At 40.6% G+C, this 131,937-nt stretch overlaps 11 protein-coding genes across 16 annotated transcripts in view; 6 read left to right on the top strand and 5 right to left on the bottom strand.

Annotated features, from left to right (window-relative positions):
* The window catches only part of LOC121871093 (cuticle protein AM1159-like), a 1,231-nt gene extending 688 nt beyond the window's left edge, over positions 1-543 (top strand). The window contains exons 2-3 of the mRNA XM_042373242.1: positions 1-35; positions 238-543. The exon at positions 1-35 is cut by the window's left edge and continues 168 nt beyond it. Of these exons, the coding sequence (XP_042229176.1) occupies positions 1-35; positions 238-406 (204 nt within the window). The 3' untranslated portion in view covers positions 407-543. The remainder of the gene's footprint in view (positions 36-237) is intronic.
* Positions 544-5,592: 5,049 nt separating this feature from the next.
* On the top strand, positions 5,593-7,052 carry LOC121871090 (cuticle protein AM1159-like). The gene is made up of 3 exons (XM_042373228.1): positions 5,593-5,672; positions 6,312-6,514; positions 6,759-7,052. The coding sequence occupies exons 1-3, from the start codon at positions 5,664-5,666 to the stop codon at positions 6,925-6,927; spliced, it is 381 nt and encodes a 126-aa protein (XP_042229162.1). The 5' UTR covers positions 5,593-5,663; the 3' UTR covers positions 6,928-7,052.
* A 5,106-nt stretch (positions 7,053-12,158) lies between these two features.
* LOC121871083 (cuticle protein AM1159-like) lies at positions 12,159-14,241 on the top strand. The gene is made up of 3 exons (XM_042373213.1): positions 12,159-12,240; positions 13,549-13,751; positions 13,939-14,241. Exons 1-3 carry the CDS (start codon positions 12,232-12,234, stop codon positions 14,105-14,107), a joined length of 381 nt encoding a protein of 126 aa, XP_042229147.1. The 5' UTR covers positions 12,159-12,231; the 3' UTR covers positions 14,108-14,241.
* A 2,107-nt stretch (positions 14,242-16,348) lies between these two features.
* On the bottom strand, positions 16,349-18,902 carry LOC121871077 (cuticle protein AM1159-like). Its single transcript, XM_042373201.1, has 3 exons — positions 18,801-18,902; positions 17,421-17,620; positions 16,349-16,692 (listed from the first exon to the last, which is right to left on the bottom strand). Exons 1-3 carry the CDS (start codon positions 18,807-18,809, stop codon positions 16,524-16,526), a joined length of 378 nt encoding a protein of 125 aa, XP_042229135.1. The 5' UTR covers positions 18,810-18,902; the 3' UTR covers positions 16,349-16,523.
* An 8,535-nt stretch (positions 18,903-27,437) lies between these two features.
* LOC121871069 (cuticle protein AMP2-like) lies at positions 27,438-28,348 on the bottom strand. The gene is made up of 3 exons (XM_042373188.1): positions 28,257-28,348; positions 27,932-28,137; positions 27,438-27,716 (listed from the first exon to the last, which is right to left on the bottom strand). Exons 1-3 carry the CDS (start codon positions 28,263-28,265, stop codon positions 27,521-27,523), a joined length of 411 nt encoding a protein of 136 aa, XP_042229122.1. The 5' UTR covers positions 28,266-28,348; the 3' UTR covers positions 27,438-27,520.
* A 2,709-nt stretch (positions 28,349-31,057) lies between these two features.
* Positions 31,058-32,035, bottom strand: LOC121871062 (cuticle protein AMP2-like). The gene is made up of 3 exons (XM_042373174.1): positions 31,927-32,035; positions 31,562-31,767; positions 31,058-31,346 (listed from the first exon to the last, which is right to left on the bottom strand). The coding sequence occupies exons 1-3, from the start codon at positions 31,933-31,935 to the stop codon at positions 31,151-31,153; spliced, it is 411 nt and encodes a 136-aa protein (XP_042229108.1). The 5' UTR covers positions 31,936-32,035; the 3' UTR covers positions 31,058-31,150.
* Positions 32,036-41,230: 9,195 nt separating this feature from the next.
* Positions 41,231-42,358, top strand: LOC121871057 (cuticle protein AM1159-like). The gene is made up of 3 exons (XM_042373160.1): positions 41,231-41,308; positions 41,602-41,807; positions 42,074-42,358. The coding sequence occupies exons 1-3, from the start codon at positions 41,300-41,302 to the stop codon at positions 42,240-42,242; spliced, it is 384 nt and encodes a 127-aa protein (XP_042229094.1). The 5' UTR covers positions 41,231-41,299; the 3' UTR covers positions 42,243-42,358.
* A 15,375-nt stretch (positions 42,359-57,733) lies between these two features.
* LOC121867030 (histone H4 transcription factor-like) lies at positions 57,734-79,921 on the bottom strand. Of its 5 annotated transcripts, none has more exons than XM_042366775.1 (11): positions 79,839-79,921; positions 74,261-74,454; positions 72,686-72,857; positions 67,342-67,496; positions 66,667-66,850; positions 65,111-65,263; positions 64,767-64,965; positions 64,417-64,546; positions 63,716-63,852; positions 60,688-60,886; positions 57,734-59,286 (listed from the first exon to the last, which is right to left on the bottom strand). In XM_042366775.1, exons 1-11 carry the CDS (start codon positions 79,867-79,869, stop codon positions 59,182-59,184), a joined length of 1,659 nt encoding a protein of 552 aa, XP_042222709.1. In that variant the 5' UTR covers positions 79,870-79,921; the 3' UTR covers positions 57,734-59,181. The 5 variants fall into 5 exon arrangements, with proteins under 5 accessions (XP_042222709.1, XP_042222727.1, XP_042222717.1 ...); XM_042366793.1 differs by lacking the exon at positions 79,839-79,921 and adding an exon at positions 79,666-79,776; XM_042366783.1 differs by lacking the exon at positions 79,839-79,921 and adding an exon at positions 79,571-79,768.
* Positions 79,922-89,981: 10,060 nt separating this feature from the next.
* LOC121867003 overlaps positions 89,982-131,937 on the bottom strand; it is a 104,894-nt gene continuing 62,938 nt past the window's right edge. The window contains exons 2-8 of one of the 2 annotated variants that reach the window (XR_006089074.1): positions 126,282-126,360; positions 122,300-122,431; positions 121,417-121,596; positions 120,694-120,808; positions 118,973-119,095; positions 116,641-118,614; positions 89,982-90,015 (exon numbers count right to left, since the gene is read on the bottom strand). Coding sequence is in view for 1 of the 2 variants with exons in the window: in XM_042366759.1 (XP_042222693.1) it covers positions 117,632-118,614; positions 118,973-119,095; positions 120,694-120,808; positions 121,417-121,596; positions 122,300-122,431; positions 126,282-126,335 (1,587 nt within the window). In the remaining variant the exon portion in view is untranslated. Of the gene's footprint in view, positions 90,016-116,628; positions 118,615-118,972; positions 119,096-120,693; positions 120,809-121,416; positions 121,597-122,299; positions 122,432-126,281; positions 126,361-131,937 lie in introns of those variants that run through there. The other variant, XM_042366759.1, reaches the window with a different exon arrangement.
* LOC121867018 (U-scoloptoxin(19)-Tl1a-like) lies at positions 92,048-99,325 on the top strand. Its single transcript, XM_042366767.1, has 5 exons — positions 92,048-92,143; positions 94,239-94,312; positions 94,562-94,596; positions 97,203-97,338; positions 98,362-99,325. The coding sequence occupies exons 2-5, from the start codon at positions 94,246-94,248 to the stop codon at positions 98,490-98,492; spliced, it is 369 nt and encodes a 122-aa protein (XP_042222701.1). The 5' UTR covers positions 92,048-92,143; positions 94,239-94,245; the 3' UTR covers positions 98,493-99,325.
* On the top strand, positions 110,244-111,326 carry LOC121870133 (zinc metalloproteinase nas-14-like). Its single transcript, XM_042371911.1, has 3 exons — positions 110,244-110,345; positions 110,453-110,687; positions 111,202-111,326. The coding sequence occupies exons 1-3, from the start codon at positions 110,244-110,246 to the stop codon at positions 111,324-111,326; spliced, it is 462 nt and encodes a 153-aa protein (XP_042227845.1).

Below are 131,937 nucleotides of genomic sequence, written 5' to 3'. Positions count from 1 at the left end.
AGCCAAGGACAGAGCAACATACAGGGCGTCTTCAGGTGAGGAGTTTGCCCTAAACTCAGGAGAAATGACAGGAATCGTAATTTCCATCAAATAATTAGTTTTTTTAGACGTTCTCGTGTAAACAGATACACAGTACATATTCCTGTCCTTCACCTCTTTCTTCAACAGCAGTTTGTGGTTATCTTATTGGTTCACTTTCGACTTAATCCACAACCTTACTCCCTGTATCTCCCTCAGGTTCCCTCTCTCCGACGGCAGCATCGCTGAGGTCCGCTACATCGCTGACGAGAACGGCTTCCAGCCCGAGTCCCCCCTGCTGCCCACTCCCCACCCCCTCCCCGCCCACGTCGAAGAACTTCTCCGCATCGCCGAGAGGCAGCGTGCTGAGGGCATCACCTTTGAGTAACACCAAACTAGGCGGAAACACATTGACGAACCAACAACTGAAGATGGACGCCGACTAAACACACATGATGGATGTAATTTCTCAAGACATATAACAAGGAGTGTAACTTACATATATAATAAAATCAAGAATATAAAGATAGTTTTGATGCTCCACAGTTCATGTAAAAAGAAAACAACACCACTATAGGTTGAGAAAATGATTCCCTGTAACATATGTGACTTTGTTTACAGTCGAGGATGTGAAGCAGTGTTAGAGCTTCATGTGTTCACTGTAGTGGTGGTGGTGGTGTGTGTGTGTGTGTGTGTGTGTGTGTGTGTGGTCGGGGAAGTTACCTGCCATACCGACATTAGGAGGAGCCAGACACAGGGACAGGAACACAAAGACAAGGAGAGAGACAGAGACAGACAAAGAAAATGCAAAAAGAAAAAGAAATATACACTCAATGACGGCACACACACACACACACACACACACACACACACACACACACACACACACACACACACACACACACAAAACTGAATACTTCGAAATAACAACACAATGAAGCAAAAATTACGAGTCAAATTTCTATATTATAAAAAGTGCAATATTTATGACCTTTTGTTAAGATTTTTATTAGTGGTGCTTCAACTACCAGGGTTATTAAACACCCAAATTTATGTGCAATCATTATAAAGGAGCCTACAGGTGTACATATATAACTATTGCTACATATACACCTGTACCTGCAGCTATATATATACACCTAAACTTTTACTGACGTTTCTAAATAAATACATGAAAATGAAAGTAAAGATTAATACCCAACTAACACTCGTCATTGGCTTGTGTTGACCTGAAATTGTGCCTTCCAGTGACAGGATAAAATGGCTAGTCACTGGAGGTAATTTTCACCCCCCCCCCAGTTACGATAAGGCAGTAGTGATGTCTGGTTGTGTTTTTGTTTGATTGATTGATTGTTTCTTTGTCTGTTTTTGTTTGTTATTGTTTTTATTTGATTGTTTTTTTTGTTTTTGTTAGTTTGTTTGTTTCATTGTTTATGATTTTATTGGACCTCCTCTCTGTTTATATACATATTTCATTATTTCTTTCGTTCTATAATTCTTTAACCATATATATATTTCTTTGTTTACCTGGCTAGGACGTTCATAAGCGTACTTGGCCTTCTACAGGTGACCATAGCCAAAGGTGTGTGGGCCAACCTATAAGTGAGGGTAGAAACATATTTACTTAGGTTCTTTATTGAGTCTTAGGTGCTGTTGATGAGCTGTCGTGAGGACGGAATTTTAAGTGATATGTTTATTTAGTGTTAATTCTTTTTTTGTTTATTGTTAGTAGTAGTAGTAGTGTTGTTTTTGCTGTTGTTGATATTATTATTGTTGTTATTATTATTATTATTAAGCACTGTGATAAAAATACCCCCAAAAAAATGGTAATAACTAACAAATAAATAAATTAAACAACAGATAAACAAAATAAATAAGGAATAAGTAACGAAAGCTTCAGAAATAAGTAATACTAAATAAGATCTTTTCTCATATTACACAAGTCACCCTTCTTATATCATCAACCAAATGACAGAAAACGTAAAATAAAAATCACTCACAATAACAACAGAGAGACAGTTCTTAAAATACCTTATATGGCTTCAAGGTCAGGTGCAGGGGGTGGGGGGGTGGGGTGGGGTGGGGTGGGGCAGGGGCAGGGGTGGGGCGGGAAGGATTTAGAGAGAGAGAGAGAGAGAGGAAGATGATAAGGGAGAGAGCAAGTGTGAGAGAAAGAGTGAGAAAGTGAGATAGAGAGAGATGGTGAGAGAGAGATACTAAAAGAGAGAAAGAGAGAGGAGAGAGAGAGAGATACAAGTAAGAGAGAAACAGAGAGAAAGAGAAAATAAATAAACAGGAAGAAGAAAGATAAACCAACAACATTATAGGATTAAACCACCATCCCATTAAACCACCATCCCGTTAAACCACCATCCCATTAAACCACCATCCCATTAAACCACCATCCCATTAAACCACCATCCCATTAAACCACCATCCCATTAAACCACCATCCCGTTGTAAGTGTGTTGTAAGTGTTTTATATCTACTTGAGACATACTTAACGAGGTGTCTTGTTTAGGTACGGGTTAATATAAAGGTATTTTCTATTACTTCAGGGTCATGCAGTACGCTATATCACTTATGAGAGAGAGAAAGAGGTGTGTGTGTGTGTGTGTGTGTGTGTGTGTGTGTGTGGAAGAAGTAGAGACAGTCAAAAAGAAAGGCAGGCAGTGTGAGACAGACAGACAGAGATATAGACAATGTATGGCGAACAGACAGACAGACAGACAGAGAGATACAGAGAGACAGAGAGATGAGAGAGAAAGAATAAAGATGAAAAAAGAGAGAATGTGTTTGAGGAACAGACAGACAGACAGACAGAGAGACAGACAGACAGACAGACAGACAGACAGACAGACAGACAGACAGACATTAAAATTGCTAAAATAATTCTACCTTATTTTCTCCCTTTAAATCTTCTCCTTTCTTTATTTCTTCTCCTTGTGTTTCCTCTTTTTTTTTTGCTTCTCTTTCTATATATACCATCATCATCTTTCTCTTCTCCTTCTTACCCTTTCTTCTTCTCCTTTCCCTTCTACCTCTACTTTCTCCTTTATCTACTCTCTGTCATCATGGCTCGTTCACCTGTTCCTAATTACCAGTGGATCACCAGGTATAATCCAGGTATTATCTCCATATAACTAGCGACCTGATTCTTCTACCTGTTACTTTCACCGAGTCATAATCTCTCTCTCTCTCTCTCTCTCTCTCTCCTACACAAGTGTACACTCCTTCTACTAACATCACCAACACAACGGTAGAGCTTTTTACACCTTCCTCCAACACCCCTACACCCTCCTCCAACACCCCTACGGCCTACACCCTCCTCCAACACCCAGTACACCCTCCTCCAACACTCCTAACCCTCCTCCAACACCCTTGCACCTCCTCAACACCCCTAGTACCCTCCTCCCAACACCCCTACACCCTCCTCCAACACCCAGTACACCCTCCTCCAACACCCCTACACCCTCCTCCAACACCCTCACACCCTCCTCCAACACCCCCAGTACACCCTCCTCCAACACCCCCAGTACACCCTACTCCAACACCCCTACACCCTCCTCCAACACCCAGTAGCCCTTAACACAGCCCTCCAACGCCTCCCTTCACCGACTTCTTCAGGATAATTGTACCCCCGTTCTTCCTGTAGGTGGGATGTGTATGTAACCAGGGTGTGTATAATCAAGGTCTGTAACTGGCTGTTTTCGGCAGGTAATGTCTAGTTAGTGACGTCATCAGTTGTTTGTAAATATTGACTTTTTTCATGTTTTTTGTTTCTTTATATTGTGTAATTTCTTTCTTACTGTTCGTCTTTTTTTTCGTGAAGGTCATAGTGAGAGACAGACAGACAGACAGACAGACAGAGAAAAAGACACGGACACAGACAGACAGACAAAGAGACAGGGAAAGAAACAGAGAAAACATCACAAAACAAATCATCTCTATCTAAACCTTTCACAAACAACCAAAAAACATCTAACTCATTAACTAATAAAATAACCTAACTAATTAACCTGGTCATCAGAACAAATGGCTGACGATCTTCACAAAACCTAAGAATAAAAAATAAAAAATACATCATTCACCTTTTATTTTCCTCTTGTTTCTGATCAGTTATTCATTTATTTTTTGTATCATATATCACTTTATAGCTACGTTATCCTGCATCAACCTCTAATATAAAATAAAGATTAAGTATTAAATGGTAGAAAATATATATACTTAGTCAAATGAGAATTAATAATATTTTAAATGAATTGTGTTTACATTGGTCAGCTGTTTTGTCTTTGTGTTGGTTAGTTGTTTTTTTTGTGTATGTTGGTCAGCTGTTCTTTGTTTATTATGGTCAGCTGTTCTTTGTTTATTATGGTCAGCTGTTCTTTATTTATAGTGGTCAGCTGTTCTTTGTTTATTATGGTCAGCTGTTCTTTGTTTATTATGGTCAGCTGTTCTTTATTTATAGTGGTCAGCTGTTCTTTGTTTATTATGGTCAGCTGTTCTTTGTTTATTATGGTCAGCTGTTCTTTGTTTATTATGGTCAGCTGTTCTTTATTTATAGTGGTCAGCTGTTCTTTGTTTATTATGGTCAGCTGTTCTTTGTTTATTATGGTCAGCTGTTCTTTATTTATAGTGGTCAGCTGTTCTTTGTTTATTATGGTCAGCTGTTCTTTGTTTATTATGGTCAGCTGTTCTTTGTTTATTATGGTCAGCTGTTCTTTGTTTATTATGGTCAGCTGTTCTTTGTTTATTATGGTCAGCTGTTCTTTATTTATAGTGGTCAGCTGTTCTTTGTTTATTATGGTCAGCTGTTCTTTGTTTATTATGGTCAGCTGTTCTTTATTTATAGTGGTCAGCTGTTCTTTGTTTATTATGGTCAGCTGTTCTTTGTTTATTATGGTCAGCTGTTCTTTGTTTATTATGGTCAGCTGTTCTTTGTTTATTATGGTCAGCTGTTCTTTGTTTATTATGGTCAGCTGTTCTTTATTTATAGTGGTCAGCTGTTCTTTGTTTATTATGGTCAGCTGTTCTTTGTTTATTATGGTCAGCTGTTCTTTATTTATAGTGGTCAGCTGTTCTTTGTTTATTATGGTCAGCTGTTCTTTGTTTATTATGGTCAGCTGTTCTTTGTTTATTATGGTCAGCTGTTCTTTGTTTATTATGGTCAGCTGTAGGTGAAAGAAGAGTAAAGTCATACCACAAGATCGTACTTCATTCCTGAGTCATCCCAGCACCTTCACCTCCTCACACTCCTCACCTAACCTTCTCTCACTCCTTCCTCCCATCCTGCTGGTCATCCCATCCCATCCCATGTGCAGTGTTTGTCAAGGAAAGGTCACCATGACTATTGAAAATTAAGGAGACACTTATTCAATTTTTTTTTCTTCTTCTCGTCCGCCTCTCTTTTCTTCCATATTAATCAGGATTAAATAACTGTACACAGAGAGTCATCACCTTCTGCCTGTCTAGCCAATGGTTCCCCTCCTCCTCCTCCTCCTCCTCCACCTTCTTCTTCGTCAGACCACGCCCCTTCAGGTTGGTCGTCTGGGGCAGCGTCTGGGGGTATATAAAGGCAAACCTCTACCATCTGGGCATCATAGTCACCGTAGCTCCCTCACCCACACCACACACAGACTCCAGACATGATGCTCGTAAGTTTGGACCCACACCTGTGATCTTCTGTTACTTGTGGTTAACTTTTCTCTTGGTTAATACTGAGTTCTATTATTATGTTGAAGATATCTATTACCGTCAACATAATGCATACGTTTACATTAACATCAGTCGTCACGACCACAAGTCAACATTAACACCAGTCACTGTCAACACCAGTTACTTTTAACACTACTCACCACCAGTCACCTTCGCTCTCACCAGTCATTCATTATTTCAACAGTTGGCAGTCATCTTACAACAGCAGCAGTTGTCACCCGTCGCCTCTCACAAGATCTTGATAATTTCTCTAATGAAAGACTCTGTTAAAACTGTCCACGATCACATCTCTAGTGTAAATATTTGTCATCGTAAGAACAAACACTTTTATGCACATTTCTGAGTCATTTAATTAAACAAGACTCACCTTTACCTGGACAGCTTACCCACCAGTGATCCTCGCCAACACCTACATACAGTAGCCGGTGTGAAGGTTCCAGTTTTGTCCTTTGTCAAAAAACAAGTTATATGTTTTTACTGCATCTCCTTAAAGCTGCTAACGTACAGTACTTTGTAGAAAGACGTAACATTTCTGGACGACGATCAAAGACAATAATCATTTGTTGTTACTTCTTCAGGTCCTCCTCGCCTGCCTGGCCGCCCTGGCCGTCGCTGCCCCTCAGTTCGATAATTCGCCGCCCGTAGCGATCCTCCGTGACGACCGTGTCGACAATGGTGACGGCAGCTTCCAATATGCCTTCGAAGCCGACAACGGCATCGCCGTGGAAGCCTCCGGCACCCCTGGCAGCCAAGGACAGAGCAACATACAGGGCGTCTTCAGGTGAGGAGGTTTCCACATATGATAGTCCATTGCCCTTAAAGGATTCTTCACAATTATAAATGTGGGCTGTAATGAAATAAAACCAAGAGCTGAGAAAATATATTTCATTGCTAATGGGAGGATTTCCGTTACATACAGTACAGTAAACTGACGTCCATTATCCAAATTCTTTTGCCACCTTCCCACCCGCAAGATGTATTCTTTTTGAAGACCATCGGTGAAAACTGTCCATTTCTTTTCTCAGGTTCCCCCTCTCCGACGGCAGCATCGCTGAGGTCCGCTACATCGCCGACGAGAACGGCTTCCAGCCCCAGTCTCCCCTGCTGCCCACCCCTCCCCCCCTCCCTGCCCACGCCATCGAACAGATCCGCTTCGCCGAGGAACAGCGCGCCCTCGGTGTTGTATTCGAGTAAAACTGTGTCATCTACCCACCTTCACCACCACAAATTCTTTACAATATCGCTCAAAACAGAACTGAATACCCTTATAAACACTATGAAAATGGGTTGAATTATATTACTAATAAAACATAACTAAACTTACTGAATTTTATGTCCCTATATTAAGAATGGTAAAGAAACTTAGAAAATTTCATGGCATTTCAATCACTTTCTAATACATCTTATTGATATATAATTCCTTTCATAACTTAGGTAGATATAACCTATGTGGGACAGTCTCTCAGTAATGTATGCACCTGTAACATAACACAGCAAGGTAAGAGTGCAGTAATGACCCGCGGACCAGGTGAGAGAGCTTACCTGTCCTGACTTCTCTGTCAGTAATACACGACCCAATCTCTCTCAAGTTCTCTGAGTGACCATTAACTTCTCTGAGTGACCATTAACTTCTCTGAGTGACCATTAACTTCTCTGAGTGACCATTAACTTCTCTGAGCGACCATTAACTTATCTGAGTGACCATTAACTTCTCTGAGTGACCATTAACTTCTCTAAGTGACCATTAAATTCTCTGAGTGACCATTAACTTCTATGAGTGACCATTAACTTATCTGAGTGACCATTAACTTCTCTGAGTGACCATTATCTAAGTTCACTGCGTCATCCTCCTTTCTCATCCCAGATCCCAGCTCTCCACCCACTGCATGCCCACACTCCACCCACTACACGCCCACACTCCACCCACTACACGCCCACACTCCACCCACTACACGCCCACACTCCACCCACTACACGCCCACACTCCACCCACTACACGCCCACACTCCACCCACTGCACCCCCGCCCCATCCTGCGCCCACACTCCACCTACTGAACGCCCACGCCCCATCCACTATACGCCCACACCCCCACCACTGCACGCCCACGCCCCATCTGCTTTACGCCCACGCCCCATCCGCTTTACGCCCGCCCCACCACTGCACACCCACCCACTACACGCCCACCCACACCCCCACGCCCCATCCACTGCACGCCCCATCCACTTTATGCCACGCCCCACCCACTGCACGCCCGCCCCACCCACTGCGCCCACACTCCACCCACGACACCCACACCCCTGCACCCCCACGCCCCATCCACTGCACGCCAACGCTCCATCCACTGTACACCACACCCCATTCAATGCACGCCCACACTCCACCCACTACACGCACACCCCACCCACTGCACGCCCACGCCCCATCCACTGTACGCCCACCCCAACCCACTACACGCCCACCCCCATCCACTTTACGCCCACGCCCCATCAATGCACGCCCACACCCCATCCACTGCACGCCCACACCCTATCCACTGCCACGCCCCATCCACTTTACGCCCACACTCCACCCACTACACGCACACGCCCCACCCACTGCACCCCCACACCCTATCCACTGCACGCCCACACCCCATCCAATGCACGCCCACACCCCATCCAATGCACGCCTACTCCCAACTCACTGCATGTCCATACCATTGAACAGCAGACAGCGCTTCACTCGGACAAACATTCTAATGAGACCGACAAATTCTATCAAAATAGATAGATAGATAGATAGATAGATAGATAGATAGATAGATAGATAGATAGATAGATAGATATGTTGTATGATTCTTCTCAGATTAAATCCAGTTTACAGTCGACGATGCTTCTATGTTTCAAAGACTCGTATTTGGAATATTTCGAAACAGTGTTATTCGTGTAGCTTTTGATTCCCGTTTTCTCAAGGCTTTACCAATCACCTCTAACTGATCTGCTTTTAATATTTTGTTCTTGTTTCATTTCATGTAAGAAACTAAACTCGATCAGAACTTCACATATTCGAAAATAAAACGGATTGAACTTTTACGAGCGTTTCATGGTTACACCCGGAATGAGTATGTTTTGCCGTGTGTGTGTTTGTGTGTGTGTGTGTATACTCCTCTCTACACTGTTCCAAGGATACGACAGGTTCAAACAATGTGTATTACAGTAAATAAGTGAGGATTCTCTCCTTTAGGAACCTCACCTCCAGGGTCGTCTCTCAGCACCGTCAGGAGGTAAGTGTTTGTTTTTGTTCCACGATGTCCTGATGAGGAAAACCCAGACAGGTGTTTTATTTACCTTTACATTATTTCCAGATGGTGCTGGTGGGAGTCACAGCTGATCCTTGATATCTTTATAAGTGTACTCATGGCAGGTCTCGGTCTCGCTCTTGGATATCCTTGGTCTCGATTTTTTTTTTTCGAGACCTTGAGGTGTGTTTAGGTAGGGGAAACGTCTCACCTCAAGGCACCACATTGACTAATAATACACTACATGGGTCTGGGGGAAAAATTACCATAACTAGGGATTTTTTTTTTAGGGATTTTTTATGGTCTTATACAAGGTTTCCAATATGGCCTGATGCCCCTATGTCTTATACAGGGTGTCCATCCACAAAGGGGGGTCATAGGGTATCGTGGACACCTTGTATTTTGACATAGGGACATCAGGAACATAGTGGACATCCTGTAATATAATTATTACTCCATATATCGTTAAGTCAGACTAGAGAGAGAGAGAGAGAGAGAGAGAGAGAGAGAGAGAGAGAGAGAGCAAATCAAAACAAAAATGAAAGAAAATTTTATCCTCAACTATGCAACATTGATCTTCACTTTCACACAGACGATCAACATCATCTTGATAGCCTTACCGTGCCTTCAGGATAATCGTCATTGGATGGATAAATGCTAAAAAAAAAAATATATATAACTACCGCAGGAGAAAGGACACTTAGACCCCGCCATTGTAAAACTCAAATCGTCGAGTGAAAATTTAGTTGCAGTTAATGTAAACAATGGGAAAAGCCATTTAGAATTGATGTATAGAACGAGTATTTTAAAACTATTGTCATCAAAGGGTTAAAACTATTTTCCTCAAAGGGTTAAAACTTTTGTCCTCAGAGGGTTAAAACTATCGTCCTCAAAGGGTTAAAACTATCGTCCTCAAAGGGTTAAAACTATCGTCCTCAAAGGGTTAAAACTATCGTCCTCAAAGGGTTAAAACTATCTCTCTCAAAAGGTTCAAATCATTGCCCGAAAATATATATAATTTACCGTGTCTTGTGCAACACTGCCTTGAGCTACGCCACTCAGGTAACTCAAGGTAATTATTCTCGTGCTCGTTGATAATTGCTCAATTATTCTAATAACCCTTCATTATCTATCTGTTGTCCATTGTGCTTTAAAGCGGGCGAGGGGGTGGTGAGAGTGGTTCTGTCTGTCTGTCTGTCTGTCTGTGTAAGTGTGTATCGTCTGTACGTATGTTTGGTTGTATGAGTGACTGACTGTCTGTCTGTCTGTCTGAACGCATGTGTGGGTGTATGAGTGACTGACTGTCTGTCTGTCTGTGTTAGTGTGTATCGTCTGTACGTATGAGTGGGTGTATGAGTGACGTACTGTCTGTCTGTCTGTCCGTCTGTCTTTCTGTCTGTCTGTCTGTCTGTCTGTGTTTGTGTATGAGAATGTGGCTGTCTGTGTCTGCCTGTGTTTGTGTATGAGAATGTGGCTGTCTGTGTTTGTGTATGAGAATGTGGCTGTCTGTGTCTGCCTGTGTTTGTGTATGAGAATGTGGCTGTCTGTGTTTGTGTATGAGAATGTGGCTGTCTGTGTCTGCCTGTGTCTGTGTGTGAGTATGTGTCTGTCTGTGTCTGTCTGTGTCTGTGTGTGAGTATGTGTCTGTCTGTGTCTGCCTGTGTCTGTCTGTGAGTATGTGTCTATGCCTGTTAGTGATTTATTACCTATTAACCACAAAAAATAGTCTATAGTATTAATCTAAATTTCAACATTGGATAAAACAATTTAACCAAAACTAACATAGTGTGAGAATTATATTGCCATTTTGTTATTGTTAGTAAATATTTAACACTGACCTGCAGACCAGCCTTAGTAAGTCAATGGGTAAATTATCTTGTTTGGAAAGAGTTAATGATCAGAAGATTTTTATAATGTTGCCTCGAAAAATCTTCACCATTTGTGAGGTTGTTTCGATTCTGATTTGTGGAGCATTTTTGTGGGCTTCTGACACTCTGCTGTGGTGTTGATTCATCAAACACTTCAATATGTCTATGGTTTTGCATCATATGTTGAGTAATATAATACTTCGAAGCTTCTGAAACTGTTGGCTTCATGAAATGCTTCGAGACTTCTGAAACTAATGGCTTCATGAAACGCTTCGAGACTTCTGGACTTGTTTTATTGCTGAATAATGAGACATGTTGAAACTTCCAAGACTGTCTGCTTCAGTTCCGACTAATGAACCGCTTCGACATTTATGAGACACTATCAGTTTCAGTGCCGTGTGATAAAATCTTCGACGATATTTTTAAAAGTCAGTGTGGGCGGAATTTAGAACAGGCTTATATCGAGTGTTCCTGTGGGTGAACTCTCATCATTTAGATTTCCTTGAGTTTTATTCTCCGTTTCAAAGCATAAAACTAGTGAACTCAACCTAATCTATCCTAAACCAAATTAACTTAACCCAACCTAACCTAACCTAATCCTAACCTAACCTAGTTTAGAAAATAACAGTAAAACATCCTAAGAAAAAGTCACAGGTATGTTTGAAGTATATAGTGACTCAGAGGCTAACAACATCTTGGACTCCTCACCTGAGTTCAGAAACAAAGTGGCTGACTTTCGATCCTTTCACTGCATGATTATTTATCTAGATGATCTGGGATAAAGTGACATTTATTTTTCTTTCGTTCATATCATTATTCATAGTTTAATTGTATTAATACATTGATGTATAGATTGACTGATAAGAGACAGAACAATAAGTTGAGAATTTCCATTGTTGTTCTTGTTTCCTCCTCACTAACTTGAGACGAAAACAACTTTACCGCCACCGCAAAAAAAAAAAGAAAATCGTCGTTACGGATAAAAAGTATCGTATTTCAGTGTTTGTTTTTTTCCTGCGGCGGTCGTTCTTGCCTGTGTCGTCTTCTTCCAAACCCTTGATTAAGTTTTTGTCTGGACTGACGAAAAGAGAAATGGCGTGCATGAATAATGAGGTCATACCGTCCCCTTCACTTAATACTTCTTCTTGCTTGCTTGTTCCTGCTTCCTCCCCCTGCCACTCCCACACATCTCCCAGACCACGCCCCCTTCTCCTCCCTGCCCTCCCTCCCTCCTGATGGTAGATATATAAAGCGAAATCTCTCTCATTCAAGCATATACTACCACAACTACTACTGTCACCACCATCCCAGTCCTCTCTCCCACTAGTACACACGCACATACTCACCAGCCATGAAGCTCGTGAGTACCTGATGGTCATTCTGGTGATTTACTTGGTGATGGGAAGACGTCGAGATTTAGTGATCTTACTACTGGTGACTTGTATTGGTGTAAAACGTCACACCTTCCCTACGATACTATCATCAAAATCGCCTATTGCATCGTCACCACTACACAATCACCACTATATCGTCACAACTAACACCGTGACTACCACACCGCCACCACTATACAATCGCCACTACATTCTCACCACTCTGCCGTCACCACCACATCGTCATCGCTATACCGTCACCACTACACCGTCACCACTACATAGTCACTACTACACCGTCACCTCTACACTTTCACCACTATACCGTCATCACTAAACGGTCACCACTACACCATCACCACCACACCATCACGACTACACCATCACCATTACACCGCCACCACTACACTATCACCACTATACCATCATCATTACATCGTCACTGCAGCATCACACTGTCATATTTCTGTCATGCGTTATCACATGTCATAAAACACTGCCGTGATCACCACAACTACCACATCATCACGATCACAACAATCACTACAGTCACCACCATAACTACCACATCATCACGATCACAACAATCACTACAGTCACCACCACAATCACCTCATCTGCCAGCGTCCCTCCTCCTCTCATAACACATCCATTTCCTGTTGTCACTTCACAAGGTCAGGAACCTCATAGGTTATTTCAGGTGATTTTGTCCCTTAACTAAATGTATAACTAGTTAAGGTCTCAGTGTGTGTGTGTGTGTGTGTGTGTGTGTGTGTGTGTGTGTGTGTGTGTGTGTTTACAATATACTTTACTTTGATACAGAATTGTTTGGTGAAATTTCTTGTTTATCGCCAAGACGCCGTGACGTCATCGTTTTATATGACTCGTGCAGGTGTTTCCTCATTACTATGCAGATGATAACAGGTAATTGCCTATTGACTCCCCTGGACTGTTACGCAACCTCTGCCGTGTCCTCTGCCTTTGTCCCTCACACGACACAATCGCCAGACAACGAAGCATTATAATTTCTATAGTTCTTGATATACGTCATTATCCTGTTCAGGTGATGTGTTGTTCACTGACTGATCAAGTTATATCTGTGTGTTATGTTGAGGGTGACGGTATTATGTTATCTTTCAACTCTGTATGTTTGGTCAAGAATTGGTAAGTTAAGAGATACATGGCAGACTGTTGCTGCGTCAGTGTCTGCCACGAGAACCAACATTACTGCCACATACGGCACTCTCATGCCAACACACACGTCCTTCCCTACATCATTCCTCCCACACCCTCAGGTACTGCTTGTCTGCCTGGCCGCCGTAGCCATCGCCGCCCCTGACTTTCACGGTCTACCGCCCGTAGTGATCCTCCGTGACGACCGTCAGGACAGCGGTGACGGCAACTTCAACTATGCCTTCGAGGCCGACAACGGTATCGCTGTGGAAGCCTCCGGCACCCCTGGCTCAGCTGGCCAGAGCAACATGCAGGGGGTGTACAGGTAAGAGTTTCATACTTCAGTTCTGTCTAGGTATGATTATTATAACCATTAAAGACCAGTGATAGGCAGGACACGAGTGATAGGCAGGACACGAGTGAGAGATCTAATGAGGTGCCAACAGCCATAGCTTAATATACATGCATCATGATCACAAAGGCAATAATAACTCCGTATCATCGTTCTTAAGGTTCCCGCTCCCCGACGGCACCTTGGCTGAGATCCGCTACGTCGCCGACGAATTAGGCTTCCGTCCCGAGTCTCCCCTGCTGCCCCAGCCTCACCCCCTCCCTCCCCACGCCATCGAGCAGATCCGCATCGCCGAGGAGCAGCGCGCCCAGGGCATCACCTTCGAATGATCCACTGATGACCTGCACTTTCGAATCTGTGGGAAGATAATGTATATGGGTCCCGCGTGGCTGTGTGAGAGAGAGCTTAAAAATATGAATGAATTGTTAACACGTTTAACGAATAAACTATTAATATATCTGTATTTCGCCTCTTATAACATTTTCTAGAAAAGTTTTAAAACACAGTTTTTTTATTCCAGTTTATTTGACAAGAATCACGATTGAAAAATGTATAAAGTTCATCAAGAATAACTTTTAATGATTGACAAACACTCGACCACACACACACACACACACACACACACACACACACACACACACACACACACACACACACACATCAATGGCTCTAGGGTGAGATAAGGCTGTCTTGTCCATACGTTGAAAGTTTCTAAAGTCGAATAAACTCTTTTGTACTCACCTGAAGGAGACTTTAGAGTAGTATATTAAGTTTCATAATCACACAAAGACAACTGTAGATATTTTTACTGCTAAGATCACCAAGCCTCAAACTCTTCTTCCTCTGGACTCTCTCACGGCCACATACAGGACCCAGGACCTGCCCCCTTCCCTACAGCAACCTACACAACAGACCTGTGAGAATATTACAGGTTAAGGGACACTAAATATTACCGGTCTCCTGGTCCTTATATCTCCAGCCATATGAGAGGACTTATAGCTACCTACCTGCCCACCTACCCACCTGCCCACCTGCCCACCTGACCACCTACCCACCTGCCCACCTGCCCACCTACCCACCTGCCCACAGGGACCCGATGACCTTAGGGAGACCTTAGGGTTTGTGAGTCACTAAGTTAGAACTCTGTGGAGATTAAAATCATCCCTGTGACTCGATCAAAGTGTGAGGATAATGACGACTTTATGCATTTAGACAGTAAATCGGTCCAAAGCCTCAAGTTTGTACCTGGAATACGTCAGATTTTAAGGGCAGATTTTGTGTATCAACAGAACAGAACAGGAGAGAATCTTGCTAAGCTCATATCCGCCCTAGCCATATGGTCTTAACAACTCACCCAGGATGTAGAGTTCGTGTGGGACGTTTCAGAGGTGGATTGAGACGCTGAGTCGATCCTCCGCCCAGGGACCAGGATGAAAGAAGGATGTGGTACTGATAGGACACATTATAAACAACTTGAGGAGTCTCCCTGTTGACTCTATAACCCCCTTACCTCATCATCTCATGGAAGAACTGCTGGAAGGATCACTGGAAAATCTTTAAGGATAACTGGATCACTGGAACCTCTACTGGAAGGATCACTGGAAACACCTAAAGGATAACTGGATCACTGGAACCTCTACTGGAAGGATCACTGGAAACACCTAAAGGATAACTGGATCAATGGAAGCACTACTGAAAGGCTCACTTGAAATACATTGAAAGATAACTGAATCACTGGAAGCACTACTGGAAGGATCACTGGAAACACCTTTAGGATAACTGGATCACTGGAAGCAGTACTTGAAGGATCACTGGAAACACCTAAACAATAACTGGATCAATGAAAGCACTAAAGAAAGGGTCACTGGAAAAACCTTTAATGATCACTGAATCACTGGAAGCACTACTGGAAGGATCACTGGAAACACCTAAAGGATAACCAAATCACTAGAAACACTACTGGAAGGATCAAAAGAAGCATTGTAGCATTATCTCCAACAACACATTTTCTTTATTGCGTTAAAATGAAAACGTCTTGTAGGGATAACTGAATAGCTCTCGGCTTCTTCCCTCCATCTACAGTTAATTACAATGTAACTGAAAAACTATATGACCTCATTTTTCCTTTATTGAATATTCGGTAAATGAATCAATTGTATCTTATATGTGGGAAAAAGTAAGTTGGTTTATATTATTGTTTGTGTTTTATAGTTATTTTATTTTGGTTTTGTTTTAATGAATATATATATCGATTAAAAATATATGTTTTAAATTTTTGGCGACCATGGTGTAAACCTTTCAAGACTATGGTTTAAGTTTAACACATTCACGACTGTGGGATAACTCTGAGGATAATAGTTCGTATCTCTGATGACGATGGTTTAACTTTTTGAACAAGTTGGTTTAACTCTTGGAGGATGATGTTTTACTGGTTTTTTTCTTCATCTGGTCGTGTGTGTGTGTGTGTGTATGTGTGTGGTATATACATCAACCAATAAATTAAACAGTTCCTTTAATTTTTATCACTGTGGACAAGAAACACTCACACGGACAATAAAAAAAATAAACCATTTACAAATCACAATTTATTACAAACACATTACACTTTCTTTCATTTCTCTTATAAAAAAAAAATTATAATAAAAAATCGTACAAACGTCATATATACACCATTCACGTCGTCCCCTTGAGAATATTCTTCAGGTTGGTTCGTTATCTTGGTCATCATAGGTACGGCATCGTCATTTACTCGAAGGTAATGCCCTCAGCCCTCTGTCTCTCGGCGATGCGCAGGAGCTCTTCTACGTGGGCGGGGTTAGGGTGGGGGGTGGGCAGGAGGGGAGACTCGTAGCGGACGCCGAATTCGTCAGCAACGTAGCGGACCTCCTCGTAGCCACCATCTTCACGTGGCATCCTGAGGCAGAGGAAGGCGATGAGTGAGGAGGAGGAGGAGTGGATGAAAGAGGGGAGGGAGGGATGGGGAAGAAGAGAAGGAGGAGGAGGAGGAGGAGGTTATAGAGGGAGGGAGGGAGGGAGGAGGAGTAAATGAAATATGGAGGGATAGAGAAAAAATGGGAGATAGGAGAAACAGAGATAAAGAAGAAAGGGGGAGAAAGAGGGAAGAGGGGAGAAGTAGGAAGTGTGGGAGGAGAAAGAGGGAGTGAAAGATGAGAAAGAGCAAGAGGAGGAGGATAAAGACAGGAAGAATGATGAAGGAGTGAGGGAGAAGGGAGGAGGTTTGGTGGCTGTGGTTGTTATCTCGTAAAGGAGGAAAGGTAGAAGGAGTGATGTAGGGAAGGAGGGGGGAGAGAGGAGGGAGGGAGGGAGGGAGGGAGGGAAGGAGGGAAGGAGGGAAGGTGGGTGGTGGGGTGAAGGTTACGGCCTGTGGCTATAGTAATGGTGTATCTTATGTGTGTGTGTGTGTGTGTGTGTGTGTGTGTGTGTGTATGTGTGTGTGTGTGTGTGTGTGTGTGTGTGTGTGTGTGTGTGTGTGTGTGTGTGTGTGTGTGTGTGTGTGTGTGTACTGGTGTCCTTAACTCTTTGGTTACTCATCAAATCACAAGGTTATACAACATTCAGTATATGGACAGGTAAGAGGCCATTACTGAAACACAAGGCACCACTACAGGCCCCGTGACTTACCAGTAGCTGCCCTGGATGTTGACTTGTCCCTGTGAGCCTGGGGTGCCAACAGCCTTCATGTTGATGCCGTGATCAGTCTCCAGAGCATAGTTGAAGTTGCCATCACCCTGATCCACGCGTTCGTCCAAGAGAACGTTCACGATGGGGCGGACCTCCTGGGGGGCAGCGACGGCCACGGCGGCCAGGCAGGCGAGGATTACCTGAAGGTGGAGGGAAGGAAGGAGAGTGTCACTGTAGGAGCCATGGTCGTACTTGCTTCGTCTAGTCAGTATCGGTCACGAGTAAGTATCTGCATCAATTTTATAATCTCAAAGATTCTTAACCTTCTGAGGCCGAAAGGGTTAACCCATTATGTTGAAAGATTTTAACCCAACGCCTGCAAGGACTTAAACCATCGTCCTGAAAGAGTTAAAATGTTGTCTTTTAATGGTTAATATATCGTCTGCAATGAATCAAACTATATCCTTCAAAGGGTTAAGCCTATTCCGGGAAAGGTAAAGTTAGGGTTTAGTCTCTCTATCTGAAGACAAAGGAAAGGTCGTAGAGCTGTCGTAGTCGTGAGTGGCTCACCTGGTCATGACCCGCACAAAAAAACTAAAACTACCTGACTGTCTTATATAAGTATCTGGTCTCAGAGGTTCAAAGGTTCACACGAAACTCTTTTTATCTCTCTAAGCTGGGTGTGTGAGACCCACTTCAGCCGCGGCACAAAGCTGATGACAGAAACGGTGTCCATATTCTACAGAGACTCTACCTTAACTAGATACTTTCACTCATCCAACCCAGCGAGGGAAGGAGAAGGGAGATTTGCCGTAGAGATCTCAGAAAAAAAAATCCAACCTCCTTACTGCAACCATTCCCTCCACACAAACCCGTTCCTTTCTTCCGTACAACTGAGATGGTTAGAAAAGTGCTGGTTGTTAGCGGTACTAACTAGTCAATATGGTAATAAGACAAGATATAGATAAATTAACAGGAAGAAAGAGTTGTAGAGTAGTTTGCTTGTTTGTTTTTTATTCGTTGAGAGAATGGTGGGTGAGGAGGAGGAGAGGGAATAGTGATGTTGCGGTAGTAGGTAGAGACGATAACAAAGGATAGTATTGATTGTGGTCACTGATAACAAGCGCGTGATATGGTAATGGTAATGATTATATATAGCTGTAGGATAGGAAGCAAGAAATAGTACTAGAAATGGTTGAAGAAATTGAACTGACAGTAGGTAACAAGAGATACCACTTAGTCATTGCCGGAATCAAATAAAAGTTTGTCATCGGAGGCAAATGTATCCAGGATGTATAGAAGTGACAAGTAAATATACAAATCACGACGAACTCAACAGACAGACACATATACCTTAGAGTCATATATATATATACTCACGAGCTTCATGTCTGGTGTGTGTGAAGACGTCGGGGACAGTGATGCCTACATGGTGGAAGACCTCCCTTATATACCCCCACAACGCTGTCTACTCCACGACACAGCCCCGGCCACTCACCGTATAGGGCAAGGCCAGGGCATGATGAGGGAAGGAGTTGATACCCAGGTGTACTCGTCTGCTGGGATTAAGTACACCTGCTAGTAATTTATCACCAGGTGTATCTCAAGGCTCAATAGCGGCTACACGGTGAAGAATAGAACCTTCAAGATTAACCCGACTAGTTTATGAATGTTAGGCGTCTAGTTTATCAGAATGGTTATGAAGGCAGCATGTTCTAACCCCCATCCTTCCTTCCCTTCTGTCCCTCCTATCTCCCCCCTACCCATCCTTCCCTCCTCCTCCTACCCCTTCCATTCCCTCTCTCTCCCTTTTTACTTCATCTCCCTCCCTCCCACGCCTCTCTCTACCTCTCCAGGCAAAAAACAGTTGAAGGGCAACAACTATCTAGCGTGTAAGGTCAAGCTATGGGTGTCTGGTAACGGGATTTCCGGAGCCTCTTCAAGCCAGCCCTCCCTTACACCGCTCCCCGTCCTGCTCCCCGTCCTGCTCCCCGTCCTGCTCCCCGCCCTGCCTCATCTCTCACCTACATCAACTACCCTTAAGAAACTTCTCACTTTACTCCATAGAGAAGAAATGAAGGAAATGATTTTAAAGTGATTATTATATACAGGTTTTATGTTTCTTTATCCGTGTTATAATCGGTTACCTGGCAGACAAAGGTAATAATGATCCAGGTCACAAAGACGTGATTATGCCGTATATAATTGATGACTTTGTAAATAAGGTATATAATTCTAAGTCATTATTGGTTAGTTAGATGATAGACGTTATGTAATTCCGTTCTATAATTACTCTGGTACAGACAAAGGCGGATGTTCTGTGTGTGTGTGTGTGTGTGTGTGTGTGTGTGTGTGTGTGTGTGTGTGTGTGTGTGTGTGTGTGTGTGTGTGTGTGTCAACCTTCTCCAGTTGTTTTTCCTCTATATAAAATTTATATATATCATCAAAAGTCAAATATTCATATATACACAAACTTCAAATTTTATCACTAATTTATCCAAAAAAATCTATTTTTTTTTCTTGTCAGTTCAACCTGGTGAAGACAATTGAGTTTTATATATTTATCATAACAATGTTTATGTTAATTTTCATATGTCATAATTTTTAACATTTTTTATTAACTCGTTTAAATACTTTGATAAATTATTGTTAATATACAGTACATTATATCTAGACTAATGCTCTTCCCATACTCCCTTAACCACTTCGATGTTTCAACCCCTTGAGTATGATGGTTTAACCCTTTGATTATGATGGTTTAACCCCTTGACTATGATGGTTTAACCCTTTGAGTATGATGGTTTAATTCCTTGAGTATGATGGTTTAACCCCTTGAGTATGATGGTTTAAGCCCTTGACTATGATGGTTTAACCCTTTGAGTATGATGGTTTAACCCCTTGAGTATGATGGTTTAAGCCCTTGACTATGATGGTTTAACACTTTGAGTATGATGGTTTAACCCCTTGAGTATGATGGTTTAACCCCTTGAGTATGATGGTTTAACCCCTTGAGTATGATGGTTTAACCCTTTGAGTATGATGGTTTAACCCCTTGAGTATGATGGTTTAACCCCTTGAGTATGACGGTTTAACCCCTTGAGTATGAGTATGATGTATGATTAACCCCTTGAGTAATGATGGTTTAACCCTTTGAGTATGATGGTTTAACCCCCTATGATTGGTTTAACCCTTTGAGTATATTGGTTTAAACCCCTTACCGTTCCTTAGTTTTAGTGCTTCAACTACCAGGGTTATTAAGCACCGTTCACTAGGTCTTAGTTTTAGGTGCTTCAACTACCAGGGTTATTAAGCACCGTTCACTAGGTCTTAGTTTTAGGTGCTTCAACTACCAGGGTTATTAAACACCGTTCACTAGGTCTTAGTTTTAGGTGCTTTAACTACCAGGGTTATTAAGCACCCTTCACTAGGTCTTAGTTTTAGGTGCTTCAACTACCAGGGTTATTAAACACCGTTCACTAGGTCTTAGTTTTAGGTGCTTCAACTACCAGGGTTATTAACACCGTTCACTAGGTCTTAGTTTTAGGTGCTTCAACTACCAGGGTTATTAAGCACCCTTCACTAGGTCTTAGTTTTAGGTGCTTCAACTACCAGGGTTATTAAGCACCCTTCACTAGGTCTTAGTTTTAGGTGCTTCAACTACCAGGGTTATTAAGCACCGTTCGCTAGGTCTTAGTTTTAGGTGCTTCAACTACCAGGGTTATTAAGCACCGTTCGCTATTGTGGGATAAACGATTGATTTGGTCTTGTCTGTCTGTTCCCAAAATTTAGTCGAGAATAGGTTGCCGGATTTACACCAAATTTTGTTGGTTTGATCAGCATCTCGAAAGGTCCACATGAATGATTTTTCTTCCGTAAATTGCAAAGAATCTGACCATGAGTTACCATGTTTAAATTATATATAATGATAACACATACAGGGTTTTAGAGTTGAAGAAAACGCTGATATGAGACAGTTTCCAGCCGTTACCTTGCCATGGGAACGGTTCGTGGGCAGGTGTTTGCATCAGCTCTCATGATGTTTAATTACCATTATAATTGGATAGTTAAAAACCGCAAAATATGTTTATTATTTTATTAAAAAAATACTTCGGTGTTTTCAGAGGTTAGAAAAATGGATATCTCACAGGCTACTGAGAGGCAGTTGAAACTGTTGTTGGAGAGGCAGAAACTGTTGCTGGGGCTGTATAAACTGTTGTCGAGACTGTTGAAACTGTTGCTGGGGCTGTATAAACTGCTGTTGGGGCTGTTCAAACTGTTGCTGGGGCTGTATAAACTGTTGTCGAGACTGTTGAAGCTGTTGCTGGGACGTGGGCAGGAGGGACGACTCAGCCCTGAAGCCAAATTCGTCGGCCACGTAGCGGACGTCCTCGAAGCCACCAGTTGGAGAAGGTAACCTTGAGGAGAGAGGAAGAAGATGAGGAAGTCTTAGTGCCTCTGGCTGTACGGAGAGATGTTTGAGGAACAGAAAAAGAGAAATTAATGTCTCTTAATGTCAGGTTCTCTTAGTTCGTGACATCTGGGATAAAGAAATGGCAGGGAAGGGTGACTGGTCGACCCAAAGATAACCCAATCAACTTGTTTCACCACTTTATTAAACAATAGACCTAATTCGTAATGGGTTTTAATGTTAACGAGATACAGTACCAATGGGCCTTTTATGGTTATGTCAGGTTAGGGCTTACCAGGACTGGGTTCCGTCCTTATGATTTGGTGATGTTGTTTGGGGATCTCTGAGACTCACTTGACAAAGAAACTTAGGGAGAAGAAACACCAGCACCCTCATGTCAGGTGAAGGTCAACACCTACCTGTAGGAGCCCTCAATGTTGATCTGTCCCTGTGAGCCCTGGACGCCGGAGGCTGCCATGTAGATGCCGTTGTCGGTCTCCAGGGCGTAGTTGAAGTTGCCATTATCGTCCTGTTGACGTTCATCACGGAGGACCTGTACTACTGGGAGGCCTTGCTGGAGCTGAGGGGCGGCCATGGCCACGGCGGCCAGGCAGGCGAGGATTGCCTGTAGGAGGGAAAAAAAGAGGTAATACGCGACTCTGACTGTTAATAATGTTAAAACCAAGACACCAACTGGAAATTAAACGACTCTCGTGGTCAGTGTGTGTGTGTGTGTTTGAAAACGATAATTCTATACCCGGCCATGAAATAAGAGGAAGGGGGGGGGGGGACTATAGTGTTACACCTGTGCCTCCGTACAAAATACAGTATGTGGACACTAATTTTAGAATGACTTCGCTGAACAAAACTACATAATAGAATATACTTCACATCAAGAGCATCTCGGTCGATACACCATCATTAAATAGAAAACTTGAAGCATTTGTTCCATTTTTTTTATTCACTAAACTTTAATTAACCAAATAGTTATTAAAAGAATAAATTAAGAAGGGAGTTTATTGTAAAGTCACAGTGCGTCATCTATGGATCTAACACTGTACCACGTCTCGGATTCACTGATTCATGAGTCTCGCGGTTCATAAATGAGAGAAACAACTACTAGAACTTTTTTTACTGCTTGTACAATACAGTCAGGGACAAAAAAATGTTCACTCCCGCCCAAAATAAAGCAGCATCGACCCCAAACAAGATGAAACAGTCAGAATTAAATCATTTCGGAGACTCATTCCCATGACTCAGTTTCACCACGAGGAACCAACTCTTATCCACGACTGTACATAGGAACATTAAACCCACAAAAGATGTTATACTCACGAGCTTCATGTCTGTTGTGTGCTCACCAGTAGTATGGTGTTTGGCTGGTGTAGACGGTCTCCTTTATATACCCATAAACACCATTAGGATAAAGGAGGAGGGGAGTGATTATGAGAGCGGTAGTTGGGATAGGATGACTGGTAAGGGAGGGTGGAAGGGATGTGGAAAGGTCAGCGTCCATGTGAAAGGAAAAGGTGGGAAAGGAAGAACTGTCCCATAGTGGTTCATAATGTATACCTTGTGGTTTATAGGTAACAGGATTCCTCTCTCTCTCTCTCTCTCTCTCTCTCTCTCTCTCTCTCTCTCTCTCTGTCTGTCTCTCTCTCTCTCTCTGTCTATCTATCTCTCTCTCACTATCTATCTATCTATCTATCTATCTATCTATCTATCTATCTATCTACCTTAGACCAAGCAACAACAGTGATTCAGAAATAAACTCTACAACGTCATAACAAAACGATAGTAATTATTCTGTAAGGGATAATCCTGTTCTATACACACTGACAGCCTCATAAAGAATATATTACTGTGTTATCTTATAGTCTAATAAACGCTATAAACATATCAATAAACAAACGGACATTAGTTTTAACTCAGGGTTGTGTTGTGATTATTTCGTCCGGCAGCTGTACAGTCGGGGTCAAAAAATCTCGAACACTTAGCAATATCTGTCATCTACTTCTGAGTCATACATATATGTTTGGGATATACTAATAACACTACTGGTCATCACATATTATGCCTGAACCACAAAATGGGATAAAACTCTCCTTAATACCTAAGATCTTCGGGTACTTACATGCCAAATACTGTCTAGTGTTCAAGACTTTTGACCCCGACTGTACATTTATGTGTCGTGGGTATGGTTAGTTGGATCGAGTGTTGAAGGTCTTATGCTGATTAGAAACCCCCAGCTAATTTAACCTTATTGCTAATCTAATCTAACCTAATCTAGCCTAATCTAACCTAATCTAGCTTAATCTAACCTAATCTAGCCTAATCTAACCTAATTTAACTTAATCTAACCTAATCTAGCCTAATCTAACCTAATTTAACTTAATCTAACCTAATCTAGCCTAATCTAACTTAATCTAACATGAACTAACCTAATCTAACCTAATCTAACCTAATCTAACCTAATTTCACCCAACTTAACATAAACTAACCTAAACTAACCTGATCTACCCTAATCTAACATAACATAACATAACCTAACTTCTTATTAGTGATATTTACATCTCTTTACACCTTCAAACTGTTTACATAACCCTCAAATTCGGCCTGACATTACCTGGCCAGTGGGAGGGTCTGCTACCTGGTTTGTGCAGGACGAGGGGCTATTATTTATTATTAAGGGACTGTGTGTGTGTGTGTGTCCTTGGAGTCGCTAGAGAGAGGAGGCCATTAGTCTCGATACTTACCTGTCTACGTATATGTTTTACCTGTGTTCTATAGTTGTGTATATAATTATAGACCTCGTGTGATGAAGGAAGTTTGCAATCACTATTATATTACACCTCGGGAGATCCACTTGTGAATAAAAAACATCGATTATATGGAACAAACTGGTAATAATGACTTTATATAATGAATTAAACATGCTATTGCAATATTTCTTCTTTGTCTAAATAAATTCAGAAATCTAAATGAGAATACAAGTCATTATAATTAAGACGGTATCAGGTTTTACAGTGTAGCAGAGGATACGGAGAGGACGGGGAGGAGAAAGGGACCTTATAGAAAAGCCCTGACAGGAAGCTCCCAGTCCAGACCTGTTTTATATTAGTGAGTCAACCCTCCAGTAGCACCACCAGCCTCAGGGGAATACTGAAGTGAAATTTGAAAGTAACATCGTGTTTAAATCTCTCACCATTATCCCACACTCTGTATTGACCGTTTCATAGAAAATGGTACACAAACACAAAAATGCTGTAATCATTTTAAAGTGTAATTGTTACTCTGACTCCTAGGATACAGGATATTTGTTTATCAGTAAATTATCTATTAAATTGAAGTTACCTCTAGACTATAGGTATACAAACAAGGGTAAATAGTAAGTTAATACGATCAAGTATAGTCAATAAAACCATCAAATGTGTATTACCAGTAGGTTAGGTTATGATTAATATAGGTGTGTAAGGTTAGGTTAGGTTAGGTTAGGTTTGATTAAGTTAGATAAGATTGCGTGAAGTTTAGTTTAGTTTAGATTAGGTTAGATTTAGAATAGGTTAGCTTAGGTGTCATTTAAGTTAGGTTAGATATAAAATAGATTAAGTTAGATTTAGATTTAGTTAACTTTAATTGTTTTGCGGGGGGTAGGTTAAATAACTTAGGTTTAATTCAACACCACATTATGTTACGTCCTCCAGTTATAGCAATTTACAGACTATGAATAAAGACGGAGTAATATAATCATCAGGGTGGAAACAACGAAGGATCTTTGCCCTGTGGAACTCCTCATTATAAGTTACGGGACACCGAGCATCCTTGGGAGAGTTAGGATGGCCATGAGAGACCTAAGTTAATGTCTAGGGAAGGGCGATGTGGAGGGGGAGAGGGTAGGGATATAACGAGCTCTTCTACATACAGACGGACACATTTACATACACACTCACGCACCATAAACAAACCCTTTCAGACACAGTTACTCTTAAGGTACTCACACTAGCCAGAACTACTAGTGCTGAGGAAGGAGGGAGCCAAGTGGTGAACGCAGGGGGGAAGGGGGGAGGTAATGAACACAGGGGGGGGGAGGGGGAGATAGGGGAGACGGGAAGAACCAGGACACTTCCCCTTCTCTCTCTCTCTCTTCTCTCCCTCCCTCACCTAACACCAAGGACATGAACCAGATTGAATAATAATTAATTTGCACATACTTCTCATTATGGGGGAGATTAATTATAGTCATCTCTCTCTCTCTCTCTCTCTCTCTCTCTCTCTCTCTCTCTCTCACACAGTCTTTCCTTATTTACCTTTGTTACTCAGCTCCATGAACGACCAAATAGTTGACTGACTGTCCTTCTGCCCATTTGAGTGAATAACTGACGGCTTGATTGCCTGACTATCATACTGGCTGACTGGCTAACTGACTGCTTGACATTCTTTAACTGACTGACTGTCTGACCCGTGACTCATGATCAGTTTTTCATCCCTCTTGTTAATGTATTTTTGCACTAACTATTCATTTAGGAGCAGTGCGGATACAGTATACTGAAGGAGGTAATCTGACCATCACTCTACACTCGACCTCCTTTACTTCCCCCCCCCAAACTAATATCAGGTATCCGTTCACAGCTGGGTCGACTAGGAGTACCCAGGACTCAAACCAGCGACCCTCAGGATACAAGACGAGCGTTGTAGCCACCCAGCCTCTATTTTAGACAAGTTAAGTGAACGTAACTAGTAAGGTGGAGTTAATAGTGCATGTTTGTATTCATTTTGAGTGTTTTTTTGTGTTTTATCTTAATTTTCGGTGAGTTTTTTATTTGCGTTTGATCTTAGTTTTGAGTATTCAGCCTCACATCTTTACACACGAGGTAGATTCAATGTACGACCTTTTGACATTGCTGTTGTGTAGTATCTCCTGCGGTTCATCACCACAAATCCTTAAGTTTGATTTTATACTGAACATCAATAAATAGAAATTCATAAGCAATATAATGTAATGTTATGTTATAGATATGTTTCTCTTATGCTAGAATACTGTAATCTATTTCCTTGGTTTTTGCACCTTAATATAATGTATTCTCTTGATGTAACACTTAGCAATATGCAATAAAAATGGAGCTCACAAGTAAACAAAGAAAATGAAGTAATCTAAGGAGAAACTATTGAAAATTAAAACTTAAGGCGTGGACGAAGAAATTGTAATTCTTATGAGATAGTTATTGAATTCTTTTTTTTTTTTCTTTAGTGTGTCAAGAAGTAGGAACAGGAAGAAGAATGTTTAAGAATGAAGAAAGGGGTAAGAGAGGATCTACTGTAGAGAGAGAGAGAGTGTGTGTGTGTTAAGAGGTACATACGTGTATACTCGATAGTAACAGGGTAGGTTAAGGTAAGGAGAGACATGCATGGAAATGAAAGGATGATGTTTTTTTTTTCAGTTTTGAGTAGTGACTTTCATAGGTCGGAGTGTTGGTCTGTGATCGTGGAAAACATTTGACATGGATTTCATACAAAGACTAAAGAACAAACACATGTACAAAATACTTCAAATAATTCCTCTTTTTCTGACTCAAGAACACAAGAAGGCAAATTAATATCAAACACTTTACTATAATTAAACATATTTTATGTCTTATGTGAGTTTAAATTTACATAGTTGGTGGACTGTGGTGTAGTGCTCGTCAGAATGTGTTTACTTTCTGTTTACTCTAAAGCCATTCTGGTCAAACACGACGCCCTGACTCCTCAACTCCTCGGCGATGCGGATCAGTTCCTGGGCGTGGGCGGGGAGTGGGTGGGGAGTGGGCAGCAGGGGGGACTGGGCCTGGACACCGAACTCATTGGCGACGTAGCGGACCTCTTGGAAGCCGCCTTCGTTGTCAGGGAGTCTGTGGGAGGAACAAGTTACACTGTAAGTCTTGGTGACCTGCTGGTGGAGGGACAGTGAAGGAACGCCTTAAAGGATGTGATGATATTAACAGTTCAAAGTTAATGATATCCTCCTTCAGGTATTGCTGTTACTGATACTGATGAAGTAACTCTTGACTGTTACTTTTGTAACCAACAGACTGTTTCAGTTTAGCAGAAGAAGGTCAACACCTACCTGTAGGAGCCCTCAATGTTGATCTGTCCCTGTGAGCCCTGGACGCCGGAGGCTGCCATGTAGATGCCGTTGTCAGTCTCCAGGGCGTAGTTGAAGTTGCCATTATCGTCCTGTTGACGTTCATCACGGAGGACCTGTACTACTGGGAGGCCTTGCTGGAGCTGAGGGGCGGCCATGGCCACGGTGGCCAGGCAGGCGAGGATTGCCTGTAGGAGGAGATGATAATCACTACATGGGCTGCAAGATTTAGCAAGATATAAACTAAGACAAGACTAAACATAAATCTCAGTTACTGTCATCGAATACTAAGTATTTATGTACTCACGAGCTTCATGTCTGGTGTGTGGTGCGGCGTCGAGGACGATGATGTCTGGCTGGTGGAGGAGCTCCCTTATATACACCCACACACTGCCCTGACCACCTGTAGGGGGCGGAGCCTGACGAGGACTGGACTAGATTGTAGGTGAATGTTGTCCTGAGATGTTCTTATCCTACACTTGGTTTTTTATTAAATAATTATTCATAGATTATAATTTAAATCTGTCGACCTCAAAAGTTTAAATAGATTTTGTGTAATATAAACAAGTATTGAATATATGATAACTTCATCACAACAATGGAAATGTTTTCTAAATGCTTTTGTTTAGACCAAGTGATGGATGACAGGGAAGATGAATAAGATATAAGTGACGCTTCAGGATAAACGTGAAAATGAAAAATAACACAAATTAGAAACTGAAGATATGAGAACCAGGAATTGTTGATAGCGGAGATAAAGATCCCTAACTAATTATCACAGATGAACAAAGTAGTTTCAGTGAACAAGAGGTAACGAGCCGTACACACATCCACCAACTCAATAACAATAAACTCCCTAAAACAGCGGCATTAATAAGGACAGTCAAGCAGGAGAAAACATTCAACTGTATATACAATGGTGAAGTTGATTACGTACAACACAACTACAACTACTGTTTGACGAGCACACTGTAGGTTCATCAACAAAGTCGCCACAGCCTGGGAGACATGTAGACGTTGTTGGTCCTGAAGTAACTTTGTTGGAGTGATGAACTTCAAAACTAAGTCAGACAAGTTCTTGCCTTATAGTGAAACAAGCAGAAGTTTATCCTCATATTGACACCACAAAGGGATTAAAACTATCCATGCCGAGGGTAACGTCGACGCACTGATTATTCAGACAACAGTAGAGTCTGCTGCCTTGTGACACTACTGTGATAGAAGATATTATATCCTAGTGCTTCTGTGCTTCCATGCTGACCCCGAGTCATTTAGCCCGTTCTCTTGGTCAGGAAGGAGGAAGGAAGCAAAGCTGGTTCACGTCTGGAACAAAATATGACTGTAGAAATAATTAGGTCCATAAATATCAGTTGCTGCCTTCGTACAAGTCATTGCAGAATATAACACCACCTGGCGCTTATTCCTTAATGAGGTGAGGCTCCCCAAAGGCTTACTTGTGACCCGGATTTTAATGATGAGACTGTAGTACTCTTCAGTGACTCATCGTAGGTTGTTATTATAGATGATGACGAGAAAGCTCTTTGTTGTGTGTATAGAGACCCGCCTGTGACGGATTACACGCACTACGATACTTAAGTTTCTCTATGAAGGTGGCCACCAGTGTACAGGTACACACTTATCTTCCGACGGCATCAGTTGCCTCATATCACAGTGTCTGACCAGTGAGTACTATCAGGTTGACCAATAGTAAGGAAAACCTGATAATTTGGGCCCAGATGAGAGGTAATGTTTGGAGTACAGGATCGCCTTGAACCACGAATGACTGATCTGCCAACACCTCCGGAGGTTCTTGTGAGTATAATCAGATGTAAGAGTAAAACAGACTGTAGTACAGGATGATGGGTGAATTGAAGTAACCAGCAGCGTGTGTTGAGTACAGTGGTATTATTTGTACCAACTCACCTGTGCTATCTGCTGACCATTGCCGTGATGAAGGAGACAGAGAGAGAAGATAAAGTGGCCGACTCTTTGTCATCAGTGTGTAAATATTCCAGGAAAAGCTAGAATAGTGCCCAGAGTATTATGTGTTGTCCAAACAATATCTTAACATTATTAACTCTGTTTCTGTCATGTAGACTAGTAATATTTCTGGACTAATTGGCCTCAAGAGTAAATGAAAGTTATTATCTTTGTACCAGTTTGTATCACTAACATAAAATTATCTTTCCTGTAACTTTACTAAGTACAGAACTATAGTGGTGGATAATATTAACCAACATCCATTTTAGATTTATGAAAATTATCATATATGACCTGTAGGCTTCTCTGGGTATAGCCTGACCGGACTATTAGTGAACCTCATCAACAGACACTACTCCTCCTCCCAAGACTGAGTGAGGCATCGTCCAGGAGGCTGCCATAAGGTGGAAAACTAATCATCTCGTGTACAGTGTCATGTTATTTTGTTATTAGTAGTAGTATTATTCTCGCTACCAAACATTTATCATCTAAGTAATGTGTTAAACGGCTGGTAAGAACCTTCCGTCAACGATGATCTCTTTAATAGTAAATGAGTCTCATGTGACAAATGCTTACAGAAAACAGGGTCAAAGACGGTAGGGGAAACCATGATAAATTTCTCAGTTTCCTCACATTCTTTTAGGTGTCTTAGTGGCTTGGTCTGTACACGTGCGGTAGTCACTTCACAAACTTGACCTCCTCTTTACCCTTACTGCCGTTCCTCACAATACAACTCACTTATATTTCAGGATAGATCATTAGTGTTGCCATTACATCTTAACACAGATTGTGACATATTCTTGTGTTTTCTCTCTACAAGTACACGTTTATTTACTGCTTCAATTATTGTTTATTTATTTTTCCGTGATTTTTTATTTTTTTATATTTATATTTCGTTAAAAGAAGAAATATTTGTTTTGTCTTTATAATGTTTGAGGCTATATTTGTTATTTATCGGCCATGGACGAGTGACTTAGAATGAGAACGAATAAGAGACCTGTATGGGAGAGGTGAGTTGCGTGATGTGTATAGTCTGGGACCTACATATAATTTATATATCAAATAGTGATAAAGCAACAGCCAAGACATTCCTCGTACCTTCATATGGGAAAAAAATGAACAATTTGCAATGTAATTTTTTTTTATTTATTTGCACATGTGTTAATTGGAAGTAAATTTACATAGTTGGTGGACTGTGGTGTAGTGCTCGTCAGAATGTGTTTACTTTCTGTTTACTCTAAAGCCATTCTGGTCAAACACGACGCCCTGACTCCTCAACTCCTCGGCGATGCGGATCAGTTCCTGGGCGTGGGCTGGGAGTGGGTGGGGAGTGGGCAGCAGGGGGGACTGGGCCTGGACACCGAACTCATTGGCGACGTAGCGGACCTCTTGGAAGCCGCCTTCGTTGTCAGGGAGTCTGTGGGAGGAACAAGTTACACTGTAAGTCTTGGTGACCTGCTGGTGGAGGGACAGTGAAGGAACGCCTTAAAGGATGTGATGATATTAACAGTTCAAAGTTAATGATATCCTCCTTCAGGTATTGCTGTTACTGATACTGATGAAGTAACTCTTGACTGTTACTTTTGTAACCAACAGACTGTTTCAGTTTAGCAGACGAAGGTCAACACCTACCTGTAGGAGCCCTCAATGTTGATCTGTCCCTGTGAGCCCTGGACGCCAGAGGCTGCCATGTAGATGCCGTTGTCAGTCTCCAGGGCGTAGTTGAAGTTGCCATTATCGTCCTGTTGACGTTCATCACGGAGGACCTGTACTACTGGGAGGCCTTGCTGGAGCTGAGGGGCGGCCATGGCCACGGTGGCCAGGCAGGCGAGGATTGCCTGTAGGAGGAGAAGAATTAGCAAAATATAGGCTTGGCAAAAGGGGGAAAAAATCAGCTTCTGATATTTTTACTGTGATGAAGACACTGGTGATAAAACAGATAACAACATGAACGGTAAAAAAAATAATTAAGGGAAGCTCTTCAGTCTTGTACTCACGAGCTTCATGTCTGGTGTGTGGTGAGGCGTCGAGGACGATGATGTCTGGCTGGTGGAGGAGCTTCCTTATATACCCCCACACACTGCCTTGACCACCTGTCTGACTGAAGAGGGCGGGGCGTAGCGAAGGTTGGGGCAGACTGTAGGTGAATGTTGTCCTGCCGACACTTATCCCTGAATTGTACTACAAAAAAATTTAAATACACTCGTCTCTGTCAACACTTTGATACAACGCAGGGAAAGTGTCTGCCGCCTTTTCTCTGTTGTGTAACTTATGAAGAAGTTTACTAAGGCGGTGTTTTAATACTGCAAGACATGACATACGAGGAAGTTATTATCATTATTATCAAGAACAGAAGAAAACAATGAAAAGATGTGGGTCAGAGCTTATGATGGTAAGGAATAAATGTTCAAGAAATAAAAGTGTCTAATCCTCTGAGTACGATGCTTTTTACCCCTTGAGTTTGATGACTTCACCCGCTCAGTACAAACTCATCTTACCGAAGGGAATACGATAGCGAATCTAAGAGCTTAAGATATCGTACTCAAGGGGTTAAAATATCACACTTAATGAACTACCTCGCTGTACTCAGAGGCTTGGCATAGTACTCAAAAAAGGTTAACACATACGAATTCAGTTTTCTTACTTCGAATATTTAACTAAAGTAGATAATATCCTAGTTAAGGCAACACTTGACCACGACTAAATGTGATGCTGAAGTTTTCTATGAAGGTTGATCTTGTGTTCTCTATTATCTTAGGAGATAACTCAATTAGTTTTCATGTTCATAGGTTAATGTTTAGAGTCGTGCTGACGTGTTGCTTCTGTTTGTGAAAGTCGACGTTGATGTGTGGTTCCTGATGTCTTAAATTCGTCTTTGTAAGTGTATAGAACTATGTCATAGTGTGTGTGTGTGTGTGTGTGTGTGTGTGTGTGTGTGTGTGTGTGTGTGTGTGTTATGAGTATCTGAAGTTGTGTTTTTGGAAGGCAGGCACCAAGACAGATGTAGGAGGAGAGTCGCTCTCTCGTCTCTCAGTATTTACCTCTAGTACCACCAACCTCATCTGTCTTGAACTGTCTGCTGGCGTCTTACTCACACTCTTCTCGAACCATGGATCTTCTTCGTGTTATTTTCTCAATCTTGAACTTGGTTAAAGGTTAAGTTAGGTTAGGTTAGGTTTAAGGTTTGATTCATCTTTTTACTCTCAGTCACTACCAGAGTCTTCTTGTGTTATCCCTTGACGAGAATAATTAATATTTGTTTTATTTTTTTCTGGAGTTTCGTTTTACTTTTTACCCACTCCTTCCTTTACACCGTAAGAATAACTATACTACTTTTCCTTACTGTTCAAAGCAGTAACCAAACACTTTCACTTGCTATCGAACTCTTTTTACAGATGTGTTAACTCCATATCACATTCACTAACAAACTCCTCTTGTCTGTGTATCTTATTTGAATCAGTTATTTTGCCGCCACTGAAATCTACTCTGTGTAGTCTCTGGGGTCAAACTTATTACTTAAGCCACACTGATTTAGTAGAATAGATGGGGGATCAGAAGCCCACCCTGCTGGACACCTGCAAGTTGCTATACCAGTTTCTGTCTCTTTGTGTAGATCTGACGGCAACATCGTGATATTTGTCCAGTTGTCAAATAAGGTATTTCATAACTCCCCATGTTGGACACACTTGAATGACTCTAACTGATCTATGAAGCACTTGAGGACCTTAACTTGTATGATTCTGCTTCCTTGATTATGTTGTTCAAGTTTGTCCTTTAGAGAATTTAGTGATTTACCTTCCACAACACTCCTCCTGACGGGGGAAGAAGGCGAGGGGGAGGATACAGGACGTCCCAGGTGAAGACGTTACCTGTAGGAGATACTGACGAGGTCTTGCTATTTATATGAACTCCCTAATGTTATTTTCTTTATTAGAAAGTGCTAAGAATGTTGCCCTTTTATCCATATGCATTAATTAATATATCTTTCCTCCCACAACACTTCACACTGATATTTTTTAATATGTCAGATTATTTCTGTATTCTTTGGCGTCACCCATTTTCAGGAAGTGATAAAGAAAAATGGCGTCTTTATCTAGCAATCAGACTGAATCTTCCCCTACACAATATCCTTAATATAGACACGTTCTCCACCTTCCATCTTCCACCCTCCACTCTCCACCCTCCACCCTCCACCCCTTACCTCAGCTTCCACACTCTCCACCCTCACCCCCACCCTCCGTCTAAGCCAACTTGATCACCGGGGCAAGAACACCAACCAATGCTCTTCACTGTGTCTCTAACCTCTAATCTATACGTTCTTGACCTGTTCGTCCTCCATGCCTCCGTCTAACATTGCTTCTCCTCCCGGCCTGCCCACAAACTCTCCACGCTACTGCCCCATCGCTCTTTACTGGGTTAGATAACACATAAAACTCCATATAATTTTCTTTAGAAGTTAGTTAAGGATATTGTATTTTCGATGTATTTTTTTAAACTAATTTGAAGGTTTGAGTTTGGTTAGTTCTGGCGTGAGGAGCCTTGGTATTGGTAGGTGATTTCAACGGTGGTGGAGATAGTGATCCAGTCCCTGTATTGTTGACTATTGGGATTCTTATGACACCCAGAGAATAATTACTTATCCTCTTCTTTCTGAATTTCTAGTTATTTATTTCCTCTCTCTCTCTTCTTCTTCTTCTTCCTATCCTCTCTCTCTCTCTTCTTCTTTCCTCCCTCTCTCTCTCTCTATTCTCCTTCATCTTCCTCTCCCCTCCACTTCTCTTTCTACCAACATTACACGGTATCATATGACTCATTACACTACGAAACATTACACAAACCTTCAGCAACATCATAAAGGATTACATATCATTTACAAAGGATTCGATCTCCTTTATATCACATTACATAAAATTCGATTCATTAAAATAGAAAACACTCTCTTATCCTTCCATTTACATTAGTTATACCGGGATATCATAGAAAACGGGGGTATATTAGTATTTATTATAGGATTATTAATATTATAAAACCTGTACTATATCAGGGTTATGTAAACGCTATTATTGGAATTATCATCACACTTTTTTCTCGTTTTGTTATGTTTATTCCTGCTTGTTTGCTATGTATGAGTGATATTATTATCATTTATTATTATTATTATTATTATTTTTATCATTATTACTATTATCCACTTACAGATTATTGTAAACCTATATTAAGAAACCACCCAAATATTCTTTTTTTTTTCTAAACTATCACTTTTTTCCCTATTTTAGGATCACTATCACTCGGTCCCCTTCTGTGTGCCCCTTTTTCGAGGACCACCACGAAACTCGAGTAGTGTGTCCAGAAACCAGGCGGCGAGGTAGACGAAAACCGGTTACCTGGCTGGACAAGATTAGTTACCACTTGGTCACCTTGAAGGTCCTACCAACCTTCACCTGTCCTCCGGGAAAGTTTATGACGGGGACCTACCTGAGAGACGGAGGGAGGGAGAGGGAGGAAAGGAAGGGAGGGAGGGAGGGAGGGAATTGGTTGAATGGAAGAAGGAAGAGAAGTGGATGGGAGTTGAGAGGGTTGGAAGGAAGGGGGAGAGGGAGGGAGGGAGAGGGAGGAGGAAGGAAAAAATGAAGGAGGAGGGTGGGAGGGAGGAGGAAGGAAGGATAAAAGGAGGGGGAGTGTTAGTTAAGAGGAAGGAGGGAGAAAGGAATGGAAGGAGGGGAGGAAGGACGGAAGGAAGGAAGGGGAGTAGAGAGAGGGAGTCGGACAGACACATAGACAGAAAGAATAAAGAGAAAGAGAGGAGGAAATGGAATGGCGGATTGGTGGGATGGGAGGGAAGGAGGGATAAGAGTAATGTGGAAAGGTATAGAAAGAAATAGAGAAGGAAAGGAGGGATAGAGAGAGATAATGATTTGAGGAGATGTAAAGATAGAGAGAACGAAAGATAATGATTGATCTACAACTGTGTGGGTGAAGGAGGGGGGAGAGGGGGAAGGAAGTAGAAGAGGGAAGGGACAAAGGGAAAGAGAGAAACGAAAATACAGAGATGATAAAGAAAAAGGAGAGAGAAAAAGCTGTAAGAAAATAAATTTGATTAGATTAAGAAAGGTTTGGGTAGGTTGATTCAGGTTAAATTAGGTTGAGGGTCACTGGAATTAGAACCTGTTGTGACTGACCCTCTGACCAACCACCATCACCAAAGTGGCCGAGCTGACACAGTTTCTCGCAGTGTTGTGACGTAAACCTGACTGAGGGTGATGTCTGGAGCTAGGTAGAACTAAAATACTATAAATGTACTTAAGAACTATACCCTTTCCACTCTTAACCTGGCCTGTAAGCCACGCCCCTCTTCTATACTAATAGCTGATTGGTTCATATAAATTTCAAACTAAACGTGTTCACAATTGGTAAACAGATCTGTTATTACCTCAAATAATGTTATATATCTGGACTATCAAGATGCAAATAATTTCAAGGCATTAGCACTAAAGAGAGGACATTAGAAATTAGAAATGCTTATCATAAAAGGTTGATATAAATACGTGCTTATATACGCTCAGTCCGGGGGGAGGTAAAACGCTCAGGGGAACCAATCAGCTATTTGTAGCTAAGACGAGGGGCGGGGCTTACGGGCCAGGTTAGCGTGGAAAGGATATAACGTCATTAATGAAAATGTAAAATAATGTTAAGTACTTCCTTAATGATAGTTAGTGGATACAGCGCTCGCCTCCTATTCCTGGGGTCAGTGGTACGATCCCCGGGCACTCCCAGTTCACCCAGCTGTAAATGGGTACCTATGCTTACAACTTGGGGAAGTGAAGGCGGTCGAGCACAGTACCGGCCATGCTGCCTCCTGGTGTGCTGAAGGCTTAGTATACAGTGTGCTGTATCCACTCTGCCCCTAACGAGTAGGTTAGGTTAGGTTAGATTAGGTTAGGCTGGGTTAATCTTCAAGTAAGATAAGCTGGGGTGTGTGATCTTCAGGTGATCCGTGTTTACAAATAAAGTTAACGAGTTTATATTAATACTTGATAGTGTTAAATGGTAATCCAAGCTAGCGTTACTGGGTGTCCGGTCACCAGAGAAGGGAAAGGACCGTTTCACCTGACCCTGCCAACATCGGAACGTGATACCAGGTGTGTGATGACGGTCCACACCTGTCCTGACCCTTCCCATTTCTCTCCATACCTGTTCTCCATCCTCTGTATCTCTCTCTCCATACAAGTGTCTTTTTCCTTCCTCTGTCTATTCCATTCTCTTTATGCCTTTCTTTTCTCTTTCCGTGCCCGTTGCTTCTTTCATTATCAACCTGTCTATCTACCCCCCCCCTCCCTCCCCTTTCCTAATTACAGTACCTGTCAATCTCTCTGTCCAGACTTTTTTCTACCATATACCTGTAACTTTCCTTCCAAACCTGTTCGGCTACTTTTCACACATCTAACCTTCCCTCTACGGTACACCCAGCCTCTCCTCTCATTTCCATCTCTTTTCCAGCTTCCCGTCCCATCATAACCGGTAACCCCTCTCACACACCCTTCCCTTCCCTTCCCTTCCCTTCCCACCTCTCCCTCCACCACACAACCCTCTCTCGGTTCATACATCTCCTCCCATCTATGTCTCGCTCATCTCTCCACACCACACTGTACATGTCTCTATTCTACACCAGGTACTCCACCTTCGTCTCCACACCTCATCCCGCCACTCCAGTTTCCCTCCCCTTTACCTCCTTCCGTCAGTGCGCTTTTCTCCATTCTCTTGTTATATATATGAAGGCGTTTTCGTAAGCGCATCCACCGTTAAACATAAGAGAATCGTCTTAATGGGGTCTGTGGTCATTGCTTTCAACCTGTGATGCTACATAAGTGGATTAGTTGAGTGAAAGGATTACAGCAACCTCTTTTATTTCACAAACACGAAAGTTGTTCCAAACAATAAATTTTGACAAAAACAAACCCAACAGGATCTTAGTCTCCCTAAATCCCCTAAATCCAGGATCTTCCCTGAATTAGACTCAGAGAAAGCAGTTGTTACAGTCGAACTAAAGGGAGGGGAGTAGAGGCTCGTGGATGGTCTTATCAACAGCTGATGTTCTTTTTCTCACAATACGCCACACTTGGAAGTAGTCCGGTAAGCAGTGTCTATCTGATGTTGTCCTCTGCTTTTAATACAAGGCTTCTGTGAGAGCGGTGTGGAGGGGAAGTGTTCAATACACGAGGGAGAACTTTATATTGTAAAAGGTTATTATGGTTAGGAAGAATTGTGTGTTTACAGGGCACTGATCTAACCCGTCCTCCTCCCCATGTCCAGGTGTCACTGTTAACCATCACGGGTACGTCAGTATAAACCTTATGTGACTAATTCAACTTATCTTTTAGTTATTTGATCTAATAAGTTGAAAGTAACTACAGTAGCTACATCTCATAACGTGAAACTATGAGTATACTTGGACTAAATGTTCGAATTCTAGTACTATGAAACCATGAGTGTTGGTGAGATACCCTGTGTACCTCACTACTAAGTCTTATGGCCTGTGACACTAAACCTGACCCAGTAACTATAACTCATTAGAGAAAGAGAATCTGTTTGTATCAATATTGTCAACTGGAGACCAAAGATATGTAGATCGTCACTATGATAATAAATAAAACCTCACGACTGTATTCCATCTTGTCAAATCAACATGAACACTCTCCACCCTGGAACTAGGAGCCATCACTTATGTTCCTGACACCAAACTCATGTCCAGGGTCACGTAAAGTACCTCGTAGGGAGACAGATGTAGAAAGGGAATCTCCTTATTAAGAATGGGAGAAAACTTCGTGATTTGGTATTTGCATATGAGGTGACCAAGAGGAAAAAAAGGTGTAGTGTACTGTATATGGGACTTAGTTTTATCATTAGGTATAGGGCAGCATCCGGGATCTTTTAAAAGGGGGGGGGGTGTTCCAAAATTCCTATCGTCAAGGTTCGTGAGTAGATTTCTATGGCAGTCTGGTGAACAAATAATAACTGTCCCTTGTTTCATCTCCTTGGTGTGTGTTTTCTAAGAGGTTTTTATGTTTGTAATTCACACTCAGAGGTAAGGGAGGTCACTTTTTATCATAGGGCCGTGACCGCTTGTCTTCTTCCGCTCCCCCTCAACCGGTTTCAGGCACAATTGGGAGGAGATGAGGCGGGAGGGGAAGGAGTGCTGTATTTTCCACTGGTCAGTGACTAAGGAATTGTTGACTGTTTTGTGAGTAGATATGATAAGGTGGAATGGAATCTGCCCGGGTGATTATCCCTCCTACTCCTACAGGATCCAAACTTATCCTGACCTTACCTAACCAGGGGCAGTATTGTACTCAGGCGTTTTGTACGATTGACCTTAGAATATATCTTAATATCAAGTGCACATGGTTTCAAAATGGCCTCAAAATGCCCATAATATTGGTCAGATTTAAAAATAAATAAAACTGGGAGCTTACAGCGCCCCCAAAAACCCCAGCTAGGTCGGCTCGCTATACTCGCCATGCTCCCCCACCTCCTTCCTGGGTCCACCCCTGCTAACGTTACCCTGAAGCTTGGGAAAAAGGTCCTAATGAGCCCAGTCCTGAAGGTCCAAATCTTCATTTACCCCAATTCGTCCTTTGAATGTGAGAATATAACACAGTAGACTTGTTCTTTTAGAGAGTTGTCATACGTTACAGTTATAGTACGTTCGATAATAGTTGCTGCTTTTCGATTATTGTTATAAAACTCGGAAGAATTAATTGTATTCTAAATGTTAAATTATTGTACTTGTACTCCAAATGTTAAGTCACTGTACTGCAGGAGTCGAGTCATCATATTCTGAGGATTAAGCCATGATACTCTAAATGGGAAATCAACGTACCTTACGTGTTAAGTCATCAGTGTCTAATATTTATGCATTGACTACTGCCTTTACATTTATTTATTACCTCTAAACCATAATCACAATCTCATGTCGAAATATTTGAGTGATTGCGAATTTTTAATGGTCAATCAATTATTATATTAGTTATCCCTAAAACATGCTTTTTTTTATTATCGTTTCATTATAAAAGAAAACGTAAATAATTTAATGTACTGTAAACTAAAATAAAATAATCTCAAGGTGATACTTATTTGCCTCTGACAGGGATAAGTTTGTCTAAATTCGCCAAATAAAGAGACAAGTTACATAGATTCTGAGAAACATTTAAACAGGAGTATGTTAGATATATAGACAAATAGAGATGATTTGAGTGCGTATATAGAGATAAGACAGGAAGATAGACAAAAACCTCAGAAAATAGAAGATATGACTATAAATGAAAATCACATTACTTAAATGTCGTAAGATCATGAAGGATAACTGTGGGTATATATGATAAATCCATCAGCCACTCTATAGAAGACTCCAGTGGATTATAACTCTTAAATAACAATGAAAATATTATAAATCAGAACCGAAAGACGTCATGAAGAACCATTACGTTTTTCTACTCAAACTCCCTCAGACCAGTGCCCAAAAGGTACCCCAAAACAGATGATCTTCAGAACCTCAGGGTAACACCACCATTTAAGTACTCATTAAAATGTATCGGTATTTACGATTTTTTCAACTTGAACATTATTTATACCGATATAGCTATAGAGGAACTGTGAAGCGATCGCCCCACCCACTAAGCCTCGCAGGGAGTTTGTGAGAAAAAATTTCCCTCTCTCGAAAAATTTTTTGTCTGAGTGAAAGGTCTACCGCATGTAATGATCTAGTTTATTAACCGTGTGAAACTGGGTGTATCGAATTCGCCAGGTCGGCGCCCCATTACCATACACTGTAGTTGAGCGTGTCCATGCGTCTGTCTGTCTGTCTGTCTGTTTGTCTGAGAACCTTTAATCTGGTCATATTTATACACTTCCTTTAATTAAGGAACCTCTGGTGCATCTACCAAATGTTGTTTACGGCATTCAAGAAAAAATACTCGCATTGTTTTGCTGTTTACTTATTGTGTTGCCTGTAGTCCTACTTAGTGTATACAGTATGTGCTTGAAACATCAACCTGATTAAGTATACTTGTGAAAGAACGAGAGAAACGCATTTTATTTAATAGAGTTATTGTGAGCTCTTTCAAAGACTTGTGTAGCGTTGGTTTAAGTGTGAGGGGTTCTGAAGGGTTCATCTCCCGCCACCATCCTAATTTCTCAGTACAAATCAGGAATAACAGCATGGCAGGACAACATTCACTTGCTCTCTACTCCAGCTCTCGCTACGCCCCGCCCTCTTCGGTCAGACAGGTCCTACAGGCAGTGTGTGGGGGTATATAAGGGAGCTCCTCCACCAGCCAGACATCATCGTCCTCGACGCTTCACCACACACCAGACATGAAGCTCGTGAGTACAACGACATTTGAGTTCTTATCATAATTAGTGTTTCCGTTTCTAAAGTTATTATCATCATATCATCCTCACCAGTATAACCATCTTCACTAGTATTACCAGCATCACCAGAAGTACCACAATCACTAGTAATACCACCGTCACCAATGCCAATAATACATAATAATGCTACTTTTATTTTGAAAAAAAAAATCACCCACCTAGACTTTCCAGCCAGTTGTTACAAATATTCGTATGAACACACACTGGGGATCTTGGTTTCACTGTCCATCCTCCTGCACCTTCAGGTAGTCCTCACCTGTCTGGCCACCTTGGCCGTCGCCGCCCCTCAGCTCCAGGATAACCAGCCCCTGGCGCTGGTCCTCCGTGACGACCGTCAGGACAACGGTGACGGCACCTTCAACTACGTCTTCGAGGCCGACAACGGCATCACAGTGGAAGCCTCCGGCACCCCTGGCTCAGCTGGTCAGAGCAACGTTCAGGGCGCCTTCAGGTAAGGGTCTGACAATAACACCCGTGTGGTTATGTTTTTATGAATCTCACTTGTATGATGTCTGTCTACTAAAGGTATAAATTAGTTCTTCACTTATCAATGTAACTTAAGATATATCAATACCAGAACAGCTGTAAACACACAACACATAATCTATTAATACACTACTGACAATGTTGCCTCCACTGCTACCTGAAGCCTTCAGTTGTTCCCACTCTCACCTGGGTCACCAATAACCTTCATCTCCCACCTCACTCCTCCCTCAGCTACCCTCTGCCCGACGGCTCCTTCGCTGAAGTAAGCTACACCGCCGATGAATTCGGCTACAATGTCAATTCCCCCCTGCTGCCCACGCCTCACCCCCTCCCCGCCCACGCCCAGGAACAGATCCGCATTGCCGAGGAGCAGCGCGCCCAGGGCATCACCTTCGAGTAACCTGACGACGGCTGACTCACTCCATCACCTCAAATACCTGTCAGCAACTGAGGGCTATATAAATATATGTATAATATTTAACAATAAAGTTTAAAACAACACAACGTCTTTATTTTCTTAACTTCAATAAACAGAAAATGGAAAGGTATCAGTAAACTCCCTCTCGCAAAACCTTCAAATTCACATAATTCTTACTTATCGTCCACCGAATATCGTTGGAATACATTAGAAAAGGTTTACTGTATTCAGTTGATGATAGCCACCCTCCTGCTGTTGGCAGGGTCATCCACCCTTCTGCTGTTGGCCGGGTCATCCACCCTCCTGCTGTTGGCCGGGTCATCCACCCTCCTGTTGTTGGCCGGGTCATCCACCCTCCTGCTGTTGGTCCGGTCGTCCACCCTATTACTGTTGGCCGGGTCTGTTTTAGCTGTGGTATGATATCGAACTCTCTAACTTGTTAACACTTGCCTGAGTGAGTGTAGGTTAGTCGCTGGTACCTTTGATGCAGCTGAGTGAGATATCAGGTAATCTCACGGGCGTGTCTCCTTTGATACAGTCGTTGATTGGTTGATAGTCGAAATCGTCACAGCCGCCCTGGGTTGCACTTGTAATTATCTTAGCTTGTAAGTCAAACAAGACACACAGGTACTGCTCTCTTCACTCGTTGTTCCTTGGTTTAATGTAAACACACGTGGTGATTTTCTAGTTATATTGGGTAGTCATGTCTGTACAATTATTTGGTATTGACAGACTAATGAGCATTAGCTATTAGCTTTTAATTAGCTGATATATTTAGAGAGAGGCATAGCCTGGAGAGCTGGTCTCTCGACACGACTTTAAGGCATCGTGCCAGGCTGTAAACTGTGGGAACTGACTATCCTATCTTGAGTCTGGTGGTTGGATAATAACCGATCCTTTACCACAGACATTATCTAAAAACCTACTCACACGGAGGGTTGAGTCTATAGATTTATGGGCAGTACACTCCGCTATAAAAGACCTGACCTCGTGGTGACCACTCTCTTCTTCTAGCTACAGCAGCAGCAAGCAACACCACCTCCTCCGCCGCTGCCTGGTGGCCCTCGCTCCCGCCGGCGAGCATGGCGACCCACAAGCTGTCCTCCTCTGAGTACCCTAACCAACCAGCTCTCTCTACATCACGCTTGTAACCATGCTGCCTTCCCAGCACCAAGCTGCATTGTACATCCAATACAACATGTATATAGAGAGCACATTGTGAGCTTCCTTTCTCCATCCCATCCTGAGAGAGAACAAACAACCGTAACCCACAAATGGTGACCCCCGGAGATTCGCACTCACACAGGATGGAGGAGAAACAGATCACTCTCCCAGTCTTCAAGCAACATGGAAAACTGGCTTACCAACGCAGAGGCAGCTTTCATCGGCTCTACAGATACTGTCTCTACACCGCAGGTTAGACACCCTAGAGCAGCTCTGCTTCTCTAAGCAGACACCAGCTCCTCTTCCTGCCCCAAGCACCGCGTCCTACCGACCCCAACACACCCGTCCTGCCTCAGACGCCGACCCGGCCCAGCAGTACCCCCTACCTCAGACGCAGCCCCGGCCCAGCAGTACCCCCTGCCGCTCCTCCTGACGCGGACCCACACACCCCTCTTTTCTCCCTCAGGTACCCCCTGCTACTGTCCTGCACCCTACTGCTGTCGTGGACCCAGCTGCTGTCACGAGCCCTCATCCACTTCTGCTGACGCAGCCCCTGCTCCTGACCCAGGCCCACACACCCGAGCAGGCGCATCTGACGACTCTGTACCTGCCGTGAGGGAAGCACAACATTCATCGCCTCCACACACCCTTTTTCTCCCTCTCTACTCCCACAGATAGTGTGTATCTAGTGTGTCTCCTCTAGCGGCCGGCTCATCCATGCCCTCGCCGTTCTGCCTCACATGTGCCATGCAACCCTGCAGACCAACAAGTCTCCTACACCGCCTGGAGGGAAGGGGGGAGTACTGTAGTGGATTTCTCCCCTACAAACGCTGTTTGTCGCTGAGTAGCCGACCCCGCGAATTCCCCAGTGTATGCCTCGTGGTCTAGGTCAACCAGCGCAGCCTTACATGACGGAGGTCAACTATTAAGCCACGCCTACCTCCGCTATAAAAGACCTGACCTCGTGGTGATCTACCTCTCTTCTTCTAGCTACAGCAGCAGCAAGCAACACCACCTCCTCCGCCGCTGCCTGGCGGCCCTCGCTCCCGCCGGCGAGCATAGCGACCCACAAGCTGTCCTCCTCTGAGCACCCTCACCAACCATCTCTCTCTACTCAACGCCTGTAACCATGCTGCCTTCCCAGCACCAAGCTGCATTGTACACCCCATCCTGAGAGAGAACAAACAACCCGTACCCCACAGTATTACTCCCATATAACTCCTTTCTTTTTCGAGGTGTTGTCAAAAGTTTATTCAAGCTTCACCTATAGCCTGTGTAGCTAACTTCTAAAGAAAAACGAATAGAAATATTTTGGGTAGACTAAGGTATTCCATTGGTTCCAGAAAACTGAGCTACGAGTATCTTGTTTAAATTGGGCTAGTGTCCTTTTCCTCTAATTCTCTGAATTGTGTAAGCATAATTCAGCAATAACGTGCTTTTATTTTTTTTAAATATCGCTTAGAATTACAAATGGAATTAATAATTAAAGGACTGAAGAAAACCATGCGTTATGTTTATCATCTTTGTTACCATCAATAAACATAAATCATAGACAACAGCATATTCAAAATTAGTTATCAAAAAATATTTCCCCTCCATCATTATAGAAAAATAAAGTAGATATGTAGATGAGAGAGCAGTTTGAAGCACACGCAGTATGCCACCTGTCAAATTTGTAAACTTAGCAGCCGACAAACAGAAGCCACCTAGTGCCCGAATAACCCACTAAATTTGATGCCGAATATCTCTTATGACATCAAGGCCAATTCTGGGGAGTGCTACTTCCTAAATAGATATTCCTTACTGGAACCATTCTCGCTAATGAACGTCGATGGAACCATTGACTCTAGGACTTTTGGGAGAGCAGGAACTGTGAGAGTAGTCGGTGGACGTATACATTTATTTTCTTTCCGGCAATTATCAACACACCTAGGACCGATTTTTTGGCACTATCCTCACAAGATGAATTTTCGACAAACAACAGTGGGCTTCCTCGTATCGCTTGTGTCGTCACTGATGAGGTGAGTTAAGAACCGGTAGCCGTCCTTAAGTTTTAATGGCGGAACTGTACTTTAGTTGTTAATTCTGAATTGATCATTATTCAACCTCGGGTTAAGTTGAGGACGAATGGGCGATTAGGTCAGTGTTCCTCAATAGTTGAAGGACCTTAGGGATTGACTCCAGAGCTTTTTTGCGATTTTGTATGTTCGGTTTTATAAAATTTAATTGGTGTACTGTTGAACTAATTAGGGGATGTTATTTACTAAACATTTTGTAGTGACGAATCTGATGTTGACTATGTTGGAAAAATGGAAACTTCATTTAATTTGCCTAAGAAACGGCAAGTAGGCCGTAACCTCTGTGCCTTCCGAACTTTGGTGACCTCACGGTAACCATCACTAAACTGGCTGATTTTAGCAGGAATAAACCCCTAGTTAGATAATAGGGTAGTTTATGTGGAAAATGCTACCACCAGTTAATCGATTTCATTTTTTCCCACATGCTCTAATTATAGTAGGGCTATTTATTTTAGTTTGTCATCGGGGAATCTTTGGAATTTGGCCATTGAAATCAGCAGTTAAAACTATTTAAGACTTCTATAACGTTTCCCTCACAAACGACTTGCTTATGCTTGGGGGGGGAGCCCCCCCCCCTCCCAGTTAGATTAGGTCATTTTCGAGGGAAACGTCATAGATGAAAAGTTTCTTGGAATTGTTAAAACTATTGGTCCCCAACCTGTAGTTCGCGGCCATATTATGGAGCCCGCAATTGTTTATTAGGAAATTGTGAATTATTTGGGATTCTTTGCAAGAGTGGAATTAATGAAAATGTGTAATAACTTGATGCAAGTTTATAGTTAGAGAGAGGAACCCCCCCTTCTGTCGTGTACAGGACGTGTATTTACCCCAGACTGGGCCCGGAGAGAGCCAGCCGTTCTGTCAAAGAGTAAAGTTAAAAATATAACTGGTAACAGCTGGACATGTAGAACTGTAAATCACTCTACAGTATATGAGATTATATTTCTTGCAAGTAGGTCCAAAGTCTTGGCGCCCTCCACTATATTTACAGTGATAAATGTGGCCCAGGGCCTACTAAGAGTTGGGGACCACTGGACTAGACCATCGGGAAAACATAAGTTTGGATATCCAAATACAGATGACCGAAGCTAAAATTGGTATTATTGCATTTCCGCACACAACATTCCTACCCCTAATCTATTATCATATTCGAATAAGACGTCTAATTATAAGGTAATTTTCTTTTATTACATTATCGTCGCAAATATGTAATAATAGAGATAGCTGTCCCAAATTTACATATTTTCTTCCATTAATCTTCCGCCATTCTCGCCTACCTCACCTCCCACACTGATTGTCTCCTTCATAAATCAAGCGCATGCGTTCCCATACACTGTACATTAGTGCCCGTCTCGAAGGGCTGAATCATGTATGGAAGGTAATGGTAGTACCAGACAAAAGTGGTCCGGCCTTGGCACCAACCTGAGGAGATATTTCCATAGAAGAAAAAAAAGCTTTCATAAGATTTTTTTTCACTTGTTTGCTGAATTTCACTTTTGCGATTTTTTATGTGTTCCACCTAATAGCCAATAAGGTGAAGTGGTTCATAAGCCTAACACCGGTCATTAACGTCGTAGAAGGTATTGATGGGGGGGGGGGGTGTAAGCACATGTGTACCCATAAGAACTTCTTAGTGTGTCCACATAATGTAGGGCTGCAAGTGGAACTGCATATGGACAGGTTTATTTTTAAGAGGTATACATAATTTACACCCATGTGGTTACAATTTGCATAATTTTCAGATTTCTGGCAAATATCTTTTTTTTTCCTTTTTAAGTTTTGTACCTGTATCCTGTACAGTTGTAGCCACTGCACCAGTTTGGAAGTAGCTGCCTCTGTCTGCTATTTACATTCTTTAGTGAAATTTCATACAGTTGGTACTTAAATCATGCAACTACTGACTGTTACGTTCTTCTACAGTCATCATAGGAAAAATGTTACCCATTGAGAACTGTCTTAAACTATGGATTTTCCAAATATCGGTTTTAATGAAAATAGTAAAGGCCATATCTTACAACGGACAGAACGAGCTCGCCTTGGTTATTTGGAATACATTTTAGTTCATTGATTTTTATTGGCAAATTTATCTTAAAAGTTACACGACACTGCAGCCGCCATACTTTGAGAATTATCCAGTATTATTTTATCAACCTTTTTGATCTAAAATTTTTGTAGGATTTAATTTGTCAACCCACCATTGTCTCCTGGGTGACCCACCACCTCCCTGCAGCAGGACGAGCGTATGGGCGAGTCGCCTGCCACCACCGGAGCCTTACCTGGGACGTGTTGAGGACTGTCACTGTATCCCCTACGACCAGCTCTGCATTATAGAGGTCCTGCCACTCACTCTCTTTGCAGCCTACTCCAACTCCATCCTGGTCAGTAGATGTGTGGCAATCTTTGGGAGAGCATTGGGTGTTGGGAGGAAGGAAAGGTTATACAGTACTGTACTTCTTTTTTTTTTCCTCTTCACCACTGATCGGCTCGTTAGGCGCTTGGGTGATCAGCCACGTCTCTTGTTACGCACTGTTGGCAAGTACCGGCTCCTGAATGTATCTGAACCTGCTCCAGTGTTGGTCAAGTCTGGTCTTAAAAGAGCTCACTCGGTGTCGTCACAACACTTTCTGGCAGGTTGTTCCACGAGTTCACAATTCTCACCCCCAAAAAGTTCACCCTCTTGAGTTTTCTGGACCTGCGATATCTTTTACCTTGAGCTGTGATCCCTTGTGGGCGGGAGTCTGTCAGCTCCAGGTAAGAACACTCTACCGAGTAGTGCCCTTTTGAGATGTTTATACATCTCAATTAGGTCATCTCTTTCCTGTCTAGTATAAGCTAGGTAATCTTAGCGAGTCAGGCCTGTGCATACCCCTCGGCTCCTTCCCTCACCCCTTAGTAATTACCCTTGCAATATTTGAATCTAGACCTGTTTTTGTCATGAACCAAGCAAGTGAAATCTGAAGGACAACATTAAGTGGTGGCTGTTACCAACGGGGACTAGGTGTTCGAGCTTAGCTTCCATACCCTCCTCGTTAGTTATGATAAGGTGTTTACTCCCCGCTTTAGTGAGTTGGATCCTTAACATGATGCAATTGAAAATTCTGTTTCTACATACAAATTGTGGGACTATTAAGGAAGTTTGGTGTGGTTTCATTTCTCCAGTTGATGTTGGATTAGTTAGTCCCCTGTGACAGGGTTGACTGCCATTGTGTTGTCAATTAAGGCTCTTTAAATTCCTTTGGTTTAATAAGCTGCAGTTTGGGGATCTGTAGATATGGCCAATAATAAGCAAGTCTTTCCCCTTTAGTCTAATTTTACACCACTTTGATTCTTCAAAACATCCTTTCCTTACACCCTCACTTGGCTGGCTCTAAGGTCTTGCCTAGCATAAATAACCTCACCCCTCCTGCAAGAGGCTTGAAAAATGTTTGTAAATGAGTCCTATCTGTCTTCATTGAACTCTCATTCCTACCTGGTCGATTCTCCTGTTCTTGTATAACAGTTCTACAACACCTACTATATCGTGTTCATGTACCTTGAGTAGGGTTTCAAAATCCGATCTCTTATCAAGGAACGTGTCAATATTAGTGACCGTGACTTTAAAGTCTGAATTTGTCCTTGGTAATGTCTCTTGATCTTCGTAGTGACTCCGGCCCCCTTTATTCTCAGCAGCTGTCTCATTTACTAAATACTTGTACATTGTATTTTGTGTGGTAAGAGATGACTCGCAATCGCTCTCAAACCCCGTCACAAGATTGGTACTCGTGTACAGTAATGTTGTTCTTAGTACAGTCAATACTGGGGATACAGGTTACGCTCACACACAGGTATCAGGACTCCACGAGTTTGTGATACAACCTTACCTCTCGTGCCTTATTATTATTATACTTTACAACACCTAGTATAACACCGGACACTTCAGTAGTCATTTACGATGTGGGAATAAGATTTTTCAGATGGATTCATACCGGATTAGTACACAGGGCTTATGCTAACTTGGATTCAAACTGTTGTATGGTTCACTCTTGGTGAAACTACATCCTGGTTCACGCTTAGTGAAGCAGTCTTGGGTTTGGTACTGGCACAGCTGCACACGTAGGCCCATGACAGCAGCCAGGCGTGCTGCCCACTCGGATCTTAATCCCGGTTTACTTGATGCATCTTGCCTCTTGACGTCCTCACAGGACACACTATGATTTGGGTTAGACATGAGGGACTGGTGGTCTCTTACCGGTTCTCTCAAATGACTAGTGAAGTTTTTAAATAAAAAAATTGCATTTACTTCAATAGTCATCAGATATCTCGTTTCATCAGGGGAGTCAAAAACATGGGTCACAGGCTTTGCTTGGCAGTCAAACACATCTTGTTACAATTTTCACTACATGTATAGTATACAGTTGAAACTTTCAATATACTGTACACGTAAGGGATCTTGTAGGCTTCAGCTAATAATGGTAAGCATAAATATCTTACGGCTACTCATACGTGTTACTTCGTACTTCTAAATTTATGGAGCAGGAGGGCATTTCAGACAATATAGAAAATAGACAGTACCTCTTAAAGAAATAAAACTCTTCTCTTGGGGCAACTCTTTAAATTTCAAACATGTTTTATGGATGGCAGAGCATATTTTTTTGTTTTATCCTCTTCAACACTGATCGGCTCATTAGCCGCTTGGGCGATCCGTATTAATATACTGCCTGTGCAACTGTGACCATTACTGGTGGGAGGGAGGGAAGGTTAGGTGAGGAAGTATATTGGGGAAGGAAGGAGGGAAAGGTAAATTGAGTGTGTTTGGAGGAGGAAAGGTAAGCCAATGGAGAATGCTGGGGTGGGAAGATAAATAAGGTAAGGGAGCGTGTTTGGGAGTTGAGAATAAATGCAGAAGTGCCATGGTCTAATAATGAACAAACGACCAAACACTTCCCAGAGATATCAATGTGTTCAATATAACATACTCTATAGGCTTATAAACTGTAGAAAAAGTTGACCTAAAGTATTAATAGGTTGCTTGTCATTACAGCCATATGTTTGCCGAGAGGGAACCCGGATGTGCTGTGATGATCCACCACAAAAGGTCAACCAACAGCAGAACAGTGATGGAGCCAGGCCCAATCTGCTGGACAGATCTTCCTTCTTAGTCAAAGTAGATTCTTCCAAACCTTTCTATGACCAACAACACGGCTATGGTCCAGGTACCTTACTGATGTGTGTGTACTCGTATGTACTATTTATTGCTAGGTGTGGGTGGTAGGGTGGTTGCAGTCAGGTTTGGATGGTGTCGACAATGGTCACAATTGGATGGTGGTGATAGTCAGGTATGGATAGAAGTGGGATGCAGTAGGTGTATTTAATAAGAGTGGGGGGAGGGGTGGGGGTGGCAGAAGGGAACAGGTGCAGTTGTTTGTGCAGCTAGACATGAACAGGACCACTGAGAGGATGGGAAGGCAGGGGGCCCGGAAAAGGGGGGGATATGAATATACAGTTTCTGTTAAGTAGTTAAGTCATATTAAATAGAATGCTAAAAATAGGTACATAGAACAAAAGTGTTATAAGATAGTGTATTAACCATTCAAAGGCCAAAAGGGGGCCCATAAATTAATCTTTCGGTCTTGGCCAGCCCTCGGCGGCCCTGGACAGGAGTGTTTCCAAAACATATTCCCAAACTTCATTACTTTTAAGTTTAATGGGAATTTCGGCAAATCACGACGTGACCTACACCCAACGCAATTAGATAACTTTAGCAACATTTAACCCTTCAAGGGACAAGGTTCATGAATAATTGGCTGACAGCTGAAACCAGGCTCTCAAATCAAAGGAAAAGGTGGCTGTGTACATCTAAAGTGCGAGAAATGAATGGTGTCCTTTAGAACTGGATATTTAACAAAACATAACAGTAAAACATTCAAGCTGTGTAGAAGATTGGAACTTTTTTTTAGTTAACACAAGATTGAAAGTACTGTACAGTACTTTACTGTAGTTCTTAAATAGACGTATTGTAGCTTTTAGTCTTAACACTGTTTCCCCATCATTATATTGTAGTTGGGAGTGAAATAAGGAAGATGGATATGTAGATACATAATTTTAAAATCAATGTTACAAAAGATGAAAATATTCCACTGTTGGGAAGAGTAGTGGTAAAAAGAATAGTGTACGATACAGCATTTACTGAACCAGTATTTACTTGCAAGTAAGGTCCCATTATTTTTTAGAATTTTTCTGGTTTCTATAATGCATTTGCTATGAATCCACATTTGGCATTATTTGTACCTCAAATTAAACAGGTTTGTGCAATTCTAGGGGTGTTTAATGATAATTATTGGCTATCCTTCTTATCATTGGAATTTGCACTTTCATCTTTACAGGCAGCTACAGAACCAGTGAAGTAAAGCCAGGTTATGTGTACAACCAGTTCTGAGTGGGAGCTTGTTTACTGCTCAAGAAAATTTCTCATTGCTATCAAAGGATACTTAAGCATTTCCAGAATCTCATTTTATGCTTTCCTTAGTGCTTTTGTATACCCGGAGGAAGCCATAGCGTTTGCTTTATCCCATCTGCTTCTAACTATAAGAAATATTTTTATCCACTGTACTTCATTGTTCATATCCTTGCAGCCAAACCTCTGAAGAATGAAGACCAAGAGCAGCAAGCAGAAGCAGCAGAGATGGGACAGCAACAAAAGGAAGATGGAGTCTTGGGTACATTAGGGGGTGAAGAACGACAACCTGCTGTGGAAGGTGAAGAAAAATTAAAGGAAAACCAAACTCAACAAAACGAATATTCAACTATGTCAACAACTGAGGCAAAGACAGACAAAGAAAGTTTGAATACAGTGGAAGTACCAGATGATACAGCCAACTATCCATCCCTTGCTGTCACAGAACAATATATTGAATCACAAACAGTTGGTGAGAATGTAACTCAGATGGCAGATGAACTGGGCAGTGTTTTCACTGAGGAAGAGTTACACTGGCCGTACACAGAAGGAAATGTATACCAAGAGACAGTGGAGGAAAAGGATACATATCGATTAATTGTAGACGATGCTATAGTGAAGAATGAGTCTTCCAAACCCACCATTAAATTGGGAGACCCACATCAGTCTGATATAGAACCTCATCTGTCCCAGGAAACCACAGAAGACAGTGTATCTGAAGATGTCACAGATCTATTCATCACCTCAATATATCCAGACAAATCTGTTCATTCCTTTGATATTATATCAGAAAGCAGCAGTGGAGATAAAACAATCATACAAAGTGTGTTTCCGGTGTTAACTTCTTCCTTAAGTTTATTGCAGGAAAACCTAAGCATAGAAAAACACACTCGCCCTCTTGGAGTTGACAAGCTATTAAATATTAGTGCTCATCTGCCTAGTCTTCACATGACTCGATCAATTGCAGGCAGTAATGATGTATCACATCAGGATCAACCAAGTTTGCTCAATGATCACACTTCATGCATGTCAACTCTAGTCATGCAAGTATTACCAATATCGCCAGTAATGTATCCAAACACACTGGCAATCTTTTCCAGCTATCACACTGTGAGCTCACCAGACCCACAAACACTATACCCCAAAGAAATAGTGGACCCTATAGAAGATACCACTGTGAGCTCACCAGACCCACAAACACTATACCCCAAAGAAATAGTGGACCCTATAGAAGATACCACTGTGAGCTCACCAGACCCACAAACACTATACCCCAAAGAAATGGTGGACCCTATAGAAGATACCACTGTGAGCTCACCAGACCCACAAACACTATACCCCAAAGAAATAGTGGACCCTATAGAAGAAACCACTGTGAGCTCACCAGACCCACAAATGCTATACCCCAAAGAAATAGTGGACCCTATAGAAGATACCACTGTGAGTGCACCAGACCCACAAACACTATACCCCAAAGAAATGGTGGACCCAGACCACTGTGAGTGCACCAGACCCACAAACACTATACCCCAAAGAAATAGTGGACCCTATAGAAGATACCACTGTGAGTGCACCAGACCCACAAACACTATACCCCAAAGAAATAGTGGACCCTATAGAAGATACCACTGTGAGTGCACCAGACCCACAAACGCTATACCCCAAAGAAATAGTGGACCCTATAGAAGATACCACTGTGAGTGCACCAGACCCACAAACACTATACCCCAAAGAAATAGTGGACCCTATAGAAGAAACCACTCCAATAACAAGCTCGAGAATTGAAGAACCAACTTTGTTTCCTCTCTTGGTACCAGATATTGACCCTAAAATTTCAGTTGTGAATGCCACTAGTGTCTTGGTATATGAAGTGAAAGATCCTAAATCCAAAATAGGTGAGCTCAGGACAGATCATGCAAGTTTTGTAGGCTCTGGCAGGATAGATGGTGTAACTACCACTAAGTTTTCTCAACAGGAAGTGGAGAACCTGCATTCTGAACTTGCAATAGAAAGTGTTCTTATATTTTCCAAGTATAACTCTGAAATTTCAAGTGACTTCAGACAGCCTGTTGTTTGCTTACATGAGCCATGCAGCAGTGTCTCATTTTTGGATGATGACAGGTATGCTACTGGCACCAAATCTACTCGGGAGACATTCTCAGTTGTAGACAATTACTTGACTCCATTTTACCTCTCGTCTGTACAGCATTTCTCGCCTAGTCCTTCAATACCTCCTCTGGGCCACTACAATAATCTTCAATCTGTTTTCATTGACATCACTTCAAGCTTTGAGGAAATTTATAAATCGGTACCGGAGTCGGACATCTTGACGACTACACCAACGACCAAAGAGGTTCAGGTAACTTCAGTAACAGAGACTACAATACCTGGTTATTGGTTATGGTTCTGGGGCTAAATGATACCTGTACTACCATAACCTGTATATATATGTTGGTTCATTTTCCTGTGAAAATTTACTAAATCACAGTTAAAATGAGGTACAGGATTATCAATTCATGCCCCATTATTTTAAATACATTTTTGAGATTACTGTACTTGTCAATACTGTAAATGCTTTTAGTTTTAGATTAGTTAAGTTTCTAGCAGATAAATTCAGCAATTTTTCTACTGAAGAGACTACCTATGGTATATTGTTTTTAGATAATTTTATTTGAAATTATTTTATCCTGTGTGAATAAGATGTACAGTGGGGTATGCTATAACGAACGTAATTGGTTCCAGAACCTCGTTCGTTATAGCATTCGTTCGTTATAGGATTAATCCGTTCCAGGCCCCCAAATACAACCACTTAACACTGAAAAAATTCTGTGGAAAATGTAAAAAATACGGTACTTTATCTTACCTTAGTGTTATTCAGCATGCAGGTACCCCTAAACACTGGCACATCACTATCACTTCCACTGGGAGTCTTGGCTTTAAGGTCCTCAAACAATTGTTTAGCCTTCTCACAAATTATAGCTTCACTAATGTTACCACCTGCCATTTCTTTCTCCTTTATCCACACTAAGAGTAAATTTTCCATCTCTTCAATCACATTACACTTTGCTTTGCTAAGTCTAAAGATTCCCTTAGCCACTTGCACAGTTTTTAACTCCTCTTTATTCTTCAAAATCGTACATATAGTCGATTTAGCCATCCCATATTCATCACTAAGTTTCGCAATGCTTCTTCCATTCTCACGTTTCTTTACAATTTCTTTCTTAGTTTCAAGGGTTATTAGCTTTCTCACTCGCTTTGGACGACTCATTGTTACAATTGTATACTTGTATAACAAAATAGTTATACAAATAACGCGAATTTCCACATCAAAAGACGAAATTTCAACAATAACAGTGGTGCACTGGCTACACAATGAGACAAAGATGGCGCCTGACGCTCTTGTTGTGGGTCGCGGTACAACAATATTCATGCGCCAGGCGAAATAGTCCCGTATTCATCCGCGTTCGTTGTAGGAGTTGCGTTCGTTATAGCATTCTCAATTTTATAGGTAAAACCGTTCGTTATAGGAATATTCGTAGTAGGATCCGTTCGTTATAGCATACCCCACTGTAGTAGAATTTTTACTATCCTGCAATGTCATTTTTAATACACAAGTGATTACAGTATAGTACTCTGGTTTTTGTTCTTCTCAAGTTGGCTTCCATACAAGGGAAGGTTATGCAGAATTTTAACTTCCCAATACTCTGTACTGTATTCTTGTAGTGGCTTGAGTAATAACAATAATGATTAGTTGGCTGCTGGTACAGTACATGGGCAAAAACTAAATGTAATTTTTCTAATGAATGTACCGTTTTCTTTTTGTCAAATGTTCAGTGAATTGTATCGACATTTTCCAAATGTTTATCCACAGGTGTATACCACTGCAGAAAGAACTAGCACGATTCAGTCACAGCACAAAACTCTCTCCTTGTCTGCACTTGACACGCATTACTGTACACTTTTTATCAATAAATAAATTTACTTACAAAATTGTATTTTCATAACTTAAAAAAATATACCTGTGTACAGTATATATTTTTTTTGCTCTGGTGACACCTTGGCATTATTTAGTTTTTGTTTTCATCCATATTTTTCATCTCTTCAGTAACCTGTATGAAATAAATTTCTAAAAAAAAATTTTGTGGTGGATCTTGGTTACCATGCACATAGGATAGAAACAAGGTACAATAATGATCTTTGGATGCACAAAAGCTGGCAAGTAACCTAGGGTCTGTTATTATTCAAAGGCTATTAAAGTACAGTACTATACTTGCTGTATTGTCATTCCCTCTTTGACATGATGTCCTTGCCTATTCTAGGTAAACCCCTATGTTATTACAGTACTGTAAATTTTAACACTGCCCATACATATTGTTACTCACGGGAAGGCACATCTTGTGATTATTTAAATGAACAGGAGACAATGACTGCAAAAAATTGGTGGTTAAATACCAGGAACAGACCCTTGGTTGACACTCAGGATGCTCTTTAGCCTACATCTATGATTACCATTCATTACTAACCTTCATGACTGAAAGCAACAGTAATTAAACCACTCATGGATGTTTTATTGGCTATAAACCTTCCCCATACCTGTAATGGTTTATAACTAAATTAGCAAAAATCTTTATATAGGGGCATCTTAACAGACTGGTTTCAAGTACCGTGAGTGTCTGTTCAGATACAGATCGTGAGGCATTATTTGTTTACAGAGCCAACCATTTTTGTCAAAATTAGCAAAGATGGTTTGTACAAAATTTGCCATTTCATAGTTTTAAAACTGCTCAAGAATATCTGACAGAGTTTGGACATTTTGTGGTCCAATTATAAATTCAAATCTGTACATACTGTATTCAAATTGGCCCACCCATCCTACCCCTGTAGTGAGCCCTGACTGCCCTCCTATAGCTAATATACCAACTGTACTGTAATTTATTTTGTTTAGCAACTGCCACGGTAGTTACGTAGGTTTTTTGTCGCTTGTGAACCATTTCATATTCTTTTTGGGTATAATATTGGAGTTTCATTGTTGTTGGGTAACAACCATATTTTTCTCATTTGTTCTCTTATTTGCTAACCAAATGGTTTTCAAGGAGCCTAACACATTTTGATAATGAATACCTGTACAGGAAACTATACACCAAGTATCAAGCATTAGTTCTCCCCTTCTTTACATCTACCAATTACTGTATTCATTCATTTCACAATCGTTCTCTGAAGAACACCTCTACATGGAACACTACTCTGCAGAACACTGCTCTGGAGAACACTGCTCTGGAGAACCCTTCTGCAGGGAATAATACTCCGGAGAACACTTCTACGTTACATTGCTCTGGAGAACACTTCTACATGCAACACTACTCTGGATAACACTTCTACATGGAACACTACTCTGGAGAACACTTCGAACACTGCTCTAGAAGGGGACATGGTTCGAGGGGTTAATGTTCAACTCCTCTTGTTTCTGTAAACTTCAAGTATTCAACAACCTCTTGCCATTTCATCACATAGCTACATCATGTATCCTATGTCATCTTCCATGAGTGAAGGTGATCATGTAGTAGTGGAGTAACCTCACAAAACCAATATTGTAAAAATACCATGAACAAGACTACTTGACTCACTTTAGAGCATATCTTTGACCTAACAATCCTGAGGTAGCTTTGAACAGTACAATACAGCAGTTCTCTTGTGGTACTTCAACATCAACTATCACAGATATATCCGTCTTGGTTTCATTTTATTCAGCTGTTATCTTTGACAATCGAATATATCGGTAAGACAAGTGAAAAGGAGAATTATTTTTTTTAATTTTATTGTACAGTATTGCAATTTTTGATAACTTGGTACAATTTTACGAGGTAGTTACTATGGGGGGCAAGTTATGTAATACTATAACAGGAGACTAATCATGACATAAATGTAAACCTTTAATCCTGATTAAAATTTATTATGAGGGAAATACATATGTCCAGGGGGTTCTCATTATACATTGTACCAATATACATATACAGTACTGTAGGTCATTAACAGATGAAGAAATTTAAGAAATGTTCATTGTATTGTACATCATCTGTTTCGCATATATTTCAACTGCATCGTCCACTGTTTTAAACTTAAGTCCGTGTATATCTGAATGTGATGCACAAATAGTGTTAACATCTAAAATAATGTAAAAATAATTAGTAATAAAAGTGCCCATTAAGTGTTCAAGTCTATGATGCTAAAATACATCAGTTACCTCCAACACAACTGCACACTAACACCATTGCTATATGTAAATAACCACACAATTTTGAGAAAATTCATAATGTGCAAGTATTCCTCATGAACAAAGAAAATACTGTATATTAAGACAGTGGAGGAAAATTGTGTGTGGGAGGTGGAGTGTCACCAAACCACCTGCGACTGACTTGCTGGACTACTGTATACCTCACCACAGATGTTTAATTCACAGGAGTGTTCCCACACCAAAAAATTGAAATTAAAAAAAAGAATTATTCAATTATTATACAATGGAGGGTTTGTATGTAAAGAAATGGAGCGAAAAAAATATACAAAACTACACCTGGGCAAGTAGCTGAGGAGAGGAGGTGATGGAGGGTTGCTGGCTGTACTGAAGGGACAACTCTTGCCCCAAGATCCCTTTATAATAATATTTTTTTTTATCTACATATGCCTTGGTTTATACACTAATCAGTTGTTTAAGTGCCCAAGTCACAAAATCATGCCATCATGTATCATTCAAAGGTAATAATTAATGTTGTTAGGAATGTATCTCCATACCCAAATACTTGTACAGTAGCTAAAACAACTATCTGTGCAGGTGGGGGTCGATATGCTCCAAAATTTTACGTATGACTAGTGACAGCCCTCGTATACCAAAATTTATCATCCATGGTCTCATATTGTTTCCCACAAAGCATGCACAGATAGTGTTTTAGCTACTGTACATGCACTAAGTTATAGTGATTCCATGTTAAATTAATTTGCTGAAAGTTCTCTCTCTTTCTAGGCAAAAATCCTGAACTTTCAAGGGGTATTACTGTACACAATGGAATGCATATACAGTACCTGTAATTACATTAATTCTTATGGGGAAAACTCATTATAAAAAGATTCACTGTATGTCACGTTTCTCTGGAACACATCCTAACGTATAATGGAGACCCCCCCATACCAGTACTCTTATCACTTACAAACCAGATTCATGTAAATTTTCCTCCACATTTCATGCAATTGGCAGCTAAAACTGTGATGGCAATAGAATGTCTTCATATTCACCAAGTTTTTGAGAAGTAGGATTTTTCAAATTCAGTAGCTTGTGAGGATCAAGGGTTCCCCAGTCATCCTGAAATAAAAGATATTTGACATGTCAAAACATTGGCCTCTACATTAGTTATTCTACAAATTCTGGCACAGTTCTAAAATTACACCCTCAACAGTCCAAAACTGACAATGAACAGGGTGGCAAACAATGGTCCCACCCCCTCGCCTGCACAGATGAAACCAGACAATTTAATTCTATGTCTAAACCGCTCAATAGTTGTTGTCTCCTTGTACTTATCGGATACCTTCAAGTTGGCAAGGGTAGGAGGGAAGACTCAAAAAGGTCAGTGTCAAGTTTTTTTTTTTTATTTATATGAGCAGGAAACCAAATTTCCAAAATGGCAGGGTATGGTTGAAGACATTTGATGGAGTTCCCTATGAAAAGTACTACCAGGAGTTACTCAAATCTGACTGTGGTTGTTTTATCCTTTTAACTGCCCACCACATGATATGGGTGTTGAAGCTGTATGGCCAAAGCTGGGATGGAACATATTTCTGCCAAGAGATCCTCACCCAACAAATCATTCAGTTCCTGCACACTAAAGTCCCCTGCATAAAGGCTCTTCAAACCCAACGTGAATTTCTTTGGGAAAAATGAATGCTCGGGTAATTCACTAGACTTGAGTGTGTGGAACTGAGTGGAAACACTGATGCTTGTTGAACCCTCAGCTACCTGATTCTGCCACCTGACCAAGGAGCAGCACGTCAGAAAAAATACTCTGAAAATCTCAAGTACGACACCGACCTTTTCGAGTCTCTCGACTCAAACCCTTACTAACTTAAGCCATCTCCCAAGTACGAGGAGACAACACCAACTACTGAAAGGTTTTGTTTAGACTTAGAATTAAATTGTCTGAAAGATTCCATATTCATTTTTTTTTCATCTGTCCATTTCATCAGTGCAGGTGGGAGGGGGCAAGTATTGTACCAAACCCAAACCTGGAGAATGCCTAGAGCAGTATGCAGTAACTTGACAAACTCTCAGTTTTCCAAATTGTCATTCATATTTTCTACATGTCCATCTCATCTTACTTATTACCTTTTCCACACAAAATCTTCATCTCAAATTTTCTTCCTTATTAGTTCTCAATACTCTTAATCCAGTCTTTTTATTATATACTAAATGTTATAACACCACAGCCAAACAAAAGTGTTATATCAACAATTTGCTCACATAGGCCACTTACCATGCATGGGAAGCTCCAACTCTTTATCCTAACATTACCAATTCTCAATTTTGGCAGTAATCATATCTATTGACTTCCTCAACAACTGACAATTAATTCAGCAAAAAGTAAGCCCACATATGTTTCTGCTTGGTGCTCTTAGGAATTGACAAACCCTGCTCAATCTAAACAAACAAACAAAAATTCTACAGCAGAAAGAAGGCACTAAATGTGGTGAGACAAGAGTTTTTACTCACTGGACTCTCACGGTCCTTTATCCACTTTTGTGTAGGACGGTCAGCTTTAGAGATCTGTGATGCTGAAGATGAAGGAGGTGAATCTACTTGTTCCTCCAGCATACTTTCCTCATCTTCATTTGACATTTCCTGTGTCTGTTCAATGCTTTCATACCGAACTGTCTGTAGTCTATAAAACCCATCATCATCTTGCTTGTACCTGTTCAAAGAAAGTTCAGTCAAAATAATCTTATTTCATAAACAAGCCCATAGTATGCATTCACCATACTTTTGGATCAAACCCAAGAAACCCTTGACAGTCATGGCTTGGTACTATCATCAGGAGCAGTTCATTCTATCTTTTTGCAAACACTACCCTTAAGAAATAGAACATAAATTGAAGCATGTTACCATTGATTATGGAGGATTATGCCTAGGTCCAAAAAGGCAGGTCCAAACAATTGCCAAACACAGTATATGCACAGCTACAGTAATGCGAGGGCCAATGGTTGCAATTGGAATAGACGAACTAATTGTAATTACAGTTCCCAGCTTCCCATGTGAAGTCTCCTGGGTTCAATCTAAAAGCATGTTGTATGTATTACAAAATTCATTTGACAACCTTAACATTATAAATGTAGTTTTCAAGAAATGCTACATTAACTGACAGTGCTGTATACATTTCTTAATCAAGCAGTATAAGACAGTGAGATATTACCAAACACAAAAGGCCCATTCATAATATGACCTTAGAATGAAATTCTGTTGGAGGAAACTACATTTTTCATCAGTATATCGACTTTTTTCATTTGATATATTTATCTCTTAACTCTCTCCCGCACGAGATAAGTTTTAAGTTTTCCAGTTCCAAGATCACATCTCTAAGGCCCCCAGGGTAGGCAAGACAGTGCATGGTGAATATTTTATTTTTATTTTTTTGCTTTATCAATTTCCCCTCCCAAACTTGCTTTTATTGGCATAAACCATATATCTTTGGTTTCATAACTGACTGCTCTGCAACAGAAGTCCCCCCCCCAAAAAACGAATAATACAAGTACTGGTATAAAACTATTTTTTTTACTTCTAATAAACATGAGAAAAAATGTACACACCAATAAGTTCACAGCCTCCAAGCTCAAAATTGTCTGAGCCAACTGTTTAAGTACTGTACTATAATCTGCTAGAAGTGGAATTTTATGAGCTTTCCAAGCCAGTACTCATATTTCTGATATGACCAAAAGTTTTTTAGAAAATAGCAAAAAAAAAACGATTCTCAAATGGTAAAATCGTTTTTTTATCTGTTTGATTATTTTAATGCCTATGTTTTATATCAATATAAATTATATTGCATCTTGCAACCAACACTATAATGGAGAGAATGGTACTGATAAAATTCATGTAAGACTAGAAAATCATCCTCTTTTAGAGACTTTTTTCGAGACACTGTCACTATAACGAGGTTGTATGGCCGAATACGTTATTGGCTTTTGAAAACTAAACACTTTTCCTGTAAATACGAAAATAATGTTACATTACACAAACATCACTTTACTTCTCTAACACTAAAAATATATTTTTTCAGGGAGTAGGATAAGCACTGTAATCCAGGAGTTAAGGCAGCCCACACAGAGATAATAGTGCATGTTTATAATTCCGGTCTTCCCTTCCTACAGACCCCGAAGTTGCCAATTAGTTTATTTGATATAAATTACTTGCTACTTTGACACATCAAAATTTGACGCAATTCTGTTAAAACTTAATTTTGGGCGAACTTTTTAAAGTTTTGTGACATACAGTACAGTACTGTATTAAATACCACATTACCGCCACTAAACATTCACATCATATCTATTAAACATCCACATCATCTCCACTACACATTCACTTCCTTTCACATTATACAGGTGCTCCTCTACTTACGAGCGAGTTACGTTCCTGAGGCTTGTTTGCAAGTCCAATTGTTTGTAAGTCGAACTTTACTCTTGTAGACACCAAACATATTGTAAAAAATGAAAAGATTATGGATATTTAGTACAGCTATACCCTTTAATGCAGCCTTAAAACCTGGCTCACTCTTCTCCTCTTAGGTAATGTTTGTTCTACCTGGAATTTTCTACAAAATAATCCAGTCTCATCCACATTAAACACCTATTCTGGCAGGTAACCCCCCCCCTCAGTGATGATGTTTGTATCTCTGAAAGATTTTAAGTTGAACGTTCTTAAGTAGAGGAGCCCCTTTACTGTAAAACCCAAAAATTTTAGTTGAAAAATACTGTAACCATAACATTACTCGCACCTCAGCCTGGTAGGGAGGGCGTTAAGGGAATGTGACTGCACCAGTTGACTCCCAGGGTGTGATTTGAATTTTTGCCTGGACCCAAATTTGCATACAGGTATCCCTCAGTATAAAAACTTAAATACTTAAATTTGTACAGGTAGTAAATTTCCTAAATTAACACCTCTTTTTCAGGTTACAAAACACCACCACCAGGCAAAGGTAATGAGTTATGTTATGGTTGTTTTTTTATTATTATTATTATTACAGTATTATTATTATTATTATTATTATTATTATTATTATTATTATTATTATTATTATTATTATTATTATTATTATATTCGCCACTTATCAGCTTACTCGCCATTTGGGCGGTCTAACCAGTGTTAGTACAGGAGGAAACCAGGGACCGGGCAACCTGTGGTGTTTGGTAGTGAGGGTCACTGGATAACACCCTTCTCATGTGTGTCCCGGCCGAGGCTCGAACCCTTGACGTATTGGTGTGAGTTATGCGCGTTTTTTTTTCTTCATTCAGTTACCTGGTACATGCACACATACAGAATGTGCCAAAATAATAATAATAATAATAATAATTATAAGAGGTGGTAATTTAAGAAATTCATATAAGCAAATTTTCCTATCTCAAATGTTCGTATCTCGAGGGATAACTGTACAGTATATTGAAAGGAAATAAACAGACATTTACATACACTTTCCATCTTCTTAACCATATTCAAAGTGACTTGAAATTTACTGGAACATTCACTTTACCTGAACCGAGTGTGTCCTACTGGCTGGGAGTGAAAGCTGTGCTCTTTTATCAGGTGTCTGGTCAGCAAAATTCCAATATTGAACTTTGAGTTGCACATGTGACAAGCATAGTGGTCCTTTCTTAGTCCATTATGGGCCTGAAATATACTTTTTATTCAATGAAAAATTTCCAAGTCTTATCTGCATAACTTAAACATTCTAGAAAATTCTCCATAGTCAACTGTTAAAAGAATTAGGATGACTCATGGATAAGCAGACTGTATCTTGTGAAATAAATCAAGGATGAAAGTAAAGTAGTCTAACCTTATTCTCTTCTAATTGATACCAGAACTTTAATCACGTGATACATCAGTGGAAGAGCCAAACCAATGCCTTACAATTTTAATATGTACAGTACTATACTCCAATATTTGCTCCTGCATGTTGACAGTTTAAGAGAAATAACTGGACAATATCAATGATTCTGTCAACGTACCAAACAGCAATAATGAAAAAAAGATTTGTTCTTATCAATTTCCATAAATATTATTGACTAAACAACCATGAAGGAGAAGGTAACAGAGCAAATAAAAAAAATGCCATGACAATGTTGTTCCAGTGACTTGTAAAACTCTGTACGGCTCCTCTGTCCTGAATACCTCTGACAGTTTGATGTATTTAATGCAAAGATAAATCACAAATAATGAATAACAGTTTCTCACCGTTTTAATGTGTCGGTTCAAAGTAGAAGTTGCACGACATTTAAACTCACAGGTGTTATCAGGACAGGGATATGGAGGCTCCTCAGAATGGACAGACAGATGTCGGGATAAGTCCGTTATGCCTGTAAAACTAGAATAAGAAATAGTGATGAACAATGGTCCTAAGCTCGAGCTAATTATTGATAACACTCCGCAATTTATTATTAGTTCCACTTAGTTCTAAGGTAAAATAAGTAAATCCAGACAAGAATTTGAACATTCAACAAAAGTGATATAAAATCCTGGCTAATGTCCTTTCCAGTACTAAATTTATCAAACAGCTACTGCACTAAACTTGCTACGGGTCATACCCTCGACCACACTGCAGACACTTATGAGGTCGTTCTGTACTATGCCGGTATCGAACATGGACAGCCAAGGCTGACTTGTTTGGGCAGGTCATGTCACACTCATTACACTTAAAGTGGTTTATGTGGTGCCGCACGTGATCCCGCAACAATCTCTCATTTGCAAATTTTCTTGAGCAGTGAGAACACTGGTACTGCTGAGCTGAAAAAAAAAATACGAGGATTTACACAAGTTAGCAAGTTAGATTTTTTACAAATCACACAAAATAACTTTTGAGTTCCATTCCAAATCCCATAAATATATTGAAAACTCAATCACCATAATAATAAGCTGCCACTCAACTTACAATACAGAGGAATCTGCCGGGTACAATGGTCATAGAACTTGGTGTTGGAAGCATATATTCCACCACAGTTGGGGCATCCCACCACTTTTTCTTGGGTATGGCTGCGGCTATGATCTCTGAGCCGACTCTGTAGTATAAAAGTTGCTGCACAACCTGAAGGAAATAACAAACTTTACTTTACTTTACAGTTAAAATAAACCATTCCCCAGTCCTTCAATGTATTTTAATCTCCCATGACATTGTACAAAAATATCTCCTGAAAATATTATTTCATTCTATTTAAGGCATTCACATGATCATCAGCTATCTATCAAACTATTAATTAGGTTGGCATTTAACATTATAGGTACAAACTGAATAAAATATTCACCAAACCCCTTTAAATAAGAAATAGTTCCTGGAAAATAGTCTGCATTTCCTTAGCTACATTTGTATGAAGCTCAATGTTACCAACCAAAAATATATTACAGTATTCCCTTAAAGCTCGCTGGGGTTAGGTAAAATGGATTCCGGGAGAAAGCAAAATCCCCGAGTCTTTCATGCCAGTCCCAGGAGTGTGCAAACTACATACAGCTCCTCCCCGACTTACGACGGGGTTAGGGACCCAAATCCAGGTAGTAAGTCGAATTGGTCGTAAGTAAAAAATGCTTAAATAATACATAGAAAATCTAAAATGGGTGTCTCTTTTTCTTCTCAGCACCACAAAACTCTCACTTTTAAGCTTGCCAGCCATTTTAAAGTGAATTACAAACGAAAATTTTGTCAGTACACAGCGCAATCACTGACGTTGGGACTCGAAAATAAGTAATTTGACAACATTTTGGTACGACTGGGGCGGTCGTATGTCCGGGTGGTCGTAAGTCGAGTAGGTCGTAAGTCGGGGAGGACCAGTATATAAATAGCTATACACACATATATCACAACATTATGTATGCATAAGACAATATAATAAATATGAAATAACATAAATAAACATAAATATGAAATAACACTGTATGGATATTAGGTCCACACAGTGATAGTTAGTTGTGGTAGTGACAATGCAAAGACAACACAGGTACCTCTGAAACATCAGATGATCTGGTGTACTGGACAGTTACGTGTGAACATGCCCGGTACCGACAAGTATTTGTAAGGTGTATATACCGTAGGTACCTATACGTATAATTATATCCTTTTGTATTAAATCTGGTTAATTTTATTAATACCTGTAATACCAACAAATGTTTGATATTAGGTCCATAAAGTGATAGCAAGCTGTGGTAGTGAGAAACATGATAGCATATAGCCAGTGATTTGGCTTTGCCAGTACAGTAGGCTATTAAATCTGCAAAAATTATTTTTCCAAAATGTACCTTGCTAATTATAGGGTGCACCATATGACCTGGGCAATATGGTGCTCTGTACTGTCCTGTAGTGTTGACTTCTCTTGATCCCTGGCACACAGCCTCAGATTTATTTTATTTATTTTCCACGGCAATCCATGAGTTTCCGAGGGATGCAAGCTTTAAAACTGTGAGCTTTAAGGGAATACTGTACCTGAATGTGATACTCACCCTCCCAGGAACATAGAAACTCCTTTTTCGTTTCTCCAGTAGAGTCAACACATCTCACATGGCCATGAACATGCCAGTAAAAATCCTGTGCAGAGGCAAATCTAAGATCACAGTCTTCCCACATGCACTGAAACGCTTCTGGAATCTCTGGTATCATGTTGCGACCACTGTTGTCCAACATACACTGCAAAGTAAAAGCAATTTTCAATCACACATACCGCATTTTGATGAATATAGAAATCATTTAGTACATTATTTTGAGTATATGTACAGTACAGCTTTGCCCTTAGGACAGTGTAGCGTGCCCAGAGAAACATGAGGCGCGAATTTTAAAATATGATGCACCAGATTGACTCGCGCAAAATAGGAAAGATTCGCTTTAAATTAAAACATGTCCGTAATTGTGGGTGTCGCTTTAAATTAATACCGTAATCTTAAATTAAATCGCTTTAAATCGACGTTCTACTGTATTTAATAGTAAGTTTATTTACATCTCACCTATTGGTACACAAAAATCAACTGGAGACTAAACATTGACACCTTGAGTCTTTACCCAACAAACTACATATAGAGCACCACTTTCTAAAATAAACAGTTGCATCAATACATAACTCTTAAGTTTTCACATTCACATTAATATTTGACTGAGTACAACTAAGGCTAAGCCCTCCTTACCTGTTCCTGTCTCTCTTCCATTAAAACTTTTCCCATAGACTTGGTCTTGGTATGAAAGGCATGAAAGTACACATGGCGGTCCAACTCCTCCTTTGTGTTACAGACAAACCAACAGTCTCTCCAGTGACACAGGTGCCCATCACCCGACGGAGGTTCTGCAAGTAATTCACTCGTCTAATTTTCCCTAGATACTGTACTCATTTTCTCGCTGTTATATTGTTATCCCCCCCAAAAAGTAGTTAAAAACAAGAGCCACCAGAAAAGAAACATCCCATCAAACAAAAATGGCTCGGTCTAGATGTAACAATTCAGATTAATTAGGCAAGAAACTTGCCTATTACCCCAGTATTCCAAGGCAAAAGCATGTTATGAAATATTTCTGCAACATTAAATGAAACTAATCCATTGAAATTATGGAAAGTTATTACCATAGGTACATGGAAACCAAATCTCTCTCAGAGATAGAATCACTGCTAAATCCCTCTGAACTCTCAGTTGAGGGATCAAAGGGTATTATGTAATGTGCTCCTCAGAAACAAAACCTTCAAGGCATAAAACAATAATATACTGGGCACTGTAGTTCATACACATTACAGGCATTCCTCAATTTATGAAAGTGTTCAACTCTTGGAAAACATTTTGTAAATTTATTTTTCATAAATCAAAGCACCTGGGAAATGTTCCAAGGAAAAAAACTCCCAAACCATCTTAAAAAGCCACAAAAGATGCTTTTCCTGAAAGTATTTGGTGTACACAATGATCATAAGGCAATAATAAACATAATAAGTGAAATACAAGCGGTACAGTAGTAGTATAATTTTATACCTATATTGTGCAGTACTGTACAATAATTAAGAAAAAACAGATGAAATTGGAAATAAAGTGTTAACAGTAATATTAAATGCTAAGCCAAATATATAAAACAATTATAATACTGTTCCACAGCAACACACTGATTCCCATTATATATTTAGAGAAACATTCTCTTAAAAAACCATGCTTAACCCCTGGTGAGCCAACTTTGTTTACATGCCTTGAAGTATGACTGCTGCTTCAAGGAATCTTGGTTCCTGCTTGAAGTGCTCTGTACTCTTTCTTTTATAATGACTAATTTTTCTTTCACACCGTCCTCAAATAAAAAGCAAAAGTGATAGAAACTAAGTTTAACAGTGCTAAAAGAAAATGTCATGTGCTGACTGCCTCCACTCACCTCTCATGTGTTGTTGGTAATCTCCACACCCATCAATTTTCACCTTTTCCAAATTCCACGCTTTCTCTTACCACATCCATACAAAATATAAAAATAAAACAACCCTCAGGTCCAATGGAAACCAGAATGAGCAAGTACGTACAGACACACATGTACGTATTTGTTGGGTTGGTGCCTCAATGTAGGTCTAATACCCTTTATTGTGTAATGTTCTGTGATTTAGTTTATTAAAATAATACTAAGCCTAATACTGTATTTGCATTAAAACCAATGGTCAAATACTCTGCAGTACTCTATTGGTGAATGACTAGATGTTATTTGTGGCATACAGTAGGAAAGGATAATTGAAGACCTGAACAGAAGAGTTGCCATATCCCAAATTATATATATTTATGGGAGAACAGCAACGTGTAACAAAAGGGCTGACTGAAATAATTAGAGATTACTGTACTATACTGTATGGTACTCCCCCTCTACCCATTAATCATGTCAATTTAATTCAAAACCTTATCCTTATGAAATCCAGGCATATTCTCCTTTAGTTAGACGATCTTGAAGAATGAATGATGGCCTCAGTTCATGGGATTTGATTCTTTTATTATACAACTGAAACCTAAGTGGTATATAGTGTTGTGGCCAATTCATTCTCCAACAATCATCCAAACAAAATGGAAGGCATATGCAGAGATGAAACATCCAAGGAAACGTGAGGTGCCATCAACACTCTCCACAACAACATTACAAGCAACAGTGAGGTGGTACAGCAGTCTGGTGTGCACAAATTCACTGTAGCAAGGCAAATTTCCCACTATGAAGCAGCTGACAACACTATGGACTTTTCCCGGTTATAGCACCCTTGCTGCATAACAGGGGAACAAAATAATGAATGTCATTGCAGCTGCTATTAAGGAAAATCCCTTCGTATCTCTAACATAAGGACGTATCTGGTTAAGAGAGCAGGCATATGAACACACTGCCACACCCAGCATACAGTCTTTGGTTATTCATATTCAGTGTTCATGTATTCACTGTAATGTACTCAATACATATTTTTTGAGTATTTACCTGCATTCAGTATTCAAGGCATTTTATGAATACTGTAAAGTGATATCCTCATTAGCCTGAATAATTAATAGTGGTTCCTGGAATGAGAGATTTCTGGGTATGGAAATGAATTTCTCATCCCTGGAATGTTTCCAGGTACTGTACTGGGAAATTGTTTTCTAAGAGTCTAAATTATGCATCTCGCACGAAAAAACACTCTCCCATTACATTTAAGCTGATGTCATGAGTGAAAATATTTACAGCTAGCATAATAGTGTATGAGCTTTTATCCACAGTACAGTATCTGTTATAATTGTGCTCAGAAGATGAATTGGTACCATAATAATCCTGAACAATTTTCTACAAGACTGTTTCAATAAAATATCCTTAAACAAAATACAGTAGGGTCGGGATATATCGCTACTTTATACAACGATTTTTTATATCAAGGCTACCTAAATTATCGAAATTTTCCTATATACAGTATAGCGATAATTTTTTTAATTCGTGGGGGAAATCGGGCAGGAAATATTTCAAATGTACCGCCACGGCAAACAAATGCGTTATTTGCTCACCAGTGGCACCACCGTGACTGCTCACTCACGCATTCACGCTTGTTTGGGGAGTTGAAGTACTTGATAGGTTTACAATATGTGAATCATCCGAGTCTGAGTATACTATAGCTTGAGTTAGACTGTGTCCCATGACTTCCACTTCCAGATGCTATGGCTACCCCAATTTATCTGAACTCAGGTATATCTCCTTTATATCATCTGTACACTTCAAACAATTTTCAATATGTTTCACCTTTCTTGTTCCAATCTTGCTCAGAACAGTACTACAGTACTACAAAATATACATTTCACCCAAGATGTCATAAAACTTTCACCCTCTACGTCTTTAAAAAGAGCCATAACTGCCATTTTCTTTCTCCCTGGCATTTCCTACACTCAGTTCATATTTCATTCCACAGAGACAGCTGTACTCAGTCACTCAATGGGCTGCTCAAATAGTGGCAGCCCAGCAGCTTGTTAGAACCTGTTTAAACGTGTACAATACCGGTCCATTACCGGTACCACAGTCCAACTCTCCAATATACACAGTAACATTATTTACAACAGTAATTCTTTACACAGTTTTACATTCTTCTCTGTATTATCCTTTAATACCTGTAATTAGATCTTAGATTAGGGAAAAGAAATATGTATATATTGATTGTATTTCATTATTATTAATGAAATACAACCGACATCTACACGTTTCTTGGAAAGTAAAATAAAACTTAGTTGCATCATGTAAGTACAAATAGTTCAAATGTGTTTTTGCTCCACTTTGTTTTTTGCAAAAAAAATAAAATAAAATAAAATTATTATTCAAAAAAGAATATTTTTTTTGCTTTGCATCACTAATCACCAATCAGGAGAATGTCCATCCCCAAAATACGTTTGACACCATTCACTCCTGTCACTCACACATTCTTTGTTTGAACAGTGAACAAGAGTGACAGACCACCAAGTGGTACTCTTCATCCTCCCCAAATATTGTGCATTCATTTTCTTGTCCCCACTGCTACTTGGCACATCAACCTTCTTGTATCATTTTCTCCACGTACAATACTCGTCTAACCCCACAAATATAAGCTAAAATACATACTTTTCCCCTCTTGCAAGCTATTTCCAACATCATTGCAGATGGGACAAAATCAAGAGCAACCTGGATTTCTTTATTCACTGTTGTTAATTCTTTTTAGATGCCTTACTAGATATGCTTTGCAATGGTGTTAATTCTCTAATTTAACCCAATGGTTGCAAAAAGCCAGTAGCAGGGTGTCTACTGGCCAGACAAAACAAAATTCCCTGGTTTTTCCTGGTTTTTCAGGTGGAAATTTGAGAAATTCCAGGTACATTAATTCGGTATTTAATATGAGAGAATAACAAAATTAAATATTTTCAATAATATGTATATATTATTGGGAAATTTAAAGATGATAATTATGATATTAACCAAGTAACTGAAGGCCCTTTCGGGACTGCTTCGGTAAACTGTCCACCCAGCGCTAAATTTAAACAGCCAATTCTTTGTCAGGTCTCAATATTGCAGATCACCGACTATTTTATTAAACCAGCTATGATCAAGATGATCATTAGGCCTAGTGATGAACATCGGCAAAGACCTTGAACCCCCTCCATATTTTTCTCCTCGGATTTGCGCAACTCACATGGGTTGACCTGGACATTTAAAAAAAGTCAGAAATATGGCAAAAACTGAAAAACTACATTCTTGATCCACCTATATGACTCATGATAAATATGTGGAATAATCCACTTCATCTTTGACAATAATCACTGCAGAATTAGTAGGTATAACCTGTAATATTTGGTTATTTGATCGTTAACATGAAATATGACAGGTACACAAACAATTCAGTTATTGGAGTGGAACTATTTACTGGAATTTGTTACTAAAAGTTTAATTATTTACCTATTATATAGTACATCTTTAATTTATGGTAAGATTGCTGTCAAAATAACAGTATTTTGAAGCTGAACTGAAGTCACATAAAATCCCATGATTTTTTTATAAAATTCCCGGGCTTTTCCCAAGTTTTCTAGTCCCAAATAAAAGTCCCGCCTTTTCAAGGTTTTCCAGACCAGTAGAAACCCTGAATAGAATGATCTGCAGCTGAAGCTGCAAAAGGCCAGCAAGCCACCAAAATTTTGGCAACAATTTTTTAGCTGACAGTGTACCACAGGCTTCTAGGTACCCTTACACCATCCCCAGATTCCTAGCCATGCCTCAGTATACACACAGTCATCATGGAGGAAGTAAGACCCAGAACAATCCACTTCACACGGTACAGGAGTTCTTCACCACAATTTAACCAAGCTAAGTAAATTATTTATATATTCTTTGGTTACCATTAGTCTGCATGCATATTATTATTTTTGCAGGATGAAAATGTTTTGCAAGTGCTCATTTTTTTTTAAATTGTGTGTACAGCAAATTTATCACAAGCTGCAACAAAAGGGTTAATGGCTACAGTAATAATGAACACATCACAACACCTGGAACAAATAAATATGAACCCACCTGTTACAGCAAGATGGTCAGCAATATGGAATATGAATCGTTCCATCTTCTTATAAACAGCTGTACACATGTTCCACTCACAGTTGAGGGACATCTGCTTCAACCTCATTGCACCGGAGATCTTCTTAATTTTGGTGCTGGATTTCTTCTTTTCCTCACTGGATTCACTAGTCTGTGTGAGTGTAAAAAATAAAGCTCAAATGCACAGTAAAACCTATTTCATAACCTATTTCATAACATCCACTGTAGGCTAACACTCTTATCAACCAACAAACAAAAAATAAAAAAAGGTCAATAATAACGATCTCAATGGATATTACCCTTTAATGGCTTACCTTGGGTTATCCTTGGTAAAATGACTTACTACAGTAATGCTGTTGATTGTACACCAAGCATGTTTATATACTGTACCTACATCCTGAACCACTGTGAACTTGTAGTACAATACAGTACATGTACCCGAATGCGATAACCGAGCATGCAAGGCCCACACAAAATGAGACCCCACTATAAAGGTATATGTATGTCTTGAGGTAGCGAGCTGTAACTGTGGCCAGCCACACTCTCCCTCCCCAATATGACATCACAGTATACAGGCAGCAGCCACACGTGTCTCTTGAGTCAGCTTAGTGACTGTCTGGCTGAACTGTGTCATGCGTACACTACTAGTAAATAAAAATAATAATAATAAAAAATATTGCATTGTCATTTGGCAATTGTTTCACAGGACATGGGACAGAGTACAATTGAGAGATCCCTCATGCCGCTCCCTCCCCTTCTCCCGCTGTGTGTGCTAACTCCTGTGCATGAAACAAATGTTTACAGTATTCTCTTTATGTTTTGGAACTTATGATAATTATTTTTTTTGCAAATTTTGTATGAACGATTGTGTGTGCATGTAACAAATTAAAAAATTAAAAAAAGAAGAAAATTAGCCACATACTGTACAGGGTATATCTACACATTGAGATCACTTTGACAAATAAGAATCATGCAGTGAGAGTGCATTATCATGGACACCAAACAACCAAAGAGCCTGAAGCAACAGATGATGATCCACCGTGTCAAAGGCTGCAGAGAGATCCAGCAAGACCAGGAGGGAGGACTTTCCTGTGCAAGTGTTTATTACCAAATCATGATGAATTTTACATAAGGCAGTTTCAGTTGAACGATGCTTCCTATATGCTGACTGGACCAGAGATTACTCCATTTCTCTCAAACAGAGGAAGTAACTGATCCAGCACAGCACACTTTATGATTTTTTATATGAATGAGACTAGAGAACAGACAACAGACTGACATATTTTCAGTATCAAGACCAGTTTTCCTAAAAAGTGGACATTATACTCAAGCAGCTATCTGCATACCCAAGAGATTAAATCTACAATGTACCACTTAGTATTTAACCAAGAGTCACAAAGGTGTTAAGTGTACTGTAATCCTATGACCATAAACAATGCCTGTAAATCACAGATTTTCAACAGGAAATGTTGAAGGTCATCTACTCCCCTCTTTCCCTTTCTCCATTCTCTTCCTCACCTTCTCGAGTCAATGTACCCCTCTTCCTCCACTCACCCTTTCATCAGTTTGAGATTCCGATCTATTGTCATTGACAACTTGCTCTTGGGTCTTATCCACGATAAAGACAGTGTGGATACCATTTAATTCCAATGCTGACTGTAAGGGATCCTTCCTGGTAACATCTTCCATCCCGCCCCATTCTACGTCATCCATTTCACTTAACTTTCTTTTGCGTGTCATTTTCTTTTCTGTTTAAAATAAAAGAAGTTCATTGTAGCACATAAGTAAATATTAGATTATACAACAAATAACAGAACAGTACTACACTGTATAATATGTATTCCCAAATAATTTATATATTGTATAGGTTTACACTAGTGTGAAAAAGTGAAAGTGAGTCTCAGGCCTCAGAGACCATTAGGAATACTGTACAAAAAGTTTTAAAAATTACAGTTAATATACAAGAAAAACAAAACACTATTCTAAAATTTACCTGCCACAAGACTTTTCAAAGTAACATATCATTACAGTAGACCCTTGCCATTCGCAGGGGTTAGGTTCCAAGAAATAGCAACCTTAGTGCACTACTATACCTACATCAAACAATTGACCAGCTGCAGCGGCACTCATCCCCTCTTTTAACTTATATAACAATAAAACTTTCTTTGTCAGGGTCATCACTGACTTCTGTCTTTTACATTTCACCCACTAGCATCACTAGCACTGACACTAGGCAGTCTTTTAGGGACCATTTCACACAGAAACACTAAAGTTTTGAGAGTACAACACGAGATGCTGCGTGGGGTGACACGTTGTGCTGTGGGAAAAAGCTTGCAAGCTAGCCACCATAGCCACCATCTGCTTACTGCGAATCATCGAAATCATGAATGGCAAGGTTCTACTGTAATTTTTTTAACTTTTTGCATTTTCTAGGTAAACAGGGAAAACACAGACACCTTGACTGGGTTTCTTTTATTACCAAACTGAGAATACAAAAATTGCCATAAACCTTGTTATTCATGATTTATTTGTTTGTTTTGCTCTACCTCCCTATATAAGAATCAATGTAAAGTGCCATGAATGATCACTGGAATATTTACCCAGCAAAATAATAATAAAATTCCCTAAACCAAAGTTTATTTCTGCATGATTGAACGACCAAATAAAGTACTGTAGAGCCAAAATTTAAACAGCAATATACAGTAGTGGCCGTGGTACATTCTTGCTAAAGTCAGACATAGCACAGCATTGATTTGTGTTTATTAACATATACACCACAGCAAACTTACAGTTTCTTAAGTTTAAAGTCATAGCTATAGGAAACTGTATCTCCGGTAAATCGGTAATACAGTACAGTGGTCCCTCAGTTAACTAATACAATTCGTTCCAGAAGGTTGTTCGTTAACCGAAAATTTCATTAATCGAATCCATTGTTTCAATGGGATATTGGGTAATTGGTTCCAGCTCATCAAAAAGTACATACAAAATAAAAATAAAAATGCAATAAAGTACACTTACTTTGAGGTGTGTATGTAGAAGGCTTCAGGTTGATGATGATGATGGGAATTAGAAGTGAGGGTGGAGGAGAAGGGAGAAGAGAAGGAAGTGGGGATGGAGGAGAAATCACCTTTCAGGGGACCCATGCTTGATGCCGTCATTTCACCAATAAAATTTTAAGTTCACTAGGAGTAATTCAAGATTATTTTCTTTAAATCAACACTGCACTGCATTATATATTATCAATATGTTAAATAAATTTCAGAATGACCAATAATTGTACTGTAAAAATGTAAAAATACTCTGTGTTCAAGAGAACCACAAGCAAGATGTTTCCTCCACTGAACAGAGACACAAACAGACGCCTTAGTAGGTGAGTGAAGTGGCTGATGGGCGCACCAAAAACTAGTTCCCTGTACTGCAATTATGTTAAATAAGTGTTAAAATGACTAATACTTTTAATATAAAACTTGGAAAAATATTGAATAGCACAACCTTCTTGATATTTACTCCAATGGGAAAGAATGTAAGCCCTAGAACCGATTACTGTATTGATGGACTAACTTACCAGCCGATGAGCAAGCCAAAACATGTTGACACGTTTTCGTAAGAATTTCGTTAATCGAATTTTTGTTCGTTAACCGAATTGAAGATTCTTATGGAAAGTAATTCGTTTACCAAAATTTCGTTAACCGAGGCGTTCGTTAACTGAGGGACCACTGTACAGTACTGAAGCAGATGGCTAACACCAGGAGTTGTTCAATTTTGTTCATTTTTTCCACAGATATTCTTTGGATGATAGTCATTTTTAATTTTTTTTTAGTTCTTCTCTGTGTATGATCATAAATCCTGTAGTGGACTAGGTATGAAGGATGAGGAATATTGCAGGTTAAAAAACGGATGAAAAACTGTTCACATGACACGATAATGATGTCTCTACTTGCTTTGTACGTGAAGAAATTAATTATGTACATACTTATCACAAATATTCCACCAAAAAATACACCACGTAGGTGCGTGTTGTCATCTGCTTTTTGTTTGATCTGCTCAGTCTAAGCATATTCTCATGTCCACAAAAAAACATAAAATTACACCATGCCACTTCAAGAGAGTTGTTTTTCTTGGTACAAGATATCAAAGTAAATACATATTTTCATTAGCCTGCATCCCTCTTGACTGAAACTCTCCGATTGCAGGAATTGAAATTTTCTTGGAAAATTTTTCCCAAAGTTGGAATTCTTTGGAGAATTCCAGGTTTGGGACAGATTTTCCAAGGGGCACATTTTTTGGAAAATTCCAAGAAAATTTTCCAAGTACACAGAAAATTCCGGGGATGGGGGAGTTTTTCCGGCTTTGAGAAATGAAATAATGCATCATTCTGGATAATTCCAAGAAAATTCCACTACTTGGAAAAATTCTAGGGATCGCTTTTTTTCTTTACGGTGTTTGAGATAGGATGTACTGTAATGCGCAATTTCCGTAACTTCCGAGAAATTTTTCCCGGTACCCTGAATACTCCGGAAATGATAAATTTTTTTCTGGGTTTGAGAATTCTTTCGTTACCCAGAAATCTCTCATTCCCGGAAGTGCTCTGCACCAATTGTTCCAGCTAATGGAGATATTACTGTACTGTATTTTCTGTATATTATGGCGGGGAGTCTACCCCCTCAGCGAGGAAGTTAGGTAAGGTTAAGTACGTTTCTTTGGTTGGTTAGGTCAGATTCATATTAGGTTCTGCGCATTGTCATATCATTTTTGTTATTTACTAAATTACTATCATCCAAAGAATATCTACGGAAAAAAGGAACATTATTGAATGCATTCTTAAGTTAACCATTTGCTTCAGGATTACTGTATCTTCAAATGAACTCAACCCAATGAGACGAGTACAGTATTATATATTATTTCACTGTCATATGCGAGTAAGTAGACTCAAAGAAGATATAAGTTTTATCATGACATGCATTGGGAACTAAGAAGCTAACAACTTAGGAAATTACAAAGTCTAGGACCTGTAGGTTCTAGCCTCCATACCTTTGTCAAATTAAACTTCATCACTGAACTACATCTGATTTTTGCAGGAACGAGCTACTGTGGTATACACTCAAGTCTGGCAGCACGTACTCAGTGGTCCATTCCTGTTGCAATCAAACTACCTGTACTGTACTTGTGATGGTCGTTGTCTGTTCCTGGGATGCATGAAAACTACAGTACATATTTATGATTTCCTTAAGTGTTTCATTGGTCTTTTTTTTTTTACCCATTCACATATCTCTGTGCATTAAAGCAAACATTTTAATTTAAATTATGACAATAAAAGACCAGTATTATGGTCATTAATCTAAACGGCACTTCTACCCCACTTTTATATTTATTTATTTCTTAGGTGGTAGATATTTTGCCGTGATTGGTTAAGTTCCTACTAATGCTATTTTACCACGAGTGCGCTCTCATTGGCTAATCGTCCATTACTGGCAAACATGAGAACTATAGTTGACCATTACGCTTGAAGCATTTGGCATTTATTTCTCATTGATTCAATCGTTGTGTAGCTATAAACATACCTAAACATATTTCTGTTGTGCGTGGAAACTACTAACAAAAATAGAAGTAATGATTTGTTTTACGTCAAACATGGAATTTCATATTTCTATTTATATAGAGAGAATGCAAAAAAAAATCTATGGTAAATATTGACGACTGACCCAAGGACGCGTTATTTGTTTTGATGTTTATTTTCTTACTACATTTTCATCAGTAAGTTCTGATAAGATAATCATTTCTTATGCAAATACTTCATTTGGGAGATAATTAGGCACATAGGTGGGCACTAGTTTGTCTTCTTGGTGGTAACGTCTCATCCCAGGATGTAAACAGCCAATCATATTGACGTATCAACTCCGATGCCCAGTTTATTAGCTTTTGGTATGGGCGGCTGCTCTCACGTCCACAAAAATCGTAGAATTACACCATATCATAGTAAGTTTTCGTTCTGTTTAATATACCGAGGTGTCCAAGGGTCGGAGCCGCCAGCTAGGAAGTTAGGTAAGGTTAGGTAGGTTTGTTTGGTTAGGTTGGTGAGGTCATCTAACAACGATTCTGCTGCTTCTTTTTCTTATCAACTAAGGTTAGGTTAGGTTTAATTTAGAAATAACCACTTTTGCACAAATTACTAGTGTCCAATGTAAAACACAGCATTTTAATAATCGTTTTCTATTAAAAATTGGCAGAGGTCTGTTGTTAATACAGTATACTATTACATTTCCAACACAAATTTATATTTTTCGATTATTTTAACCCATAAGAACTACCCAATTACCAACAATATCGGTTGTTTAAAGTGGGCAGTAGAGGGAAAATGTGGAGTAAAATACTAAAGAACTCCAAAAAAAAGACTTTGAAAACCTTACCTGACATGTATATTTTTTTTAAATGTGGTAATGTCAGAGAACACCACTACCACCAGAAGTAGTTAGATTTTGTTCAATTTTTCAACAGATGTTCTTATCATTATAAAAGAAGCAACATTCACGAGAACCTAATAGAACATGACCTAACCAACCAAAGAAACCTACCTAATCTAACCTAACTTCACGGTAAAATAGCGATAATAGGAACTTACCAACTTGCTTTATAGATACCCACCACTGCCTTACCATATCACTGTTGTCATTAATATTGCTCACCCAAAGTCAATTAAAATCCTAAAATCTAAATCTAGAGGAGATTCTAGGTTCAACATCAGGGATTGGGGGCAAGATTCAGTTCTCTTAACCTTCTCAATCCCCAAAGACTACCCAAAAAAACAACCCCAAGTTCTTAATTGCGTTGTCTTCAATCATTAGCTCATCCACTAAAATACGTTACCTGCTTCTCACTGTCACATGCTCTTTAGAACATTATTCACCATGTAATTATTCGGTTATAGGAGAGGATAAGTCACAGAATATTTAAATACTCGCATGTGTTGGGTCATAGCAATAAGAGAAGCTTTAAGACGTCCCCAGCTGATTGCCTCTTGTGTACCAGTAGTCTTCACTGGACTTCATTTTGATAATATATACATTAACCAACTATTATAACGTTAAACCAGAACCAAATGAACAAACTAATTCACAATTCCAATATGACATACCAGCCCACATTTCAGTGTTCCGTGAAAACATTAATATTTAAAAGCTGTTGGCACAAAAAAAAAAGAAGTACTAAGAATAGCAAAAAAATACGAGAAATATTTAAGATGTACAGAAAAACTATATATTTTTTTAATATAATTAAGGATGAGGGAATAATAAAAATATTAATGGGTAAAGGCAGAGAGATTAAAAAAAAAAACCTTATGGAGTCAGCCAACCAGTCTCAGGCACAATGATATCGTATTAACACAGGAATTGTCAAAAGTTCCGGCTTAAAAGAACATAAGAATGGAGGAAACTGCAGCGGACCCTATGTTTGAAACTATCCAGCGTATTCGAGTTAATGATGTTTGGTAACTTGTTTCACTCGTCCACTACTCTATTTCCAAACCAGTGTTTACCTATTTCACGCCTAGATCAAAATTTGTCTAATTTAAAACCATCGTTACTAGTTCGTTCCTGGTTGGATAGTTTGAATACCCTTGTAATGTCCCCTTTGTTCAGCCCTGACTTCCATTTATACCCCTCTATTATATCGCCCCTCACTACGTCTCTCGACGGAGTGCAAATTAAGATACTTTAACCTGTCTCTGTACTCAAGGTTCCTAATGCCCGGGATTAGTTTTGTCATTCTCCTCTGAATTCTTTCCAAGGATTCTATATTCATTCTGTAATGCGGTGACCAAAATTGAACTGCGTAATCCAAGTGAGGTCTCACAAGCTCAAGATATAGTTTTAGGATGACCTCGCTAGTCTTGTAACTGACACTCCTTTATGAACCCAAGTACTTTATTAGCCTTGTTTCGAGCAAATACACATTGTTTACTTGACTTAAGATTCCTACTTATCATTACTCCTAAATCTTTCTCGCAGTCTGATTTCTCAGTTATATCGTTGTTCATCTGATATCTGGTTCCCTGTTTACATCTCCTATACTGAGTAATTTACATTTGTCCATTTTTCAGAAGTAACCGATGTGGGAACGTTAAAGAACAAACAGTTCATATGTAAACTAGGAATACCATATAATGCTATACATATTGTGAACATGGATTGTGGAAAAAGAAAATTTCTAATTTTCTATGGGGGCGCAAGTGCACCCCCTCTCGGACGCCCATACGTGTGTTTAAAAGTCTTACAAATAGCCTAACATTCTACCTCCATTTAGTCCTATTATGTTACAAATATAATTAAGGCGTATACATAAATTATGTATGCTGTATAGCCCAAACGGCTAGTAAGCAAATAAGTGACGAATATGATAAAAAAAAGTGCTGTCCTGAATTAACTACACGATAATTATTCTATAAATAGTTAATTATTATTATTATAATTATTATTATTATTATTATTATTGCCACCAACCGAATCTCGAGAATTTTACCTTTACAATCAATAATTCAGACATTTCTAAGACACTTTTGTCTGTTTTTTTTTTTATAGTTTAACAAATTTATTGGCAAAGCTTGTAGTACAGTTTGCCTATTCTGAGTAATTCAGTCAGGTCTTGACACTGAGGGTGGTATCACTTCTCACTGCCACGCAGGACAGAGGTTCATACACAAAGAAATACATCATATTCATAAACAGCTATAAATGTATAGAGGTCAGATTCATGTGGGTAATGTCACTGTTCACTGCCATGCAGAACAGAGGTTCGTACACAAAGAGATGCATCATATTCATTGACAGTACATATACATATATATATACACTCACACACATATATATATATATATATATATATATATATACTTCATTTTTAGTCCATATAACACGCGGACTTTGAACATATAATCAACGACCTCACCAGCATGGAATCGAACCCTCGACCTACTGGGTGGAACTAGGGAACGCTTACCGGCTAGGCCACAAGGAGACTAAAAGCAGTTCTAGACTCTGTTATATTTCACACAAAGCCTGTTCATCGAGCTGATGGCGCCGTGAACCTCATTGGGAAACTGCCCGTGCCTCTTATGTGGTGTCAGTAGCATTTTACCGAATCCAGCTGGTATGAAACGCGAGGTACATATATACAGTATACTTCATTTTTAGTCCATATAACACGCGGACTTTGAACATATAATCAACGACCTCACCAGCAAGGAATCGAACCCTCGACCTACTGGGCAATGAGGTTCACGGCGCCATCAGCTCGATGAACAGCCTTTGTGTGAAATATAACAGAGTCTAGAACTGCTTTTAGTGTCCTTGTGGCCTAGCCGGTAAGCGTTCCCTAGTCACACCCAGTGGGTCGAGGGTTCGATTCCTTGCTGGTGAGGTCGTTGATTATATATATATATATATATATATATATATATATATATATATATATATATATATATATATATATATATATATATATATATATATATATATATATATATATATATACACATACACACACATACATACATTAATCCGTCTACGATAGGAAGGCCTAAGACCAAACCTCACTCATATAACACCATCTGTGAGGGAATTACTACACCACATGTCCCTCATAACACCATATGTGAGGGAATTACTACATCACGTCAAGTCCCTCATAACACCATCTGTGAGGGAATTACTACACCACGTGAGGTCCCTCATAACACCATCTGTGAGGGAATTACTACACCACGTGAGGTCCCTCATAACACCATCAGTGAGGGATTACTACACCACGTGAGGTCCCTCCTAACGCCATCTAGGAGGGAATTACTACACCACGTGAGGCCCCTCATAACACCATCTGTGAGGTAATTACTACACCACGTGAGGTCCCTCATAACACCATCTGTGAGGTAATTATTACACCACGTGAGGTCCCTCATAACACCATCTGTGAGGGAATTACTACACCACGTGAGGCCCCTCAAGACACCATCTGCGAGGGAATTACTACACCACGCCAGGTCCCTCATAACACCATCTGAGGGAACTACTACACCACGTGAGTTCCTCCTAACACCATCCGGGAGGGAGTTACTACACTACGAGTTTGCTGTTCAACACCTACATTAATCTGTATGTTCACTGTATGTTCCTTTACCTTTCTCTAATGAAAGCTTTTGTTAAACCACCAATGTATGTAATAAGTCATTTATGTCCAATGTATATTTTCAGCCTTCGGGCTGCAGAATTTTTTTCAATAAACCGTTAATTATTATTATTATTGTGGTTATTATTATACAGGTCAGATTCATGTGGGCATGTCACTCTTCACTGCCATATGGTGACAGAGTTCCTAGCCACAAAGTTATTTTAATTATATTCATTGGACACTATATATAGAACATAAGAACATATAGTAACAAGGAGTTCGCAATAGGCCGGTTGGCCTGTGCATGGTGAAGCTCCCTGTCGAGAGTTACTACCACTCTATCATCCATGAATCTTATCTAGCCTCCTTTTGAACTTCCAGAGTTCCCTGCACTTACTACAAAGCTGTTGTTGTTCCACTGTCCACCACCCTATTTGTTAACCAGTTTCTTCCTATCTCCTTCCTAAACCTAAACTTATCTAACTTGAATCCGTTGCTCCGAGTCCTATCCTGCTCGGATATTATAAGAACTTTATCTATATCCCCTTTATTGATTCCTTTCACCCACTTAAATACTTCTATCATATCTCCCCGCACTCTTCGTCTTTCTAGGGAATGCAAGTTAAGTTTCTTTAACCTATCCTGATATGGAAGGTTTCTAAGTCCCGGAATCATTTTTGTCATTCTTCGCTGCACCGACTCTAGTGAATTTATATCCATTCTATAATAGGGGCACCAGATTCTTGTGGGTAATGCCACTGTTCACTGCCATGCAGGACAGAAGTTCGTACACAAAGAAGGAAATACATCATATTCATTAGCAGTATATATAGGTCAGTGGATCACATACATTGGAGTCATATTCTAATTGAAGACTAATCAGTGTGGGCTAGCAAATGTCCTTAAGCACCCCAGATTCAATGTAGTAATTACATAGTTCAAGATACAATAAGTCAGGTGGCCTGAAGTCTTTGACAGTGTCACATTCAATAATATGGTGTTCAAGTGTATGCTTTAGAGGTTTATCACAAAGTTTACATGCTGAGTGTTCCGGTATGTGTACAGTGTAGTGGATTTCTCCCCAACAAACGCTGTTTGTCGCTGAGTAGCCGACCCCACCAATTCCCCAGTGTATGCCTCGTGGTCTAGGTCAACCAGCGCCGCCATACATCACGGAGCGGGGGTCAACTACTAAGCCACGCCTACCCCCCGCTATTTAAGACCTGACCTCGTGGTGATCTCTCTCTTTCTACCTACACCAACCAGCCAGCAACACCTCCTCCTCCTCCGCCTGCCTGGCGGTCCTCGCTCCCGCCGGCGAGCATGGCGACCCACAAGCTGTCCTCCTCTGAGCATCCTCACCAACCAGCTCTCTCTACATCACGCTTGTAACCATGCTGCCTTCCCAGCACCAAGCTGCATTGTACATCCAATACAACATGTATACATGAGCGCACATTGTGAGTTTCCTTTCTCCATCCCATCCTGAGTGTGAACCAAACAACCAAAAACCCCACAACAGCGTTACTAACTTGCCAGATGTGTCTGTATCCTAGCCTAATTCTGGCTGCGACTACATCACATTGTCTGGTTTCCCCCGGAAATGACCTATAATCTAATTACTGTTGTTATTTTTATTGGCCATTTAATTAAAGTGATACTCTGTTGGTCTCTTTAATACTACGTTAACACTTTTAAACTCATTCAAACTCATTTAATCTCCGTATTTATCTCATTCAAATTCGTTTAGGTCCTGCATTTAAACTCATGAAACTGTTTATTTACTCCCATTTTCTTTGTTGCAATAAAAGAAAATGAAACATTGATATGGGAGGACGTCTTTATTTTTATTTTTTATTATGGTTGCATGATAGAGCAAGTACCCGTATTTTATTTTAGTGTAGTTTATTTTAATTTATCCTCCCCGCCACTGATCGGCCTGTTAGCCGTTTGGGAGGTATTAGGCACTGAGGGACTGTACTGGCTCTCTGTTACACACTGTTGGCAAGCCTTGGCGTCCGCATAATTTTTTTCCAGGGGGGTGAAAGAAAGAAAGAAAATACCTGACATATCAGTTTATTAAAAACAGGTATATACATCTAGATAAAAGTATGATCACGTATAATCGGGTTACTTTTGAAAACTATATGATCAGCAATTAATAGACAGAATGTGAACGGGGACGGGTGTACAGTTGCCAGCAAAAGTTCTCCCACAGAGGACTTTTGCTGACAACTGTACACGGGTTATATCTAGAGGGAGAGTAGTGGAAGCAAGAGCGCCAGCACAGAGCCGGGGAAGGCGAGCGCCAGGTAAACAATGACATTTCTAACCACACCCACAAAATACAATGTATTTAGTAAATGCTGCAGCTGCTGAGAATGGAGGGGGGCGGAGTCACTACCAAGAGCAGAGACGTTACCAAGAACAAATTCCGCCTTAAAATTCATGTACACAGAATAAACTAAAATTAAACATTAATACTGACACGTTCCTTGACAAGAGAGAGGAGTTTGAAACACTACAGGAGGTACATCAACATGATATAGCAGGTGTTGTAGAACTGTTGTACAAGAACAGGATAATCGACCTGGAGGAATGATATGACTCATTTACGAACCTTTCTCAAGCAACTTGCAAGTGGGGTACAGGGAGATGATGTTTATGAGGAATCACAATGGTGTGAAACTAAATTAAAGGGAGACTTACTTATTATCGGGTTCATGTATCTACAGTAGCCTTCCCCAATGAGAGTTGGGGAAGACGATTGAGAGTTGAGGAAGACTATTGAGAGTTGGGGAAGACTATTTATTGAGTGTTGGGGAATCCTGGGCATGAGCAGTCCTATTTTTTATTTGGGAAGGATTGGGGAAAGGTTGGGGAGGATGAAAGTGTATAGTTTCATGTTTTGTTTTGAGATTAAAAACGAAAAAAGAGAAAGAAAAGGGAAGGAAGGGGGAGGGAGAGAAATGAGGGGGGGAAGAGCAACAAGTTCCAACCCCCCCCTTCCTGCGTAACGTCTACTGAACCAAGTAGTCAACAGCGATTCATAATAAAGGTTGTTGCGCAGAAAACTAGCTATATGACGTCACAGTTGGAGGGTAACTGTGATTGGTTGTTGAGCTGCACAATGGTGATGTCATCCAAAATGGCGGTCATGACAACACCCATCCTTATGAGTTTACTGTTGAGGACTTTGTAGTCCAGTGCTTCAATAGAGATGGTGGGGTTATATCTTTCGAAAAATATATAAAGAAAATATTAATTTGTGCTTTAAATAGGACATTGATTTAGTTTCTTTCCGTCAGATAATATATATATTTTTACTTATATTATGACTAGTTGTAATTGATAATGAATACGTGTTGATAATAATAATAATTAACAATAATAATAATAGTAATAATAATCATGCAGGATTAATGGTTGGGGAGTACAATTAAAGGTTCGGTACTATTGGAGTTTGGTAGGAAAGGGCTGTGGGTAGCGTCACTGCTTGGTGAGTGTCTAGAGCAGTGGTGTCAAACTCATAACCTTTCCAGGGCCAATTCTTATTTTAGTTACCCTCTTCAGGGCTAACGCAAGTGCTATATCACATATTTGCAGGATTGAAGTTTACAGTTTCACACATTGCCTTACCTGGCTTACCAGGAATACCTCATTTGTATTTGTCTGATCTTAAGTACGTAAAATTGATTTTACTAAATAAACATGATTATTATCTATTTCTATCATAATTTCACAGGATGATAAATTTTACCGTCATCCCGCGGGGCCACACCTGACAATCCCAAGGGGCACATTTGGCCTAGGGCCATGAATTTGACTCTAGAGGTACTGTGATTGGTTGATAAGTTCTTTAAAATCTACTAATATATATATATATATATATATATATATATATATATATATATATATATATATATATATATATATATATATATATATATATATATATATATATATATATATATATATATATATATATATATATATATATATATATATATATATATATATATATATATATATATATATATATATATACACATAAGATACAACGACGTGTATTTCTTGTCTATTATAAAGAATACATAAATTATCACATGTCAAAAAATATTTATTATTTATAAATAAAACTTTAAGGTTTAAAGCCAGCACCTTGTGGTGTGTGTGCGTGTTACCTGCAGCTAGAGGGAGAGCCTCACATAATGCAGAAGCTGACGTATTTAAGGCTACAATGTGTTGGGAGGACAAATTTCGATAGAAATCACTAGAAAATAAGTATTCATTGTCACGTCCACAGGTTTCAAAGTTAATGTTAATATTCAATCACTCTTACACACAAAAACAAAAACAAAATGTTTTAGCTCAGAACAAAATCTTCATAAGTAATATAAACTATTTACTATTTCAAATTTTTAACCCAGACCGTGAAGAAGTATGTTCAGGAGTGAGAGTAGGAGGAAAATGGAAACTGCGAAAATATATAACCGATTCTTCGACCAGATTCTAACATACCCGAGCATTTCCAACCCTCGGCACTCGTCTCTCTTCCGTCAACCGGGATTCTCAGAGTGTATATTTCACATCTCCCTGGTGATTTCCTGCACTCAATCAGCAATGAAGCATTCAAGTGATTTAAAGTCCTTAGTCACTGTTCAACGTTAGGCACCCGACTCCACACCTCTCTGACGTCACGTTGGCGCAGACAACCGCGCCTGTTTACTTTGTGCTTGGGACCCACCCGTTAACTCAACTGTAGGTTGCGTGTGTCTGCTGCTTGTTGGATTTATATTCTGGCGTTTTCTGCTAAGATAATAATAACACTATACCACCACCTGCTTACGTGCTTCGGTATATTGCACGTACTGCACAATACCTTGAGTGTAGGGCAAAAGGAAATATTTGTTCGACTATAAAAATTACATTAGAAAAGGATACTGCTGCCGTATCTAGTCAAAGTCAACATTTTAAGGATTATACAGTAGCACACATTTATAACTCACTATTTTACAGGCACAGCATTATTTACACAACCATAAAAATTAGCATTATAAAAGGATCCTCATACTGTATCTAGGAAAATCAGACTAAAAAAGCATAATATTCTAGAGTTCATTAAGTCCTCAGGTTCATTTATAGTTCATTTTACTGCCACTTGAAGCTGTGACCTACACTTTCAGAAGCTCCTCCAAGGTCTTCCTCCCATTCACACAGTCCAGACACAGGTTCTTGACACACTGTTGATATTCCTTTGTGACTTATGTGACTCGTTATCTTGGAGCCTCACCACGAGAATCCTTAAACAGGGGCTGTTGATTCAAGAGCCTAATGAGTCTTTATGATACTTTCAATGACCTTCCGGTTGGTTGGCTGGTCATGCCCCACAAGCTCAGGGAAAACAAATGTACAGCTCACTCATAGGCTGATGGTGCGATCCTTCCCGTTAATGATCGACTGGTGGACATTACATAACTGTGGTGATGGAAACAAGGGAGGAATACTTCTCTTAGTCGCTTTTCCTTCACTACCACCACACTACTATGCTGTACTGGGGAAAGTACTCCATGAGGTGGTGGCTGGATGCGACGACAAGTCTACTAGGCCTTCCATGTAAAGAAAGTCGTGTACCAAAGAATGAGGTGAGAGGATGAAGATATATATAAATATACCCCTATTTAGTGACACTTAATAATGATGACATAAGATTTATATAACCTTATATATTTACTTTATGTCGTCATTATTATTTGTACCCAGAACAAATATATAGAATATATTGTTTTGCATTCTTCCTATTTTGCACTTAAACCTAGGGGGATTTTGTCCGGGGGGGGCTTTTGTCTGGACCCTCTGTATCTTATAACCCTCCTTCCTCACACACTTTGGCCCAGTAAAGTGAGACGCCAGTGTACCTAATTGACCTTTCCTTTTACGATTTAATACAAAGTCAGTTTCAATTTAGAGACTATTTCTACACAGGTCAACTTACGTAATGTTTACTGACCGCTAATACATTTGTCTGTCTCTCTCCCTTTCTCTCTCTCTTAATTCTTACAGGAAACTCCACGTCAGTATGTTTACAACAGTTGTCAGGATCTTTATTATTCCTGGAACCGTGAGAGGAGGGAAGGGGGAGGGGCTAATGCTTAAAATATCTTGTAATATTTAAATGGGAGAAACAGGACGAGGTTAAGTGAAAGAAAGTACAATACAATACACTATTTTGTAACTCTTGATCTTTACAAAAAATTCAGGGCTGTGTGTGTGTGTGTGTATGTGTGTGTTTGGTGAGTGTGTCAATTAATTTTCTCTTATTGTCACTCGCGATCAAGGTCGGACAGCCAGCAAGGGTCTGCATTGTACAGATATTTTTTCCTTGTGACGTCCAGAAAAAAAAAATATATATATATATATATATATACTGTGTGTATATATATATATATATATATATATATTGTAGGTGTAAATATTACTTTTATTTTTTATTTAAGAGAAAATGAAACATAATCAGATAAGAAGACGTGAAATAGATTATGATATATATATATATATATATATATATATATATATATATATATATATATATATATATATATATATATATATATATATATATATTGCGGTAATAAATTGGATATACTTTTACTCCTTTCTACGCCTTCTGAACAAATATAAAGTAAATAAATAAAAAGGTAGATTAATAGATAGGTAGGTTGATAAAAAGATAGGTAGGTAGATAAATAGAATCACATGACTATAAGAACATATGGATGACTCCCTCCCTCCTCTATCTCCATCCCTCTTACCTTATCCCCTCCCCCCTCCATCCCCTTTCCTCCCATCCTATCCCTCCCCCTCCTTCTTCTACATCTTCCCCCTCTCACGCCCTCTCCCTTTACTACCCTTCCCACTTCCTCTCCCTTTACTACCCTTCCCACTTCCTCTCCTTTCCCTCTCACCCTCCCTCCACCTTTTCACCCCTAACCTCTACCCCCCCCATATAACCTTCACACCCTCCCCTCCTACACCACTGCACACTCCACTGAATCCAGAACTACACAATCAACGTTAATAATGGTCGTTGTCTCGTCGTGTGGAGTTGTTGCTAAGAGAGAGAGAGAGAGAGAGAGAGAGAGAGAGACCTGTCAAATTACATACCAAAGTGGGAGAGGGAAGGGAAAGGAGGAACGAAGAAGTAGGAGGAGGAAGAGGAAAGGAAGGTATTGTACATACTGTATATTCATGATCTCAAGGGTCGCGGGAACTTCCATACTCGAACACGTTTGGTTAGGTTAGGTTAGCATTCAGGTAGAAATAAACTGGACACCAAATCTTTAGGTAATTCAAAGTTATAATTCTCTGGTAATTGAGTTTCGACAGAATAATTCGGTCAATGTAAATTACAACGCGTACTGTTCAGTTCGGGAGGTGTACCATATCATGTTTCCACACAGACCTTGCTTGCTTCACGCACCACCCTGTACTGTTTGTGAGTCACGCTACTATGTGACGCTAGTTGGTCAACACCCACAAGAAAAATAACCCAGTTGATTCATTACACAATTATGGTTGATGACATCTATATTTACTTTTTAAGAATACGCAAATTTAAGACGTTAATTATCAAAGCGTAGTGATAAAATAATAATAATAATAATAATAATAATAATAATAATAATAATAATAATAATAATAATAATAATAATGATAATAATAAGTTATATGTGTATAATAATGATTATTAAGCTGTGATGTTAAATTATACTAATGAAAGTTATCACGTTAACTCGCTAGCAACAGTTGATATATATTTGGCCGACTGTTTTTATATACATTTTTGTCACCAAGGCCAAGTCTGGGAGTGTAATTATGAATAAGAAAGAGTAAATAAACTCAGCAATAAAACTAATGATAATAAATGATAATAATAACGAAAACTGCTGGCGATAATTATGATGATGACTATAACACCTTCATGACAAAAACAGCCCCATATATGTAACACGAACACAATAATTATACTGTTGACAGCTTTAACCCTGCAGCCGAGCGTGTGCTGTCTCGGGTCTAGTGGTCGTATCCTTACACCTAACTATTATATCTATTTACCAAAAGAAGTAGATATATTTAAAGACTGAAATGTTTTTTTTTTCCTCCGAGGTGAAGAACTAAGTCAAGGTGATCTTTTTTTTTTTCTACCTACAGTACAATAAATCGACGCTACGTTCCACTGCACCACACGACTTTCACAGACAAGGTCGGTGATGTAGTGATACAGTACTTTATATACAATGAAAGGAAATGTATGTTAGTTAAGTTAAAAAATAATACAATGCTTTACAATAGTTAAATATAATGTTGGTCTTATCGCTACACTGCTCCGATATCATACGTTGTGAGATATCGGTATTTGAACCTTATCTCCACATTGCTCCGATATCGTGAGATTTACGATTTCGGGTGCCAGAGGATATCGTTACGGTATTGGAAATCACAAAACTTACACCTAACTTCAGCTGCCAAAATGATAGCGTTCCGATATTTAAAATTAACCACACCTCATACTATTCAAGTCTTTTTTTGCCTGATTTATAAAGCTAACGTACAGGATTTACATCAAATATCACAATTACACCGGGCTTCTACTTTAGTTAGGGGGATGTTCATTTAGCTGACAGAAAAGTTAATGATGATGGGAGTTTAAAACACACACTCACTCACACACACACACACACACACACACACACACACACACACACACACACACACACACACACAGAGAGAGAGAGAGAGAGAGAGAGAGAGAGAGAGAGAGAGAGAGAGAGAGAGAGAGTGTGAGGTAGGTTAACCATACAACTGGAAGCCAGCCAACACAACATGTATCCAACCATACGTATACCACACGGCCTTGGTCACTGGTCACTGTTCAGGGTAACTTTTCACAAAGGATTTTCGCTTCACGTTGACAATCACGCTTAATTGTAAACAGATCATCTTATTCTCTTTTTCTCAACAATAACACCTGGTATCAGTTTGTTTCTCTGACTCAAGGGATGTGACAAACCTAGTTGTAGTGTTAAAATTGTCACCACTGTCAAAATTTTTCTTGTGTGTGAATGATTCTAGCGACATCTGGCACCTACACCAAGCCCACAGCATTTATTATGGTGAGAGAGCAGTGAGTTTCCAGCAGTGATCGCTTGGTATCGCTAAGGTAGAGGGAGTGCACGTTACTCACATATAACAAGAGCTGTTTTTTTTCTTCATAAGGTAAGAATTATTGCTGGTTAAGTAAATATGCCATTTACGAGGAAAATTAAATTGTACGAGCCTTCCACGAATATATTTTTTACTTTTACTTTTTCTTGAAACACAAAATAACTATATTTAGATACCTCGACATCGAAAGTATTTAAGCATCGTCCACTAAGTCTTAATTACCTTGTGCTCGATGAGGTTCTCTTTTACCTTGTGCTCGATGAGGTTCTCTTTTACCTTGTGCTAGATGAGGTTCTCTTTTACCTTGTGCTAGATGAGGTTCTCTTGGTAACCCCCCTTTAAATTGTATCCTTAACTTTGCCACCATTTGGGAAAAATCTGCTCTAAATAAATAATAATTCTCGTATTTCTTTACGTTGTGATTAGCCGCAGGTCATCGGATACCGCCCTTGGGTGTACAGTAGTTAATAAAAAAAGACAACATTCAAACATTCATCACTTAACAAAATTTTGTACTACATTAAGCAGTCACCCTTCTTCTAAAATTTTATATTTTTCATTGTTAAATTATGCAACTGCTTCATTGGCCAGTGTTTGATGATGTCACACGTGTCTTTGAACACGTCAACATGTAAACAAAAAGCGATGCAGCGAGCCACATTTCAACACTGAAGCATCATCATATTCCGTGTTGAGAAAACTTCACGAACGCAAACGACTGCTAAATCATTTTCTTTTCTATTTCATTTCATTTTTTATTGCAAGCAAGACTACTCATAACATAACGATCCCATGGTAATTTTCGCTTGGGTAGGAGAGATTTTATCAGATCGTCTTGCTTGAAAAAAGTAAACATTGCTACATTTCGGTGAGGAAAAACCCAAGTTACAGATTTTTACAATTATCTAGGCTGGGATTTCCCGAATTCGGATATGTTACGGATACTAATACGGCTATTAACCGTATTAATGGTATCCCAATTTGAAGACTGGGTGTAACTTCACTCTACGCGGACACGGATAAGTTTATTTAAGTTAACCCTTCTTTTAGATCATAATGAATTGATATATTAAAAGTACCTCAAACAGTGACTGACCTAAAGTTGAAAGATTTAAGTATATGCCAGGATCTTCCAGTCAAGGGAGCATACGAAGCATCTAGCTCTCTCCTTCCGCACCCATGTTTCTTTGCTGTTTATTTTGCATACAACGTCAGCAAGGACCTGTCTGGAGGGTATCTTAGAGCCAACTAACCAGTGAGAGTAGGCAAGTGTTTGGGAGTACTATACGTTGGTGTTCGTCCTGGGAATAATGAGTTACTAACGCACATGAACTCTCACCGCGTAAACGCACCTTAACTCTCACCGCGTAAACGCACCTTAACTCTCACAGCGTAAAGGCACCTTAACTCTCACCACGTAAACGCACCTTAACTCTCACAGCGTAAACGCACCTTAACTCTCACCACATAAACGCACCTTAACTCTCACAGCGTAAACGCACCTTAACTCTCACCGCGTAAAGGCACCTTAACTCTCACCGCGTAAACGCACCTTAACTCTCACCGCGTAAAGGCACCTTAACTCTCACGCACCTTAACTCTCACCGCGTAAACGCACCTTAACTCTCACCGCGTAAACGCACCTTAACTCTCACCGCGTAAACGCACCTTAACTCTCACCACGTAAACGCACCTTAACTCTCACCACGTAAAAGCGCCTCAACTCTTACTGTTTAAACGCGTCCCAAAACTTCAACTTACGAGGCTTTGGGAATCTGGATGTTGGAGATTATCTTGGTTGATGCAGCATTTTGAAACGCACGAACGCTTGTGACGCACTTGGTGAAGAAAGTCGTGTTTTCTTTAAAGCTTTACATATTAAACTTTCCTTCCATACAAATAGTTTCTTACCATAAATTTTCCCCTAGTTTCTGCTACATCTGTGTCATAGTGTTCTTGCTTTTTATTAAGGAAAATTATAAAATGTTCTGTTTGTTTTCGAGAATATTATGACATATTTTAAAGAACAATTAATGATTAGTTAACACATATATTTGTATCTTGTTCTCTTTACTTATTGTTCAACTAGTGCCTCAAAGCAGATTAAAGATATTATTACTATTTGTATTTCTATTTTTATTCCTAGAAACAACATGAAATACCAGTTAAGTGTAATGGTGGTGACATGGGCGGTGGCTAGTGCCGCTGTCCCGCACGTCTGTAAGTATCACACATCACACATCACTTTAAACTCCCTGAAATAAACATTAGTACTTAGAAGGTTATAAAAGATTCTCTATGTGTAACAAAAATTATCATACAACGAAAAAGTATTGTACTGTAAAGGCAAAGTAGGTTATTGTATAAAAACGTAACTATAATCATGGAAGTATATAAATGAATGAAATAGAATCATCAGCATAATGTTATAATATAGTCTTATGTACTAAGAATGTGTTTTATTTACAGATGAAGGAAATGACGACCATACTGAGCCTATTATGGTAAGTCAGGGCGTCACGTATCTTTCTTAGTTTTAATTGTTGATGACTAGTAATTACTTGTTGAAGCGCAGTGATATAACTTTGCGGCGTGCCTAAAGCATATTGGTATCCTTACATACATACATACATACATTCATACATACATAATTAACACACTTCAGACAACAATATTAAATACATAACTGCACCTATTAGTGTACAATACAAACATGTTCCTAAGGTTACAATAACACGGATACATCTTTGTTTGTTTTTTCACAGGAATTTATGACGTTAACTGTTTGCAAAGTCAGCTAGAAGTGACACCAGGCTCGAAAAAGTAACAATTTGTCTTATATAACTAAATGTCACGTTGTTATTTACACGTACAGCTAGGAGGAGGTTCTGGTGTAAGGTGGTGGCGGTATATGGCATGGTGACGCCGCTGACAGTGAGTTGTTCATTGCATTGGTTCAGGGTCGCTGGGGTTTTTCCCATTGTCTAACCCACGTCAGCCTCATAACAAGAGACTGGTAGCGAGATAAATTACCCACCCAGGGATGGTAGATCATCCGGTTAAAAGTGGATCAACTCTGACAAAAATCACAAGAAATAATAGTTATCCCGAGAAATGACTCCGTTTTTCTCGGTAGTCGTAGATATATTAGTAACTTATTGACTTCCTAGGCTGACTAACAATGTTTTTCTGAGTGAGTCTTTTTCGTTAACAGCTTCTCATAAATAAACGCTGTCGGATATTAGTAAGTTTTTCTGGGTAATGCGTTTTAGGGCTGTTGATGTTGCCGACCATCTGAGGGAATTACTGGCTGGAAATATTGATATGATTGTGTTTATTACTTACTAAAATAATAACTGAAAGACATTAGTTCAGTATTATCGCATAACAAATTAAAATAATAACTTGATTCCTTATATTATAATTAACTCCATCTGTTGCTTAGACGAGGAACTACAGTGATTCAATTCAATGTCTCAACACTACAAGACAACAAAGGGACCTGTGTATACACAATAGTCTTATATATTTCCATCTTCTTTCTCAAGGTGACATCGTGAACACTGTTTAAACACCAAGACGCACATTGATGGCTGATGGTAAAGTAATTGTTTGGAACTTAAAACAGAATGTTGTTTAATCCACACACACTCATGCTGGTTTGAGTGTTTGGGTTGAGAAAGTTACGGCTTCGGCGACTTTAGTTAACTGTGAGAATTAACTGGAGAAATGTTCTACACACAGACATGTACACACACATGTACACATCACATTACAAATATTATTAGGTTTACATGTCTTTTTTTATATTCTATATTTCTTGCAAATGGCCTGAGGCAAAAAAAAAAATCGCACTACTGCATCTCAAGTCGTGGGTGACTGCATTCAAGGCGACAAGTGATGACACCTCAAACTGTGATTTTTTCCGTCTGTGTCGTGAGAGTTGATTCAAGTATTCCTAAGATCACGCCTTTCCTTTTAGCAACCTCAGTTACTATCACGAAAACCTCATCATCGGAGAAACTAAACCGCTTTTTCTTTGCACCTTGACCCTCCGTATCTTCTCACGTGTGACTTTGTTTAGGTTTCATCAGCTGGGTAACTTGTGATTGGTTAATATTCCTCCAGAGTGTTTTATTCCGGACACGGTGATTGGTCTACTGAGGAATCAACACAAATACACCAACGCTCTCTGGCGTCAAGTTACTGAACTAAACGTAACTTGCGGTAGCTGTATGAACTTTTATTGAATAATCCATGACCAAGTTCGTACGAGTTCCATATCTTTTGGATATATGGACAAAATTGCTGTCACCATAACTGTCGTGTTAGTGAATCCGGGTCCAGGTCCATAGTTAAGACCCCCACTAACACCAGGTGAGAAACAAGAACTCTCACCAACACCCTGTGTGTGAGCTGGGTAGACTTACCAGGACCAGACGATGTATGTGAAATCTGTGCGTGTTGTAACCAGCAGTTTACAATACCAGCTCCCTTATATCCACTGATAATACTTCCTGACCCATTGTTAACTTGTGTGTTCACTCCGGGATTCTTCTCCTTATGTAACTTATCATCTCTGTTTATTGTATATTTTAAACCTTTTGTTTGTCATGTTCTTCCATAAAACCTCAATTTATTAACATCCACACAAATAAACATATTAACAATCAATACCATTTTTCTCTTCTCTTCTCTCAAGTCCCATTCACGTTTTACCTACTACCTCTTGTCTGCGCGACTGTCCAATTAAGCCCCACTACCTGTTCTTTCTGCATGACTGTCCACCCAAGCCCCACTACCTGTTCTTACTGCATGATTATTCACCCAGTCCCCTCTACCTGTTCCATCCAAGCCTATTTACCTGTTCTCTTTATTTTCTCAGTCAATTTCTCTATTACACTCAATCATATTCTCTATATCTCTCCTCTTGCCCTTTATCTCTCTCCCTTTCTTTTTAATTATCCACTAATTCCCTTCCTATATCCAATATCTCTCTCCATTTCCCCACGTACCTAATTATCTTTTATATCTCCAATTATCTCTCTCTCTCTCTCTCTCTCTCTCTCTCTCTCTCTCTCTCTTAAATATATACCGTGTCTTCCCATAGTTCGTGCCAGAGTTACCGTGTGCTAAGGAGGGCGGTCTGTGTGGACTGGCTTCAGCGTGTCCCCCAGATTTCCGTCACCCTGAAGAAGGCTTATGTCCAGCCCAGAAAGACTTGGGGGCTGAATGTTGTTTTACCGGTAAGTGTCCAACTGTGTGCTGGACAGAATAATCAGCGGACATAATTGCATGGAACTTTTGTTGTTATTAGGACATAATTCCAAAGGTGTTATTTCCCCCTAATTATTTCTTATTGGACTAAATGATTGTCAATTGTACTTAGTAATGGTCAAAAGCATACCAAAAAGATTTCCACTGGACAATTTGCAATCGGACAAAATTCTACCAGTTTGTCTTCCACTGGACAAAAATTCTACCAGTTTGTCTTCCACTGGACAAAAATTCTACCAGTTTGTCTTCCACTGGACAAAAATTCGACCATTTTGTCTTCCACTGGACAAAAATTCTACCAGTTTGTCTTCCACTGGACAAAAATTCGACCATTTTGTCTTCCACTGGACAAAAATTCGACCATTTTGTCTTCCACTGGACAAAAATTCTACCAGTTTGTCTTCCACTGGACAAAATCTCATCATTTGAAGTTTACTAAAGTTAATAAGGTTTACTCAAGTGTTATTACCATTATTAAGTTTAATTACGCTAGTTTAGGTTTGGTTCTGATTAGATTAAATTAAGCTAAGTTAGGTTTGATTTAGTAAGGCCCTGTTAATTTAACATCGGATTGGATATATTAAGTTTGGTTAGGTTAGGATTATTTTGCTTAAGTTTCGTTAGATTGTTCTAGGTTAGGTTAGGTTAGGTTAGGTTAGGTTTAATGGAGTTAGGATAGGGTAGATTTAATTGGAATAGGTTAGTCTTCATGGATTTAATTAGCTTTAGTTAAAATAGGTAAGTTTTAGTCTGATTAGGTTAAAAGGGGTAAGGCTAGGTTATGGTACGTTAGGTTAGACAAGGATAAATCTGGTTAGGTTAGGTTAGGTTAGGTTAGGTTAGGGAGTGCCTTATCTTACACTCACCTATCATGACGTTACTTGTTATGTTGCAATTGCCTGGGTGAAATAACTGTTGTTTTCTCTCTCTCTCTCTCTCTCTCTCTCTCACACACACATATATATGAGCTTAGCTTTCTCTTCCACCCACAGTGCCAGACAACATAGTGAGGTGCAAGGAGCGAGGAGGGGAGTGTGTGGAAACCAAGTTATGCGGACGAGCCCCCAGGGACGCCCAGGGCCAGTGTTCTCAGGGCCAAGTCTGCTGCATCTTTGTAAACTAACTAACTCCTGACAGTCTCTACGTTCCAAGGGTCGTTCAGGGCTCATGGTCAATTGGTCCCTTTGTCTTTAGAACATTGTGCCCCAAGAGTCATTCAGGACAAGGCCTGGTACTACAGTCGGGGTCAAAAGTTATCCCCGCCCAAAATGAAGCAGCATCGACCCCAGAGATGAAACAGTCAGGGTAAGTCAGTTCGGAGACTCATTCCCGTGACTCAGTTTGAACACAGGAAGCGAACTTTCTTGTTTGGTGACTGAAATCTATTCCCAGAGAGACCAAACGCCCCAGCGTCTTCGGGGTCAAGTTCATCCGACTCTTCCTACTTTAACTGAAGAAGTAAACGCCTCGATGGATATTAAGGGTCAGTTTTGCTGTATTTTCCTGCACCCTAGAGGAAACCTAAGGTCCAGGGTCTAGTTTACCGCATCTCCCTGTTTTAACCCTTAGAAAATTAAATACCCCAAGGGACATTTAGGGAAACTGCATCTTCAGGGTTAGGTCTGTTGTGTCCTTCCCATTTAACCCTTATATTTGTACCCTCTGAGGCACCACCACCACGAAATCTTTCCTTGTGATGACAGATTCTATCACACCTGACGTAATGTGGTTGCTTGTGTCATCAACCACAACAGGCGGATTTCTTCAACTCTGGTCACCTGTTATATCAGATAGACCCGACCACATTTACTGAATGCTGTTCTCCTACCAATGAAAGCTTCTTGTACTGTATATGAAAAGGACAAAAAAGTTTCATTGTCTTCTTATTTATCTTAGAGTTAAGTGTGACTAATGTTTTATATTATTTTATTTAACAGTAAATAAACGGTAACAAAGTCTTATCTTTTAATATCTTTGTGTTATCCACTACGAACCCTGACTGATGACGTAACGGTTCACTCCTGCTGACAAAACAAGCGAGTGATATTTTAAGGCTGCTTGAAATCCTGACAAGTTATCAGATACAATGTGGATACAACACACTGTATACTAAGCCTCTGCTGCATTCGACATTACTGAAGTTTTCAATAAGGTTTAGCAATTATGGCATCCAACTCTTCTTGTCACTCTTTCATCCTTGCTCTCCCTAATTAAACAATCTTTTAGTCCTCCGCCTCTTCCTTTCTCACCAACCACCACCTGCAGTACACTCCTGTTGAGGGTTCACTCTCGGGTTACTTTCTCATCAGTGCTGGAGTGCCTTGTATTGAGGCGCGTTGACACCAGGCTTGATACAGCATTATAAGGGTGGCCATGGTGAAACATCCATTACGAAACAACCTGGTAAAGGACTCCCTTCATGGTTTTATGCCGGGACGCTCCTGCTTAATACAATTACTAAAGGTGCTGGATGTTTGTTTCATAAATGACATGCCAGAAGCTATACATTCATCCATACAAACACAGTATTTGAGGACGATACCAAATTATTCAGGGAAATTAAGAACCAAATGGACTGTGAAGAACTACAGAAAGATCTCCGTCAGCTTCAAGAGTGGTCGAAGAAATGGCTGTAAGAATTAAATGCCACGAAGTATAAGAGGATGCACTTGGGTCGTACCAACAGTAAGGTGGCGTATCACATGTCCCATCTGGACTAAGAAACTGCATTAATAGACGCCGTCTATGAAAAGGACCTGGGTGTGTATGTTGATAATGAACTGAAGTTTTTGGGTCATTATGAGGTGAACCAAGCAACTAAACTTGTAGGTCTTGTAAGAAGGTCGTAACAATCTTCAAGGGTGAGGTGCTTCCCGGTCTGGAGTACTGTCTGGTCCCCGAGATATGCTAGAGACTTTTTTTTTTTATAGGTATTAAGACTACTTTGGCACAAGTCACTGATCCACATCGGGGCCTGGGGCGAAAATGTAGTAATAATAATAATGATAAAGAACCATAAATAAATTTAAAAAAAAATAAAAAATATAACAAGAGTGCAAAATGATATATGTATGTTGTGTTGCCAAAATAAAAAATAATTGAGACTGCAATTGTGTGTAAATGAGGCAAAAAGTCAGAGCAGCAACCTGGGACTTGGTCACAATTTTTGTGATGCCATATGGCAGTAGAGTCTACCATTAGACAACACATTATGCTTCCAATATCTTCCCAGGTGACTGAAAATGTCCAGAGGAGGGCCACCAGATTGGTGCCTGCACTACGGCACCTCGGTTCCCCAGAGACTGAAACGCCTGCATCTGTCTAGCTTACACTATAGACGGGCAAGGGGTGACCTAAATGAAGTTATAAACATCTCAGAGAACAACCGCTCAGTCGAATGTTCATACCTGTAGCTGGCGGATGTCGGGCCTCACTAAGGGTCACAGTTCAAGGTTGAAGACGCCACAAGTTCGGAAAATTGTCAGGGCAAACTCCTTACATTCAGTGGCACCAACTCACAAACTCTCTCTCACACACACACAGGGTAACACCTTTACCTGTATCAACAATATACTCTCTTGGTGTGATAGTAACTGTATATGTTAAATTAGTGCCGGTATTATTGGCTACAGTCTCAACAGAGTATAAATTGTACAGGGTATTCGGATTGGAAAACAAAGAATCTAGATGAGAGTGAACAATATGAATAGAAATAGAATAGCAAGATTTGTGGAAAAAAAAACGTAATATTTCAATAGTAATTAATGAATACTGAATATGAATAATACACAAGTAAATACTACATTTTCCTTATCTACAAAAACTATTAATATTTGTGAAAAAAATATTTATTTCTAAACATTCCTGACTCACGTCACTTCCTCACCTCCATGTACCAACTGGCGACTTATGGTAACTCTAAGACACAAAGTCAAACACTGATTGGAAAATACGGTTACACACCTCGCCCAGGGACCATAATAACCACCAGTGTTGATGATGTGGTCCCGTGGGGTGTTATTTTCCCGCCACGCCGCGACACCAATAATGTAAACACACTTAAAGACCACAACGTTGTCATCACGCTCTAAGAAATGTATACCCGACTCACCATGAATCTGGAGTCCCATAGATTTGCGTAACAAACACGGATTTATATAGACATTTCTATTGTAAATTCGACGATTTATTTTTTTTTATCTGTTTTTGTGTTGTAAATAAAGCGATACATTTAGATAAGTTCTCATATAACGTTTAGAGAATACAGGGCGTAAGTGAATCAGATATATACGTTCTTACATCACAATGATAACGTTTGTGAATCCGTTATTGTGTCGTAAGTTAAGTGAGTCTGGTAGATACAGTATTCGCACCAGCTACAAGGTAAAAAATTCAAAGCACGGACACTTGGATATCCGGTTCAGCAACGCACTCGCTTTCTCCAGCTGTCATGAGGCAAGATGACCGTACCTGGCTAATGACGGTGTAGTGGCGATGGGTAATGGTGACAGTGTGGTGGTGACAGGGTTGTGGTGACGGGTAATGGGGACGGGGAGGAAGGAGGGTGGTGACGGAGGGGGTGGATGGAGTGACGGAGGGGGTGGAGGGGTGACGGAGGGGTGGAGGGGTGACGGAGGGGGTGGAGGGGTGTTCGTGGTATATTATTTTCCTAGAGGTCATCTGCTTGAGCTCCTTTATGTAGTCTCTCTCTCTCTCTCTCTCTCTCTCTCTCTCTCTCTCTCTTTCAAACATCTTTCTCTCTCTTTCAAACATCTTTCTCAATTCAAAAGATGTTACAGAATACAGGAGCTGAGAAACAGGAAAGAAAGGCAGCGACAGGCAGATAGACAGAGTAAATAAATTAAATTATGATTGTTCCATAATTATAACACCACCACCAAAACTAGTACTACTACTACTACTACTGCTACTACTACTACTACTACTACTACTAATAATAATAATAATAATAATAGTAATAATAATAATAATAATAATAATAATAATAATAATAATAATAATAATAATAATAAATTTTTCCTTGCATTAGGAGGTCTTGTTTACGAGTGTGACGTCATATTCATTACAGGATTCCAGAGTCCATCGGTGTGACGTCACGGTTCTGGATTCTACGGCCGTGACGTCAGACTCCTGAGCTCCGGGTTCTACAGTGGTGATGTCAGATTTCGTGGTTCTACCGTTGTGACGTCACGGTTCTGAGAGAGTTCTCATTGGTGGCGCCGGAAGTACCCAGATGAGTGACGTCATTTCAGGGGAAGACGCAACACAGTTTGAAGAAAATTAATTTATTTCAGTCACGAGACAAGAAGAGGAAATACCCCAATATGTTCAGGGCTTTTTGTGACTATCTATCAATCAATCTATCTGTCTATTCATCTATCGTGTTATCACTAATTATCTATCGTCCTCCTTCAATCTATCTTTATCTTTATGTCACAATCTTTCTATTGATTTATCGGCACTCTCTCTCTCTCTCTCTCTCTTGCGTTCTTTCGTCATCAATTATTATTATTATTATTATTATTATTATTATTATTATTATTATTATTATTATTATTATTATTATTATTATTATTATTATAGCAAAGCACGCTGGAGAGATATCGTCCAAGGATAGAATTCTACTGAACAAATTTTAATTGGACAAAATTCTACTTGACATAAGCATACTGGACAAAACTCTTTGGACAAAAATGAAAAGGATAATCTAAACACCATCTGTGAGGGAATTATTACACCACGTCAAGCACCTCATAACACCATCTTTGAGGGAACTCTTACACCTCGTGATGCCCCTCATAACACCACCTGTGAGGGAATTACTACACCACGTCAAGCCCCTCATAACACCATCTGTGAGGGAATTACTACACCACGTCAAGCCCCTCATAACACCACCTGTGAGGGAATTACTACACCACGTCAAGCACCTCATAACACCACCTGTGAGGGAATTCACATTACACCACGTCAAGCACCCTAAGCAACACCTGTGAGGAACTATTACACCTCGTGATGCCCCTCATAACACCATCTGTGAGGGAATTACTACATCACCAAGCACCTCATAACACCACCTGTGAGGGAATTACTACACCACGTCAAGCCCCTCATAACACCACCTGTGAGAGAATTACTCCACCACATCAGGCCCCTCATAACACCACCTGTGAGGGAATTACTCCACCACATCAGGCCCCTCATAACTGTGAGGGAATTACCATCTGTGAGGGGCACCTCATAACACCACCTCTGAGGGAATTACTACACCACGTCAAGCCCCTCATAACACCACCTGTGAGGGAATTACTACACCACGTCAAGCACCTCATAACACCACCTGTGAGGAACTATTACACCTCATGCCCTCATGACACCACCTGTGAGGAATTACTACATCACCAAGCACCTCATAACACCACCTGTGAGGGAATTACTACACCACGTCAAGCCCCTCACCACCTGTGAGAATTACTACACCACGTCAAGCACCTCATAACACCACCTGTGAGGGAACTATTACACCTCGTGATGCCCCTCATAACACCACCTGTGAGGGAATTACTCCACCACATCAGGCCCCCTCATATCACCATCTGTGAGGGAATTACTACATCACCAAGCCCCTCATAACACCACCTGTGAGGGAATTACTACATCACAAAGCACCTCATAACACCACTTGTGAGGGAATTACTCCACCACATCAGGCCCCTCATAACACCATCTGTGAGGGAATTACTACATCAGGTGATGCCCCTCATAACACCATCTGTGAGGGAGTTACTACACTACGTGTCTGCTGTTCAACACCTCAGCTCACATTATCTACGTGTGTAAACATTAATCTGTATGTTCACTGTATGTTCCTTCACCTTTCTCTAATGAAGGCTTTTGTTAAACCACCAATGTATGTAACAATTCATTTATGTTCAATGTATATTTTCAGCCCTCGGGCTGCAGAACTTTTTCAATAAACCGTTTATTATTATTATTATTATTATTATTATTATTATTATTACATTTGTATTAAATAACCTCAACCAAGTTTGGTTAACCTAATGGATTATTTTACCCAGTTAGATGTTATCCCGGGAGATTTCGTCCAATTGAGTTGTTTTTAGGTGAATATTGTCCAATTGGTTGTTATTTAGGGGAATTTTATCCAATGGGTCGTATTTAGGGAAATTTTATCCAGTGGATTATTGCTTAGGGAAATTTTATCCAATGAGTTGTTTTATAGTGAGATCTTGTCCAATGGTCTATTAGATAACGTTTTGTACAATGGTATTATGTCCACCCACCAACCAACGTAATACCCAACCAGAACCTCTTGATTGACTCTTGTACAAATCTTTCCTCAAGCGGAACCTGTATCAAGACCTACTGTGTGTTTACTGTCAAAACACCCTAATCACCTATATCTATCTATCTATCTATCTATCTATCTATCTTTCTATCTTTCTACAATCTATCTAACTATCTATATATCTATCCGTCAGGAGTTGATGGTCTCTGTATTCATTTATCTATTTACGTGAAATTCAATTGCTTAATGACGTCACTACCTCTTGCATCAGGGAAAAAAATTCTGGCAAAAAAAAAATATCAAGTTTTAAATTGTGGAAGATTTTTATGTTTATTTATTTTATTTTATTTTTTTTAAGATTAGGTTAGGTTAGGTTAGGTTAGGTTAGGGTGGTTAATCTTAAGGTGATATAAGCTGGGGACTAATCTTAAGGTGATATAAGCTGGGGACTAATCTTAAGGTGATATAAGCTGGGGACTAATCTTAAGGTGATATAAGCTGGGGATTAATCTTAAGGTGATATAAGCTGGGGACTAATCTTAAGGTGATATAAGCTGGGGACTAATCTTAAGGTGATATAAGCTGGGGGTGATATAAGCTGGGGATTAATCTTGGGTGATATAAGCTGGGGATAAAAATCTTTGGTGAAGTATAAGCTGAGACTAATCTTAAGGTGATATAAGCTGGGGACTAATCTGGGTGATATAAGCTGGGGACTAATCTTAGGTGATAAGCTGAGGATTAATCTTAAGGTGATATAAGCTGAGGATTAACCTTGGGTGATATAAGCTGAGAGTTAATCTTAAGGTGATATAAGCTGAGGACTAATCTTAAGGTGATATAAGCTGGGGACTAATCTTAGAACGATGCCAGCTGGGATTAATCTTAAGTGCAATATAAGCTGGGGATTAATCTTGGTGATATAAGCTACAGGGACTAATCTTAATTGTTATAAGCTGGGGACTAATCTTAAGGTGATATAAGCTGAGGACTAATCCTTAAGGTGATATAAGCTGGGGACTAATCTTAAGGTGATATAAGCTGAAGTTAATCTTAATGTGATATAAGCTGGAATCAATCTTAAGGTGATATAAGCCAGAGAGGAGTAATCTTGGAGTGATATAAGCTGAGGACTAATCTTGGGTGATATAAGCTGGGGACCTCTTAAGGTGATATATTTGAAGTTAATCTTGGGTGATATAAGCTGAGGGACTAATCTAGGTATTTGGCTGGGGACTAATCTTCTTAAGGTGATATAAACTGAGTTAATCTTAGGTGATATAAACAGGGATTAATCTTAAGGTGATATAAGCCGGGGATTAATCTTAAGGTGATATAAGCTGATTGTCTTAAAATTGATAAGCTGGGGATTAATCTTAAAGTGATAAGCTGGGGATTAATCTTTAGATTATAAGCTGGGGATTAATCTTAAGGTGATATAAGCTGGGGACTAATCTTAAGGTGATATAAGCTGGGGATTAATCTTAAGGTGATATAAGCTGGGGATTAATCTTAAGGTGATATAAGCTGGGGACTAATCTTAAGGTGATATAAGCTGGGGATTAATCTTAAGGTGATATAAGCTGGGGATTAATCTTAAGGTGATCATTTGTTTATTGAAGGCTAAAATATTTTGGTACAGTATAGTTAAATCTCGATGCTATATTGGTCGTCGTCTTGGTGTGGTCGTTGTCTTGGTGTGGTCGTCGTCTTGGTGTGATCGTAGTCTTGGTGTGGTCGTCGTCTTGGTGTGGTCGTAGTCTTGGTGTGGTCGTAGTCTTGGTGTGGTCGTCGTCTTGGTGTGGTCGTAGTCTTGGTGTGGTCGTCATAAGTGAGCAAGAGATGCCTTCTGATATAACCCATGACGGAATAGCACAAAATAGCGAAGTTTTGAAAATCGGAGGCCAGAGGAAGTGTTATTCCAAGCATTTCAACGTAAAATCCTATTATGACACCGTCGAGTAGCGTAGTGTGTAAGCGTTATGTAAGACGCGGATGACCCTTTGTGAAAATATGTAGTGAAATGAGGTGTGGCTTCCCCCTGTGCCCCGCCTTCCCTTTGCCCCGCCTCGCCTTTGCTCCGCCTCACCTTGGCTATACCAACTGTTTGATGTAGGGGCCGAACTCATCACGCCACAAGTATACTTTCCCCGAATTACTCCAATAGCGCGGGTATTAATACTCTGCCAGCTGCCGAGCTCCTCAGTCAGTCATAAGCCACCGGTACCTGAAAGCACAGCGCTTGACCCTGTGGAGACAGAGGACCTAGTACAGCTACAGATACAAAAAAGCTTTGTCATCATACGTCACCGAAAGCTGAACTGAAGTATCGACAACGGAGAAAAGGCACTTTGCCGTTATTGAATATTACTGGAAACTAAACAGGCCACTGCAGGAGACAGAAAGTGTCATCACCCACAAAGACTGACAGCTGCATCGAAGCTTTAATATCAATCTGAGGCAACAAACTTTCAGCGTCGTCGGTTGGATGCAGATGGAAACAGGGGCAGTGAGAAGGACCTTATGTATCCTGGTGGTAGCGTGCGTTACCCGCCTCACTGTCGCGCAGCTACAACTTCCTAACGTGATCATCGGTGAGCCTAATGATGTGAGTTGTAACCTCTTTTTTACACGCTGGGTTGGACCTTGTGATCGAGAGGAGCTTTCTGGTGATATGAGTAGTTTTATTAACTTTGTTTTTTTTTTATAAATAAACATAACAGCTCTGTGTAATGCAAAATACTAATAGCCATCCCTGCATTAATTTTTAATTCACTTCAATTCATATTTGTAAGGTATTGTATCCATAATGGCCTGCCCAGGAAATTTGTAGGGTTATTCTTCCATAGGCAAACGTTTTCTTTAACGACAATAACGACTTGCCCCCAACAATATTTCATCCCCAACAAAGGTATTCTATACTGTGATGTTTAAAGTTAAAGAAATGTGGCGAATATCTTCTTCGGATAATATAATGTCAACTAAAGCTCTGTGAATATATTATACAGCCAACTAGCGACCTGCTAGCTCCGCCACTCTCCCAGAAGGAGATACAAGCAGCTGAAAACTCGAAACCCAAAAATGATGAATCAGCCAGACTCCATGACCCAACCACTACTTCAGGCTTTTACCAAGGTGACATCGTCCTGCCCTCCGAGGATCACCTCTATCAGATAATACAGGTATAAGACCGAGATTCTTGATTCCATATTTGGATTTTTCGATTATTGTGATGCCTAAGTAGACCTACGTCATCAGAGTATGTGTAAACCCTTCAATCTCCGTCCTAACAAACCCAGTCTCAAACCGCGTAACTCTTACTCTGTGAAAGTAGGAAGTTCCCTTTAACTGAAGGTCATTGTCGTTCACTTTCTTCATTTCTTACGCTTTTCGCATATTAAATTCCCTTCCCGTCTCCCATGCGTCCACTCACCTACAGCTTAATATTACAACTCTTTCAATGTCGGGCATACACGCACCTGGTACAGCGGGTTCTCACTAAGACAAGTACAAAGTGTGATAAAGAACTACGGTAAATTAGACGAATTAAGACACTAAGCATTGTACACAACTAAACACAGAAAGTCAGAGAAAATTCATTACAGTATGTATAGTACAGTATATTAGTGAAAAGATTTAGTTCCGGTGATTTAGGTTTGGTATATCAGGATAGGGAGGTCAAGGACTATAAACAGTATTTATGCGTGGGTAGGACTACGACAGGCTAGGGTAACTCAGAGTACCCGTAAGTTAGTATCTAATAACAATAACAGGTAGAAATAGATACCAATGTAAAGAATAAGCTAGTGTTACAGTATATTGTTATGGATAGATTTGGTTAGAAAAGGCTCGGTTACCATGCTCACACTATGATATTTTAAATTAGTATTTGTCGTAACTTGATTCCAAAAATTCATAATAGCGATAATGTTAGTAGATAGTATTAGCTCATTCTTTTCTAAATGAAATAGAAACCATATAAACATGAATAAACTTCCATTTTTACTAAAGTTCTGTAAATCTGCGCTCCACCACCAGGAGTCAACAGACGCCCAGGCCAGCGCTGTCAACAACTTGCAGCTGAAGTGGACTCATGGCGTCGTGCCCTACGTAATTTCCGCCTCATTCTGTAAGTGTTCTGGTATCGATGACGTGAATGTATTTAAAGATTGAATATTCATTAAGGAAATTCCAAAACGAATAACCTTACATTAATATGTTGTAAGATGATAAGGAATGCAGGTTAGTATTTTTAACTAAGGATATTTCGATATTTATGCCATTATTTCCCAAACGGATAAGATTCTCAATGGCTTGTTTATGAATATTAAACTGTTACTAAATGTCTCGGTTGATTATATGACTAAGATCCTGTGGTCAAAATGCCATCAATAGGGTAACTAGATGTGGGTTTTTTCCAATTAGTTAAAAACTACAATTTCTGTACGAATCCTTGTCCAGAATCCATGTCCATATTTTTTTCCGTGTTGGTTTCTCAGTAACCAATTGTATTCTCTAGCATTATGACGTTTTCTGTTGTCTAAAAAAAGTTTTCTTCTGGATGTCCACAGCGAACTGGGAGAGAGAGGTGATAGCTGGGGCCGTGGCGGAGCTGCACAAACGGACCTGTGTACGGTTCATCCCGCGAGCATCCCACCACCACCACTACATCCACATCCTCAGCGGCCGGGGGTGAGTCTTCCCTTCCTCCTGGATAGTTTTCCATGATTAGTGCTCTTTACTATACAGTTCGGCACTCTATATATTTTATTCATTAGTAATACATCTACATCCACTACTACTACGATTTCTACTCCTGTTGCTATAATTACTGTTCATGCTGGTCATTAATATTTTTTTCTGTTAAATCTGCAACAACATGATCTGTAAACAACGTTGAAAATCCGTGAATTTGTTAATTATGGATTTGGGACTTTTCCTTGAAGGTGTTCCAGCTCGGTGGGACGGAAGGGAGGCGTGCAGGTGGTGTCTCTGGGTGTAGGCTGCGGGGACCACAACACTGTCCTGCACGAGTTCCTGCACGCCCTGGGTTTCTGGCACGAACATGCACGTCCTGACCGTGACCTGTACGTGGATGTTAACTGGAACAACATCCTGCCTAGTGAGAAGTTCAACTTTCATAAGGTGAGTCGTTAAAGGTCTTCGTGGCGTCGCTAGATAAATGTACTGAGGTTTGGTTTTATGATTTACAGTATCTTGGTTGTTCCCGATACATTAACGCGGTCTAAGAACTTCCTATGTTTTGAATTGTCTGGTTTCATTAGTTTTCAAATAAAAAATCCGTCCCATTAAATAAAAACTAAAAAAAATTACAGAAAATTCCCTGGTGTAGCGTCGGAGCTCAATATAACCATCAACCAATCACCTTCTCGGGATAATAACGGATGCTTAGAGGGCGGAGCTTAATCCATAGATCAATTATATTATCATTTGTTCACGTTGGATGACCTCGTTGTTATACCCACACAGAAGTCCAGCTGGGCGACGAGCGACCTGGATCTGGCATATGACTTCTCCTCCGTCATGCACTACCACCCCCACGCCTTCGCCCTCAACCCCGCCCTGCCCACCCTTATCCCACGAGTACCCGGGGTCATCTTCAGTCACCACCAAGGCCTCTCTCAGGTGAGTTGTAAGGTCTTCTCTCGTGGATTAGTAATATTATTACTATTAACTTATTGTTATTATTGTTGTTATTGTTGTTAGTTATTATTATTATTATTATCACACAGACAGACATTGAGCGCGTCAATCGCCTGTATCAGTGTGAACGTGTCCAGCCCCTACCAACAACTACATCAACACCGGCCCCCACGCCCGCTCCCAAGCCCGCTCCCACTCCTAAGCCAAGGCCTCAGGAATGCGTCGACAACCACAAGTTGTGTTGGAACTGGGCCCAGAAGGGCAGGTGTACCAGCAGCGCCTTCGTCTCTACCACCTGCAAGAAATCTTGCGGGACTTGCCCTGGTGAGTCACGTCTCTGAGCTAAACCGGAGTTAAATTTTCAAACAATCGTACGACTCATTTTTTTCTCTAAATTCTACATTCAATATTCATGAAGTTTATTTTCTATCCTATCGTGTTACTGATAATTAGAGTAACATATTTATAGTATATATACGTAGTTAGCAAACACTAATGGCAGTAACAGCGAAAGTCATGTTACAAATAGGCTACGATAGTGGAGGGTATCAGTGACGTCACTCTTTGTTTACATCACGTCATCTCTTATAATTTATTATTGTTGAGACAAATGTAAATACTAACCTCGTTACGCGTTTAAAGACCTTAATTGCTGAAGTGCCGTAATACGTTATAACATTAACGATATTTGTACTGATGAGATATGGCAGCCCTTCATCAATGCTGTAACCTTTGTTAATATGATCACCTGTGCTACTGTATGATCCATTACCGTTGTGACCTGTGTTGCAACCTCTGTGACCTTTGTTATGACCTCTTTTTATTTCATGTTCTGCAGGGCGGGTGGTGTGTGTGGACAAACACAAGGACTGTGGGTGGTGGGCGGGCCGCGGCGAGTGTGTCAAACGCCCCGACTACATGAGCAGCAGATGCCGCTTCTCTTGTGGTTTCTGCAGCGCCTAGAGGTACCAGCGCTTCACAACCCACCCTAGAGTATCAGAACCCACCCCAGTGTACCAGGACCCACCCCAGCGCATCAGAACCCACCCCAGTGCACCACCCACCCCAACCCACTCACCCAGTGCATCAGAACCACCCTAGAGTATCAGAACCCACCCCAGTGTACCAGGACCCACCCCAGCGCATCAGAACCCACCCAAAAGCATTAGAACTCACCCAAGTGCATTAGAACCCACCCCAGCGCACCAGTACCCAACCAAGTGCATCAGAACCCACCCCAGTACACCAGAACCCACCCCAGTGCATCAGAACCCACCTCCATATCAAAGCTAATACTTCTGGCCCACTTTATTGAATTCCATTGTGAACCCACCACCACTAGCCCACCTGACCCACCACTTCCCCACCTGAGAGTTGATTGAAATGGTTATCCCTGTAATTTCTACCTAATAGTTTATATAGCTCTAAGTATATCCACCAAGTACAGTACAAGTAATTCAACAGTGCCATTAATGTCTATAAAAAAACACTATAGCAAATTAAATGACATTCTAATATAACCATTATGTACAATTAATTTTATAGCAAGTTTTATATTCTAATATATCCTCATTTTATAACTAATTTCGTATTAACGTATATAATTAGAGTTAACTTGTTCCACAAAAGATTCCTGTTTATTGTTACATTTACTGTAATATTTGTCAGTATAATTGGCAGTGTATTGTTAAGTAGTTGGTAGTATGTCTTAGTTATTAATTTATTGTATAATTTATTTTGTATCGTGTAGTGATATGGTATAACTATTTATTATATATGGCAGCAGCTTTGGGACTAATTATAATACCGTCAGTTATAGTGTACTACAAGCCTAAACAATATTTATAATAAAACTGAATAAATTATCGCATTTCTCATCTTTCCTAAGTTATTAATACCCCACTAGATCCAAGAGTGTACTTTTAATAGTCCACAATAATAAACCTTGACAACACAAAGCTTGGAATAAGCAGGATAGGAGACTCTCACTTCATCTCAAAGACAACCTGGCGACGTATGCCCAGTTCTCGCCCCCGTAGACATTTATAAAGCATTGATTGACCCTGTACGTTTGGCTGTCTATTTATGTATCGAGGTTAACACATGGACTAGATACAGTACATCTCTACTTGACAAATCATATGAGAAGGACAAATTGGTTAAAGCACAAGAGTCCTCTCCTTGCCACGTCTATGTTCGTATAGGCCACACAAGGCGCTGATTGATTCAAAGATTGGTCCAGCTGATGTTCGACCAGTCAATACAACTGCTTCGAGGATGTGAGGCGTTCGAAGCAGTAGAAAGCAGACGTAATCAACACAAAAGATACATGAATATAAATTATGAGATGTAGTTTTGTTATGGTACGTCAGGAAAAGTTAAGTTTGGTTTAATCATGATAATATTTGATTACATTTAGCTATATTAGGTTAAGGTAATCTTTGTTATATTATATTAAATTATGATGATAGGTTAGGTTAATTAGTTGAGACGTCTGCTTTTAAATAGCACAAGTAGTAAACTATTAAATATAAAAGCTACTTGCCATCTTTGAAGTAATTATCGTTTGTACCAGTCAAGCCGCGAGAAAATTTCTTCAAGTAAAATAATTAATTCATCATGACTTCATTATTATGTTCTACTTGAAACCTTTAATGTTATTAATGAACAAATTCATATTTTCCGTTAAATACCAACATGTACAGCATTGTTATTATTATTATTAAATTCCACACAACTCTGCCTCTCAAACCGAAATTTAGATGTTGTATTCTTAATCTTCTTACGTTTCCAAATTTCACCTTAAAATATCAACAAAGGATAAATATACAAACTTCTTTTATTCGAAACATTTATATTAGTTTTAAGTTAACAAATATTAGTTGTATGAGTGAGTACAGAAACAAGTGGAGAGTCCCGGGCTCTGGGGGGACCAGGCGGGGGGGTAACAATGCCGTGGACACGTACAGCGAGGATACGGCTGTCTGCTGGACCTGCTGGGGGCTGTCAACACCGGCTGGACACTGATGCAGTATGTCAACATTCCGAGTGACAGTCAGGACAAAACTCTCCTGTATTGTTGGGTGTTATTTAATCACCGTATGGCTGTACCTTCAAATAAAACAATATAGGTTCTGTAATTGGCTGTATCTCATTATATACTTCTGTAATACTGTATCATCATGAGCTTGATTTCGAAGCTAAGACTCGTTATGCTGAATGTCAGAAGCCAACTGAAAACAGAGTAACTCCTTCACTAGCAGGAGTGAACGTGGGGTAGGAGGGCGGACTATACGACCAGCACAAGGTCCTGTAGACAGCCCAGATAATGATAACACTACACAACTGATCCAAATAAAGCTATTTTTGTACGAGGCTTTTGTAAGTGGATAAATTTATTCCTAGATGATGTATTAATTTTAAATAACAGGGAATCCCGTTATCTCTCGGTGTAGTTGAGGTCTTATAAATATAACAATCAGTACTTTAAACAAAGATATGACTAATTGAATATAAAACTTACTAAAAAAATACATATTATTTGACAATGTTTAAGGCAAAAAATCCCTGCTGGCCCAGACCGCTGTGTCCTCGCCTCCGTGTTGGCGCATGCGCTCCACCATCATGGCGATCGTCCTGTCATGGCGTAATAACACAAAATTCCACACAAATTCTGAAGAAAATGAGCTGAAGCCTACACAACTTTTGCCTTCCTGAAGCTCATATCACCGAGTATCTTTTACCGGAACGTCTAATCTTTGAGGAGTTAAACTGTCCGAGTATCTGCTTTTGTTTTGTGTTACACGAACGCTGCTCCAATAACAGTATTAAATAACTCAAGGACTGTTTATTTAAGTCTTCAGAAATAACACTTAGCATGGGTGATGAAGATGAATTTGACACAACTATAAAACATAACAATATTTAGTTACGTTACTCGGTGATAGTCAACAGTTGCAAAAATATTTCAGAAGTCAAGAGAGAAGCAAACACAAGCGATTATAAAATAAGTATTCAAATAAATAAATAAATAAATAAATAAATGAGTAGGTGAATATATAAAATGATAACATGAATAAATACATTAGTAAACATTAAAATGAAGATGGAGATATGTTAGTAAACTTAATAGTGAATGATGAAAAACAGTTACGTAAATACAGACTAATTATTAAGACCTGAAAATTGGCAACCCTCCTCTCGTGTCCACTACAGTTCTAAGCTTCAGTGGAGGGGAAATATTTCACGGTCTTTCATTATTTACGATGATGTGATGAGTGTGTAGGTATTAAAGGAGGCAGGTGATTGGACAGCTAGAGAAAAGAAACCCAACCCAATTCTACGAGACAGCTTTTGATTAACTGAACGTCCGACACGACTCCAATAGGCCTCATCTGATTGATTAAAAGAAGACTGGACTCTATAGACGAAAGCTGATTGGTTACTGTAGAACTTAATGTCGGACGAAATAATTTTTAGAACATAAATACACTTTAGGTTCGTTACGCATGCGCCGCCTAGATAAAAAACTAACAATAAGAAAATTAGTGAGAGGCATTGAATGGTCCTTATAACCTATATTAACACAGTAAAGACATTGTAAACTGAGACCCTATGCGCTTCCCCGTCCCTCACACGACAACAACAACAACAACCATACATACATACAGCAAACTACCATTCACGACTATGATTTGTAGTAAGTTAACCTCTAGCCTGCGTTAACAGAGGCCCTCACACAGTAAGTTAACCTCTAGCCTGCGTTAACAGAGGCCCTCACACAGTAAGATAACATTTAGCTTGGGTTAACAGAGGTCCTCACACAGTAAGTTAACCTCTAGCCTGGGTTAACAGAGGTCCTCACACAGTAAGTTAACCTCTAGCCTGGGTTAACAGAGGCCCTCACACAATAAGTTAACCTCTAGCCTGGGTTAACAGAGGTCCTCACACAGTAAGTTAACCTCTAGCCTGGGTTAACAGAGGCCCTCACACACAACTGTAGCAATACTAAAGGAGGAAGGTATAGTGTGGGAGGGCGGGTGTAGTGTATCGTGGTCTTGTGTGGGGTCTGACCTACTGCCCTGTGTTGACGATACGGAAAGAGAGAATAAATGCGGGGGAAGATAATATAGAGAATGTGTGAAAGGAAAGACAAGAGAGAAACATGAGAGAGACAAAAACAGATAGAAAGGTAGACACACACAGAGCAACATAAATAAAAACGAGTTCTAGGGGTAATTGAGCTTGGCGTTCTGGTCCCCCCCAAAAACAACTCTGGGAAGGATCGTAGAGTTAAAGCAGGCATTATGGGTATCAAGCCTGACTCAGGACGGACACGACACAATCACTCTTCCTCCTGGTCTGTGACGTTTCATGGTGAGTAAACAAACCTCAGTCAAGATTTCAGAGTTATCACGCCTTAACTGACTAAGAGCAGGTCATCTAATCGGCCAAAGTAACCTTATAAAAATGTCTGCCGTAAATGGAATAGTCAATCGAAGACCTGTGTTACAAAATCTACTTGTATCTGGATTCTCAAAGGTTCGTCAATTTAAATCGCATTATCAATGATTTATACAGTACTGAAATTAGCTGTATTGAGCAACTTTGCGAACGCCTCTCTTGGCTGCTTGACTGACTAACTGACTGGTAGAATGAGAGACGTTTTTCTAGCCTTCAACAGCACCTTAGCAGCTGTCTTCGATCCATCCAACTCTGTCCCTCACTAAGAATCAAAAATGTCTTTCCATCGTTACGTCGTAGCTAGGAATACCTCCCATAACAGTTCGGCCGCCATCTGTGTGTATCGAGGCTTTAACTGAACCCCTCAGATGTATTCTACTGTCTTAATTCCTTGAGTACGAGAACCCTAACCTCTTGAGTACGAGTGCCCTAACCTCTAGAGTACGAGGGCTCTAACCTCTAGAGTACGAGGGCCCTAACCTTTTGAGTACGAGTGCCCTAACTTCTATAGTACGAGAACCCTAACCTCTATAGTACGAGAACCCTAACCTCTAGAGTACGAGAACCCTAACCTCTAGAGTACGAGAACCATAACCTCTAGAGTACGAGGGACCTTAGTGAAGGGAAAAGATTTAGCAATGAACCTTTGAGAATCCGGGCCTCTGTGGTACTGTCGACGCCTCCTATCAGTCTAGACAACAGACAGAATCTCCCGCTGCCAGGAATATTATCATATCTTCCTTAACTTGATAAATACAATGAATTGGCCTGAGGAAGGTCCTACTTGGAACCTAATAACCGCATGGAGAGAGACCTTGTTCAGGCAAGTGTTTTACAAGTCTCGAAAAAGTGTTAACCAACTTGGGAACACTTAAGGAACACTCAAATTAGCCTCATCAATTTACTGTAAATAGTGTCTGTGTGTCTGTGTGTTCCCAAAGACCTTCCTGGTTCCCTAGCACCCCACACCTCGGCAACTTGTGATATCACCGCAGGTAACCGTTGACGTCACTGCGGATAAACCATGATGTCACCGGGGATAACCATAAATTCGCCGCGGGGAACCCATGACGTCATCGCAGGCAACTATGACGTCACCGTAGATAACCCATGGCGTCACTGTGGGCACTCTACAACGACTGAAGAGCTACCATGACATCCTTATAATACAGTAGGTGATCGGAGTAGCAGCGACATCCTCCGCCGCCTCAGATCAACTTGTCTGACGACTAAATGGGTCATCAGTGTTAATTTCATAAACAATAACAGCCTTTGGTAATTTGGCAAAAAAAAACTCTTTGTTTTTGTGAAACCTGAATGTCTATAAGAGACCGAGAGAGAAGAGGAAGACCCATCTAGTCTCAGCAGAGGAGTAGAAAACAGACTATATACAATACTTGCACTGACGCAGGGAGGAGCGGCAGGTGCTTGAGGCGCCCTCCTCCCGAAGGTGTGAAGGACCAAGAACAAGAATTCAAAGGTCTGGCTCAGAGCTAAACAACATCTGGGTGTGGAAATACGAAATTATCTTTGACAATTTGTTACTCCAACTTCTAGTATGTTTTAGTGATTCCGTGCGTCGTTTTCTAAAGGTGACATCTATCATGTAACAGGAGCCTTGTGGTGTAGCTTTTGTGTGGGTCGTTCTGCTGCAGTTAACTAATGCCTCTAAGTACACAAGGTGTCTGAATCCTAAAACAGTAAATGGCGACCTGGCTGTGTCGTCATGGCGACTCTCTGAATGCCTGGAGCTGTGAGATAGTCAAGATATGAGCTGTATTGTCCTTGAGTTGTGTCCCAGCATATCATTGAGCATAACCTGGGAGATGACCCCGCAGGAACTGTACCATACTGAAGGCCTGTTGGTGCGGGTGTGGGGCGGCAGGGGACTCAGCCGTGTCCTTCTGCAGCTGTCGGTGGTGGCACATGAAGCCGGCCACTAGCACAGAGATGACAGTACACATGGCCAGCAACACAAACAGTGCCGAGAACCCAGGCGCGGGCAGACACACCCCGTACACTACCTCCTCCCGGTGGCCCTTAAACACAGTGACTCGGTCTTCCATGGCGGGGGTGAACTCCAAGTCAGCCTCAGAGATGACCTGGTAGTCTGTGGAAACGCCGATGTTGGAGGCACGAGTGTGACGCTCCAAGATCACTTCACGGCGTCGACGGCGGAGGTTCCTCGGGCCCCAGGGGAAGTCCTCCTTGAAGTTAGGGAGTTCGATGGTTTCCTTGCCCTGGAGTGGTGAGCCGTCGAGGTAGATCTTAGCTAACTGTTCATTGGGAATGATGAGAGGCCCTTTGGGAACCGTATCCTTCATCACCATTGAGTCGAGGTTGGTGTTCGGGAGAGGGCGAGGTCGACGACCTTCACTAACACTCTTCTCGCCGAAACCAGAGTCGCCAACGTTGTTGGGAGGAGACTCGTACCGAGGCACGAGCTCTGCTGGGGAGCCATACGAGTCGCTGGGTTGCTGCTGTAGCAGAGTCTGCTGGTTGTAGTCACCGATGGGGTTACCAGCAGTGGGCTTCTGGCAGTGATCCGGGCAACCGAAGCGGCAAATTTCGACTTTACAGCGAAGATGGACAGCCATGGAGTCAGGGAACTTGAAGGCGTGGAAGTGAGCGTAAGTGAGGACGGTGGCGCGGCCGTCGTTGTTGCGGAGCTTCATAAATTTAGAGATCATCTTGGGGCGGAGGACACACCCGTGTTGATCACTGAGGTAGATGGGCGAGTTGCTGCCGTCTGAAGCCTCGCATGACGTCACCCGCATGTCGAACTCCCCTGAAAGACGATACTACATGTTACAAGGGCAGGGACACGTGTTACAAGGTCAGGAACACGTGTTACAAGGTCAGGAACACGTGTTACAAGGGCTGGAACACATATTACAAGGGCAAGGCCACAAGTTATACGGGCAGAGACACATGTTACAAGTGTATTTATCACCCATGTGTCGACAATATAACAGAATTAATGCTTTGAAATATTATTACCCCCCCACCCCGTCTATCTATTTCATAAGGTGAGTTGGAACTAAACTACACAGACTAAAATTTACGAAAAAAAATATATATTATTAATTTTTCACGACTATCTAAAAAGGGGAGAGAGAGAGAGAGAGAGAGAGAGAGACACTCACCGGCCTGGTCGTTGATAGCTATGACCATGGTGAGGGTAGAGCCCAAGGGGACGATGCCAGTGATGGGTGACGCCCAGGGCCCCTTGCCATCTTGTATCTCCATCCAGCAGTCCACGTTGTCCCCTGAAACACCCCCAGCAGGTAGGTCATTAGTGCCCCAGCAGGTAGGTCATTAGTGCCCCAGCAGGTAGGTCATTAGTGCCCCAGCAGGTAGGTCATTAGTGCCCCAGCAGGTGGGTGGCAGGTGGGTGCCCCAGCAGGTAGGCCCAGCAGGTAGGCTGGGTCCCAGCAGGTAGGTTAACACCCCAGCAGGTAGACCATTAACACCCCAGCAGGTGGGTCAACACCCCAGCAGGAAGGGCAGGTAGGCAGTGGGTCATTAACACCCCAGCAGGTAGGTAGCAGGTACCCCAGCAGGTGGGCCCACACCCCAGCAGGTAGGGTCCCCAGCATTACCCCAGCAGGTAGGCCACACAGCAGGTAGGTCACACACCCCACCCCAGCAGGTAGGTCATTAACACCCCAGCAGGTGGGCCACACCCCAGCAGGTAGGGTACCCCAGCAGGTGGGTCATTAACACCCCAGCAGGTGGGTCACAACACCCCAGCAGGTAGGTCATTAGTACCCCAGCAGGGTCATTACACCCCCAGCAGGTAGGTAGGTCACCCCAGCAGGTACAACCAGCAGGGGGTCATTAACACCCCCAGCAGGTAGGTAACACCCCCAGCAGGTAGGTCATTAACACACCCCAGCAGGTAGGTCACAACACCCCAGCAGGCAGGTCACACACCCCAGCAGGTAGGTCACACACCCCAGCAGGTAACACCCCAGCAGGTAGACCATTAACACCCCAGCAGGTAGGTCACACCCCAGCAGGTAGGTAACACCCCAGCAGGAAGGCCATAACACCACAGCAGGTAGGTCATTAGTGCCCCAGCAGGTGGGTCATTAACACCCCAGCAGGTGGGTCACCACCCCAGCAGGTAGGTCATTAACACCCCCAGCAGGTAGGTCAGGGGGTAACACCCCAGCAGGTAGGTGGTAGGTCACACACCCCAGCAGGTAGGTCATTAACACCCCAGCAGGTAGGTCATTAACACCCCAGCAGGTACACACACCCCAGCAGGTAGGTCATTAACACCCCAGCAGGTGGGTAACACCCCAGCAGGTAGGTCATTAGTACCCCAGCAGGTAGGTCATTAACACCCCCAGCAGGTGGGTCACAACACCCCAGCAGGTAGGTCATTAGTACCCCAGCAGGTAGGTCAACACCCCAGCAGGTAGGTCATTAACACCCCCAGCAGGTAGGTCATTAACACCCCAGCAGGTAGGTCATTAACACCCCAGCAGGTAGGTCATTAACACCCCCAGCAGGTAGGTCATTAGTGCCCCAGCAGGTAGGTCATTATAAAAGTGAGTTACGTATTTCTAATTTTTTTTTACCTATAATTGATTAAGTTATTATAGAGGGTTAGCCTTATATTATATCTGTTATATAGTTATTATTATTATTACTCTAACTTATCACGTTACTTTATAAGGAAAGGGTTCGGATTCTATTAAATTTTTACCTCTATGATTAAAAATATAGGGGTTTTTTCTGACCACTTTATAAAGGGGTTGGTATTACAGTATCTAAGTTATATATAATTTTAAAGTTGTCTATAATTTGAGGGTAGATCTATAATCACTTTATAAAGGTGGTTGTTATAGTTCCTCACCTCGGAAGTTCAGTTCAATAACCTCTAAGTCAGCGATCTTCATGGGAGGTTTACTGGCAGTCTTCTCGTAGTCATTGTACCACTCACACCTCAGTCGCTTGGCCTCGTCCCACACCTGTAATATAAACATCTATTAAAACACCTGTAATGTGTGTGGGTTTGTTTACATTTTATAGGGCAGACACACACCTGAAACACGAACGTTAATTATCACATCTGTATCACGACGGAATAAATGCTATACCTGTGATAATTCTTAACATGACCACTATTATGTAAAGTCATCATTATTATCACCGTTTTATGGCCATTTTCCTCTCTTGTGTAAGTCAGTCGTGATTACATGGTGGCATGGTGCCCTAGCTGCCATGAGGTAAATTTGAAGCAAGTTTTATAGCTACTTGACCTGCCTCTCGCCAACCAACTTAGACAGAGTGGAGTCTGGGAACTATACTTAGGAACCCAAGCACTATATCTTCGCTGGCAAGGTAAGATCACCACTAAGGTAATCTAAGAATTACAGAAGAATGTTTTAAGTTGACTCATACCAAGACTATAAATAGGTGAAATCTGACATGGTTTTAGTTACCGGTAATTTATATCATTAACACAGGTTGACGATGTTGATATCTCTGTTAAGTGAGGCGTTTCCGTCGGCCAACACAGCCACGAGTGTAGACAAACAACATAGACACTAGTAAGACTCCTCGGTCGTATACTCACTTCGATGAGGTCGGCGTCGTACTGCACAATGATGGTGTTCTCGTAGAACTTGCCGCCCATGTCTGGTTTGGTGCCGCAGCCGTCGTAGTAGATCTGGAACTCGTAGTGGGTGCCTCCGGAGTGAGGCTCCACGTACATGCAGTTCGGGTCCCCGTATTGTCCCTTGGAGAACACCAGACCCTGTGAAGGAGAACAATGTATAGTCCCTTGGATAACACCAGGCCGTGTAGGGGAGACCGCAGGGTGAGTCTCCATATTCAGCGTTCTCAAGTTTAATCCTTATAGGTACGATGGCTTAAATATTCTAGATTACTATCATCTACTTTTGACACTGGGTCGTTCTATTGTGTTTGGCACTGAGAAGCACTCACAGTCAACCTTCGTGGAGTAGAAGAATGACAACATTACATGCAGCCTTACAGAACTATACTCATTACGCTGTCTGTTGACCCCGTGATGTTGTACAGGAGCCCTGACACCACACTCCCGCCTGCTAGTGTTCTTCTCTATCTCCTTACATAAACAGTAAGTGACGAGGATGTATATTGATGACGTTGTTTGAGTTTAAATCTTGTTTGTGGGTGTGATTAGTGTTTGTAGATTATTCCAGGATGTTGGTTAGTGGCAGGGATCGAAACTTGATGTGAGTGGCATTTCTACGTTGTTTGTGGGGTATATATGAGCGTCGAGACTAGAGATTAGTTGATGGTTTGAGTCAGTGTCTACGTAACCAAATGACAAAAGAAGATCGACAAGCGCAAAACATTACATTGTTTTTTCTTAACTCAAATTTGAATCACTAAATCTACATGAATTATCTAGACACAAGACAGGAGGGGGGAAGGCGACGCAAGACAGAGGACCTAGATGAGGGAGGACTGACCTGGAAGGGAGCGGTGAAGGCGAGCTGCACGGTGAGGTGGTCCTTGCCACACATCACCTCCAGCTGACTGATGGACACCGGGTTACTAGTTCGCTCAAGCCCGAAGTCCTCCTGGTACTGCGCCAGTGACACCTGCGGGAGACAACACATATTTTACTTAGTTAGTTAATATGGCTTTTACCTGACGTAAAAGATAATCAGCTCACAACACCTGCAGAACAGCAGAAGTGGGCAATTACAGCGCTCGCTTCCTGTTCCAGGGGTCGGTGGTTCGATTCCCGGGCACTCCTAGTTCACCCAGCTGTAAATGGGTACCTAAGTTTACAACTTGGGGAAGTGAAGGCGGTCGAGTACAGTACCGGCCATGCTGCCTCCTGGTGTACTGAAGGCTTAGTATATAGTGTATGTGCTGTCCTTAACGGGCAATCATGCCTATGGGACCCACTTTCACTTTTCACTGCTTCCATGACACCTACACGAGATTTATCAATTAATGCACAACTTATAAAATGTTCAGTAATTTTTTTCATACCCATGAAATTAATAAATTGTCGCATATCTTATAAATTTAGTCATTACTCATCCATCTACCATGAGGTGGTGAGTGTTTCGTCACTGTCACACACAGGTGGCGGGAACACCATGGTGCTCACTACCTGCTACGTCACGGTACTTATGAGGTAATGGAGGCATTCTTGACCTGAAACTCGAGAACTGTCACCTTGGTCCATCTATTGAGGAACCGTGTTTGTCAGAGAGAGAGAGAGAGAGAGAGAGAGAGAGAGAGAGAGAGAGAGATTCTAAAAAAATAACAATTGAAACATAAACAATACCTGATTAACTAATTCTAACTATCTTGAACTCTAACTAATTACCTCTAATTACCTCCAATTCTCTCTAACAATCTTTAACTACCTCCAAGTCATTTTCTACTTCTCACACTAACTACCTCTAACTACCTTCAGCCCTTCTAACTACCCCTGATCTAACTTAGTCTAAACATCCCTAACAAGCGGGGTGTCGTTAGTGCCAGCCAGCTATCACTTAGAGCAAGTCATTACCCCCACCCCCCCCTGATTATGCTGATTTAGGCACTGAAAGCTTAAGCTGGGTCAAGGTGGAGGTTAGGTGTCAATGGAGTAAGCTTTTCTAAACGTTGGAAGGGTTGAGTGAACGCTGGAGGGGTTAAGTGAACGCCGGAGGGGTTAAGTGAACGCTGGAGGGGTTAAGTGAACGCTGGAGGGGTTAAGTGAACGCTAATGGACGCCCCTAACCTAACCTAACCTAACCTACCACTTACCTGTTCCCCACAAATCACACCAAAAAAAATTAAAAAATTTCTTTTCTCTTAAACTCTAGATATACCATGTCTCCTTACTAACACTCCAAATACATCTTGTCAACTTCCCCCCCAAACAGGAAATAAATCATGTTATTCTCACATTAGTCTCATATACAGTAAATCATGTTATCCATAGACCCCTAAATATATCATGTCATCCTCAAACTTCAAATAAATCATGGTGGTCTCACTTAACACTCAGATAAATCATGTTTTTTCGCGCTTAAAAATCCACACACGCCATTCAGCACTGGATAACTGCAGACGTCAACACTGTAAATTAGAATCGGTTCAGAAATGGAGTCGAAGGATTTTCTTTTAAAATATTTCAATAATTTTTCTAGTTTAATTAGGTGGTAATTTTGATTTTCAATTCATATTTAGGAAAAGGGGTCAATTTATTATTACTATTATTATTATTATTATTATTATTATTATTATTATTATTATTATTATTATTATTAAGGAAAATTGAACTTTGAAACTTATAAAAAAAATAAATACATTAAAGAAAATTATTCGTCTTTCGTGAACATAAATGTCAAGAGTGTGGTGATGAAATCATTAGCTTAAATACCTTAATTGACCCTGGAATGCTTGTCTTAATGAGGGGGCAATTACCGGGGTAGTAAAGGTTCATTATCCCGAACAAACGAACCATAACACATGCTTTAAGCCCCATCCACAACCTCCTGGGTTCATGGGGGGGCTCCTGTGAGGCTTCAAATGGTTCGTTCGAGGGTTCAGGTGTTTCGTTTGAGGGTTCAGGTGTTTCGTTTGATGATTCTGGCGGTTCGCTTAAGGATTCGGATGGTTTATTTGAGGATTAAGTGATTCGTTTGAGGTAATAGGTGGTTTGTTTGGGTTCAGGTGATTAGCTTTAGGATTCAGATGGTTTGTTTGACGACTTAGAGGCTTGGATCATCGGCTGGTTCTCTGCGGTTCCAGTTGGTTCACTTTAGAGGTTCACCGGCTACTCATGTGAAGAATGCTGGTTCACTGAGGTTTTTTCAAGGCTTCAAGTGGTTCAGTAAGGTAGAAAAAATATAACGTGTTCCTTCCTTGACAGTGTATCCAAGTATCAACTGGTTCACTCGAGGCTTCAGTTGCTTCGTAAACACAATGAAGCCAAAGTTTGTTTACTCATGAGAGAGAGAGAGAGAGAGAGAGAGAGAGAGAGAAAAATAACCGAGGTGAAGAGAGAGATAGATAAAGAAAGAGAAACTATAGATAGGGAAAATTGAGAAAGGGAGGTAGACAATAAACACAATACAAAGAGAAAGAAATACGAGAGAGAGAGAGAGAGAGAGAGAGAGAGAGAGAGAGAGAGAGAGAGAGAGAGAGAGAGAGAGACGGCCATTTTCCCACGCGCAGGATATGCAAATGAGACACCTGTTACTTGGGCTATAAACCTGATATTGCCGGATGCCAGAAACACCTTAACGGCGTTATCAACAGGCGCCCTACAACCGCTGTCAACGTGTCTTCTCTCTCATCAGTCTACCATCCCTCCATCTATCTTCTATCCCATCATCCTTCCATCATTCCATCTCAGCATCCTTCCATTCCACCATCCCTCTACCATTCCCTTCCTCTCAACAACCCTCCTCCATCCCCCATCCTCCAAACATTCCTCCCCTCCTCCTATCCCCATTCCTCTCCCACTATCCTTCCTTCTTACCCTCCCCCTCTCTCACCCCCATGCCCTTCCTCCTCCCACACCTTCAACATCGTGGGAAACACCAGAAAATCCAAGACTTCATCTCTCATCGATTCCCTCGTGGTGCTTAGAGCGGGAACCTGACTGACCACCACAAGGGTGATCACTCAAGTTGTTTTAGCTGTCAAGGCGAAGCGTGGAGATGTACAGCCATGATTTGAGCCAAAGAAATAGATGATATAAAATTTACCCCACGGAGGATGGATGTGCTCTGCCTAGGAGCCTTCTTCTCTCGTCTCATCACGTGTTGAATGTTGTAATATTTCCCACACGCTTTTTGTATATGTAGGTCGATGGTATTATAGCGACTTGCCCTGAGTACTGAGACGGTGATCACTTACTTACTTAAACTTACTTACTTACTTATTTACTTATACTTACTTACTTATACATACTTATCTTCTCTCTTCTTCTCCATGACATTAGACCAGGAGATACGGAGATGCGGACCCCACATTCTTTATGCACAACCGAACTGAACTTGACCGATTGAGGAAGCGAGACTCGAACCCACATTACCTAGACGCCATCAGAGTGACCTTGATGTATCGAGTGTCATAGTGATGGGGACATGAGCCGTGACCACATCGTGTATTCATGAGACGAACATGAACCCAGAATAGCGAGACCTCTTCTGTTAGCTATGAGGCTCTCTCGGGTAACGGTGGCGCGGTGGCCAATACACTCATCACTGGCTTCGGTATGTTGGTTCGAGTGCAAAGGCTATTAATAGATTGACTGATGCCTTCTCTTCCATGGTGGGAGTCGTAATAAAATATAGTGACAAGAGAGTGATGGGTACAAGCGATGGTATAGTGGCCCACAGAACTGGTATACCATTGGTCAACTACCGTATACCAGGTGAAATATGGTAATTAGTAATCACACAGGTGAACAGCAATAACTTCAGCACAACTCACCGTCGAGAAGGTCACCAGCAGCAGTAGTAGTGAAGGGAAGCCGCAGTTCATCATGGTCACCTCACCAAGATCACGGCTCCTGTAGGGAAAGATCAGATCACCGTCAGTGCTGGTTGATGTCTGTCTGTCCGTCTGTCTGTTTTTGTAAGGTTGTGTGAGATAATATACAATAGTACATATTTGGCACGCACACACACACACACACACACACTCCCAGAGGCTGCCTGGGTTGGACTATTGACCAATACCCTAACGCCCTCCCCTCAACCCCTCCTCCCCATCGAGATATCAGCAAAATCCCGCCAAAAGTCACAAATTCGTTTCAGAAAGGAGTGGAATCCGTGATGAACAGTGTTTAAAGCTCATGGTATCAACACTAAACAATAACAGCTGAGAGTCGTAGCCAGGATACCCAGAGAGGAGCGCCCATATGAACCGACAACTCCTGCTGACTATAATTTATGTGGTAAGGCGCTGGGAATTATGGGGAACGGTCTAGGGGCAGCTGGACACCTAACTGATGCACCACAACACCACATGAGAGAGAGAGAGGTACTGTAACACCGGTCCGCATGACGCCACGTAATGATCGAATTGTTACGTCATGTGAATTCCCTCATGGCAACATCTGTGAACGTGTTACTGTACCACATATTTGCTGTTCAACGCCTCAGCGCACGTGGCATACAGTACATGACCTCACACAGAAGGGCAAGAGACCAGCCCGTCATACAGTGTAAAGAATAATAATTTGTATGTTCACTTAATATAAATTTTTTTTTTCCTTTTTGTAATGAAAACTTTTGTTACACGACCCCCCCCCATGTATGGCTGCCGTACGTTTGTCAAGACCGACCCCACCCCTTCCCACCCATATCCACCTCGTGTCTTTAGTAATGTTGGAAATCTGGAGACAGGTTAAGTGGCCTTGTGGGTAGTGGCACATGAGGTCAGTGGGGTCAACAGGGAATTAAGTGGCAGGGAGTATTGGCTCAAAGTTCCCATTCAATTATAATTTTTTGCTGCTCAGGTTTTGCTGGTGTTTAGGTGGGGGTGGGGTGGGGTTGATGATAATAGTGGTGATGATAGTGACGATGATAGTGTGAGTTTTGGGGTAAAGGTAATGGTGGCGATGGTGTTGGGGATAATGATGGTGATGATGGTGATGATGATGATGATAGTGTGTAATGTTAGGGTGATGATAATGATGATGATGATGATGATGATAGTGACGATAGTGATGGTGGTGGTGGTGAAGATGATGGTGATGATGATGATAATGATGATGATAGTGTGAAATGTTAGGGTGATGATGATGATGATAGTGACGATAGTGGTGGTGGTGGTAACGGTAGTAGTAGTGATGATGGTGGCAAATCTTCCAACAATGTGCGGGTGGTGATAGTGAGGCGCTCTCCCTGCAGCTACAACGGGACCTGCCAGACAGACAGGCAGACAGACAGACGAAGAGAGACAGACAGATAGAAATAGAGACAGACATACAAAGATAATGAGAGAGAGAGCGAACAAAGACAGGTATAGAGAGAGAGAAGGAATGAGAGAAAGGGTAGAAGAGAGGAGAAGGAGAGGAGAGGAGAGACAGAGTGAGAGAGGGATCCGGGAACAGCTGCAGAGCACAGAGGACAATAGCGCTCACAAACAGACAGACAGACAGACAGACAGACAGACAGAGCCAGACAGACAGACAGACAGACAGACAGACAGACAGACAGACAGCTCTCCTTACCCTCCTCAGGTGTATCTTGTAGAGACAATAATTACCTGTGTTAGTATCAGGTAGACGTCATTAAGGCACTTTTACCTTAATTACCCCCACTATCATAATACAACGGGGGCCTATATACCTCACCTGTGCTTGTTAATGAGGGTAATTAGACCTGCTTGTTAATGGCCGGTAGTTAGTATTGGAGTACAGTGATGTGGTGTTCTGTACCATTAGTGATATATTGTGGCGCATAGTCCTGACGTGGTGTGTGTGTGTGTGTGTGTGTGTGTGTGTTTGGATGGTTGGATGGATGGATGTGTGGATGGAGTGGATAGACCAACACACCTGCGTAATCCACTTAGCTAAACCGGCCTCCGAGAAACACACACACACACACACACACACACACACACACACACACACACACACACACATGGACTCTCAAATCCCCTATAAATGGGATGGATTCTAAACTACATTATAGTATTGGTTAGGTTAGGTTAGGTTAGGTTAGGTTAGGTTACTTTCTCGGTCCTTATTACATAGTACTTGGGAGTTTCTATTGTCAAGAGGTCGTGTCTGTCTACCTGTCTCCTCCGTCATAGTAACAGGTACAGGGCCCAGGTAGGAGTCGCTGTATCACTGTTGGTTGCTCGTGGGTGTGTTGAGGCGGTGTTGCTGTTTCTTTATCTCTGCTGAAGTTTTTGGTCTTGATTTTAACTTTTTAATGTCTTTCCTGTCAATTAACACCTGTCCTTTTTTAAGTCTTACCTGTCAATTAATACCTGTCCTTTTTTAAGTCTTACCTGTCAATTAACACCTGTCCTTTTTTAAGTCTTACCTGTCAATTAATACCTGTCCTTTTTTAAGTCTTACCTGTCAATTAATACCTGTCCTTTTTTAAGTCTTACCTGTCAATTAACACCTGTCATTTTTAAGTCTTGCCTGTCAACTACGATCTGTCCTTTTTTTAGCCTTGTCAACTACGATCTGTCCTTTTCAAGCATTTCCTGTCAACTACGATCTATCATAACTTAAAACATTATCCAAATCATTATACGTGTATTATCTACCACACACACGCATATATCTACCACACACACGCATATATCTACCACACACACGCATATATCTACCACACACACGCATATATCTACCACACACACGCATATATCTACCACACACACGCATATATCTACCACACATACGCATATATCTACCACACATACGCATATATCTACCACACACACGCATATATCTACCACACACACACGCATATATCTACCACACATACGCATATATCTACCACACACACGCATATATCTACCACACACACGCATATATCTACCACACGCACGCATATATCAACCACACACACACGCATATATCAGACGTTCCATGAGGTATGACAATGGATGATGATTCCCAGCGGTCGGTTATACCTGGTTATACTGGGATGATAAGGCGCCAGTGACGATATAACCCGTATTTAATGTAATAAGGCGGCAGACGTGTATAGCGTACGTGTTGAGTTGCCAGGTGTATCAAGCCTTCTGAGTTACGGGTGTGTTTTGTTGGGGGAATTACAGGTGTTTTTTTGCGAATTATAGGTACTTGTGCGAATTACGGGGGGGTGTTTTCCGAATTATAGGGGTGTTTTCCGAATTATGGGGGTTTTAACCGAATTATGGGGGTGTTTGGGGTAATTTAATTTCGTTTATGATAGTTTTTTGTGGTGATTCGTTGGTTTTTAGGTGTTTGTTGAGCTGGTGTATTGATTAGGTGTGTGTGTGTGTGTGTGTGTGTGTGTGTGTGTGTGTGTGTGTGTGTGTGTGTGTGTGTGTGTGTGTGTGTGTGTGTGTGTGTGTGTGTGTGTGTGTGTGTTATGAGAGTGTTCAACCTTGGTACATCTATTATTCACACTGTAACTGTCGCAAAGGTGTTACATTATGGGGGCAAATAGGTCAAAGGTCAGGGCTGTTAATCTAAAAAAAACAATTGAAAAATAACATTAATTTTCTAAAGGTGATTTGGTACCTAACTCAAGTGCAGTTTACTATGTTATGTTATGTTATATTATGTTATGTTTATGTTATATTATGTTATGTTATGTTATACTATGTTATGTTATGTTATGTTATGTTATATTTATGTTATGTTTATGTTATATTTATGTTATATTTATGTTATGTTATGTTATATTATGTTATGTTTATGTTATATTATGTTATGTTATGTTATACTATGTTATGTTATGTTATGTTATGTTATATTTATGTTATGTTATCCTTAGTAATACTCCACTCCTTTATTTATCACCATCACTAATACCATCACCATTATCCTCACCATCAAACACCATCATCACTATCACCATCACCATTACCATCACTATAAATATTACCACTATAAATATTACCACTATCACCACAATAACCACCACCACGACCATCAACCACCACCACTTACCACCACTGCAACCATCAACCAACCAACCAACCACCACAATAACCACCAACTACCACCACTACACCACCACCACCACCACCTACCACCACTACAACCATCAACCAACCAACCAACCACCACAATAACCACCAACTACCACCACTACACCACCACCACCACCTACCACCACTACAACCATCAACCAACCAACCAACCAACCAACCACCACCACAATAACCACCAACTACCACAATCACCACCCATTACAGATTGGGGGAGTCAAGTCAGTGGCGATAATAGGGAATAATGAAGCCACCATTACAGGCAGACGTAAACCACTACCGTCACCCCACCTCTGCCTCGTCATTGGTGGAGACAGAGTGATGACTGAAACGTGTCGACCAATTGGCGCCTAGTAAAGATGACAGACAGAAATAACGAAGAAGAATAAGAGAAAGAGGAAAAGGAGAATTAGAAGGATTGGGAAACAAGAAGAAAAGGTAATTAAGGAGTAGAAGACAAGAGGAGATATGAGGAAGGAGAAGATAAAGAGAGAAGATGTGTAGAAATGAAAAGAGAAGAGAAAGATGGAAATAATGAAGAAATAAGATGATAAGAAGAAAAATGAGATAAGAAAGAAGTAAAGAAGAGAATGAAATAATGAATTCAACGAAGAAGGAAGAGGAAGACAAGAATAACGAAGAAACTAAAGTAAGAGAAGAAAAATAAATTAGGAGGAAGAAAAAAAGAAAGAGAGAGAGAGAGAGAGAGAGAGAGAGAGAGAGAGAGAGAGAGAGAGAGAGAGAGAGAGAGAGAGAGAGAGAGAGAGAGAGAGAGAGAGAGAGAAAAAAGAAAGAAAGACGCTACTTAAGTTCCTCCCCCCAAAGAACAATACAGAAATTTTATATCCAATATGGCGACTGACTTACACTAAGACTCTACCAGAAGTCATAGACCATTTTATCTATTGTGGTAGAGTCTCTGGGCGATAATGGCGCCATTTTGTGTCATAGGTTAGATGTTTTATTATGTATATTCAATGAGGTGGGATATGTAGTGGATGTCATTTTGAGAACCTGTCTGTCTGAGTGTCTGTCTGTCTGTCTGTCTGTCTGTCTGTCTGTCTGTCTGTGTCTTTTAGCTTAAGTGAGGTGTTTATTATTATTATTATTATTATTATTATTATTATTAGTAGTAGTAGTAGTAGTAGTAGTAGTAGTAGTAGTAGTAGTAGTAGTAGCTGCTATATATATCGGAGACGAGGAATGTGAAAGCCGGATAGGCCGGTGGCGATGCTGGAAATAGTTCAGACAAGAAACAGTGAATGACCAGACTGACTCATATGTATGATGTTAATAGTCATTCTCTCTCTCTCTCTTCTTCCCTGCTTCCCTCCCAACTCTCCCCCTTACATCCCTCCTTTAATCCTTCCCTCCCTCCCCCCCCCACATCCTTCCCTCCCACCTCTCCCTCTCACCTGCC

The sequence above is a fragment of the Homarus americanus genome, unplaced genomic scaffold (genome assembly GCF_018991925.1).
Source record: "Homarus americanus isolate GMGI-L3 unplaced genomic scaffold, GMGI_Hamer_2.0 scaffold32583, whole genome shotgun sequence".
Taxonomy (NCBI): Eukaryota; Metazoa; Arthropoda; class Malacostraca; order Decapoda; family Nephropidae; genus Homarus; species Homarus americanus.
Note: the sequence above shows the minus strand (reverse complement) of the source record. Positions and strands in the feature narration are given on the sequence as shown.

Bases quoted from the DNA above. Each gene is read 5' to 3' on its own strand.
- LOC121871090 (XM_042373228.1), top strand. The intron at 6,515-6,758 runs GTGAGGAGGTTT...TTCTTTTCTCAG, and splicing joins AACATACAGGGCGTCTTCAG to GTTCCCCCTCTCCGACGGCA.
- LOC121871083 (XM_042373213.1), top strand. The intron at 13,752-13,938 runs GTAAGAGTTTCA...ATCGTTCTTAAG, and splicing joins AACATGCAGGGGGTGTACAG to GTTCCCGCTCCCCGACGGCA.
- LOC121871077 (XM_042373201.1), bottom strand. The intron at 16,693-17,420 runs GTAAGTCACGGG...CCTCTGCCTCAG, and splicing joins AACATCCAGGGCAGCTACTG to GATGCCACGTGAAGATGGTG.
- LOC121871069 (XM_042373188.1), bottom strand. The intron at 27,717-27,931 runs GTAGGTGTTGAC...TTCCTCCCACAG, and splicing joins AACATTGAGGGCTCCTACAG to ACTCCCTGACAACGAAGGCG.
- LOC121871062 (XM_042373174.1), bottom strand. The intron at 31,347-31,561 runs GTAGGTGTTGAC...TTCCTCCCACAG, and splicing joins AACATTGAGGGCTCCTACAG to ACTCCCTGACAACGAAGGCG.
- LOC121871057 (XM_042373160.1), top strand. The intron at 41,808-42,073 runs GTAAGGGTCTGA...CTCCTCCCTCAG, and splicing joins AACGTTCAGGGCGCCTTCAG to CTACCCTCTGCCCGACGGCT.
- LOC121867030 (XM_042366775.1), bottom strand. From the start codon at position 79,869: ATGTTTTCACGGAACACTGAAATGTGGGCTG. The intron at 67,497-72,685 runs GTGGGTTCATAT...AATTACTTGCAG, and splicing joins TGACCATCTTGCTGTAACAG to AACCTCCGTCGGGTGATGGG. The intron at 65,264-66,666 runs GTGAGTATCACA...TATTTCCTTCAG, and splicing joins GTTTCTATGTTCCTGGGAGG to GTTGTGCAGCAACTTTTATA.
- LOC121867018 (XM_042366767.1), top strand. From the start codon at position 94,246: ATGAAATACCAGTTAAGTGTAATGGTGGTGACATGGGCGGTGGCTAGT. The intron at 94,313-94,561 runs GTAAGTATCACA...TTTTATTTACAG, and splicing joins TGCCGCTGTCCCGCACGTCT to ATGAAGGAAATGACGACCAT. The intron at 97,339-98,361 runs GTAAGTGTCCAA...TTCCACCCACAG, and splicing joins GGCTGAATGTTGTTTTACCG to TGCCAGACAACATAGTGAGG.
- LOC121870133 (XM_042371911.1), top strand. From the start codon at position 110,244: ATGCACTACCACCCCCACGCCTTCGCCCTCAACCCCGCCCTGCCCACC. The intron at 110,346-110,452 runs GTGAGTTGTAAG...ATTATCACACAG, and splicing joins ACCACCAAGGCCTCTCTCAG to ACAGACATTGAGCGCGTCAA. The intron at 110,688-111,201 runs GTGAGTCACGTC...CATGTTCTGCAG, and splicing joins ATCTTGCGGGACTTGCCCTG to GGCGGGTGGTGTGTGTGGAC.